Raw genomic sequence first — 115071 nt, 5'->3', positions numbered from 1 at the left:
CAGTGGCACCATGTCCTTTTAACATGTGTAAATGCAGCGCAATTTGACTGATCACCTGCCAGCACCCTTCCTTCCACTTCTCAAGTGTCCCCTGCCCAGATTTAGAACTCCAGCACTATTTACTCACTGAGCTCTCCAAGGGGGCACAATCTATATTTACCACCTTCAGCACAAAGATACCTCTCTAGTGTGACATAATAACAACTGCCAAATAAATAAGACCTCTGTGGTGAGTTATTTTACAAAGGCTTAGTAACAGGCTGCAGCCTGTGTATCATTATCAGTCCCATCTAGGCACAGACCGAACCTGTGAGTCACAATTACTGTAAGACAAGCAGTAATTGTGCTTCAGGGCAGGTCAACCTTGTAAGAAATGTCAGCGGCTTCCAGCACAACAGCAAAACTCTGCAGCTGGCACCTCTGCCATCCTGCAAACATACACTTAGCAGGGATTAGGCTCCTCACACTGCATCATCTCTCTTACTCACGCTTTCACCACCTTTTTCGTATCCTCTAGACCACACTGAATTACAACTCACTGTAAACACACTGGTGGGACTTCTGACCTTATACTTTTTGTGAGTCTGCTGTTCATTACCTTTCCTTTTTTAGCCTGTAGAAATCCATTCCCTATTTTGATTTTTGCCTGAATCACCAAGTTACATCTACAATTCACTTCCTCAGGTAAAAGCAAATACCCTCAAGTGCTAACAGCAATAAACACTGTAGGCTGCTGCCTAGCCCTGCAGTGACTGCAGCTTTTGTTTAAAGGCACCACAGGGTTGCTGGGTTTACAACATTTTTCTTCATCCCTGTAAATTTAAAAAGTTTTTATTTACATCAAACACGTCACCTTTCCCCCAAAGAAAAATTCTGTTAAAATGGTTCCACAGGGTGTGTTAAACCTTTTACATAAATTAAAAAAAGTAAGCAGGACTGGGTTGTGCCACAGATTTTACTTTAGAGGATCTCTTTCACAGTCCTTTTAGGGGCTTCTGAACAGGAGTTTTATGAATTTATAACAACATATATGTCAGGCAGACACTGGAATTCAAATTATTTTAACTCCAACTAAAGGCCTGTGTTTGAATGTCTGAATGCATTCCTTTGTGGCTCAGATTTCTGGGTCTTAAAACTGCAAAGACCGTATCTTCATTATAAATATTCAATTTCTTAGTCATTCTGGTGTCAAAGGACTGCTGGAGAGAAAATCTACACAAGTGTGGTTCAGGAGGAAGCAGAAATCAGAAGATTTTTGTTGTGGAGGTAGGCATGTGTAGAGCCAAACATGCTTGCTAAGCCTGGCATCTGTGTTATGCATCTGGATATTTGATATCAAAAATGCATAAACCCCAAATGAATATTGGCATTGCTTAGCTAGTGCCCACATGGCAATGTGATCTGTCTTGGGCCTAGTTGCTAAGGATCTATGAGACTTATTTACTGTTATGTGGGATATTTTTCTTGGTTTCCTTTCAATTCAGTACAGAGTCTGGATGCCTGCTGGGCTGGGAGGTTACTGCTGGCCTCTGTATTTGCCTCGCTGGTTGTTACTGCTGATTTCTTAGCTGTCAGAATGGCTCACAAATGGTTGGCTTATTGGACAAGTTAGTTGAATGACTACTAAAGAAAAAACATTCTTTCACAATGAACTCTGCAATTGTTTCCTTGGAAACTATTTTTCAAGCATTTGCTGAACACAATAAATATTTCCATGTGGATATATCAGCAATGCAACATACAGATAACCTGGCTGGAATCAGGTATGAGAATGGCTTTATGGTTTATGAGTGTCTGGTTGATTTTTAGAAACATGCTGGCTATTTTCACTTAATGAACCCCTCAGAAAAAAAAAAAAATTCAATTCAAGTTTTACAATCTAGGCACTACAAGATCCAACAGAGCCAAAAAGCACCCTGTCTGCCTTCCCCACTGCTGCATTTCTAGCAGCTGACTGATCTCTCTCTTGAATGCCCTGATGGCTCAAGCGTAGGAAGTAACTTCCATCCTGTTCCACACAGAAACAACTATCAGTACTTTGCTAAAGTTGCACCTCTCATGCACGTGCAACACAAATGCATCAGCTAGGAAGGAGAACCCTGGCTAAGGCAGGGCTTGGCTAAATAATCTGGCGTTTTTCTTGGCATCGCTCTGAAATGTATGTGAAATGTATCAAACCAGCCCATTCTGGCTGCCTGCTGTTCCCAAGGCTATTGGTCAGCACAAAAAAAAAGATTTTTTAAATTAACAGTCTATAGTGTTTCCGTAGTGTTTCCTTAAAACCTTAAATGCTAGTTAATAGTAGGGTACCCAAACATGAGATACAGAGAGCAAAGCACACCTAACATTTGGGGTAGCACATAATCAGGACAGTAGTTTAGTCCTGGAATCACATTTAAGCATTAGCCAAGCCAAATTTCCAACAGGATATATTCCTGAGACTGACACTAAGCCCCATACGCTTTCTTCAGTTACACCGTCACAATTGTTTAGTTCTTCTGCACTTCCTTCTCATTCAAGAAAATGGACAAGCAGCATCTTACTGTGACTCAGCAAGAAACTTTAATTCTGCACATTTCTCCGCATTGAAAAGAAGATTTAGCAGCAACCTGATTTTAATAAGATTGCTTTCCCACCTTTACGTGAAGTGAAATAACCATAACTGCTCTTTTTGCATTGGTTTCTACCTCAAAAGATTTCAGTTCCCTTTTACAGCCCAGCAGAGCCCTTACTATTCCTGAACTAAGAAGTTGATAAGGGCAGTTCTGGGAGACAGAAAGGCCTTTTTAATGGGTCGTCCCTGGAGATGCTTGACTCCAAGTTCACTTTGAAGAACGAGCTCATGGACTTCTTCAAAATTGCGAGCTGCTTGCTGAGGCACAAGAACTTTGCCGCAAGCCTTGTTATTGATCTGAAAAAGAGACATGAAAACAAGAAAAAACAGAAGTTTAACTAGACTGTTTCCTACAATTTCATTTCCTGTATCCAATCCATGTTTTTACAAAAGGAAAGGGGGAAAGTGGAATAAACTCTTTTCTCCAAACCCACACTTTCTAAAGCAGAAGATAAAGTTCTTCCTATCTCCTGTCCACCATAAGATAAAACTCTGACTCATGATACTCAAAAAAAATTGGAGAAGTGGCCACAGGAAGTCTCAGCAAGCAGCACGTGACTGTGCAATGCAGTGATCTTTTAATTTTAAAACCACGTCAGTCACATAAGCTGCATAAAATGTCTGGTGTCAGTCTTGGTTTGTAAATACTTCTGGGCAGCAATTTGGATTCGTTACAGCTAAGCAATGCCTTGCAGAGATTCAAATGAAATATCCATTATTTTAGGCTTTAACTTAGTGTATGTTGCATTTTCTGTTATATGTTGCATTCAACCCATGGCTCATTAATCCAACACTGACCACAAAGACGTCAACTACTCACCAACTAACATTTTCCAGTGTGTGGCTGGTTTTCAGAGCAGTTTTCATGCTGGTTTTGCTTCAGTGGGGCAGAGTCATGTAAGTAGAACTGAGTAAGCCCTTTGGTGGGACTCACTTTAATTTATAAAATGGTTTTATAAATCCTTTCTGTCATCAAGTAAGAGTAGATAATGGAGACAGACTACAGAGCCTGACTACCTTTCTGGAGCTGGCATAAAATTAATTATTAAAAAAACTTTCAGATTTATATGGACTATTTTCAGTGGCTTAATGAGAAGAATCCACACATTTTAGAAAATGAAATAATTTGAATTTTTAAATGCAGTTAATCCCATTTCTTGCATAATAATCTGTGTAGGTACTGCAGATCTCTGATCCCTAGGCATCATTTCAAGGAGATTTCAATCTTCTAAAAGAAACACACAATGCTTCATGCAGTTTGGACATAAAAACGTACACTACTTGGTTTTCACCCAGATTTTATCCAGGATATCTGTATGCAACATACAACAAATAAGAAAGAGCTAGTTCACTTACCTAGTTTGTATTTTGTTTGTATTTTATTTTATTTAAAATAAAATAATTTGTGCAATTCTCTGAGAGAGGAAGTTGGGACAGATTTTTAAGGAACAAGGTGAAGTCTCAAATGCAGCAAGGATGAGCCACTTCTGTTTTTTCATCTAGTCTTGACAATTATTTGCAGTGATAATGTCAGTAGGCTTTTAACTAGTCCTACATACATCCATAATGTGGCATCATAAAAGGCTGTCTGTGTTAAACTTTGCCTTTAGCACCAGGCGTAAAGTAAAATCCTTGAAAAACATATAGGCGTTAATTTTTTAAGCTTTTGTGAAAAATAAATACAAGCAGTTCTTTTTGATGGGACACTTCAGAGAAGAAATGCATTCCACAGGAAAAAGAAAACAGTAAAATCCAAACAGATACAGTTTTAGTGAGAATATAAAGCAAGCTTCTCAGCTTGCTGCTAAGACATGCAGCCTGCAATTCAAAGCTATGCCTGCCTAGTTAAAATGTCATCCACTGTCCTCCATCATGCAAATTAGTATGTCCCAGTGGATGGATGTTGGCAGGGCGAAATTTTCCACCACTAGCCTATTTGGTGCTGTTCTCAATAGAAAAGCCAAGCAGTCTAAATCAATTGGTAAATAAATGACTGCTACTGGTTGTCTTTTCCTAGAAAGGTTGAGAAGCCTGGGTGACCTGGCACTGTGCACCTTCCCACAGCACATCTTCACCTTCCCACAGCATGTCTCCTGATCTTCCCACACTATGCTCTGAGCTGGGACTAAAACTCTTATCAAACAGCAAATTGGTTAGGGCTTCACTATGTGTTTGAGCACAGCCTTCATTATATCATAGGTATTACAAAGCATTTTAACACTACTCTTAAAACAGCCAGATGCAGATTTCATCACATGCCGTGTGCAACAAGTATCCTATTCACATATCCTTTTAGTCCAGGGCTTAGTTTCTCAGCAGGAGAAATGCCTTCTGCTATTTCTTCATCTCTCTGTCTGTATTTCACTAGACCAGAACAACCCTTGGCATTTCCAGGTAAAAGTGCCAGCACAAGAAAATTGGCAGCCTTGCTTCTCTGAAAAACCATGGCAAATTTCAAGAGGAGAAATACAGAAGTCTTCAGTCCTTTCTTCCCCTGAGGAAGGAAACTGTTGCTTTTTTTTCTTCTTTTCCCTAATTTCTTTCTTCTTTTTTTTTTTTTTTTTTCAACATCTGACATTCTACACTATTCGAGATCTACAGGGAGCTAGTGGTAACTACAAAAGTTATAAAAGTTGAAATGAAATCACAAAAGACTGCAAAATAAGCACCTTGAGGCTGCAGAGAGAAATTTTAATTCAACTTAAATATTTTTTTACCATTGATGCATAATCTTTCTGAGAAGTTAGAAAGAAAATAAATATCTGTGCACTGTTAGGTCTCCCTCATATGCCAAAGCAAGGAAAATTATGCCAACTTTTTAAAAAAAGTTATTTCTAAAAACATCAGTTATAAGACCACATCTGCTAACAGTTCTGTACCACCTAGAAAATGTGAGGAATACTAGTCAGAAATGTGTTTATAGGATGAAATGCACACTACATTCAGGTCAGATTTTTCAGAGCATTAATAATATACAGTATTATTAAAAATACTCAACTTTGCAATAATATTTAGAGTAACAGATACTGTGCATACCCAGTGAATTTAAATGTCTTTCTTGTAGAAAATTTATATTGCTTCAGCCAAGGATAGTGAAGTGAATTGGTTGCTTTTGTTGCTTTGGGTTAAATATGGAAAGACCTAACTCCAGCACAGACAGGAAATAATGAAGTATTTTGTGTGAAGAGAAATAAACTCAGAATGTCTCAGCAGACAAATCTCTGGCAGCCTGAGGCAGTTTGATGGCTTGAGAAGAATAGGATTGTGGCCCAAAGACTTGGTTTGACTGTACAGCCTTGTGAAGAGACACTGACTCTTTGCAACTAACTGGTTCCTCTGTATGGCGAGTGTTTCTTGGTTTAATGAGGGCAATTTATTTTTGCAGTCATACAAAAACCTTCAGTGTCCACAAGACTTCTCACATTCTGTGCACATTCACATTCCCTGCTCCCCTATATTTCCCTTTTGCCTTCCTCTTACAGCAGAAAGCCAGGCACACTCTGTAGGCAGTATTTCTAAGAATTATTCCCAGCTCAAAAAAGCAACTTGTCTCTCTGGTCTTCCAGATTTCTCAGAAATCTCTCTGGTCTTCTTGATTTCTCAGAAGAAAGGTGTTTACATACATCGTATTATTTCATGAATATATGACTGAGAACCCAGGGGTTGTTTTTTCTCTCATTACAACAAGACTGCTACACAAGGTTATAGCTTTGACAAAGTCAACCAGGAAAAGAAACAAAAAAAAATTCATCATGGCTGTAAGAAGCAAAATTAATCTTTTTTTCTTGTTTCTTTTTATGAGAAGGAAATTTTCATGCCAACAGAAAAAATCAGTGAAATGTTTAGGCATTTTCATGTTTGGTTGTGTAGTCTTAAAAAACACTGTGTCCAGAGTTCTCCCTGTGTTGCTGAAGTTGTTATTTCAGAGATATATTTAATAACATGTTTGCTTTAACCACAACTGCAAAGACGTTTCTATAATTACACAATTTCTCATTAATGACTTCCTTATAAACTGAACACTGGAATTCAAGATGTTTGCTTGCTGTGCTTGGATGTGAAGGCTTATTCTGAGCTTGAGAGAAGTGATCACACCTCAGTGAAGCTTTTTACTGTTAGAACTAAGTGCTTATCACTTAAAGAAAGAAAGAGAGGGCAAGAAAGAAGAATAAAACAATTCACCCACAGTGACTATTAGGGTAAGTCTTCTATTAACATCAGCTGTCAATAGAGGTTTGGAAAGATGACAATTGAAAAATTTCCTTCAAAAAGACATACTCCTTGGTCTTTGTTAAGTGTTTATGTTTAAGGTTGGAAAAACTAGTGTTTTAACAGTATTTCTCATTCTGTTCAAATAAACTGACAGAGAGAGCGGGCCAGATATAAAATTATTTGCAAAGATATTTTGATTAAGGAAATCTAGAGCAATATGGCTTCCCTTAAATACAACCAATCTCTTCCCTCCTCAAAAGCTCAGCTCAACAAAAATGAATCAACTGCTTTGCTCCCTTCCCCAAAGGTAACACAAAAAAAATACAACTAAAATGCATTGCTTCTGTTTGTTTTACACATACAGAACATATAGTTTTACATGACCAAATGACATTTCTTCTATAGGCTCCATTTCATTCAATGTCCAGAAATACAGAAAGTGTTTAAGCTGAAGTGTTTAATTTAATTTAGAACATTAAAGTATAGAATGCTTGCATTAAAGGTCATTCTTCGGGGAACAGTGAAAAAGGCAGGAGTCCTGCAGATCTAGCACTATGCAACTACGTTAATTACAGACTATCACAGTGCCTGAGCACGAGGAACTTGAAGGCAGGTGGAGCAGGAGTCAGCCAGTGGAAGAGCTGAGACACTGCTCCCTTTGGCTCCAGGCATTCATTCCCTCTGTGCCCTGTCTAATGATCGAGCTTTATGATGCCTGGGAGCATCCTGAACTACAGCCATAGGAAAGAAGACAGTAAACTGCACCGTGCACATGTTGGAAAACTGGAGGTTAACTAAAGGCAGTTACATTTCCACTCTTCCACTGAACAGCCAGCTCCTTCCATAGGCCACAAAGGGGTTAGAGCTCAAAGAGAAATTGGAAGTTATAACATTTCCAAAGATAGTTTTCTCAACCCCATTCCTGTAAATGCAGTCTGCTGACATGTACCAGAAATTCAGCCCAAGGCAGATGGGAAACATCATTTGGCAAAAATCATAACTTAACCCAGCTTATGATTGGTTCTGTTAGGGAACCATAGCACTGCTGGTACCATAAGAAATATCACCTAATATACATTTTTGTATAGGGCTGAGTTAGTAAATGCACTGGTAAAAAATCTGGGCCTATATTTTTGACAGTATCATCCTTGCCCATAGCTGTTCACTGGTCAAATCTCCACTGGTACTAAGATGCAGTCACTTTAAAAGGTCTATATGTAGGGCATCTCTCTTTCAGACTCACTATATCTTTTTGTTTAGGAAACCATTTTAATTACTCAGCACAATAATAATAGCAGCTTCTATTATGAACTTTCACTGAGCCATCTACTATGGGAACTGACTCCCACAAGAGAAGAAATTCCATCAAACTCTGGGCTCATAACACATTACTTGGCCACTACTGAAAGTAAACCAAAATGCTCTTACCAGTACAGACATCTCCACAACATCTGATGGGTGAAGGTAATCTGGGTCTACTTTGGGCCAGGACTGATGCAGAACATCAACATCCCAGTGATGATGAGTACAAAGTTTATTCTGCATATGTGCCAAACCTGGAAAATGAAAACAGTAAAACATTCATCTGTATGGTAACCAGAACATTTGGTCTCTGGAATTTGTTTGACAAATTAGATCAGGATAAAGTTGACTTTAAAAGTAAGTGCCATAGAAGGAAATAACATTGTTTAGATTAGCATACAGCACATTATAAACAGAAAGATATACATCTTTGAAGCATTTTTTTTATACCATGAGTAAGCATATTAACAATGTGGGCACACTTTAGATTTAAATTAACACTCTATAACTTTGCCCAGAGCACAGAACACCGCTTATTATTTTAAATTGTAATACTGCAACACAAGCTGACCTCTGCTTCTAAAAGTCAACCACAATACTGCATTTATTTTCACTAATGCCACCAATTTGATTAGAATTTTACTAACAACTGAGAATGATAAACAATTATGACTTATTTTACCACCTCTAATATGCTGAGTAGTTTCTAAATTTGCAAGTCAAGCTACTTGCAAATTTTTCTCTATTTTGTGAAGTATTTTTTCTCACAAATTAAAGGTGATACAAAGGGATGCCTTGCACAGCTTGCTCTCTTTCTTATGATTTTTACATTCTGAAATATTTTATCCTTTGATTTTATTTTTAAAAATTTCTAAAATGGCTCTAAGTGATCTCCTTTTATTAAACTGGCTATGGTCTTCCCAAGATAATTAATTCCTGACTTGTTTAAGTAATAGGAGAATAGGATGCAAGTCATTCTGAAGCTTCATTCTGTAACTGAATAGAAGCTCCTGAGTGGGATTTATGCTGCTGTTTACTGCAGCTGTATGACAAAACACACAGATTTCATTTAACAAGATGCTGTCAAATATGATCAATATTGATGATGATTGCTCTTATGATTCTCACAGAGCCGGGGAAATGTTAAATTAAAAGCATTCTCTGCATATGAATAAGAACACAAACTAAAACTTTTTATAAGCACATGCTTAATTCAGAACGGCAAAATCTATGTGAAATCTCATCTGGTTTAGGGAAACTCCAGTAAAAGCATAAAGAAAACCCATCAACACAAGACTCACTGGTGAGACTGAGGCACTGAAGCTGTTCAAAACAGCACGACAGCAGCCATAGGCACACACCCAAGCCACGCACAGCACATACATCAATTCAGCTCGCTGGATTGTTTAGAGTATTATGGTGAGTAACAACAAACAGGGACATAAAGACCATGTGACTTCCTCCAGAAAAATCTACCACATTTTTGTCAGTGCTTTTTCAGACAAAGTGCTTTGGTAAAATGACACACAGCTGTGCTATTTGCTGAATGACTCAGAGAGGGACAGTGGGGAGGACCGATGGGAGCTATTTCTAATGGCAAGCAAGAACAGGCACATTTCCTAATGACAACAATTATTTGTTAGGCAAATAATTTATTAAAACTGTTCAGTGGCTCTGATTTTGTGTATTTTTTCTTTTGCAGCACTAGCTCGGAAACTAAGAGAGCAAAAGATATGAACTCAAGCAGAAAAAAAATATCTTCATATTGATGATTCATTATCACATTGACTGTAAAGAAAACAGCTGTTAGATTCTTTCCTTTTCAGCTTTTGAACATCCAGATGACCTAATTTCTTTCCAACTGATCACATGCCTTGTGGAAAAAGCATGCACACTGGCCACTCCTTATTTTACTGTTGTAGAGAATTCTTCAAACTATTTAAAACCCACTTTCTGATATAAGAGTTTCTATCTACAAAAGCAAAACCAGGGCCACTTTTAATTCTTGTGGAGGCTGTCAGTCATAATATAGCTACTAAAGAAAAGAATTAAAATGTATTCTGAAGCACAGTGTGAGTAAGTCTCTAGTGTCTTGCTACAAAATGAGCTATGAGCTCATCCATAGAAAAAGAGTAAAAATGTCAACAGAACTGGCTTGAGAAAACAGTTTGACAGGAAACCAAAATGAAAGTTTTAGTTATGTTGCCTGCTTGGCTTCCTGCCTTAATTCAGATTTTGTAAGCTGTAGAACACAGAAAACATCATGATTTGGTTTGTATTTTCTAAATTCAACACACTAAACCAGAAAGGTGATGGTCCACTTGTGAGGACCGAGACAGAACCCTTCTCTAGCCTTCCCACTCGATTCTGAGACACTAGAAAAAAGCACTGTTTGATACATTAAAAATGGACCGTTTCTGAAACTTTGATTGTTAAAACATGAAAAACCTATTTTATTGTCTTACTGTACTGGAAAGCACCCAGTGAAGTGCATTTTATGAAGTGGTGTGCATTTTGCATTACATTTTTTGATGTATTTTGCTTTTATGGCTATAGCTTCTCTTGCAGATGCAGGACAGAAAGCTGAGTATATTTTTACTGACTGTAAGCTTCTTACTTATGTGTATCCATCTGTACAGGACAGATCAAAGACAATACTCGTACTCAGTCTGAAGACCTGATCTTGCTACTGGATCTGCTTCTGCGGACTTCTACTGACTAGCAAGCTAATGTTAGAGCAAGGTTTCCCTAACTAGTGACTTATAGCATTGGAATCCATTTTAAAACATCAAGTTAAACGAGTACTATAGTATTGTAAATTAGTGAGTTAAGAGAAAGAGGGGACAGGACCAGTCTAACAACTTTTCAGCTCAGGGCAATGTTTTACTAGCATTACAGGAGTATTTCATACACATAATACTTCCCCTTAGGTGCTATTTGACAAGGCAGAGCAGATTCTTATTTTAAAGACATTTAAGAAGGAAGACACGGGAACAATCATGTATCAGCAAGGTGTTAGGGACAGCAAGGTAACTCTAGTGTTACAGAAAAAAAGCAGTGGAAAAAATTATCTGTAAAGTTCCAGTAACTGTGCAGCTCCTTAGACACAAAATTATGTAGGCTGGAGGAAAAGTTGTGATTATGATGTAAATTGAGATAGAGCTGGCCTGTGACAAGCCCTGGAATAGAGAGGTTAAAGCAGGAAAGAAAATGAAGATGGAAATCTTAATGGGTGATAAAAGACAGCTAATGAAAGCGTCTGAAACAATGGCAGTATCAGAGTTTAGGACTAGGGATTTTCAAAGAGAAAATATAAGATCAGAGGGGAAAGTATGAGATGACTGTGAGGGTAGATATCCAAATACTGCTAATTTTTTGATTTAGTGAAATTGAAACAATAGAAATGTGTGTTAAACAAAATCCACTGCACTAGCAGGACAAAGACAAAGCAGGAACACATTTCAAAAAACTCAGATCAGAAATGTGTAAGGGCAAGAGGAGAGACATTTTGGGTGAGTATCTATTTGCCCCTGCAGCCTCTTTCTGGCATTGTTACCATGTTACTTTGTTCTTGATAAGCTTTTTCTTATTTAATGAATCCCTATTTGACAGATTCAGGCAAGTCACATATCTAAAATACCTTTCTGCAGCTAAGGAAGAATATGTCTGTCAGTCATATGTGAAAAAATCTGCAACCTCAAAGAAATAGTAACAGCTGTTTCCAGACAGCTCTGAGAAAAGCTGTATGATACCACTGGTATAGTATAGACGTAAGATGTGAAAAGCCTGGGTTACTGTAAGCTAACTCTAGGATGTGCTTGCAGTCCAGCAAACTCCACACATGCTCTTTAAACCTTCTTAAAACAATCTGTCTTCCTGCATTTGAAAGACTTGCTCTCCTTCCTTTTACATTATTATTCTTGGAGCAAAAAATATTTTTTAAAACTTCAAAACATATTTCTTTCTGGATTTGAGAAGGGAGATTTCTACATTCAGATTTTCAATTAAAACCTGCAAAATCAATTAGCTTTTACTTAACTCCATTCTTTCCAGAAGCCTTCTCGAGCAAGGGCTGAATACAGACAAGTTTTTGCAACAGAGCTATTGTAGTGACAGTTAAAATATTGCTAAGACAATGATACCATTAAAAACGCAGAAAGTTATGTTTAAGTTCAGTATTTCCTAACATGTGTTTTCAAATGTGTACATGTATTTCATGTGCCATCTCTAATAAAAATTTAGCAACTCACAATAAGCAGTTTCATATCCTTGTCTGAACAACAGAATGCTGTACTACTACAAACAAACGAAAAAAAAAGTCTCAAATGGTGTCTGTATATTCCTTAGATACAAGGTCTCAGGAAGGAAACTGATTTCCTCATCCTGTTAGTGTTCATAAACTGCCAAGATATCAGCCGGATGAACTCTTCCCACACTGAGGGGCTACGGCTGCTTTTTATGTTATTGAGCAATAAACCAGTGCACTCACTGCACAATTAACACCATCAGGCTGACACACCAAAATACCAAAAACTGTTCATCCTCTAAGGCAGGAGAAGAACTTCTTCACACATAAAGTATCATGGGCTGCTATTGTTCAGCTGATGAAAGGTGAGGCACTTACAGAAGCATTCGAGCAGCTTCCATCGAAGAGTGGGGTCCACTGCTATAGGTGCAATTTATAGAACTAACAATATACAAACTCCTTTTCCTGACCAATTTACGAAAGAGGAAGCAGCATTATCCTGGCATTTAGATGCAAAGCCGAGGTACAAAAGAAGAGAGTTATTCTCTCTGAGTATGGAGAACTAAAGCACAGAGAAAACTAAACAGAGTATTTAGAAACCTTAATTTTCATATTGAAATAATTTAAATAGTAAAGCATCATCACTTATACACAACAGAGTTTGAGAAACTGGTTACATCAGAAGAGGAAGAAGATTTGGTGGAACCAGAGTGCAATTCAAAACTTGGGGAATCTTTAAAATGAAATCTCAATCCCAGGATGGAACTGATAGATGCTGGCTATTTCAAAATAATACAGTATTCTCACCACAATGAAGCAGTTAAATGTACACACATTCTCCTGATAAAATTGTAACTTCAGTATAATGCAATGATTACCATGCTAAAAGATACTGTCATTTTTAAATTTACTAATAAAATTCTTCAGGCAATAATCAACACACAATGTTTTTTATGACTGCTGCACTGAATTACACTGCAGATGTCTTTGGACTATGCAAGTAAAATTTTATCTTTAAATGCAGAGACTGAGGACAATATACTTCCAAATTTTATATGATTCCTTTTCGTTCTTACATCAGAGGGAGATCCAGAAAATGTTCATCATTTTCATTCTCCAGTGATTTTAGTAGCAAGAAAAGACTTTATCTAACATTCAAAATGCTACAAGATTAAGCTTCATGTTTGACAAGTTGTTATTTAAGACACTCTAGCACTCTTTGTCATTTTATCAACCATAGCTGTTAATTCTTTATTTCCTAACATGTATTAGAATTCCAAGTTCAGAAGGCACTGCATGTATGAGTAATCATCCTGGGTCTCTTCTGCCTCCATCTCAACCAATGTAGAAAACAGCCATGCTAATTACTTTTATTTAGTATTATTTTAATTAGATGGCACATCATAGTGTAAGACCAGATGGATCATGTCTGACGCTACTCTTTATTCTAGATATTTAAGACATTTCAAAATCACTGGAAATGAAAACACATGCAAAAATCCCAACCCACTCTCTTGTTGTTTCCATAGGCTCTGCTTCTTTGTTACTGCTTTGAGCAAGAGTGGTCTTTCCTTGGCAATTAACATTACAGAGCCATGCACAAGACTGAAATATCATCAGTTTAGTAGCACTGCTCTGCAAACACTTGATGTTTTTGGGATGTTTTTTGGGATGACCATTGAAAATAAAACCATTAAAACAGCATCCGAAAGCTAACATTAGGGCCAAAACCATACAGCAGTTTGTGGCCAGCCACAGTGCAGAATATATTCCTATCTGCCCACATGCATCTTGGGATTTTTCCCAATAAACCTTAAAATCAGTTGCTAAACTCTGGCATGTACATCCCTTATTTCACAGGCTTTAACTGTATCAGCACCATGCAACTTAGCCCATTTGGTACTCAGGCCTGTAGAACTGTGACAGGTCTTAGAAAATACACCCTGTCTATCATTCCCATTCTCCATGGCAGGTTAATTTACAACATAGTGTCCCTCAGTCTCTGGAGCATCCTAAAAGAGTAGGATTTTTATTGAACACTCCTTTAGTCTTTTTAGTATCCAGCCCTCTGATATGGTTTGCTTTGCCTGAATCCCTGAAAGAAAATATTTGTAGTCCAAAGGCTCTGACACAGTTATTTTAAAAAGGGCTGTTTCTGTCCTGGTGTTCAGCTGTTAATAATGCCATCTATATTCAGGAGCAGTTAGCAGTTGACATATGAATTCCTCATGCAAGTCCTGTCTTGAGTTTTTCTTCTATCTCCCTTTCTCTGCCTAGTTTCAAGAAATCCACCTATGTTTGCAAGGAAAAGGAAACCAAAGGCAGAAAAGAGACATGTGGGAATGACACAAGATTCAAGTTTACTGAACAATTACGACAGAAGGTGACAAGCTAGATAAAGAATTCAGAGGTATATGTTACAGATATTTTTGCAAATTTCCTGTCCTTTTTCCTAGAACACCTATATGAAGTTTATAAATACCTTTCCACATCTCTGATGCAATGTGTGGAGCCATAGGTGCAACCATTATGCAGAGTGAAGCCAGAGCATCTTCAAATTCTATGCTGTGGAGAACGAGAGGCTGAGGAGCTTGCTGAGCAAAAAAGCAAGGAGAAAGAAACAAACTATTAACATTCTGAGGTGGGAGGAAAGTAGTTTAATTAAAAAGAGAATACAGCAATGAAACCTAAAATTAATGTCTATGCTAAGGAGAGTGTAATTTCACAATAAACTGGAAACCTATGAAAATGGAGAATTAAAATCACAACTCTTGGTCATAGAGTACTCTCTAACACTTAGAAGCTAATCCTAAAGCAGCTCATGAAAACCCTCTGGGATCTCCTCTAGCGTAGAACTCTGAACACACTCATGCAGACAAGAGTGACCCTCATAAGAATTTTGAGTGATGCCCTTTCCAGAAGTGCAATCTTAGGCAAAACCAGAGCTATCTGAGAAGAGGTGAAGCACTTGTATATGACAGTCAAACTGTGCTGAATGCCACACAGATTTTGTTGGGACAAGGTTCAATTGTACAGGATCATAGAGTGGCTTCAGTAAAGCTGAATTTAGTGACAAAGTGAGGTTTTAGATCTGAAGGAAGCTTTGGGAATGAAAAGCCCAGCAAACTCTTTTACAGTTTTATGTTCTCATTATTTTAGTAAAGTGTCTGGCTTCTTTAGTATAGAAAATGTTGAATTTCTGGCAAAAGGTAACTTGACTAACAAAATTTGAACTTCATTTCCCCATTTAACTTAACTTACAGGAAACTTAAAAGAAAAGATACAGCATTAAAAGTAATCAGATGAACTTTTTCTTTCTTTGCCTGTGTAAGAGATTACACTCCATGGCAAATTCAGCTGCTGCATTTATTTTGTAATCTATCTTTCTAACAAAACAGCACAAAAAAAGTCAATATATGTCAGCTTATGAGAATTATTTGATGCAATGAATGCCCATTCTCATCAACTAAAAACTTGTCCAAAACCAGTGATTTGCTTGACTGCAAATGTTGCCAGGGGGCATCTTATATCTTATAGTGCAAACTATATTTGAGTAATTTTTAGTAACTACTACCCACTTTCAATGTTTAATCCTTGTCCAGCTCTCCACTTCCTCCTTTTAACTGGGAGCAAAAGAGGAAGTGTCAACATGCTGTATGGAAACTTATTCTTCAAAGATACTGCACTGTCTTCTTTGCTCAAGAAATACATCAGTGTTCAAGTATCTGCCAGTCTGTAGGACACTGAGTTTTATTTTTTTTTAACATTCATTCCACCATTCATTTGCCCCAAATTGCTATGAGTCATTGAGTTGGAGATAAAGAATTGTGTGTTACCTTCCCAACACCATACAGGATGCCAGACTTAAGTTGTCTCAGTTCAGCACCTGTGCACAACCTACTTAACTTTTTGTTAAGTTCCTTGATTTTGCCAATAAACACCTTGGAATCCATAAGGTATAAAATGGTATTTCAATAAAGAAGCTAAAACTTTCAAAATTATATTTAATTTCTGGTCTGTATCAGGTTACCATTATATGCCTCAAGGACTGCTCAACCAGATCTAAAAGTAGTAACGAAAATAATGAGAACAGTCTATTATATTTCACCTATCACCACTGTCTGATAACCAACATAATCTACTAAAAATCTTAAAACTTAACTTTAAGCTTACAGCAGTATAAGCTATCTTTGAGGACTATGTGTGATTTTCCTTGCAAAGAATAACCCTTTTAAAATCAGAATGTTTAGTAATTCTATAATGTACTACTATACCTAGCTACCTAGGCAACTTGGCTAAAATCAAGAGAACAAAGAACATAACTAAACAAAATGTATCCTCTTCAAATTACAGGACGCAGACATAAACATCAGAATCTGGTAGATCAAATACCATCAAGCTCCTCCTGCAAAACTGTTTATATTTCAGGGTTACAGTGATACTAGAACATGCTGCTTTTGAACTGAGTAACTCAATAACGCTCTTGTCTTAGTAATACTGTTTATGAAGTTAATGACTTAAAGAAAGCTGGAGCTGTAGTTCAGGCAGCTCCTGCTTTGTAGAAAGACTGACAGGAGAAGTGTCTGAGAAAAAAATACCTTCATTAATATCACATACTTACATGGAGTACATTTGTGAGGCTCATTAATCGGGAGATAGCTGCATTGAACAAATGATCCCTTGTGAAGTACTCGGTTACCTTGTATTAGAAGAAAAGGTCTGCCATTAATTACTTAAAATTCTCAAACTTGGAATACTGGGTTTTTAAATGAAAAACAATTACTGATAATTTCAATTCCTCTTATATGAAAATCACTTTGGTATGCAAACACATCATATATACAACCACATTTGTGAGGGGGAAAATAACAATGATATAAAAATTCAACTGATTAGCTTCCCTTCCATTTCAGGATTTAAAGAGCTTCAATCAATGCTATGAAAAATGTCCATTAGTCACCTTTTATTTCCTTTAGTAAAATATCTTCCCTTTGTCCATACAAGAGGCCTTCTCACTTGTAAATCCATTTATACTGGTGAAAACTTGTTCACAGATTACAAGATTAGAATTATAAAGTCTGTTAAATGATCTGGAAGATCCCTCACAGCAGGGTTTAAAATGGCAAAAGTTTTATTCCACAGAAAAATACTTGAAGTTAATTTTACAAATATTTATGTTTCCTTCTGAGTGTTGGATAATTGAATTGATACTAATCATGGTAGGAGACAACATGTAACGAGATGAACAACCACTTCAGTATTTTTTTCAAGGGTATGCTAATATGTTTTCACCAGTGCCTTTTTTCATTCTATATGAAACAGCAGGCATGATAATGAGGTATGAAGCAAACAGATGAAAATTTTTGTTAGGGCAACCTACAGAACTCACAGTTTTGTTACTTAAAATGGAGTTACTAGAATCCCAGATTGATAAAACTTTAATGTCATAACATTTCATTCCTTAAATGAGGCATACATCATTTAAGTAAGTACTGTCCCACAAAACTTGCAGGTAGATAAAATTATTTGGAGAATAATTCAGTTAAAAAAATAGCTACTCATTTGGGGAAAACTATTTGGCTCTGTAAGTCAAACATACGGTGAAGCAACTTATTTAGTCATTTAGAAACTATATAAGTGTTTCTTTCAACCTCAGAAATCACCAGATTCTTCTGCTCCCAGATTTTTCTGGCATCAGCCTTCTCCTTCTTTTTCAGAAGCTCAGGATTTGGAATGGTTTCTGAAGTCCTTGCTTCAATAAGTTTGGTTACAAGTGCCCAGAGGCGCATCTGCCATCTCTGAACGCCGGGCATGGCATCAGCTGAGATTAATGAAAGATTTCAGAAACAAATGTCAGTTACAATTAGAGAATTCAAACTTTAAAGAAAAGCAGGAACAGAACTCTGGACCTAAACATTTTTTTTTAAATCTCTCTATTTTAAATGAAAGATATCAATGCAATTAAAAATGTCTTTACAAGTACTGCTGAGTGACTTTAACGGAAAAAATCAGTAAGATAAAATTATTTTTCTGCAATGACTTTAAAACAGATATATATAGCATAAAATATTTACTAAAATCTCTAAAATAACCCAAAGTTATGTTAATGTTAGAATGCTCATCTTGTGTTTTAATGACTCCACAAAGGAGTTGTACGTGCTCTCATTTTTTGAGCTCATGGCAGAATACAAACATATACACAAGTATGCATACACATATTTTTTCAAATTGAGAAGTTTCTTTTCAAATTTGATTTTAACAAGTATGTATACTTTTGTTGCTAGAGATGCTATTGTGCTAATGAACATAGGCTGGGACCCTTGGTACCTTCTTTTGAAACAGCTTAGTTTGGGATGAGGAGACTATGAAGCTGTTGACCTTGACCCTGAAGCATCAATCCTACTCCATGGCTGCTCACACCACGGGAGAGAATGATGTAAAACCTTGCCTTGATGTCCATCACGGAAAGGACAAGGAATCTAGTCTGAAGGGCAATCATCCAAAGGCTATCACATCGAGTGAAGAGAAGGATCGTGACAACTGAGAACCACTATTTAACATTCTCTGAATGAAAAAATTTCCTGTAATGGTTTTGTGTAGCAAAGTTTTGGTATGGAGTGGCTGCAAGGATGGCTTCTCTGGGAAGCTTCTAGGAGCTTCCCCCATGTCTGACAGAGCCAGTTGAGCCCAGGAAAAAGGGAGGGATGAGGGGAAGGTGTAAATTTGGTTTTACTTCTCATTACTCTAATTTTATTTGGTAATACATTAAATTAGTTTCTCAGTTGAGTCAGTTTTGTCCATGATGGCAAATGCTGAGTGATCTCCTTGCCCTTACCTCAACCCAAAAGCCTTTTGTTGTACTTTTCTCCCCCACTCAATCGAAAAGCAAGGAGTGACAGAGCAGCTTGGTGGGCATCTGACATCCAGCCCAAGGTCAAACCCAACACAACCTGCTTATAAATTCTTTAATTTAAACATTCATAATTCTGTCATCATTAAAAAGTCAGAACAAAGCGTAAGGAGATTTAAGAGATCTTTTTCACCTAACTTTGTATTTTCGTCTCCTCTGAAAATCCCCTGCTAAAATCTCCTTTTGTTCATATTTTCTAATACTACTAACATGAGATGATGCCATAATCTTCCTTTGTATTTCTCAAGTGGTAAATAAACAGGTTGGCTTGAATGACTAAATGCATTTTTGCTAGCATTATAACTGCACGTGCTTAGCTTTCTTACAAAATGTTTAATCACCAAACTCTCGTATACTTTGCAACTAAAATTTGGTACACACTATCCTCACAGTAATTAAATAATTCCATTTTCAAGATCAGAAAATACAGCAAAAAGACTGTGCATCATCAAATTAGCTGCCTCACAGGGAACTGTGTACCTGTGTAGTGTTTGGGATGCAGCTGTTAAGGCTTGATTCTAAGCGATTCATTTTTTTAAGAGACTTTTTCAAATGCCTAGCTCTGTTGTGATTAGGTGATGACAGAAAGCTAGCTGGGAACTCATAAAGCCCATTCCTCCAATACATACAATAGTGCAATAATATATAAAGGAACACAAATGGAAATAAAACGTGACAGACACAACTGGAAAACAGTTTAGTGCAGGCTGAACTAAGTGGCAAGAGCTTAACACATGAAAGAATGAAGAACTACACTTTTTGAAACCAGTAATGCAGTGTTTTATTAAAGCCTTATGCGACAGGAAGGTGAAATGTAAATGAATGTATAAGACTACATTAAAATGTATGAACTACAGTAGATAAAAGAAATTAAGACCTGTCAGTATGAGGAATTGCATGATAGGAGTAAATAAGTGCACAATTAGAGGGTAATTCTTAACTTATTCAAAAAGTAAGCTCATAAAAATGTCATATCTAGAAATATTAATTACTAGGAACTCTGATTATCTTCTAATGAGATTATTCTGAAAACTATTTCATAGTCCAGCTTACAAAAGCCATTGCATGTGTGTTAATAAATGGAAATAACAAAATATTGCAAAGTTGTATCTGAAATCTGATATGATTAAAAAAAAAGATTATAAAGAAAAATAATTTTTCTTTATCGAGTTAATCAATCATTGATAATTAAAAAACAGATAATGAGGTCCAAGTTTTAGGAAGAAAATACAACTTAAGAAGTAGTTTTCATATGTTCTTTTAGCTTATAAGAGGTAAGCTGCTTGCAATAATCTTGCAAGTTTGCCTCTTAATAACAGCTTTCTGACCCTCTCTCCTATAAAAGAAACATGCAATTAAACCTGTTCATGATATTTTTTTGATTAATTTTTTCCAAAACTTGGGCATCAAGAACTGTATTAATTTTGTGTTTAAAATATAATAATTGAGAAAAAAGAAACAAACTCACAACAAAACAAACTACAGAAACAATCTGACTTACTTTTAGCATCCCACAGAATGTCCTGTTCTGGAGGAGCAGCAAATAGAATGTAAAGACGCAGGGTGTCAATGCCATACTCCTTCACTATTTCCTCAGGGTCTATTCCATTGTGCTTAGATTTGCTCATTTTTTCCCAAGCAACTTGTAGCTTCTCACCAGTTTTTAGGTGAACCGGTTCACTTCCTAAATATTAAGACATATAAAAACTACTGAAACAAATTTTGCTCACTTGTAATAGCAATCAATTTTGTTCCCTAACCATGAGAAGAAACAACTATTTCTAGTGTTTTGGGTTTGTTTTCCAAAATAGCTTAAAGAGGAATACCACCCATACCAAACAGTCTTTTCCCTCCCAGATTTTTCTTGTGTTAATGTTTTTAACACTAGTAATATCCTAAAGCTTCCATCACATCATGACAAAAAGTCTCTTATCATTTGGAAGCTGTATCTGCCATGCATCCTAAGTGCTGCTTTGACAGCTCCTGATATTTAAGCTTTTTTATAACCACGACATTTAAAACTTCCTAGATAGGTGCATTGTTTTGATACAATTCTGACCTGTACTTAGCTTTTCCAAACACCAGATTTATAGGTTCCAATTGCAGTAAGTTATCCTGAAAAGAGTGTGTTTTCTCTTGCATGAATTTACAGACAGAGTGGGGCATTTACATCCAGGTGCAACTGAGTAAAACCTTCTGCTAAAAACCTCCAATCTTTTCTAGAAGAAAATAGGATAGCAGAGAGTGGCAAAACTTAAGAGGGTGGGCTGGTTGGTTGATTTTTAACTCTCTTACAGGGTTTGTATGCAGTGAAAACAAGGATGTATGAGAGGAATGCTTAAGAGAGGCAAATAGGACCAAACCATTTTTACTGCTAGAGGTGACATAGCAATGATTGGTCCAACTTATGCAGTGAAGGCTGTGCAAAGAACTTAAGAATGAGAACTGTTTCCTACAAGTTTTACATTCCTAACATCTACTGAATACACTTGCACCTGTGTCAGTTTTGCCATAATGCTTTTTTGATTGTTTGCTGGGACTAACTGGCTCCATTCAGCAGACTGCTGAGCACTGTCTTAGCAAAACTGACTTTTGATCTTTTGGACTACACTGGAGCCAAAATAATGCCACAGTACTGGTTCTGTGTTTGGACACAATTAAAAGTTGCTCTATTAATAGGATCTCTGTGTACTCAGCTGTATGTGTGAATCCAAAACTCATAGAAGTTGCTCTCCGGTTTAAATATTAGAAGGATTAATTTTCTCTTCCAAATTTTCCCAGCACTGAAGCAGTCCCTAGCTTTAGGGATGCACCTATGCTGATTTTCCCATGCAGTTTCTCTTACCAGTGAGATCAACCTCCTCTCTCTTCAAACACTGGCCTGTTGTTGTTAGTCTGAATGTCTGATTCTTGATAAGACCTTGAACCAAGAGCTTATGGAAAGGCTCCCTAAGGATGGAAAGAAAAAGAAACTTCTCTGTTGAAAAGAGCTGTCAAAAGCATACTTTACGATAAGCCTCAGGTGTTGAGCCAATCAGGCACAATTTTTTAATGAAACAAGAATTTCAAGTTGACTATACATAAATAGTTGTCACCTGAGAAAGAATACTTTGTGCATTGATTCATGGTGCTTGGCTGGCAAGTCTAAGTATTTATTTGCATTCTGCTCACATTCTTGTACCCTGATTTAGTACTAAGTTATTCTAACGTCACTTTTCAAATTAGCATATGGACAATACACGGAAGTTTCTTGGCCTAACAATTTCCCTAACTTCAAGCTAAATCTCTTGTGTAAAAGCATTCGAGTACCTGGCCTCATTTTCTTACAAATATTTAGTTCTAGCTTCCCTCTGAGGAGCACAGGATTTTGAACAAATTAAAATGTTGCACATTTCTTTCTATAAACAGATGAGAAAGTTTCTCTAACATAAGCACCCACATGTCTTGTCCCTTTGCAGAACTAGCCAGGAAGGCCTAGCTGTATGAAAAAGTAAGCTAGAAAAAAGGGCAATGCTGCAAAGTTCATATTTCAGTGCATGAGTTTTTTAGAACCTTACTTTTCTAGCAAAATTTGCATCAGGGAGAGTAAACTCCCATGAAATAAGTATATGACAGGGCTAAAAAGAGCCTTGAAAGACAGTAGTGCACTCAGGAAGAAATAAACTCCAAGTAAATGCTGCTCTGGTTGACACATCATTGTGGCCCCCTCCTTTAATGATCTTGCATTTCTAATGCATTGAGTCACATGTCTGTCACTGTTTTTACTGGAAATAAAAGGCAACAAAATTTATCTCTAAAGCTTTTGATTCCAGCTCAGTAGAACAGGAAAGTAAGGTAGTTCTAACACAGCTTTAAGAACAGTAGGGGCCGGAGAAGGAGGTAGGAGCTAGTCCCAGAAAGCAAATACCATCTGCAAGGCTTCTCATGGGACTCTCCAATACAGGGACATCAGTGACCATCATTTTGCAGGACATGATCATCAGCACAGCTTAATACTGACTTGCAGCTCCTAATGCTGACATGTGTGTGCAACATTACACATTATATATGAATTTTCTACACTTTTACCTAATGAAACCTCAAATGTGTACAAAAGAACTTATGTAAAAAGGATGCATTAATCCTATTAACTTTTTTTTTTTAAAGCCAGCGTATACCCATCTAAAAAAGGAATAGTAAAACCAGACTTCCACATTTCATTTCACTTGTACAAAAAAGTCATAATCCAAAACATGACTCACTGTAAAGGAGTTAATACAGTATTTTACATTATTAAGAAATAGAAATTACATGACAATTTATCTCACTATTTAAAACAAAGTAATTTAATAATACAATTAAAGTATTGTTAAATTATCTAACAATTAGGCATGTTTCTACCATATTAAAGCAGGTATCTTCCAAGTACTAGTCCTTAAACACTTTTGATGACTCTGAAGTAAGAAGATATTTGAAAGCAAAACTATAAACTGGGAGAGAAAGTGACAGGCTTCATATTTTATCTTCAACATGTTCGAGTTTGAACATGAATTTCCTTCCTTGCATATTTTGTATTGTGCAAGTACTGGCACATATTGATGTATCAGTCACAAAGAAGTATGAGTCTCTGCCATGCCTGGTTTTATCAACGATGTTAACTAAGAGCAGCAACTCAAGCATCTCTATAAATATTTTGTAGGCAATACTTCAGGTGTTGACTGAAAAATCTTGTTGTTTAGATGTAAAGGAACTTAAGGGAATGAGAACTTAAGTCAAATTTACACAGTAAAACAAAGAAAAACTATTTTAAAAATAGGATGTAAAAATCACCTAAAATACCAAAAAATATTATAAATTATCCAGATGAATTAGAAGGTGAAAATTGGGAACAAAACTTTGTAACTCTATCAATAACAACAGTGGGAAAATGTTTCAGGATAAAACAGTTTATGATACATTTCTTCTGTCTCTACAAACTAGAGACATTACACCACTGGGGAAAAAAATTCCCTCCCTATCATTCAGTACTTCAGTCTGTTTAAGATCTCAAACAGTTACTAAAATAGCTACACTTCCTTCTATCTAAAGTAAAGCTAATGAGGTAGCCAGATCATCCAAATCAGATAGGGCTCTCCACTGCAAGTGATTTTTTCAAGAAACACTTCTTTTTAATGACAAAGAGTTAGTTCAGATCATACGCCAAGTTACTAAAAACTGAATGCAGGAACAAGCATTTCTTATTTTTGTTTATGCTGACAGAGGCTACAAAAATGCAATACAAAATACATTACCAAGTATGGGGAAAAAAACCCTGACCATGTGTTCCTAGTGAGAGACCACAGGAGTATGGAGACATGCCCAAAATGAGAAAGCCAGAGCCCATCTGCTTAACACAGGGCTCTAAACCAAATTGAGCCCTGCACTGAATGCACAGTGATTTTGGCAGTGTTGTGATGGCTCCAGCTCTTGTTCACATGCAGAGTTACACTTGAATTAATGTTAATAAAACTGCACACCTCAAACATTTTCCTTCAAAGGCAGAGATGCACTTCTTGGCTGCCTAAGGGAACTGCCAAGGGGCTGCTGCACAGGGATGATGCAATTCTGACCTAAATACTACAGCACTGGTCATGGCATCATGATTACCTCCTGATCTGAAACACCAAGAATAATGAAATGAAGCCATTTTCAGACACACTGACATTTCTGGCACAGAAGAGGTGTCTGGAGCTCCTTTGAATGCTTGATCATGTTTCAGATTGTAGGTATAATGGAATGGAATGGGATAGGCTGTCACCTGCCTGTGAAGTTTGTCTGTACTCATGCTGGAGGTATCCACACTAAGACCTTGCCCATGTTACAGCTTTTGATCGTGTTGTACGTCCCACCTACAAAGTGTGCCTGACACCTCTGAGAAGGATCAGCTGTGCTAGCCATGAAGTCTGTAATCCATCTTTTCCTTTCTCTAATGTTCATATACAGGTTCATTTCTATGAGAGACTGATCTCTCTATCTACATAGAGACCATGCAATGGATGGTAGGGCAAGCACGACAGACAGATCAGGAATTCCTGCTCAGTGCCATGTTCTCATGCTCTTTGCTTTGCTCTGTGCAGGGTGAGCAGCAGGCCTTTCAATCCTGGCTGGAAGAACTCTGTGGAGCTTGCCACAGTGATAAAACAGTGAATTCAGAAGGGATAGCCCTATCAAGGGAGCTCACTGCATGTATTTGCACCCTGCACCTTTAGAAAGGCTGAGAGAGCCCAAGTGCTGTGCTCTGGAGTGAAGACAAGACTAGGTCAGTCACTATCAGCTGAGTTCAGGGGTCTGTGAAACCTGCTGTTAGATACAGCTGTGCAGCCTTGTGGAGGTAACTGAAGGATGTGAAAGCTGATCATTTTAAGCAAAAAAACAAACAAACAAACAAACAAACAAAAAAACCCCAGAAACCAAAACAACATTGAATGTTCAAGATTCCACACAGTTAAAAACTGAGTGTTTTTGCTTAAATTCAGCACTAGTGACAAGGTCCTAAATTAATGCAGAGAAGCTGTAGCATAATTCCTTCACAGAATAAGCTGTTTCTGTAACACACATATCTTCTTTTATTCTGTAACTGAGCTATGTGAAAAATAGTGCCTTCTTACTCAGCAGTTTTGTCCTCTATCAGACTCAAATCTGCTGACTTAATGGCAACAATAAACTTTATTGCTTTATAATCCTTCAGGGAGAATGTGCTAGATTCCATTTCCAATTATTCATCAGACAGAACTGACTTCTGAAGTCTAGGGCAGAACCAAATTCTGTGTAACTTGTACTTGCACAGCTGAGCAGCTGTAATGGAGAGTGTCAGCACACGCCTGCCATGGTGGCTTAAGCTGGAACAGAGGAGGAGTTTTCTGGCTCCAGCTGCCTACCTGGCCCCTCTCCCAGCAGTGGTCACAGCTGGGAGGGCTTGCTGCCTTGTGAATTATTTATAGAACCAATGCATTTTACAGACCAGAGTGCTAGAATAAATTGACATCAATTTGGGCTTAATCTGATATCACATATATGAATACCCAGAGGGTACCACTTATTCTGCCTTGTCATTAGTGAGAAATGGAGCAGCATTTCTTTCCCACCATCTCCAGTCCAATGCATTAAAAAATAAAAGACCATGCCTCATCTTTAGGGGATATTTAAGCTATATTGACACCTTTACAATTTTAAATGCCTAAAAACACTGCATTTTCAATGAGTGTGTGTAAATGCCTATTTCGTACATGTTGCCTATAATGTTTCTGTAATAACCATGACACCATATTTGGAAAGATTGCTTTGAAATTCCAAAATACAGGAATTTTAATTTCTGTTTTCAACCAGATTATCATCTTAATAGCCATTAGTACATAATTAAAGACTACCCAGAAATATTTCAATGGATTTGAAAGTCACAGGATAGGAGCTAAACAATTAAATTCTCCATAAAGAAAACATACCAAAATGAAAAGTTACTACAGATAAGTAGGGGAATCATAAAAATTTTTAAGGATGCTAGATGACACTTCAAATGGTGGCAGTTCTTGTTAACTGAGATATAACAATTTTATTTATTTAATCATGAAAAAGACCTAAGCTACTGGAGAAAGACTGAAAATGCACAAGAGGGCAGTGTTTTCCCTCAGAGCTGTGGGCTTTGACATCATGACTTCAAGCTTCCTAACAATTAGCCTGTTGTTTCTAATTACACTTTTCAGATCTTTCAGACCAGCCCTTAAGAAGTTCAAACGGAAGACTGAGCAAGAGTGGCTTCTGATTAACAAAGACATTTAAAATACATGGTAATATTTATAAAAGAGTTATGATTTCCATATTAAACCAAATTCCTAATTTGATTTCATGGCTTCAAAGCACCTAATGCTTTACCTTGTGTAGAACTAAAGCAAGTGAACAATCTTGTGCATGATGATGAATTTTTTACAGTCATCCTGTAGTCTGAGCACATGTCTAAGCAGTTCATACACCTGGCCCTTGAAGCAATGCTATAAAGATCTTCACATGTGCAGCAGCTCTTGAGATTGTATATGGTGCCAAAGGAATTCTCCACGGTCTTGCAAACTGCTTCTACAGAAAACAATTTTGATTTTCTTCTGCCATTGTCACTAGACGTAGCCAGTGCTTCTGAAGGATTTTTTTTCATTGAAGGTAGAGTTTTCTTCTGCAACTTACCACATTTAGACCAGGCTACACTACACACCTTTTGTGCTACTGCTCTGTCACACCAGAGTGGGAACAAAACACATTCCAAAGTAATGCGGGTACAGAATCACAGTCCTTGGAATAATGCAGGTTGGAAGGGACCTTTGTAAGTCATTTGGTGCAATTCTTTTCTCATATTAGACCTAATTTCAGGTTGTTCAGGGTCCTGTCCAGATATATTTTGAAAATATGCAATGACAGAGATGCCACATTGTCTCAAGTCAAGTGGTTCCAGTCTCATCACCTTACCTGTCAAAATTTTACTGCTTCCGTCCAGCTGAACCTTGCTGCAATCTGTGACTGTTACTCCTCTCCTTTGTCCGTACATCTCCAAAAAGAGTCTTGTTCTATCTTCTCTACAAACCTCCTTTAGGTAGCAGTAGATGGCAATCACATTCCCTCCTTAGCCTTCTTTTCTCCATGAGGAACACACTCAACTCCCTTAGCCTCTTCTTGTATGTCATATGCTCCAACCCCTGATTATTGTAGCACTTCTTCACTAGACCCTCTTCAGTTTGACAGGCTGCCTCACGCTGGGGTGAAAGCCTCAAAACTAGACAGTATTCCAGCTGTTCCTGAATGATGAGCAGAGATAAGCAAAGCTGGACATGGTTTTGCTAGCGGAGTACACTGCCATGCCAGCTGCTGACCTACCTCTAACTTCATCAGGACGCCTAAGCCCTTCTCTGTTGTAATCCTCCCCACACAGATGGCACAGGTGCAGCTGTTCTGTTAAATCATAGTAAAAGATATGCACACCTCATCCACAGATGAAATCACCTCACCATAGAAGGAAAGCAGATTAAGTTGGGCATAATTTCCTCTTGGTAAATCCCTGGTGGATGCTCCAGCCACCTTTTCTTTCATGCCCGGAACTTGTATGTGTCTGGTTTACTTAAGTGAACCCCAACTCAATCTCTACAATGGGCAGTATCTCTTGCCTTCAAACTTTCCTGCTAAGCACAGACCTTGACAGCAAAGGTCAAGGCCAAGACTTTCCTTTCTACTTAGGCTCTTTGCTGGATTTGGCTTCAGTCCAATATCTTCCTTGGTGTTCTTTTCAATGTATGTCCAGGAACAAATCTTACTACCTTTATGTTCTTTACCAGTTTCAATATCTGATGAACTATGGCCTTTCCATAATCCATATTGCCTATTCAGTAAATGCTTCTTACATTCCTCCAGGGGTAGCCCATCTTTACATCCACTTTCCTTGCACTTATTTTGGTCTTCTTAAGGTCACACAGGAGGTCCCTTTTCAGTCCAGCTGGCCTCTTTTCATGCCTTTTTTCTTGCACACTGAAGCGAACCATTTATTTTGCAAGAAAATCTCCCCTGCCCTGTGACCTCACTTTATACTGACAATACTTCAGCCACTAATGTGGTTAATGTCATTTTGGAAGGTTGAAGAATTTGACTAGCAAAATAACAATTTGCTGATGTGTTATAGCTCCACAAGATGGCTGATGGATTAGGATTGTAAAATCTTTTGTAGAATTAATAAGCCTAAAATTGCTTCCAAGAGAAAGCTTTAAAATTCTCTGCTTGAAGGCATAGCACCTCTGAAAGGAAGGATCTGTTTTAAAAGGCCCACTACGAGAGAGAACAAACAGCCTTACTGCTGCATCTACATAAGCTGCAGGCAACAGGGTGAAACACAGGTACACAAATCATCTACATCCAATATTCCAAACATAGCTTTCACTACAAACTACTGCACAGCCAAGAATGAGTTATGAAAACACATTGCCCATTTTAATAAAAATTAGGAAATACCTTGGGGAAACATTACTGCTGGCTGCAGTAACTTTTCCATCTTCTGGCTCACAACTACTTAAATTCTAATTTTGTAGCAAAACTACAGCATTCAGTGACAGTGAGTTCAGTGACATATATATTTAGGCTCCTCTTTCACATGAAGTTTTTAGAGGGGACACTTGTAAAGAATGAATTCATATGAATTGCAGCTGAGAAACTACTGAGCAGTTCTTCTCGTGGGGCTACTCATTTTGACTCAATCTATTCTGTCATCTCTGCTGATGGGAGAACAGGACAGAGCATGGGCCAGAGTTTCATTGTTCCACCACTAGTACTCTCCAAGCTGAGGATGGCATTTTAAGGTACCAAAGAGCTGAATTTCAGTGGAAATGGGAATGTTAAGCTCAGAACCTATCTCAGAGGACAAAGAACAGAACAACAGATGACTCACCTTCTTCCATCAAACTACCTCTAACCAAAACAGAGAACAGTGAATTAGGCTATAGCAGCAGCATCAACAAGAGTAATTAAAAGTAATTATATAAAATTAATCCCATAAAAAAATAAATTGACATGAGACAAATATATTGCTTTTGCCTATCAAGAAGTGTTTTGTACTGCCCAGCTCCAATAACACAGTGACTTATAAGAGTGCTTTGTTTTTTACATATGCATGGTTCCACTGAAATTAATGTTATTACTTGTAGGAAGTTGCCTAATTTGAAGTAATAGCACTACACAGAATGCCTGAAGTTACTAGTTTGTGCATGGTTCTGCAGGCTGGAAATCTACAGCAGCATATTATCACTTGCTCTGAGCCAGTTAATACTCATGCAATAAAAATATTTGTATGAACACATACAGGAAGTGTAACTCACTGTGAGAAACTAAGTACTGACAAAGCAGGAAAATTCAGGCTTATTCAGTGTAATGTTCCACCCTCACAACAATGTCCACTAATATTCTTGCAAGTCAAATGAAATATGAAAAATTTTAATAGAAATATATAAGGCTTACTTGTGTTTTGTCATCTTTAGATCATGGCAAAAATGGCTGAAAAACCTTGCATAGAATAAGTGCATAACTGCATGCTCCTTGCCTCCAATGTACAAATCCACAGGCATCCAGTAGTCTGCTAAGTCACTATTAAAGGGCCTGAAAAAACACAGTAATAGAAAAAAATCCAATGTTGAAAAGAAAGATCAGCACTACTAAAGTAGTTCATCATCCTTGACTGGACAACACTGTTTACTGAGAGCAATGCATATGTAATAAAACTTCCATTTTGCTATCAGATATTTTTATTTTTTTAAGAAGTGAAATGCTTATTATAGACAAAAATTTAATTTCCGCTGATATGTAGATCCACAAAAAGATTATTTTCCAATATTTCAGGCAAGCAATTACCTGAGAAAACAATGAAAATGCTTGACTGCTCTTTAAATTATTTTTTTTGTAAACACCCTGTGGCTGGCTTTAAATTTTTTAGTATTTATTAAGCTTTATATACAAATATATTAGAATGAAAAATAAAAAACATGACCACTTAAAAACAGTTGATTTTTTAAATTGACGGCTAGCACTGTTGCTGTTAGGGAGCAATGATGCAGTTTAAAGCTGCAGAGCCCTCTGCAGAGTGAAATGGGTTACAGCACTCCAGCTTAAGGATGCTGGATGAAATGACAGTAAATTTGTCGTGTACAGCATATTTACTCTGCCGTTGGAGGTCACTTGAATGGCTTCCCAGCATTGCCTACTGCTTTATTACATATTTCCATGTCTCCTGTAGTGGGCCTGCAAAATGTCATTTATACAGAAGTTCTTCTCTAATGTAGACTTCAAGCCCCACTCTAACAAATTTACTTGTTTTGTCAGCCTGTCTGATTATTCCACCTGTCATTTTTGTTGCAGTGACACTTTCTTCCTCACAGATGAGCCCAGAAGCAAATCATGGATCTGGGATTCATGTCTTTGGTAGAACAAATCAAACCTAACTTGTTCATAGGGTTCCAGAAGCAACAGAGTAATTCTCCTGAACTGTACACGAGTGAAATATGGTTTATAGAAATAAAGGGTTTACATACGTGAAGCTTAATTAAAAGAACTAACTAAATAAATCGAACGCAGGAAGCAATTGAGTGCAGAAGTCCACATAAATGTTCTCGTTTCAGTGTAAAACAGATTAGACTACACTAAGCTGTTACTTTGACAGTTGGATGTTACATCTGACTATTTCTTCTTCAACTTCTGGAAACGTCCCTCTTGCCTACACACAAAAAATACTTCAAACTGTCATAGAGAGGGAGAAATCTGCCTAACTCAGTCATAGTAATAATATATTCATGCTATCACTAGAAAATAATTAAAATTGGCATGAAATAAAAGTGTTCACAGAAGATTTTTCTCTGGTTTAACCAAACTAGTGCTGCCAATAAAAAAAAAACAACGGTCCAGCAATATTAAGTCACTGAATACATGTAGTATGTTCCCAGACAGTGCTCTGCACAATAAATAAACAAATACATGCCCAAACAGCCCATCATGTGGTGTCAATGTTTTAAAATGCAATTCTTCCCGTCTTCCTCAGACTACATAGCAGGGATGTTGCACTAATTCCTTTTTGGAAAGAAACAATGATATCAAGCAGCGCTATGAAGCAGAAAAACAGCTAAATAACTACATCTGTCTTCCCACATTCTCCATGATGCAGACACTAGTCCACAGCACATGAAAAATCTCCTTTCATTAATTATGCATGTAGTGGAAGTGCTGACACAGCAGGAGATCGCTGTGATGCTTCTTCACTTGAGGTCTGTGCACAAGGAAATGGCAAGAGCCATCAGAATTCAAAAGGAGAAGTGAAGGTGCCAGGCTCGGCAGCTGGATGTTACACTGGAATATTCCTCTTCTTAGCAGTGGAACAGCACTGCCTGTCCACACACTGAACTACTCAGTGCATTCCCAGGGAGGGTACACTTCATGCAATTTACCAGTCTCAGCGTCCTGGCAGGTTGACATTCCTGATGGCAGCCCCCACTAATGACTTCAGCTCCTCAGCTGAACATTTTCTCTGTGCCCTGCCTGATAATTCCCGTTCATGCAAATTTCTGCTCCTTGCCCTGTAGTTCCTGTGCTTACATAGTTGTGTTTACACATCCTGCTCTTCTAGATCTCCTGACATAGAAGCAATCAAATACCACATTTTTAGACCAGCTCCATATATTGTCCTGGTTTTGGCTGCGATAGAGTTATTTTTCTTCTGAATAACTGGTACAGTGCTGTGCTTTGAATTCAATATGAGAATAATGTTGATAACACACAGATGTTCTAATTGTTGCTGAGAAGTGCTTACTGTAAACCAAGGACTTCTTGGTCTCTCATGCTCTGCCAGAGAGCAAATGCACAAAGAAGCTGGGAGGAAGCATATCCAGGAAGACTGACCCAGACTGGCCAAAGGGATACTCCATACCATAGACTGTCATGCCCAGTATATAAACTGGGGGACTCGGCTGGGAGATGCCAATTGCTGCTAAGGGATGGGCTGGGCAGCAGTCAGCAGATGGTGGGCAATTATATAGTTCATCACTTATTTTCCCTGGGTTTTCTTTCTCTCTCTCCCCCTCTCCCTTTTATTATAATAATTATTATCAGCACAATATTTTACTTTGTTTCAGTTATTAAACTGCTCTTATCCAAGCCATGATTTTACTTTTTTTTTCCTCCTCCTGACTGTCCTCCCCAGCCCACAGGGTGTGTGTGGGGAGTGAGCAAGCAGCTGTGTGGTACTCAAATGCCAGCTGGGGTTAAACCACACTACATACCCTGTGCTGTGCTCAGGCCCAGTGGGCAGGCACATAATGAGGGCAGTACAGGGATTTACACTGCCAGTAAACTGCAGCTGGAAGCTGGAAGCACCAGAGTGTGTGGTCTCTTTGTTCCCTTCTGTTCTGTGTGGCAGGCTTGCTCCCAGTAGCCCTGTGCCTGAAGCCCTCACCTGTCTGTGTTGTGAGGGTCAGTGTACCTCAGGTAGTACCAAGCAGAATCAACAAATGTATCCATGGTATCGACTTCTCGCCGTGCTGCTGCCTTGCACCTGAGCAAGAGAGGAGAAAAGCTTTTTTTAGGTAAATGACAAGCTTAGGAAAAAAACCCTAACAAACATGGAGAGAGTGGCCACAAAGACATTTAGATTGAAAACTGACCAGTCTGAAGAGTGACATGTTCAGAAAAGGTTCAACAACAGTAACAGGACAGACTTTTCCCCTCTCCCTCCCAAAACATAGCAAAAGCAAGCTGAAAAGAAGCCTGAGCAGCCATCACATCCAGCAATAGCAGAAGATGGCCACACTGGACAGGCCTCTCAATCATGGAATTTTTCGGAATTGCTATTTTAAAAGATACAAAGCACAGACAACTGTACTTTGCCATAAAGTTAATGGGTACTGAATATAGATCACACTCGTTAGGTACCATCAGATTTAGCAGAAAGGTCAGGTGGTTGCTTCTCATTGATTGTCTGTACAAAAGTCTTTGCAGATTCTATTTGTTATCTCTAGAAAAAATTAACTTAATTTTAGCTTTCACAGAGATCAAATCTCTTCTAGACTTTGTAGCACAATTTTAATTTGTGATTACAGCAAATTGGTTTTTGCTTGTAATTATATTGGCAGCCCTAAGGAATAGTTTCAAAATAGATTTTAGAAACTCTGGTTACTTTCTGTTAATTTCTCCTTGAATATTTGTTGTTTGTAGGACCCAATAATCACATCTAATAAACTTCCATTTATTGTAAATGATCCCTCTTAAAACACTTACTATTAAAACAATGGGATTATTCTAATGTCAATGAAACTCGCAATCTGCGACTCTTGTACATTAATGCCACTGATTATATGTAGGAAATGTACACAGTTTATAATTGTATGTAAGTTTAAATGTATATATGTGTGTAGTAAGTATACATAATAAATGGAGACTGGCTATTTCACATATACTAACTGCGTATTTAGTGCCTGATCAGTCTTGATGAGTGAGCTGCAACATGTATCTCTGTCTGCCTGATACTTCAGCTTGGTTTGCCAAGGCAAGTTTACAAGAGCATCACCACTTAACATTTTCCTTCATTCTGTCTCTATACCTGGTCCTCCTCTACATGCAAGTTTTTCTTCCAATGAGAATAATGTAATAAAGGAGTTTTACTTCTAACTGGTTTTTAGTGTAGAATAATTATTTTATTAAATGGTACACATAAGCAAAGATTTGGCCAATGTAAAAGAATGGCTTTCCTGTCAAAGGAATTTTAATGTCATTGAACCATAATTACATCTTCTTCATGCCTCTGTGCTCTAAATGGACAAGGCTCAATAATACAGAGACAGCATGGGCATCTTTTAGAGTTCATACCATTTATATCAATATTGTGATTATAGATACAATACTGTAATCTCATTAGACAATCTTCAGACAACTAACACAATTACCTGGACTTGTATAACAAAGAATAACTTGGGCATCTCCTCCATTCATGATTGTTAACATTATTGTCACTCAAATACTCAGACTTATGTATCTTTCCATCTGGCTTTCCTTATTAATTCTAGATATTAAATGAAACTAATAAAAAATCCTATTACTGGAGAGAAGAACTAAAGGAAGGGATGATGTAACTTCTTGGAGCAAGGAAAAGCAAGGATGACTGCACACGAAAGTAATAGCTCAAATGATTTGAAACTGTAGCAGACATGGATGAGCAATACTGATGATAGCTGTCAAATAGGTGAGAATTAGGAAGACAAATAAAAATGAGAATTAAAAAAAATTAATATCAGAAAGCTACCACCTTTTAGGCTACGAAACTAATTCTGCGTGACTTTATTTCCGACTAAACAAATGCCTTTGATTAACTTCTATGCAGTGCAGCCACAATAACTATCCCAAAACCATAAGGATTTGCTATACATAAAAAGTATGTTATTGCCTGGAAAACAACAAAATAATTTTTAACTAAGGTTGTGGGGGAAGCCAAGAGTGCATACAGTGACTTCAGTCACAACAGGAAAATTTTTCAATTGAAATTAGGAATTGTAGACCAAGGCATTTCTGGGGTTTTTACTAAACCTGTGGATCTTATTCAGTAAGGCTTCACTGCAAAGGTCACACTTCAAAATACACTAGTATGTGCAATTTCAATAGGCACATCTGAGAAGAAATTTTCTATGCAGAAACATGAGAGTAAAGGTCTGTTTTACAAAGAATTATATATGATCAACAAAGTTCAAAATACATGTTTCCAGCGAACCATGGAACTGCTAATATTAAAATAAATGTAGATGTTATGAATCTGCTGAATTATCAGTGAGAGCCTTATTGCCATTTATATGTCTGATTTCCCTGCCTGGCAGCCTGATAACATACTTCTCATTTGGTCAGTCTGCTAGGAGCAGCAAAGCATTGCACTGCAGATGAAAAATTTCTCTGGGATACCTCATATTCTACCAGTTCCTCTCACAGAACCTATAGACAGACTTCAGTGTACAGAGCATCTAAGCAGTCCTCAAGATTACACAATTGATTTTTACAATACATCACTCACTACCTAATTTAGACTTTTTATTTCTTGAACAGATAGACTACAAACAATAAGGATTACAGCAATGACAAGATGCATTGACTTTCAAATCTGAATTACATGCTATCTGTAAGGTACAGTTTCATGATACAGATTAATATAGTGGAGGGAACACTTTATTATTGACTATTGCAAGAAAATGAGCAATGTTAGTTTCCTTAACAAGAGGACGAATTCAGTAATCATTATAAGCTTTATATGAACACTGATGAAAGATAATTAAAATAACTGTAGTAAATGAAGTGAGAAATACTGTTAAAAAATGCGAAACTGAGAAAATTATTCTGTTTTTCCCTTTTTTCTTTCCTCTTACTTAAAACCAGTGAGTTTTGTTTCAGCGTATTTATGACAAAATAGCAATGGGCATTGAGCGTTGCAAAGAGTACACAGAGTTTTACAGAGCATATAAGAAAAAATCCCTGTGCTGGGTCAAACTAAACATCATTCTGGAGTTGTATTCTGTCTCAGAGCAGTCACCTGCCAATACTTTGGGAAAGCACACAAGAAACAGGCAGGTGCAAAGTAAACCTCTCCCAGGCTGCAGCAAATACAGCACTGACTCACCTCGGACAGGAACAGTTCACCCATTCTGGGGCACTTTCCAAAGGTGAGGCTCCCTTTCCTGTGAACGTGGTCACAGTGGGCAGCACCACAGGTAAGTCTTCGTAAGGCACGGGAACGGTGCCGCATGCCTGGCAGTGAATGATTGGAATGGGCGTTCCCCAGTACCGCTGTCGAGATATTAACCAATCTCTCAATTTGTCACTCGTTAGGTCTCCACCTATTCTTTTATTTTTGGCCTGCTGAGTAACGGCTTTTAAAGCCTTCTGCCGTGTCATGCCGGTGATCTGATGGAAAAAAAAAATGATATGGAAAAAGAAGGAAAAATTTACAGTTGCCGTCAGTAAAAGTGCAAGAACGAACAAACAAAAACCAGTCAGTTTTCTGAGAGTCAAATAAAATAGTTTCCCTCTTACCACTGGTTAACATCCTACTATCCAAGAGACTATTCACATACCAGCTGCTCATTTGAACCTTCTTGCTTAAAGGATTATGTTCTTGATGGTCTGAATAGAAGAAGGCTGAGAAAGAGTCTTGTAGACCCCTTCAGTCATTAATGGCAGATATTTGCATTTAGTGCTCATATCTTTTTCAGCTGCTGTACGCCAAAACTTTCAGAATTCTATCACGAACATAAGGTAGAGACTGAGGAAATCCACATGTTAAACTGCTTTCCTTCTCCTGTGCTCATTTCAGGTTTTTCTATGCTTGCTTTCATATACATTTTAACCACTTAGACCCTACCTGGGATGTAATGTGTCTGCTATTAAAACACGTATTTTCAAGAGCTGTATCTAAAGATAAGATTCCTATGTCTCTTGAGGCATTCATGATACCACAAAGGCTGAAGCCACATTTCAAGGAAATTGTGGAAGAAGGACTAGTAAAAAAAATCTATTGAGATTATGAAATAAGAATCAACTTTTAACATAGGTTAAAGTATTCAGTTTCCATTATAGAACTAAGAACAATACAGAGGAAAGTTCAATCTTCCTCTCATGTACAAAAGGAAAAAAACTTATTTTATTGCTACAGCAGAGCCAGCATATTTCATCATTAAATTGTTCTCAGAAATGTGGTAGCATAAGCTTGGCTTGATTTAAAAAAAAAATCCCTTTAATCATACAAAGTATTTGGCACTCTTGAGAAAACAGATTTAATTTGCATTGTTACTGTAAGTTGGAAAGAAATCCATACTTGTACACCCACCTCCGCAGAATTAATGACCTTCTCCAAACCATTTGGCAATGTCTCAATGACTTCAGTGAAAGAAATGCCCAGATTCTTAGCTACTGCAGCATCTTCTGCACTAGTACTAGGAATTCCTGGAAGGGATGAAAAACCATTTCATTTCTATGGCACTCTCTTTATAATGACTCACGTTTTCCTAAAGGAGTTAAAAAAAACTATTTAAGAACAGTAAAAATGGTTTTGTACTCTTTAAGCTGTGAAATTCAAACAGCAATAATTACAAATGTATTTCTCAGTTCCTCTGCAATTCAAACGTTCATCAATGTCCCATCCTTCTTTCAGAGAAGTTTGAAAATTTGATGGTTCTTAAAAAACTATATAAAGCTATAAAATTTGGATAGAATTATAGAATTTTCTATATAGCCATATTATCTAAATATAATATACTTAAACAATCCAAATTTTAATTCTATTTGCTAATATGATAATCAAATACTCAACAAAGACCAGTCTTCCTCTTTCAATATTAATGTCTTTCTAATTTCATAATTTATTAAAACATACCGTAATGTAACAGTCTCAAATATTACTATCCCTTTAACTTACTATGAAAGACATGATTTGTTTAAAAACTCAGGGCAATTATGTATGTTCAAACTGATGTTCAAATAACATCAGTTTGCTATTCAGACCATAACTAGTGAGAACACTTCCTACAGCTATTCAGACGAGTTACACAACTCACACTATTTAAGGCTCCCAACGCTCTCTTTTCTTCTGCGTTTTATTATTTGGGACAGTCATGCATTTTAATTCTACTCTGGAGGGTTACCTTTCACAGTGAGTTAAGAAATTTCTTAGTTTGCTTTATTATCACATGTATTCTGAAATAATATTAAGATACTAACAGATTTACTAAGAGATATATCTTTCTGTGTATTTTTCCCCTTCCATGGTAATTTAATTAATAATTTGAACCATTTCGAAAAATTACTGTCATCTTTAAAAGGCAAAGAAACTTATTCCAACAGGACAATGCCAGCATTAAGTTGGTGAAAACTACACACATTAGTTCTCAAAATATTTGCTGAGCACATTTGAATTATTAACTAAACCAGCTTAACAGTTGTCTTAGTTCAGGCAGTGAATGTCTGCTATATTTTAACTCTGCCAATATGTAGAAGTTTGGAAGCAGATGACTAAAGCAAATCAAACAAAACTCCCCTGTGACAAGTAACTCCTTAACTAGAAAACCACAAAATTGCTATTTTCTATTTCCAGCAGATGTACACTCTTGCCATTTCAAGAACAAGGTTTGTATCTTAATTTGTCAGAGAGCCCTGCAGTCTGCAACAGGTGACTTCACAATATGCTCTACAAATGAAAAAAGCAGGTCCCACTTTTTGGTCTGCTTCCTTTTGAAAAGACGATGCTATTAATGGACACTGGCAAAGCTCAACAACTGGCACCCATGGCTTCCCATGAAGAGCTGTTTCCAGACATATGGCCAAGGTATGTGCCAGCAAACTGGAAGATTTTAAGGAAAAATAAGGTTAGATATCTCAATTATTTGGCTTCTCCTATATGAGGAAAATCTTTGTTTCTCAAAAACAGATTCAAATCTAAAGTGTAAGATGTGAGCATATTATAAGCAAGCCCAAATGGATAATTTTCATCAGCTCTCTGAGGGTTATCCAAGACATTTTTGCACACTCAGCTGGTTTCATTCAGTCTAGTTGTGCAAAAATAGCCAACATAGGCAGCAGTGAAAGCAGCAGTTCCAGGATAGGACAGAAGTATCAGCAACAGGGAGGCAACAACAAGGGTCAAGGGATAAGGAATGCACTGGAAAAAGGGAAGAAGACATGACTGTTTCCCATTAGGACTGGCACAGAACATGGCCTTCCCAATGCAGCTGAGACCATGGCAAAGCACAGGATTAAACAAAGAGCTTGGTGGGTACAGATTAAAATTGATATGGCTTTTAATACTCTATACAATTTCAATTTTTACTTATTTGGACAATCATATTATCTAGGAGTATGTACTTAGGTGCCCAATTTGGGGGACCAGGCTCCATATCCAGGAAAGGAGTAAGACAGGCAGCTTCATAGGACAGCTTTGAGAACAGAAGCTTACTGCAGCTGATTCAGCATCCTCCAGCAACACCCTCCCCCCTCCACCTATGGATCCTCAACTCTAAATCAGATGCCTTAAATTATGGGAAGTCTACCTTGAGAGATAAAGGATCTAAGATAACTGTCCAAGGCCACCTGAAAACAATTATTACCTATCCTGAACTATTTTACTGGCCTCAAAACAAATATTACTAGATAGCAGTTAAAGCTGGAAGTTTTGTACATTTACCATCTGAAGCATTTCTCTATAAGGATGTACATAATTTATGTAAACTTAAGACACAAAAAAAGGCCAAAAGTTAGGGTTGTTTGCCAAAAAGTGTACAGTTCTGTTTTGATTAAGGATGCTGAAAAACGGCTAAACACATATGTTGTAGGTAACCAATTTTATTAAGATATGCAGATCCTCAAACTTAGCTCATTAAATGCACTAATTCTGTAATATTTCAATTTAAAATTATCATCCTGTAAATCTCTTCACCCACATAGATTCCACACAGCTCCTTTTCCCTTCTTTCTTCCCTAATGAAGAACAGAAATCCAAAATCCAGGAGAGAGAGCTCTGTATTCAAATATTTACCACAACAGTATCTTGTGCTCCAACGCAGCAACTGAAAAACCATACTATTCCACTTTCATATCTAATGTCACATACCTATTTTAGTATCAAGAAAATTATCAAAATTGTTTTTTGCTGAGATGACTACAGGAATCTCCTGATTGGTAAGCAAATTCACAGCTGTCACTGAAGTAAGTGAGTCTGAAAACAAATGTATTGATATGGTAAGTAAAATAGAACAGAAGATATGCTAAGAACATTGCTTACCATTACAATGCAGTTTATCTTAAACTTACATGAATTTTAAGTAACAGTTTTCTTTAAAAAAGAAAGAAAATTACAAACCTATTCACATTTCAAAAAAGCTCAGATTTATTAAAACGCTCAGTAAGTCAGACTGATAATTCTTCATGATTAGAAAACATACAACAAGCACCTGTATAAAAACAGAGTAAGATTTGGATTATAATGAAAAAATGGAGTCTTTGATCAAAATACAGGCTGCTGTAAAGTTGTTCGAATCGGTTTTAGTAATCCCTGATTTATGTACTCGCATACAATGCTACAAAATCCCACCAATAATCAGATAAAACTGCAGGGGAGTATATATCCTTATGATTTAATTTCTTACAGAAGAACTACAAAGCATGTGAATTTTTTTTTTTTTTAGCCTGTGTTAGAAAGCCACCTAAGTAACCTATTGATTTCCAAACAGGATATTAATATTCATATTACAGATGAGGAACTCAATGTCCACAAGCAAAGGGAGATAACAGTGGAGAGAATTAAGGGTGAGAACTAATAAACTCAAATTGATTTACAATGTACAGATTGGGTGGCTCAGCAAGAAGAATACCAAATCTGAATACTCCAAATTTTGAGGATTCAAACCCCAGATCTCAATATGGGCCTATTTCTAACTTTTTTTTTTAACTTTGTGCCTTTAAGTTGATGATAATTACAATCATTAAAATATGGGCTGCTAAGAGCTTCTTTTTACCTTTCTTCATAGCTAAGCTGAGGCTATGAAGGCTTGTATTGCAATGCATAAAATCTGCTTGAAGTAAAGTAACAGCAATTTTGAGAACAGGGCTATTCTATCTCATCATGCTTCTTAACACAAATGATACATTTCTTTATTTCTGATTACTGCTTTTCCAAGTTTTAGGTGTCTGAGGTATTCATATTATAAAGAAAATTTCCACATTCAAACCACTGCACACAGCTTTCCTCTGTTTAAAAAAAAAAGTACAAAAGGGACAATTTCATTTTTTAAAAGCAACTAACCGAAAAGAGTCATGAGCAGGAAGCTGAGTGGGCAGGACACTACTTTTAAAAATAACTTCTCTCTTCCACCCAGAAATAATTTTCATTTTATGCTGGAACCCCAAATAATAACTGCAGTTTATGAAGGTACTCATTTGCTCACATCATTATCATTGTAACCGAAAAGAGAGAATGGTACAAGTACAAATGTAAGACAATGTATGCAGAGTATTATAATGAGATAATTAACAACGTAATGGTCAAATCTTTATCTCAGGCACCTCCTCCTGTCAAAACTACTAGACTTACCAGATTCTAAATTAACATACATTCTTCTAGGCAAAAAAAAAAAATAATGTTGGACAACTGGTTATTCCATCTATTTAAATAATAGTAGCCTAAAAAACAGACATGTACTTCAAGACAAAAGGTTTTAGAATTTTCAATTGCTCTGCTGTACAGTAGCTTTTTTTTCTCTCCTAGAAAACATAAAAACATACCCTCCTAATTATTTAAATGAGGACACAGTGAATAAAGAGAATTACAAGACTATGCGCATTGAAAAGAAAACAATTACACTTAATTAAATTAAAATTTCAGTGTTACTGAGGAATTTTTTAAAAAAGTCTTGGTTAATGTGAAAATAGGGTCTATATAAGGCCATCCAAATATTTATATTTATTTAAATGCCATTTTTGGCCTTTCATACGTAAAATGCCAATCTTAGCTAATTTCAACTGTAGAATGTCTATAAGTATATTCACAAGTAGCAGGAGTATACAATAGCAGAGTTATGTGGAATTGTGCCTCTTTTTTGAGGACTTTTGGCTGTCATTTTTCAACTGAGAGTTTCTTAATTTAACTCAACCAAAAGCTTTAAGCTTATTTTTAACAGACAAACACAGAAAAGCTTTTGGAAGTATTTCCACTTAAAAACAAATATAAAAATACACCATTATCCTTGTTAAAAGCAAATTTTTGACTTTTGTGGTTTGGCTTAAAGCACAAGATCCAACAAAGGTACAGACATACGTGTGGATGTGTGTTTCTGCAGTTAGTGCTTTGATTTGGCTCAACTGCTAGAACTGCAAATTTGTTCTCCAAAATTCTTCAGGCTTTGCTCACCTGCTAGAAAAGGGCTTTATGTACTCAACACACGGCTCCATGTTTTTTTTCTACTAGCAAGCAAACTTTTTAAAGGTAGAAATAAAATACTTTAAAAAGCAGGTTCTGTACAACCAACACAATTTCCCACAAGATGCTGTTGAAATCAGATGTTACATAGACAATGAAGCTTCATCTTCACCAGTAAGGGAAAGAGAAAATATTGAACATCAGCTTGAAGTGGAAACAAAAAATATATTTACTCTTGTTATTTCCAGGTTTTCCAAACAACAAAAAATACTAATCTATTGACCTCTTTAGATTCCTTATGATAGGAAAAAATCATTGCTGGTGCAAGAATTAGCTCTGCTGTTTTTGTGCTAATGATGAGTTACCACACAGACATGAGATTTTCCAATGGGCTGACACAGTCAAATTTGGACTATTCATTTCTGGTAGATAAGGAAACAAGAATCTGTTCCATTGCTTTTATATACTATCAAGTGTTACAGTTATTATAAAAAGAAGAATTCTAGCATAGCTGCTCTTGCCACATCTGAAGCCAGGACAGGCTGATGTGACACTGTGTGACATACAGCAAGAATCAAAGGCCTGCTCACTCTCAACAGGAACAGCCCCTGCTCAGCTTGATACACATTCTCTAAAGATCATTCTCTATAACTGTTGGTCTTCTACAACAAATTGCAGTATGAGAAAAATAACACCTTTCCCTGGGATGATCTCCCTCTGAAAGACTTCCTTGAGAATGCCATTCCCATGCAGCAGTCTGTGAGTTGGTAAGATATATAAATGGGAAGCTCCATAAATGGCTTCAGGTGTGTAGGTATAAGCTGCTAGCTTTTCTTTGGTTACTTTGCCGTTAACCTGAAAAAGAGCAGAAAAAAATTCCCACTGGAAGTGCAGTGGTTACAAATTTCCCTCCCTTTTCATACAGCTAAGGAGTCTACATCACCCAAAGAAATACACATGCCCACTACAGAAGTTTTCCAGAATCAAACCTTGACAAAACTTATTTTTAGGTTTTGAGAAAGTAGCTTTAAGTCTTGCCTTAGTTTATCCAAATATATCTATAAAAATATAATTCTAATCCCATATACAATATTGTACTGTGCTACTGAGATAGACCCAATCCCTGGCATACTTCTCTGATGAAGTGCATGCTGCAGAGAAATAAAATAATAAAAGGTCGCACAACAAACAGTTGGACATAAAATGCAAATAGTAAACTTCAAAGACTTTAGGAATTACCACTTGGAACTATCAAAAAGGTTTAAATCTTAGATCAACTATATGGGGGATATATGTATACCATATGTATATGGGGGTCTTGGAAGGAGATTTTTCTGTAATAAGTATTGGTATAAATTTTCAGAAACAATTGATAAAAACAACTTTAATACAAAGCTATTTATACAAATACAAATACCAATACTGCATCTTTTAGCAGGGTGCCAATCAAAGGTATTTAAAAGGTTTATCACAATTTGAAGTTCCGAAAAAATCAGTACTTTAAAATAAGAAGTCACTTTTAGAATGTTAGACCAGAGTAAATAATCACAATACAGCTTTGAAGTACAAGGGCTGAAATTTGATCAGGGTCTCTGAAATTCTCTTCTGTCACTACCATATTCATGGAGCCTTGTTCACCTCTTGACAAAAAAGGGAAAATCTGAAGTCCTTCTGTAGATAATGATTTTTTTTTCAGGTTTCCTTTTCCTTCCTCTCCTTCCTTTCCATCTGGAGTTCTCTGTAGCTCCATCACTACCTAATGGTGTGGTTTCTGTTATTTTAATTATGGTATACAGTAAGTGAAATAATGGACAAATGTAAGCAAAGCAGCTTGCCTGAGGTTAGCCTGGGTCTAACAGAGAGGGTATCATGCAGAGAAAAGTGAAAGCCCAACTAGACCCTAGCTGACATGTGCAGTGCTACTTGATAGTGCACTTGGCACAAATGTTCTAGCTTTTAGGGAAGCTTATTAGCTGGCATATATTTTGGCATAAATATACACAGCCAATTTGCATCGACTTGAACACACAAAGCCTTTCCCAAGGAGGATAGCAGGGAGTATCTCTTCAACCCTCAAGTGGTGCTCTTCAGGAATCTGTGCTGGTCTGTGCATGAACATAATCATAATCTTTTTTAGGAGGCTTCAAGCTTTTAAGATCTGAAAATCCATTCCCATCACACATTTCAGGAGTTGCAGTTAGCCCAACCAAGAGAGCAGCAATTCAAATTTCTGACTTACCTTTAGCAAGAAGTCAAGAGAGCACCCAACGCAGTCACCTATCCAATTTGCTTGCATTTCTTTAATACCATACCATTCAGGGAGATCAGATAAAGCATCAAACATGGCCTTAAGCAACAAAAGAAAGAATTAGGACATTCAGCTTTTTTAAGCATATGAATTAATTCTATGGGTTTAATTATAACTAAATGTATATAACTGTATAACTATAGCAACATGGTAAGGTGCTGATAAAAACATTGGAATAGGTAGTTTTATACTGCTGCTACCTCAAGTTAATCTCACTGAGAATAGAACTAATAAAATGGTACAAGTCAGAGGTATGTCACTGCCAACAGAGACCCTCTGTTTTTAAAAGTGGCCTTTCTTTTGAATAGACTAGACCTTAAGACACAGGAACAAAAAACTTAGATGAAAACAAACACAGACAATATTCTCAGTGGTTGTAACTTCTGGGAAGTGTAGGTGACCAGTTGAGCGGAATAAGACTTAAGAGATATGCTTGCAAGTATGAAGTCTACATTTAGATTAGTTGTTTTAGACAATAGCCTAGAGATGGCAGTCTGACAAAAGGTGTGAACATGTCCTAAAATTTTCAAGCTCTGACTTAAAATAACATGATAGTTTCTAGCTATTTTTTCATATCTGGTATTGATATTTTACCAAGCACAACAGGCCATAAAATTGATTGGGATCTTTAGCTTGTGCCAACCTGCAAAAATAACATTAATCATAGTAACAAAATTTTGTATTAAAACTAAAAAAAAATGTTATAATAATATAATTCTTATCAGCAACCAGCAATGAAGCTGGTTCTAGAGGGGTCAAGGATCTAGAGCAAGTATGATGAGAAGTGGCTGATGCACCTGGGGATGTGGAGAGAGAGAAAAGAAGGCTCAGAGGGGACCTTATCACTCTCCACAACTGCCCAAAAGGAGGCTGTAGTGAAGTGGGAGTCGGTCTCTTCTCTCTGGTAACAAGTGACAGGGCCAGAGGAAATGGTCTCAAGTTGCACCAGGGGAGGATACTAGAAAAAATTTCACCATGGAAAGGGTCAGCAAACATTGGAACAGGCTTTCCAGGGAAGTGCTTGAGTCATCATCTCTGGACGCACCACAGATGTGGTGCTTAGGGACAGGGTTTACTGATGGACTTGGCAGTGCTGGCTTAATGGTTGGACTTGAGGATCTCAAAGGTTTTTTTCCAACCTAAATGGTTCTATACTATGCAGCTATGAAGAAATCAAATGTTGCCTCCTTTACTAGCCATAATGTTCAACTGCCAACTTGTAACTTCTATGTATACTTGCACGTAACAAGAGATAAATCTATATATTTATGTGCTTTCTGATGTGTGGAATGGAAGCGTGAAAATCTATTCCAAGTCAACTAGTATTTGTCTGAAGAACTTGAATAGCATGATTTGAATAAATGGAATCTATAACAATGTAAAGGAGAAGACAGACAGGTAACTTAAAGTTCATCTCATTTATCACTTCATAACACTTCATATTTTTGTTATGAATACTGTGACTGTCCAAAATTGTAGCAGTGCATGCTATGGTCAGTTGCAGCTACCTTCCAAAAGCATCTGTAGGAAGAGGCACGCAGCCTGGCACACCATTACCCACACACAGGCTGCAGATGGTAGGAGAAAGCTGACGAATGAAAGGATGGAAAGGATCTTGCATATGGAGTTCTGACGGGACATGGAACTGCATTATAGCAGTCACACACCTAAGGGATCCAGGAACAAAAGACACAGAATAAAGGACGTTCCAGGTTTAAGTTTGGGGAAAGAAGGGTGGAGCAAGGCATCAGGGCCCAATGGGTACAAAGGAAAATGGTGCAAAGGTGGGGTAAGGTGTGGACACACACACATTTAGAGAGCTAGGGAACTACAGCTTGGAATTCTTTTCAGGCCTGGATTTCTCCTGACTCTCAGGTCCATTCCCAGGCTGACAAGCTGACTGCAGCTTCAGTTAGGGAGGCAGTCTCCCAAGGTGATAAAATGGTGAAAAACAGAGTGGAATTCATAATAAAGATTAATACCTGGTGTCTTTCCCATGGGATACATCCTGAGGTACTGTCCCAAGGATGTTTTTCCCAATTGTCCAATGAACTACTGTCCTGTCCTAGCTGCATGTAACACACTTTAAATACAGACTGTCCATACAATAAAGTTGGCCTTTTTTCCCTACAGAGGTCCGTGTGTGTTGCTGTCCTTTCTCTCTCTTTTTAGCACAGTAACCACAGTAAGGGACCGGGGAAACCAACAGGGTAACAGGGATGGAACACTGCAGTAAACCATGGCAAATGCAGATCAGGAGAAGGGAGAACATTCTATGGAATGACCATATAGGAGTAGCAAGGGCGGTCTGGGCCAATGAGAGATACAGAACTGGAGTATATCAACATATAACTGCAAAGGACTATGGGGGGAAGCTTTTTGTCACCTTATCCTAAAGGCCATTTTGACGACTCGGCGCCTCTTTTTCCAGGGCATGGAGACTGTTGTCTCCCTGGCAGGCAGACTCCTGGGCCTCCACACAAAATCTTTACTTCGGTAAAAGTACAGCCAGAGGCATGAGTCACTTGGACAGACAGTGAATATGTTGAACAATTATAGTTAAACTCTAAGAATAAGGCAACATGTTGAATAATTTCTCCTTCAGCTTTGACTCCCAACATCAAATGTGCAAGCTCTTTATTATCTCAGTATTTACTAACAACCTGCAAGGATGGACAGTAGCTACTATGTGCTGCTCGAACTAAACAGTAGGTAGGTGGATAATTAGTGAATGCAGACTGAATTCTTCTCTAAGAATGTGCTTCAAGTTCTGTTTTAATGACATTCTTAAATAATTTCAAAGATCCATAAAAGTTACTGTAAGAATTAATTTTTTAGTTACTGCTCTGTTGTATATCTGTCATTCAAAATACAACAAAAGGCATGCCCTTTGTAAATCATTACACTATACCACCACTTGGGATTTTTATTGCTTTCTACATATTTAAGAATCAAACCAATTTATTGATGACTTATAAATAAAAGAATGTTAGGCTTTTGGAGGAGTTTTTATCACTCTATATCTTTTATCTGTTTTAACTCACAATTGCAAACATACTATATCACAGAGAATTCAAAGGTTTGAGTATTCTCATTAATTGCATTGTTCCAGAAACAACTAAGCTTTATCTACCATGATCAATCCATGTACTTATATAACTATGAAAGAATAATGAATAATTGGAGATATATAGAGAGATACATACACAAAACACCTAGATATATTCTCTGTAAGAACTTTATGCATTTTAGAAAGCATGAAATTGTATCAGTACACGCAGAACTGGCTGTTCACTTTAGGTATCCATTCTAATCTACATCACATTTTGTTGGCAGAAACAGCTAACTGTGCATGTGTTCTACTGAAACTGTACAGTCTGTAACTCCTTGCCAGCAAAGCTTCCTAGACGTTTTTTCATAGACCCAAGATTGTCAATACCAGTGTGATAATGATTTTACTCTAATTAATTTGCCTTATTAGAAGTTACAGGATACAGTTTGACTTAACCCAATTCTTTTGATAATGCATTTACTTCATGCAACTAAATACAGGAAGAGCCAACTTTACTTCATCTGAATGAAGATAACTGAGCTTAATTTGCATGATGATGCAGCCTAGCAGGGTTAGCAAACCTAAACCCTTTAACTTAATTTATACATGAACAGTTTAGTCTTATACAAAACAAAAAACACAAGCAAACAAAAAAACTTCAAAAATGTTCAAAATAGAATTATGATTCTCAGTTCTTTGTACTCAATGTACTCCTTAGGTTTCTTGTCAAAGCAGGTGAAGCAGAAAAAGAACATGCAAAACACAAACAATTTAATTTACCTGCTGTTACAAAGGCAAATAATATAGAGTATGCACACTGCTAGCATGTTAGGAAGGGTTTCTGATTGGTAAATTAATGTAGGATATTCCCTAGCAGGAAAGCAGAGAAACATTAATTCTTACAGACATGAATGCACTCGTACATTCAAAATTTATCTGTGCAAACTAGAACCTTTTAAAAGACAGCTTAAGGAAAACTCTTAAAAAAAGCTTTTCATTTTAAAATCCAATTGCACTACACCCTACAAAACACACACCCACAAATACAAGCTAAAACTATCATTAATATAAAAAAATTACATGTAGACTATTTGGTTATACAAAATTTTTCACCAATGCTAGCGTAGAAATTCCTGAATATTTTAACTTAGTCTTTGGGAAGTTAAATATTAGCTCCACTGAGTTTTGCTTCCATGCTCTTTTTAAAAAATCACTGCCATATTCAGTAGAACATTTTCTGAATCATTAGAGTAGTCCTATGAATCCCGCTCCAGTTGTTATTTTGCAATTTGCCAACCCTGGCAGTGTTCAAGACCCTGTTGGATGGGGCCTTGAGCAACCTAGTCTAGTGGGAGGTGTCCCTGCCCATGGCAAAGAGATGATCTTTAAGGCTCATTCCAACACCTTAACATTCTATGATTCTATAATTACTGATAATTTCCATTAAAAAAAATCCAATCCTTAAAAATGTGTATACAAGCTCTAGTTATTTCTGCCACAAATTTGTTAACTAGATTTGTTAACACAGACAAGACAATTAGCAAGAAGACTCCCAGCACACAGGCAAAAGAACAAAAGTAAAACCATGTTAGAGTCAGTAGGGAACAAAGAACAAGAGCAGCAGTTCAATCCAGTAAGAACAGAGTGATAAGATTATAAAATAATCTCAATTTTCAAATTTCTGATGATAACTTAATAGTGAGAAATTTGGAAACTTTAGGTAGCAGAGTCTTTCTGCTTTCATTTTTTTATTACTCGGGAAGAGACAAGAAAACTGCAAATGCAAACATTTAATTACAGGAGAAATTACTCCCATCTTAATTAAACACAAGTCAAGGAATAACATAAATACATTTTGGCAGTGTTTCAGATCTAAAGATAGACTCAAGAAAAGCTAAAGAAATCAAAGTTGTGTTCAGGGATAATAATGATTTAAAGGCTCTTCTACCTGAAGAAGTTGGAGATTGAGGATAAACCAACATTTCTTTACTCTTTCAGAGTATGCAGAAAATTCTGGCACAGCCAGAAGATAAAAGTCAACTACCTCAGATGATCAGAGATTAACTAAATCAAGATGAGTTTGCTGAAAATTCATCAAAGACAATGATGACCAAGCCTGAAACTAGAAGTAACACATTGTATTGTGTTTAGTCTAGCTGTTTAGTCTGCTGAGGATTATGACAAAAACAGAACTTCAGTTAAGCAATTTTCAGGCAAAAAAAATCCAGAAAATCCAAGAACGTAAGGTCTTTACAATTTCCCAAGACCATCTCAACCCCAAAAGTCCTCCTGCTTGTGGTTCAAAGAAGGATTCAGCTGCCCCTAAAAATTCAGAGACTTCATGAACTAAAATTTTTAGTAGATCAATACCTACTAATAATTTCACACTTAGTGAGAGTAATTAACTGCTCTATGATAGTAAATGAAATAAACTGAAAAATCCAAATATAAGCTATATAGTCAAATGTATACTCTTTTTTAAATGAAGACACTTCAACAAAGTTTGACAGATCTGCAAAGTAACAACAGGATCAGAATAAAAAAATCAGCAAAATGTTGCATTTCAGAAGAATTAAATTAATTAACAAAATTAATTTTCATTCTACTAAATTACAATAAAATTTAAAAGCTTTGCTTCTGAGGAAGAGTCAAATAAATATCCAAGCTCTGTTTAGATTAAAATGAAATTCTTTACTTTATTCGATCAAACTCCCAAAAGAGCAACCAAATATAAACTAAAGATTACATTATATAATTTAGTAGAACTTAATATATTAACATACATTAAAGTACAAGAAATAAAAGCTAGGCTGCCCACTATTTTATTTTGCACTCTATTGCACTGTTCCATCTGTGTTATATGGTACAGCTTCTGCTGGCATTTAATATCTCCTTGTTCTACTATTTCTTTTTCTCTTTCAGTAGTTTCTGTCTGTACTATTGTAGGTCACTCTTAACTTTTATTTCCCATGTGTGAAGAATACTGAAAACATACATTAAAGAGGAGCAATAACACAGATACCATGTATACTTTAAATTCTTTCTCATAAATGTCTGAACTGTCAGCAGTTTTCCCACTTCCTTACCCATAATTTATGGTCAACGAACACCTCTGGTGTGACTACACAGAACTGAAGCAAATAAATGATTCCTTAAAAGCAAAATGTGAATCAAGAATTATTCTCCAGATCTGCTCTTCAGAGCTGTTCCTTGCTTAAATTTCCAAAGAGAAGATACTCCCTTTCTGAAGTATATCTTTGTAATGAATAACCGATTCCATAAATACAAAAGCTCTTCAAAACATTTGTTACCATTTTTAATAGTATTGAGTATTCAATGTTTGGATTAACCTGATACCAAGAGGAAGTTAAATTTACATTACTGTACCATCAAATGAGATGCTGTGTTTAAACACAGGTGAAAAGACCAGCCTGGTCTGGATATCCACAAACAATTTTCCGTTTTGCCAAACTGACAAAACAGGAGCCATTTCTTATTAATGAAGTGCTAGGCAAGCTGAGGGAGCACTGCTCTTGGTCCCTGTCCAGGAGACAGCTTTCAGCTTGGCTCAAGAAGAAGAGTTTCAAAGGGAGGTTTATCAGGCCTGGGAGAAGACAACTATGAGCTAGACTCCAAGTGTAGGAATAAAAAAAAAATCACACATAAAGAATGAAAAAGAGCTAGCATTTCAGTTTTCCTCAGTGATGAGGCATTACCTCCTGCTATGAAATACAAAATGCTGCCAAGAGTCTTAACGTCCTAAAGTACTTCAGTTTCATGACATTTCATTACCATTGTGCTTAAGAGCTCAGAAATAAATTAAAAATCAAAATTAAAAAATCAAGCAAAACACAATTACATGAAATAATTCCAAATCTATTCAGACGAGACAAAAGAGCTGTCAGATGCAGTACAAAGCCAGAGAAAAGCTGCATGAAAATGAATTGTAGTTTATTTGCTGTTTTGCCTCCACAGAGTCAGCACCATGCCCAACATCTGTGTTCCTGTAACCTACAGAAAATGAGAAGGGTTTATCTCTAAATGTCTTTACAAAAAAACTTAACTAAGAAAGGGTGCTACAATTGTAAATTACAACAGTAAAATTTTGTTGGTTACGTTCCCCAGTATTTGAATTAAACAGACCGTTCCTACTGCTGTGCAAAAAAGGGAGATGATTTAAGGCACAACTTACAGTTTTAAAGTTGCTTCTATTTTATTTTATTCAAAAAAGATTATTTTCCAGCTATTTTAATGATTTTTTTAAAAGTAAAATATGAAAAAGAATTGCATAAAATTAATTTAGGAAGAACAGGGTCTATTAGAAGACTAACCTGGCCAATTCTGTTTCGAGGACTCAGTTGACCATGCATAATAACCTCCATAAAAGCGATTTACAAGTCTACAGAGAAAATACTAACATTTACAGATAGATTTTCCCAATGAATCTGGCTAGCAATTCAGCAGGGTAACCATAGCAACTAAATGTTTTAGCTTAAACATCTTAAATGCACAGACAACAATTTGAATAATAATGCCATCAGTTAAGGCATTATACTTTTATCAAAGAAATGAGTCAAAAGAAAAATGCCAATTAAAATGTTCTCTAAAAAATCCACAGAAGCTGCTAGACCATTTCATATGTACTTTACAGTTTAAAAAATGGGTCACGACTGCTTTATTACTTTACATAAGCAAAATGTTTCTGCCAAGCATTAAAAGCACGGTCAATGTTTTTGCTCTTTGAACAAAACTCATTACCAATAGTAAATTGCCATGTGGGCCAACACTGCTTTGTTTGCAATTTTCATTGCAAGAAAGGAATATGAGCTGGTGAAGTAACAATAAAAAAATCAAAGCAAATCCACAGGAGATGATTCCTCTGGACACAACAGAAATCTGAAAAACAGCGTATGCAGGAATGAAGCACTGACTCCTGTAACATCCAGCTTCACAGACCACTACTAAACATGGAACTCCTGGCTGCTATCTGACCAGTAATGTAGGCACTGCAGATGAAGTGATTACATTACTCTGATTGGTTTTTATTTTCATTAAGGTTGTGAGATACAAGGGAAAACATAGAATGAAAAATGGGCAAAAGAGAGGAACACAGATGACTATAATCAGCATACAGTATACACTATAAATAGGCTAAAAAGTTACAACAAAATAATTTGTGGATGCTACAAGTAGAAAATAGTAGTATCTCTCTCTATATATATATATACATTGAGCCATTATTGCTAGCTGGTAATTTGCATGAAGAATTAAGGGACAGAAGATGAATTAAACGTATTTTAAATGGAACTTTTTATATGAAACAAGATTACAGAAAGACATATTTTCCTCTAAGCCACACAGGAATGGAGTGAGTTAACAGAAATAAAGCTTTTGTTTTTCAAAATACTTTCTTACTATGCCAATTTATAGAAAACTCAGATATAACTTTGGGGAAGGAATAGGAAACAGATTTGCAGAGAGCTATTTTTCAGAAAAAGGGCAGGGAAGGTGGTACTGCTGATATTTGATCTTGAATTTCTCTAAAGTTTTCAGAAGAAATATTAGTCACCATTGAAGGCACAAGAAAAAGGTGACCAGAATCAAATGGCTTTCCCCATGATACACCAAAACCAGATAAAGGCCTGACTGTACAAAGATGAGTGAGACATTCACAGAATCCTAATCCTCTAAGTCTGAAAGTGGCCGAAGTTGGAAAAAAATACAAGTCTTCCCCAAAAGGGGCAAGGATTAAGTTACTCTCAGATAGTCTATTAGTACCTTCCAATTTTTAAATTTCAAAATAGGGAGTGGATAGCAGAAATCTAGTCATACAGCTCACTGGAAGTTTGACCCACTTAGCTCTCTACCTTTTTCCAAACCTAGGAAAAACATCTTGCACAAGGAAGGATTAAATCTTCTCTGTGTCTCTGAACTTGTCGAAACTGTGAGGAAATAAAGGGCCATATGTGTTCTGATACAAATTCTGGCAGTACAGCTCAAAGACCTAAATGCTGCTCTATACTGACAGAAAACATAGATCTTCAGTCCCAATGATTTTGATCACGCTACACCTGACACCATCTTGTCTTAACCTTCCGGACACATTAAAAAAAACCAGAATTGAACAAAAGATGTTCAACAGGCAATTGACTCAGAAATGGGGAATAAAGGACTCAAGACCAGACAAGATCTGAATGGGCAAGTTTCTATTTCTGTTAGTGTCTAATGCAAAACAAGTTGACCATGGATTTGAAACCCTCAGGCCCATTACAGACTTTTACAATGTCCCCTCAGATTTCCCTTTTACAGGAGTCTGGCATACGAATTATCAAACAACTGACAAAAAAGGGAAGTGAGATCCATAAAGAACCGAATTGCTGTACTAATTTATCATTAGAGGCACAAATATCTGAAGTCTCTAAACTGCAAAGAATTTCAGGAAAACAAAGCTGTACTGGTAGTGGTCCTGGTCCATTATGTAAGTCAGGAAAATCTCTTTATGGAAAGAAGTGTGTTCCAAATCCGGAGAAATGAAATAATCCCCCCTGCAGAAGTGAAGGTATCATCACCACCAATGTTATCATCCTGAAATCATACTAGCAATTAAAGATTTTTAGCTTCTTAAAGTTAAAGAGATGTCTTTAACCTCCACACCTATTAGGACAAGCTCCATGAAATCTGGACCCTCCACTCCAAGAGAAAAGGCTCTATAAATGATATAGGTAAATGAAGGTCGCCCTCTCAATAAATGGGCTCCCTCTGGAGCCCATTCTCCTGGCAAAAGCTCTTGAAAAGAGGTGGGGAAGAAGGTTTGAAGTATAGGCTAGGAAGACTGACTGCTGTAAACAGGGTGTTCAACAACACGGGACAATATGGATTCAGAACAACTGTAAACAGCCTGAATCCAAATAAAAAGGAGACAAAAGAAACAGGAAGGATTCTCGGCTCTTACCACTCCTGGAGAAATACTGACATGACTACCATGAAGAATGAAGAAAGTGTGCAAGGATGTTCTGAGGATAATTAGACAAATTATTCAGAAAGAGAAGCCAAAGTTGTGGCATTTCAAATCTGTAACTTGGCTCCTGTCAAAACGCTCATGTGAAGCTTCCATATTATGTCAGTGTGTGCACAGAGTTTCTAAGAGACTGAAATACTTGGCTACTACTAGCTCAGATCCAGTTTCCCTCCAGTGGACTGTCTTCAATTGAGGCTTGCAGTCCATGGGCCATTCAGAGTTGTATGGTCAAAATAGACTTCGTCAGAAAGTAAACCACAACATGCTATGTTATCTAGTCTCTGGGAACTTGAAAGAAAAAAAATACCAAAAAAAGCAACTTTATTTGTCTTAATCTTTCAAGCATGAAATACATCTACTATCAGATACTGGAATTCATACAGCAGAGAGCCTGGTAATCTGCTATTCTTATTTCAAGGTTTGGGGGAAGGATAGGGAGTTATTTTTCCCCTCTACAACCAAATGTTTAAAAGCCTTGCCAAAATGAAGCAGAGTGAGACTGTTTAAAAAGAACCACAGCAACAAAAACAGGAGTGAGTGGAGGGTGAGTAAAAAGGAAAATCCAAACCACCTGCTGATTCTTGGTAGCATCTGTCACTGTACAAGAAGTGGGAGAACATGAAGGTAATGCTTGCCAAAGCACTTGAGCATCATTCATCGATCTGGTTGTATCAGGTAGCACAGAGCCTACAGAATATCAATCACAAACAGAACAGAATTTTGGGAAACCTTGACAGAAATCTGTAGAGTACTCAACTGTGCTTTGCAACAATGCTTTAAGGTTTAGTAGGAGTTGATACAAGTGTTCTTCCCGAAGTGAAAAGCAAAAGCAGCTCTTATTCATGTCACTAAGATGTTCAAGAACAAAAGGTCACTTGCACATTTACCCTTCATGTAGGTAGGGAATATGGCAGTGTCCTGAGATGATATCTTTGGGGGGAAGATGAGGGGGTGTTGTGGAGGCAAAAGTGTTTTCTTATCAGAAGTTAAGCCTGCTTACTGGGGAATGACATGATGGAGACGTGATCTGCCCAAGAGATTGTGCTTTTCCTATAACAGCATTTCTCAGGTAAGAGACTAAATACAAAAGAAAAATCCTTCCTAGTGGAGGGTGGATAATGAACAAGAAGTAATAATCCCATAAACCAAGGGTGTTTTCAGGGTTACTGAAAAGCTCCTCAGGCATGTCTTTTGGTCTCAATGACCAAAAATTTATGGCTGATTCACCCCTTTTAAAGGGATACTGGGTACCAGCATGGATACAGACCAGAAATACCAACCATTGCTTCCCATAACCTGTATAGAGACTGTAGACAAAACTCTAATGGAACTCCAGCCTCTAACTGAGGGAAACAGTGAGTTGGGGCAGACTCTAAAATATCACAAAGGTCATAAGGAAATCTGGTGACACAGGAACTGGGGGGAAAAAAAAAGCTCAGAATATTGTGTTTATTTTGTGATGGTGCAGACACATTCCTTTTTCCTTCAGCTATTGCAAATGTTCTCCCCTTACTGCCAGAACAGGCAGCACAATCAAAAAACATGTATCTCAAGTACATCTCTGTGTATGAAGAATCAAAGCATCAGGCAAGATATCTAAAGCTTTTCTCTTTGTTATGAATAGACCTAGAGAGAGAGACACAGACTTCTTCTCGCTGGATGATAGTGGAAATTTGGTTTCTTGAATCTGAGACTTGGGAAAAGGATCAAAAACGAATTTTTAGTATTTTCCTGGGAGCAACCTTCTCAATCTGTACTTGAAGTCTCAATACACCAGAACACCCAGAGGGAATAAAATGCCCACAAATCCAATAGGTTGATCTGGCAAACAAGTTTTGCACAGCTCTACACTCAAAATATGCAGAAAAGCACTTGACAGTGAATACAGGATGCTAATATGCAAATGCAGAATTCATTCATTCACATCTAATTTATGCCTTTTGATTTCTTCAAAACTTAATCCCCTACAATTCTTAAAGAGGTGAAAAGAAGGATTTCAGGGGCAATAATTTTAATATACACACATACACAGGGATAGATCACACATATTATTATGCAATTATATATTATTCAAACATGTATCTATAAAGGACCACATTCAGCTAATATTTCTGGACAAAAAGTCTCCTCTTTAAAGTGCTACCATAATTTCCAAAAACTGTATTCTCATACCTTTGCATAAGCAGTTGTCTTGATAAACCACTGTTTGAGGTATTTCTGCTCCACTTTTGCTCCTGAACGCCACGAGCAACCATTGTCATCCACCTGTTCATTAGCTAGAACAGTCTGATCCACTGGATCCCAGTTAACCAAGGCCTAAAAAAAAGTTGCAGGAAGAAAAAATACTTTCAGCAGCTAGTTAATAAACAGAGTTTTACTTTACAGATTGCAAACTAATTATCCAGAAGCATACCTTGAAAGTTTACCTGAGTTTTCTATATTTTTGAAACATCCATTTGAATCAACATCAACTCAGCTGGAAAAGTTTTGAACATTCATCTTCTCAGAACTCAAAAGACCGAAAAATGCAGTTGGCAAGGTTTGTCTAGACTGATCATGCTAGCAAGATAGGCTGACACTTGACTGCTTGGCTGTAATATATAAGTAAGATTTCTAATTGACTATACTGCAAATAACATAGTCTGATGCTTAAAAGTTCATTACTAATCCAAAAGTGTTGAGTCAAACTAAGGCGGATGAGTAAACAAGGATGTCCAACTCAAGAAGACAAAATCACCAAGAAGTATTACAGTGGTCAACTATATTTTAAGTGAAAGAGTTGATATTATCTGTATGTAACTAACTGCTGTCAACTACGTGAATCACTTTTGGAATCCTCTTTCCTTACCAATATAAATGCATTAAGTGAAAATCTGTAAAGTGAAATAAATGTTGGTGTTCAACTCCACTCTTTGTATTTCGAGCACTTAAGTTAACTGAAATACTAGACAAAACATACTGGGAAAGGAGCAAAAATTAAACTCACCCTCTCCCAGTGTTGAACAATTTAACTGATCATTTATCAAAAAGGATCTAAGATCACAAAAGAAAGTGGCCTTAAATGCTATACATTGACTTGAAAAAATGAAGAGAAAGAAAAAAAAATCAAAGCATTAGAGTAATCTATTATATTGAATATTATTCAGTATTTAAGCTAAATCAGTCTGACTGAAAAACAGTAGCTACAGTTCCATAGAGATCTAATACATTAAACATTAAAAAAAATTCAAATTACTTCTTTGGGTATGGGGAGGACTTGAATCTCAATAAAAAATTAGTAACTGCAATTATATTGTACTTTATATTTTATCTATCATTGATCACCTTCTGACCAGTTTCCAAACAACTAATATTGTTTACTTTTAAATATGCTACATATTCTTACAAATAGTAAATAACACAACCACTTTACAAATCTTATAATGAGGAGAGCTAAAAGAAAGAAGCAGAGATCCTCTTGCTTAGAAATACTGCTCACAACTGTGTGAGAAAAAAGTCTGACTACACTGATTTATAAAACATCTATTATCATTAAATGAATAAAAGTTACTAAATGATAAATTGAAACTTGCCTTCAAATGAAGCTTTTGTGAATTCAGACTTGTATTTAAACTTTTAACTTTTTGCCTACCTTTTATCTGTTACCAACCAATAATACCACACCAGATTTTATAAAAGGCTTATGAAAATTCATTGGGAAATTAAAAGAAATCAATATATTCCACTATTATAAACCTATTTTCCAAAATTCCAGAAAATACAGCCTCTTCAGTAATAATAACACACATTATGAATGTGGCTCTAAAGTAATGATCTTTTAATTTATAAAGTTCTGAAAAAACGCCACACAAAGTTAAAGAGAGATAAATCAGACAATATTGAGAAGTAATAAAATGTTAGTTGCATAAAGTGGTATTAGCATAAGCTTGTTTTAAACTGGCTGTGACTCAAAGTTGAGAAAAAAATACCATTTCTATTTTGATGGTATTTCAAATTTATTGTGAAAATTTTAGAAGGCAACTGAAATGATTACATAATTATTTAGCATAACAAATCTACCTGTTACAACTCATGAGGCTGTATCTAAATAAATCCTGCAAAGCATAAAGCAAATGTGCATTTAAGAAATCGTTAACTGAAAGGTCTTGTCTTTGAATTTTTTAAGTTACATTCCTTCCATTTCACACAGACTTTTGACAAATATCTAGAACCTGGCTAATAAATGAAATCTTTAGTTCCTGCTTGTACCTCACAAAGGCAACTTCTTGACAATGACAGCCTCTGAAACTATGACCCCAGGAAGCTGCTGAAAGTCATCTACACAAAGAAAGCTCAGTGCAGAAGTGTTCAGAGCACACCAATTATCTCGCTCTCCTCATGATGCCAATTTAGACAATATGCTTTTAAAACAGGATTCATCTTGCCTAACTTCAGGTCTCTGAAGTGTAAGTATCTATCTCCAGGCTTGTTCTTTCTGGATCCACTATGGATTCCAGGTATCTGATCAAAGTAACAGAGTCAGCGCAGGTATTAACTTCAGTGAGACATTACATCTGGCCAGGTCAATAACCTCTACAGTATATTGACTAGATGAGTACTGCAGGAAAAAGGGAGGGTTTTGCTACAATGAATAAAGGTGCCCTCTATGGATACTGCAGCACTCAAACATTGTTAATCCTCCATAATTGCAACTCCTGGACATACTGAGCCTGTGTCTCCCTGCCAGGGTAATTTCTGGTCAGACACACAAACACTCTTGGAATAGAGCATTAAATAACACCCTACTTGCCTTATTCTTATTGTCACAGTAAGGCTATGAATTATCTCTTGTACCCAAAATGAAACTAATACAGGAGACTTCAAGCTGTGCTTAATACATATTGCAGATACACTGACAACATGAGACAAATACATGCTTTAAGTATATATGACTGTTCAAAAAGACCCAGGGTTATGGGTTCTCTCTGCCATCTGTTTCCTGCCAAAAAGAAACTGGTTCATATCCACCAGAGATTACATCCCCTACAGGTTGACAGATGCTGATTTAAGTCCTCAAACTGATCCTTGACTTGAAAGCAGATGGAAGTTGGAAGTAGATTCAATGACTGGTATCCAAACTCCACCAGGATCCCACAGTACTTGGAGTCTGAATGCAAAAAATTATTTTGTATATCATCCCTGCTTTGAATGAAGCAGCAAGCTTGTACTTTTCAGATTCACCTGGGTTCACTTGTCAAACAAACTCACAGATAAAAATAGGTTTGTTATAACAAAGCTAGAGGGTTAAAATTTTTTATTACATGAAAAAAATAATTACAGAAGAAAAAAAACCCCAAATCCCAATCCAGCATGCTAGTATACATCAAACATTGAGGGGTTTTGCTCCTTGTCATTTAAGATCTCTGAATACAAATGCAAATAGGAGAAATAGCTCAGTAACACCCTGCCATCCTAAATGCTACCTTTCACCATCAATCTCTTTTTCCAGATTCAGAGAATAACTGGAGTACCTCCTTAATTATATCCTAAGGGGTTTCCTGGTTTCTACAGAATACAAATGAAGTATCAAAGCATATTTAACAAATTTTAGTTTCCATTTTAAATTAGAAATATTCACTAAATTGCCACTTTGTTAAAGCTGTTCAGGTATTTTGGAACTGCTGTGCCTTGGCTATACAGAGACCTCGCTGGATTGTTCATTTAACATCTTTGTTTCATCTTGTATTTAATAAATAACTGAAAGCTTCGCTTTTCAAATAGTCAGGTACATGTTATTTACAAAATATTATAATTTCTTAATGTAGTGGTAACTGATGAACAGCTGTGAAAGTCTCATGAAACTTAATGCTTCTTTAATATTTTGGAGATCACAAATAGGGTTCAGGAAAACGATGGTTATGTACCTAATCTCCAATTATCCTATCCAAACCCAGAAATTCTGAGACAATTTCATTACAGTAATGTTATACACGTAAATAATCTCACTGCAAAGAGACTTCAAATGACCATCATGTCATATATTTCTAAGAGGGACGATAAAATCTAGAAAATTCAATATTAAAGTCAGGAAATAAAAAAATTAAAAGCTATATTCTGGTCCTGCACTTCATTGCAAATCTCTGACAATAAACACTTCTGACTTGACTTGCTACAATGGTCATTCATGTTAGTTAGTTAGTTATAAACCATTACATAGAAAATTCTGTTATATATAGAATTAATTCTATTTTATAGTGATTTAAAACTAACAGAGCACAATCACTTTATGATCGTGAATGGACAATCCAGAAATGTGCCACTGACCTGAGTGATCTAAATTAGTGTAGCAGCAAAATATTGAACGTCAACGTTTGTACTCACCTCTTTTTGATACACTAACCCAGCTTCAAGAAGCTTAAGAAAGAGATACTGTGTCCATTTGTAGTACTCTGGTAAGCAAGTGGTTACCTCCTGTAGAAACGAAATAGAATAAAAATTTCTGAAACGATTCTTAGTATTTTCCTACACTGTTTTAACTTAAACAATTAATCCAGGAGTGTATAATATATTCCACAAACATTTATGCACGTATTCATATATAATACTTACAATGAGTGATATTCACCTCTACACAAAACCAGAGAACATGGGCTTTGTGTGGGTCTAATGCAGAGGGAAAAGCTTCCCTGTTAACATGGGATATAAAACTGTGTAAGATAAAAGCTGATAGATGTAAGAACAGAAGATGAATGGAAATGATCACAGCTGCAAGGAAACAGCAAAACTACGGAAAAAAGTAGACTTCTCTCAAAGAACCCTCCTAGCCAGGCTGCCTTTTCCACTGTTGCTCAGCAATGAGAAGCAGGAGCCGAGGCTGTCGATGCTCAGCAGGGAACGGGCTGAGTGAAGCAGGCAGAGTGAGGAGGCTACTGCTGAAACTGTGGGTGCAGGAGGACAGTGGAACAGTGCTGAGGAACCCAGGCTGCTGGCAGACAGACCATGGAAGGCACACAGGATGGAATACAAGGTAAGATCTGAATTTCAATAGGAAAGACTTGGGAAGGAGATCTCACATTCAAAGGTCAAATAAGCAACTGTTCCAAAAGGCAAGGGAGCTCTAGGTTAAAGTACGGAAAAAATTATATATAAAAATCACAAATGAGGAGGATGGTAATGCAGGAAATAAAGACAGATAAAAATAAAAGACAACATAAGAAGGAGGAATGGGAGTTAAGGAAACAGCAAGCAACAATATAATGAACAGCTTTTTTAAAACTTGAAAACATTTGCTACTTGCTATGTTTTTAGTCAACTGATAATTAAAAAACAAGCTGCTTACCAATGGCTTATGAAGCTCCATATTTTAAATGTTTGTTCTTAAAAAAATCTAATTTAAAATAAGCATCTTAATATGCATGACAACTAACAGATTTCATCATTACAGAACCCTTGCTTTCTCAACACAAACACAGGTTTCACAGGTGCAATGGAAACCCACATACCTGCTTGAAATGGAAGATGACTTCTACACCAAACTTCAAATAAATGTGAACATCTCTTGATTTTAAAGTTACTGATATAAAGTAAGCCACTGATAAAATTTATTCCATTTGGAGTAGTTATCAAGCATCAGGAATAGCTCCAAATGTGAAATGTCTGTCACGTGGGCTTTCCCATCATCCTAGCTTCCCACTACACACAACTCCTGCCGTATCATCTGCTACTCAAATGACATCTGAAACGCTCTAGCAGAAAATTTTTATTCTTTTTCTACAACTTTATATTCTAGTTGTTTTGAACTTTATATTCCAATGCTGAAACATTGCTTTTAACAATTAATATGACCTTTGAATAAACGCGCCTCAAAAATGTGTATAAGAGGCTTTCAAGATCAAAAAAAGACATTTAATGGCAAGTTTTCAGCTCAGCATGTGAAGACCTAGTAATGAAAAACAGTTGCTTGATTAAAACCCTTTACTCTGCGCTGAAAAAAATCCGACTTGATAAAAATCTGATTTCCATCTTTGCAACTAAGCACATTTAAGAGTTGTTCCCCCCCCACCATCCTGCTTCTTCACACAGTGAAAACAGTTCTTGTTCCAGTGTGATGCCACTACAGGAAACAGTTTCATCACTGGAGTATCAGATGCACAAAAGAAGAGACACAATCGCTTTCAGTACAATATGAGATTATGTTAGCAATAAGCAAGTAGATAGGACAACAAAAGTGAGCTGCCAAATAAAAATAGAAAAACGATTGAAGATTTGTCCTTTTGGCCCTGAAGGGCAGATGTGTGTCAACTGAAACAAAAAGATTACATTTCCCAATCTAAACAAGCATGTTACAAGACATGCAAGCTTGAGCTACAAAATACAACCTAACTCCTGGGAACTGAATCCCATGTACATGCTCTCTCACAAGGAGTAAATAGAAATTTCTAAGAAAGAAGTGTAGGAGACTGCATCACCGAAAAATAATCTGCTGTGTGGTCACTGAGATGCAAAAAGATCACTCAAGCTCAGAATTTAATTTTATAACCATGAAGGTGCAGAGTAACATTTCAATTTAATGAAGAAAGATAAATTACATCACTACCAAGTGAAATGAGCTGCTGAAGACAAGCCAGCAAACTTTTGCCAATCTTGAAATGTGTTTTGGTGAGTTTTTTTCCTATCATTTATCACAGTAAGATTCACTGTTATAAATAATTTTCTGTGTATTCCAGTTACTGACCTTGATTAAATGAATGATGTCTGGTAAAAAGTTTCTATTAGGCCGCCATCATGCTTAAATTAAGGTGAATGTTAACTTCTCTATTTTTACTCTATACGCACAACATAGATCCGCAGAACATTAACAGAACTATCTTAACTCAGAAATACACAAAAGAGTTTATAAAAGGGTTTAAAAAAATAGCATGCTGGAGCTGCTACACCCTGCCAAAAACTGTACATTTCTGCCTCTCATTTGCGATCTGAGTGCTGGTGTAACAGCATACATATAGAACCCCGTAACATAAAGCAGTACAGTGAATATACATAACATATGAATATATGGATATTACCATATTTTTCACAAAAATAAAACACCTACTAAAAATCAAACTCTTCTAAAAATATGTAAGATGCTGCTCAGCTGTCCACTGCATGTGCTCTTCACTGCTCTGTGACAGATTTAGTGATCACCCATCACCTCAGTATTTCAAAAGGTAATAAGAAATGGGAGGGAAAGCATCTCCCTCTTCCCTCCATCTATTCGGCCTTTTACTTTTGTCAGCTTTAAACAAATACTCTTACTAAAATATATCTATGTCATTGGTTACTGTTACTGTTCCTTATTCCCATAGGAATGACACTCATTCATTAAAAGAATTCATTACAACAACTAAAATAAATCACCTATAAAAGTGGCTTGTTTTTAAAAGAGCAGATACTGGCAAGGAATAGGAAAGACCCGTATCCTTACCAAAAACTACCTCACTTAATCCATTTATTGAAGCATAGTAATCTGTTCCTAACAAATACCATACCAGAGGGTTGTGTTACTTGTTTATTTATTCAAATAAATTCTCAGTTACAGATTAAATGGTAGTATCACAATGTGGATTTGATATCACTGCTTCCCAAGTTGCAATGGGTCCATGCAAAGGTCAAAAAGCCATTCACTATTATAAAATCTGATTTAAAGAGTCCCTTTCAACCCTTTCAACTACCAAAAATAAGAGTAACCAATAATAAAGAATCCTGCATTAAAAAACACAAAATCTGGATGACAGATTTTGGTGTTTAATAAAAGAAAAACTAATTTTCAAATGCCTTGTTTTAAAATTCATTATTTGTTCTAAACCTGCTCCTTTCTGACAATTTTCTATTATGAGTCTCTGACCTTATAACTTGGCTTGCATTTTAAAGAAGGTTACAACTTCAAGCTACTTTCAAGCTATTTTTTAAAAAATAAAAGTAATATTTATAGCCTGCATGAAAAGATTTAAATTTTTTGAAGATCCACCAGGCTTTATGAGTAACATATAACTAGACTGGAGATAAGCAATTTCCTAGTTTATTAATAATAAATTTATTTTAGCACAGTCTTACGCTGTCTTGAAGACAAGCATGTTGCGCCTCTTTATAGGGAGATAAGAAGAAAAAGTTTGGATAGATTTTTTTCAAAATCTATTTGGGAAGATAAAACAATCTTTAATCAATTATCTGCCTATTTTGGTTTTCAAGAGCATGTACCACCTCATCTAGAAGTATAATTATTTGATTTCCAGAGGTTTAGAACTACACCAACCTACATTTCTAAATTAATTTGAATATTTGTATTTTAAAGACTCTTAGTTTTATGCTTTATTAGCTACAAATAGAAATGTCATACAGTGCCTACATTTTGGAGCATGAATATCTTTTCGGGAAAAAAAAGTAGCCTTGTATCAACAGTTTCTTATTTTTTTTAATTTAATTATAAGTAGGGTCACTGATTATCAATGGTAGGTGGATAAGAAAAAAGTTAAAAAAAAAAAATCTATCTACTGTTGGTTTTATGCATGCTTAGGCAGCACATGCAAATGACAACTTCAAAACTAAATAGAAAATTATCTCCACAAAGAAAATCAAGCAAAGATTTAATTTTTTTAAATGTACAGAATGTACAGAGCAGACAGGGAACAGGAAATTAGTCTCATGCAAAAAAAAAAAAAAAAGTCATTTGGAATGCAGAAATTGAAATTACTAAAAAACCTTCCCAGAATGAGCTACTTTCTAGGAGAAAGTTACAGATTGATAATAACAGTGGTGAACTGATGGCTTCCTGGGAATATGCACTCAGTCTGATGACACTCCTAAATAAAATAAAGGAAAAATGCTATATGCTCTTCATTTTTTGCTGCTGAGGATATAAATCATTGAAAATCATATTGCCTAATTCCCCTGAAAATCATGTTTCAAAGAAGTGACAGGCAGCTTGCTATTGTACGGCATGGTATTTTAAAAAAATCTGATCATCAGGAATGCTCAGATTATAGTTATCTTAAAACCAAAACATAATGTTGAGGATTATTTAAAATTTTCAATGTGTTTTTAATGTCTCTTAGAGACATTTTTTCCATGCTCAGATTTCAGCTTTTCAACCTTCCATCCGAGAAACATAAATGTTCTCTCACTTACTCATTTTTTAAAAAATCTCTCCCCAAAATCACACCATTTTCAAAGTGATTTACAAATATAATACTTCTTACTTGAGGCATTTAAAATACCTCCATGTTTCAGGTAAAAAATCACATTATCATTAGTATTTAAAACTACTCTAAGGCAAAGTACTTACAGAGTTATTTTATGCATTTAATTTCATTTTTTCATTTAGATTTTCTGTTTAGGAGAGCAATTTTAGAGTGTCTTTGTAACCAAACGGAAATAATCTAATTAGCTTTTAATAATGTCTTATTTATGATATCTTATTAGATAAGTAAGTTCACTGACAGCTACAGCACAGAAATACCTGCACATTTTGATTTGTAAGACAGAGAGAACAATGAAAAAAACTCCACAGAAAAATAAAAGGAAATTTCTAGTATTGCAGGTGCACTAGGATTTGTTCACAATAATTTTATCAAGCAATGAGATTTAACTAGTCTTCATATTCCTGGACACAAATCTCTTGACCACCAGACGTGACTTTGTACGCAGGCAGACTCTTTAGGATAGTTATATGCATTAGGTATTCAAAATGGATTTTTTTTTCTTTTTTCCACTTCTCCGTTACCATATGTAAAATGTAAAGTTTATGTAAGTTTCCTTCCCATCATCTAAGCACATACTCTAAACTGGCCACAGAGGACAGTTAACATAAAAGGTTCACACTTTAAAAAGGCAATTCACCAACACCAAAATAAGGATCTAAGTAAGGTGAATGGGTGTCCTCCAGCACTATTTGGTAAGTACTATGCAGCGGCACAATAAAGGGGCAGATTTAAGCAACACCAATGAAATTAGATTTAAAACAGGCCCCTGTTTTGTGTAATGGTCTTGGTTAAGTAGATCAACTCATATAAAACCTGTTTTTCTTGGATTGTTCATAGGAGTCACTAATACTAGAGGGTCTTTTGCAGCCTCACAGTGTTTCGTAAGCATCTGATTTAGAGCCATACAAGTACAGAATACTATTTTAAAAATACTCCTTACTTCAAATAGCTCACTTTTAAGATAAGCACTTGCACAGCACAGTGCTTTTCTGTGCAAAGAAGCTTGAGCTAGCCTAGGAGCAGTACACCTGAGGCAATAAGATGCTCTGCCCAACCTAATGAGCCCTGCACAAAAGCAGGATTTATCGGCCTGTAAAACACTGCCACAGCTTAGCCGTTCCATTTCCACAGGTTGCTTTTTCATGGCCAGTTCAAATATCTGTGCATTTCGAGGTCACGTAAAATTTTGGGCATCATTAATTTTTTGCAATTAATAAACATATCTCTTTCTTTGGCTACCATTCAAGGTTACTCTTACTCCAGTAAGTACGGCAGGCTTTCCAGGTAAAACAAAACTCATAAACCAAGGAGTGCAAACCCTAACATGTGTTGTGGTCCACGGAACATTTGTCGGCTGTTTTAAAATCTTACTTTTCAAAAACACCAACTATGTGTCCCTGGAGCATTCTAAAGAATTACAATTACACAGCAGTATAAAAGGAGTTAGTAACAGAGTATCAAAGTCCTTTCCATAAGTATTCAGAGACTCCTGACAGTTCATTAACCAAAACACAGTTTACTAATAAGTAGGTACTTCTTACTTAACCAGTAATTTTACTAGTGAAGGTAACTCTCAAATAGGCACAGAGATGACAAATTATTTTTCCCTGTGTACTTCTACTTCTTGCCATGGTTTTCAATACTGCCAGTTTTCCATCTGTTCTTCAGGACTGAAGGGTCAAACAGAAATTCATACACAAGAGATTAATTTTCTCAATTTTCTTGAAATGCAGCCTGCATCACTGAACTCGTGTGTGCCTACACACAGGATTCCACTGCTTTCAAGGTTTGCTCCACTACACAATCAGGCAACCTCTGAGATATAAACAGCTTTAAACATTAGATGCCAAGAATGTGTGCAATGAATCTTCCACAGCAATTTTTTTATTTTCAGAGCAACTTTTTTGCCTACCAAGAAAACTTAAATTTTATTTTAAAGGCTTTACTGAAAAATCCTTCCATATATGAGACATAACAAAATGTTTTTTTAGATCCATGACATACAAAAAAACAACTTCACCTACATGATTAAATAAAACAGATGGCATGTCTCAGACTGTCAGAAAACTAATGCTTTTCCTTTTCAAATCTACAATACTGCTATAAAAATCCAAGATTAGCATCTCCATCACTCTATTCAAAATCACATTAAGGTGATAAGCAACAACTATTGCTGAGAATATAAAGGTAGAGACTGACTCTGATTCACTGGTAAATGCAATAATCTCACAATCGCTTCAAACACTAATTTCTTTTTTATCTGGAAAATGACATTATCTTATGTCTGATCGTATTTGGTAAGTTTTTTAAGGTGAACACCTAATTCTCAAGCATTAGTGTTTTAAATAAAATTTCTGGTTTCCAAAATGATCCTGATATGAACATCTATGAAAATGCAGGCTTATACTTCAAAATCTGGAAGAACATAACTGAGCCACCATTTCAACTTACTATCTTTAAACTCTTGACATATGCATTGAAAACAGCACGTCTCAAAAAACACATACCTTAGCTCAAAGGCATTGCTGTTTCATAAATATTTGTTTATTGCCTTATTTCTAATACAGAACATTGATACCTCAAAGAGATGAAAAAGCAAATACAAAATCAAAATTACTTCAAAGATTCTCCTACACATTGATGTTATCAGATGATATCAGCATGTCAAAAATTAGGGAAATACAATAAAAAGCCCAATTTTACAGTTTAACAACTTAAACTGGTCACTGACAAAGATCCCTGTATTGTCATAAATAAAATGGTGAAATTCCATGGGTCTCAATGCTGCATCATACAACAAAATAAAGCAGTATCCATTTTAAAAGAAAATCTTACCCTTTCCCATGTAAAAGACAGACCTACTGCATCAAACTGTTTCCTCATGTGTTGAATATTACTGCAAAATAAGGATAATGAATTAAAAATTATTAGCTTGAGACATTTCTAACATGTGATCATATAAAAAATCTGATGCTTATAGAGTTCTGAGAAATCAAAAGCACTAGTTAACCTCCAAACACTATGACCTCATCAGCAGTAAAACTCAGAATTGCCAGAATACTCATATAATAATTTTTAAAGTCCCTAATGTATGCTGGTCCAATTTCCATAGCTATCTATATGAGGCAAAACATTTTTTCTCTAGATTTGAATGCAACTAAAAGTAAATACAGCACTGCAGTTTGAAGGAAGCATTACTCAAGCACCACTTCTTACTACTTTTAATTATCTTTACTGCGATTGAGTCAAAGCACCCTGCTTAAATCTCAATGCAGCAGGGGACACTTCTACTGCCACCTTATTCCTGTTCTATTCTGGCAATGCTAGCCTAGCTATATTTTCCTGTGGGTCTGCTAATTGTGTAGCTGTAGAATAACCTGAATAATCTTACCTATTCAGCTGAAGATATGCCCAACAAAAATTCTCAAAAAAACCCCACCAGTTTTCTTTCTTCTCTCTGATCAACAGGCTGATCAAACCAAAAGTGTGGCCTACAACACCAGCTGAGTCAGTGCAAAGGAGGTGGTGGGAGCATGTATTCTGAGAGGTGACAAGGACCTACAAAACTTCTGGTGGCAGCATCACCATGGATAAATATTAATCAGTTGTGACGCTGTCAGGTTAGATGCTGCCCTGAATGAACTGTATTATGAATGTAAAGTAAGATACATCGGGATATACAGTGAAGCTTTAGTTTGAAAATGTACTAAATACACTTTACCAAAATACCCACAATTACACAATATTAATTAGTGACTTCGTGGGAACTCATTCACATACTGTAAAATGGATTAAAATTTCTTACGGACTTTTACCTTTCTGCGAAAATATATTCTGTCAGACAAAGTAGTATCTATCCTCCCAGAGTGGCTAAGTTGACAGTCCTGAAACCAAGCATTTAATTCTGACCCAGAAAAAACTTGCAGTGCTGAATAATTGAGTATTGAATATTATAATATTTAAGTTGGAAAAGTATCAAGAATCTTAAAATGGGACCAGAAGCATGAACAAAACTCAAAGATACAGCATTATCAAAGAAGGAAATGGATCAAGGTCTATAAAGATACCACAGATGGATTACTGTGCCCAGAGTACAACAAACAACTTCACTTAGGAGGACTGGTTTCCAAATAATTTTTAGAAACTGTTTACTTATATCACTTTTTACTCATTGTAAAAAATATTAGGAGAACATAACACACCATTCTGCCAAAAATGCTAAAAATGTTCACAGAAATCAGCAGCAATAATGACTGCTTAGCACTTTCCAAGATCCAGTCTCAAAAAGCCCCAACCATCTCCTTCCTCTCTCACATGGTACAAAAAGCTGCTAGTAAATCCAACCACATAACTCAAAATTTTCTACTGTGCATTTTATACTATTTTATGTGTAATTTATTTTACCTCACCATAATGAAATTCTGATTTATTTATATCCCCTGATTTGAGTGTTTGGGAAATGCTTCTCTTCTGATATTCCAGCATTTTATAATTTAAAATTCATTGAGATTAAACCCTTGAAAATCATCCCAATATATTTATCTTTCAAAACAGAGTCATCTGCACAGTCCGATAAAATGTTGTCAAATAACCTTGGTCTCAGGTAACCCTGTTCTTTCCTGTACCATCTTTCTTCCATGTTAGTTTTGCTCTGTTTTGTTGATTTATAGGGGCCATAGTACAGGTATTCACAATGAAAATGCCATATTTCAATTCATTTCACCTTTGTGTCCAGCTTGCAGGGTGAAGGCCATGTTCAACTGCAGCATTTTCTGCTGGTAAGCCAAACGCATCCCATCCCATTGGATTTATCACCTGTCAGCAAAAACAAAAAAACCCCAATGTTATACAACTTTCTGGAATGGGATCAGCAACACATAGAGGCCTCTGAATAATGAACAGCACTTGGCATTCCAGCATTTGCTTTGTCTAAACTGAACTTCTTCCAAACCTGCCAACTATGGCCAGCTTTGCTTTAAAAGATGACTATGAAGTGCACTTGTTACCTACAATGAGATGTTAGAGGGAGTTTAAAGTATTATGCAACAAACTCTCATGAATATTTCAATAAAAGGTTGGCAATGACAAAAACCAACTCTTTTTAAGTTTGTGTGGTGGTAAAAGGCAGCAGTTGATGCTACCACTGGACAGAACCAAATATGGATTCTAAAATACAACATGTTAAGTAAAAATAATTGAACCAATATTTTTATAATTGTAACCGATGTGTAGCCTACTATTTTTTTACTTTGTGTTGAAAAATACAGAAAAATACCCTACAATAACTTTAAATTCACCAGATAAAATTAAGAAGATGAGGAAGAACAGTTTTAGTCAAATTTGATGAAATATCTTTTGAAAATATAGACTACAGACTGACAGATTGTCATTTCATAACCACAAATAAATAAAGGTGTGGAAAAAAGTTTACTAAAAATATAATAGATAATCTCTGTTGAAATAGAGATGTATTTTTCCTGTTAACATGCACATTATTTAGAAATATCTAGTAATACCATAAGTATTCAAAAATTTGTTTTATAATCAAGGAAAGAAAGGCCAATATTTAAGAAGCTGTCATTAAACACGTATATATTGGATACTTGGTAAAGTCAATTCTATTTCTTAACCCATAAATGTGCTATAAATTCAATAATCATTATTAAAATTACACAAGTTTAACAATAGCAAAACATGACTAACATTTTACAAGTTGTATGAAATCAAAATTTTTACCCCTTAAAATATGTATTTATATAAAGAACATGCTTCTTAGTGGCACGTAAGCCAACAACACATAAAAAGGCAATCCCAGCCGTGCTAATCTCATAATATATCTCCATCAGAAAAATCTGCTTTGGAAGCATAAGAGCAACTTTTGCCACTGCTTTGAATTATATTTATTGTTCTTTGCCACCACTTTCTAATCCTCTGACTTAATGTAATATTTCATAAAAAATATGTTATAGACGTGTTTATAAAGATGCCCTAGGCACCAACACAGAGTAAAAGCAACAGGATTTAATAGATGTGACTCTTCAGCATTCTCATTTTCGGTACTGATCTAAAACTAAACCTGCTGTCTATCATTCCTCTGCTGGTGCAGCAAGAAAACCAAAGGTATTAACCTGTGATCATCCGTGATCCAAGCCAGCCCAGTAAGGGCCTCTGCACAGTACATTTTTGATGTCTAAATCTAACAGAAATTGGAATGCTATTCCGTGTTACAAACTTTCCCTAACTACCAGACAAACTATTGTCCCTCACACCATAGTACCAGAAATTATGAATCTTAACTACCTATTTCCTTACATACAGAGGGAGGAGTTTACATGGAAAATATCAGTTGGAGCCCAAACCACATCTCAACATCCCACTGAAGCACACCTCTGCCCAGCCCTTTCTCTCCCTGACCATCCATACACAGGTGAAAACTATTGGTATTAAAGAAAAAAAAAAAGACAGTTATGCTTTACATAAGCTATAAATATCAACAGAATTTTTAATGGACACGTTTAAATACTAATTTATGCAGCTCAGTTCTTTTTGACTGCTAGTATTGCTGACAACCTATCTCTGGACAGATGTGATTAAAAAAAACAATTTTTTTTTTCCACGTATAATAGATATTTTCTCTATTTAAATGCCCTAGACTAATGCCCTACCTTTACATTCCTACAAATGCCTTGTCTTACTACAAATTGATGCACATTAAGTGAGATCAGAAAAAAATCACTCAGTTAATTTTTGTAAAATTTGGCTTCTGATGATCTCCTGGATACAGATAGGCAGCCAAATGCAAGGTACAATCTCATTTCTCATGCTCCTGGGCAAAAAGATGTGGGAAAAACAACTTCACTACCAGCTACAGATTCCCCAAAATGGGTGATGGATGCTCCAGACAGTTCATGTGCCGACATTTTATCACTGTACCATCAGCACTGGAAGGAGTAACCTGTGCACACAGATCTTCCAAATTCTAGCATTGATCAAAAATATCATATTCACTCTTCACATTCAAAAGTTTGATTTAACAACCAATAGCATTCCTCAAGTTAAAGGTCTGAAGAAGTATGCTACTTCAAGTTTCAGTCAGAAAACTGAATTTAAAGAGACATTAAAAACATCCTCAAATTAGCCTCCAGGATAGATCTATTTATGTAGTTGCTATAGAGATGAATGTAATATGCACAGTGGTTTAGAAAATTATTTCAAGTTTATTGTCTCTTTTACTTCTCTACCATGAATGGATTTGAAAGATTTGTGAAATGCGTTTGTCTAAACAACAGGTCAGCTCCTTCTGGCTGTAATCTGCAACAAAAATGCCACAGTCTCCACATAGCATTTGATATTACATCTTAACTCTACTTATTCAACATAAAAATCTGAAGTGAAGAAAACATGCAACTAACATGTTAAAAGTTGGCACAAAGGAAAAAGGACAGTTTGATTGTTCAAAACAAATTAAAAATAGGAAGAATGGAAAGCAGTTTTGAACACCACAGTGTTATTCCTTGTAGCTCTTTGATGGGTTTGTCACTGGCTCTAACTAGCCGAAAACATGGTTGCTCTCTCTAGCAGCACAGATGAGCAGAAGAAAAACAAGTCATCCACTTTCTTGAATGCTGACTTGATTGCTTTCAACAGCAATGTCTAAACCTTATGCAACTGAGGGATCCATTCTACTCACTGCAGTAACCATTCTTCCAAGCATCACTTTTCTACGTAGACAGTATTTTCTCTAAGTCTCGAGTAGAAAGAAAAACAAAGAACGTATCTTGTTAAGCAGGAGGCTGCATAAGCCTAAGGGTGCCTACAGCAGGTAAAAGAAGGCAGGCTGTAGTTTCAGCCATTTTTCAATAGCAGAAGGCAGTGCAATCACCAAAGGCAGCTGTGTTTACCGTCACAATGAAGTGGACCTGTGAACTCTGAAAGTACGTTAATCTTGAACACACATGGCATAACTTCAGATCCTCAGAAGTTCACATGATCAGGCAGGATCAAATATGAAAGACTTGCATTTTCTACCACTTAACACAGTTTGCATGGGAACATAAAACATCACAAGGAAATTATAAAATAGTGCATGGGGAACAAAAGTGCTCAGTAACTACCACACATGGTGGTCTTTTTGGGAACAAATTATTAAAAACAGTTGCATCTTGAAACTGTTCAGATGCCAAAGACTCTGGCTTAAAGCACTTTTAAGAATCATTTCACAGTATGGTCAAATATCTGTTGTTAGCAATGACTAGAGCTCTTTGTGTTACTGTGGGACCAAGAGGAAGAAGACACAGAAACTCCCTTGATTCAATGCTGAGATCTCAGTTCTTCCTCTCAGAGCATTTTCATCTATTTACTGCTGTAACAATCAGCTCATCACACTGAAATCAGCAGGTGAGATCAGTGCACTATATAACACAGAGCTGACAATGATCTCATAACAGTCAGTTCTAAGCCTCCATCAACATAACCAGGACTGGTGATTCAGTGAATTTTCTTCCATCTTTGTATGGACACAAAGAATGTTTGCTCTCCTGATGTGTGCTCAGTATGTCTCAGAACTATGACCAGGGAGCTGACATACTGCTCTTACACTCAGATCAACACACTCTAAATTCTCAAAAAGACAGTAGAATCAGTGTCAGAAAGGCCTGCAAATAAATATATTTAATTCAGAGAATGTGCAATAAAAGAAGATGACCAGAAATGAAAATTAAGAGGGTTGCTGAGTGGTTTGAATTGATACAGCAAAATCTACATTCCTATCCCTACTTATAGTTCCATGACACACTCAATATGAACTAAGCAAAAAAGGCTGACAAAACAGGCAATCCATTATTACAAGTTCCAGAAAACTGCCAGAAAACACCCCTAGCTCCATTGTGGATCTCGCAATTGTGGAATCATAGACACATGAGAGAGTGAGGACTTGCAGTTGGAGAGAGGAAAGGAAAGGATGGCTGCTCCTTCCATTGGCTGCCTACAGTGGGCTGAACTTGTTGAAAATCTAATCTAAACTGACATATTACAGCACACTTTAAATATAAGACCTCTACCTGAGTGAAGCCTAGATTCACTTTTAACTGTTACAGGTAATAGATGCCATTATACAACAGGTAAAAATTACCATCAAACAAACAAACAAACAAACAACTCCCCCAAGCAGATAAAGCACATATTTTAATCTAGAAATAGATTAAAATAAGGAATTTTTGACCAGTGTGTACATTCTAAAAAGGAGTATTTCAATGCTTCTCTGCAACATAGTGTTGCATATTAGGGAAAGCACTTTCAAAATAATCAACCCATACAGATTTCTATCAAAATATAACATGCCTGTTTATTTTTATTCTCATAAAACAGATAATATGAGAAATTATTCAACATTCATAGAGTACCACACGCATTTTGAGAACAAAGTTGTCTTTTGCCTCCTTAATCTCACACATTCTTTTCTAACATAATTACATTTAAAATCATATCTCATTTTCTCTTTGTCTTTCAAAATGAAACAGTGAGCTCATTAATACCTTCAGTACAGGCTATGGGAAAAATGAAATTAAATACGATTCAATTCACACACAATACTTGAAATATTTGCTATTTGATTTATACCACATGAAATAATCTGACAAAAGGACACAACAGCCTCACACAAATAAAGGTGGAGAATAGCCACTAGATCAGAAAACAGGTCTGTATTGAAATAATTCATCTTACTGATCATTAATTATAGAGTTTTAATTCAACTTGCCTGTCTGGCTTCAATACCATTCACTTTTGCAATTTCAAGAATATTAAGATTCACTGCTGAAAGGGAAAACAATTAATGAAAATACACCCAACTTAAAAGAAGATATGTTATGGATAAAAGGAAAATGCTTTTTAACTCATTTACGGGTACTGCAGAAATATCACTGACTATATTCTAATCTCATCTATCCCAGTTTAAGTATAAATAAAGAAAAAATTAGTATAGTGTGATTCTAGCATGCAGGAATTTCACCCTGATTTGATTACAGAAAGGACAATTCTCAGTTTTGTACAACTCTCACATGTGATTGCCTTGCTTTGCTACCAGTCTCATTAAGAAGATATCACAAGAACTATTGAACTGAATCACTATTTACTGATCACTAAGGGAATTATTCTCAGTCCTCTCAGAGGCACAAATTATCCACTTTGGAATTTATCAAAGAAATGTTAATGATAGCATGATAAAGTAATGGTAAATACTTTTTCCCAGAGCAACAGCAGACTGGAAATCTGCCATAGTGAAAATCACCATGGATATCTCTATCATTTCTACACAGCACTCTCAAATAATGAATAGGAAATCACTTCTTTAAAAACTCCTACATTTGAATTCACAACATGCATGGAAATTCACGGAGTAAGCAAAACCAGAAACTACGCATCATAGTTCTGGATTGATTTATTAATAGCTACAAATTTGTAATTTAAAATATATAAACTACTTTTTCATAGCATTTTATAATAAATATGTTTGTAAAAAGATGTAGAGCTCTCCATATGCAAAAACTGTTTTTCAATTGCACGTCAAGAAACATGTCACCCTCAACACATTCTGGAAAGACCAGCTCAGTGCAGTCATGCTAAGTAATCTATATGGCTTACATTTCCCATGCAGAGATTTCAAACTTCATCTTCAGTAATCAAAATGTAAACAAGTTATCTTAAAACAGATGTACTCTACAAATCATTTATCCAGCAACCCAATCCAAGTCCATGACAGCTTGTTTCCCATGCATTGCCTGCAAGTCCTTGAGGAGTGAGCGCCGGAACAAGACAACACTTCACAATGCTATCATCTACAGTTTTTTATTGAAGCAGTATTTCTTTCAGAAACAAGGCGGGGAAAAGAGCAATAGATACGAATTTTCACACTTAAAGTGCTGGTGCAGTACAGGTTCTGGGGAATATCTGTAGAATTCAGTGTGCATTACCTCTCTAGAATATTTTAATTGAAATAAAATCAGACCGTATGGAACTGAAAAAAATCGAATACTAATGTTACATTTTAGAAAAACCAAAACTGTAACAGAACCCAAATGATTAAAAACTTCCCCAGTTAAAATTTCAAAATACTGCCAGTATGTAGAAATCACACAATTGCATTCCAAAGAAGGTCTAAAGGACTTGTAACCCCTTTGTAAATTCTAGCCTATCCTCACTAAAATATTACAAAATATGGGCCAATTCTTGCCTGTTCAGATTAAATAAATATGTAACTAATTTATTGTTTTCTCATTAAGGCATTCTTTATGAAAAATACCTCCACCTTATTCATAAACATAAACTGCTCTCTTAATCATATATTCTTGTCAACTACTTACACACCATAGACGTTTCCCCTCACTGTTTATTAAATAACAAATATACATCATAGTCTGCAGCTTTCCCTGGGAACTGTAAAATCTAAATGTTTTTGTCTGTAATTTTCACGGTAACAGTCCAACATTCCTGTTTGCCTTGCAATTTTTTTTAAATTTCAAAATGAAGGATGCAAAGTTTAAACAACACTGCCGCTCAAAAGTCTTACCCTAACCTTGCATTTGAACGGCTGAAATGGATTCACTTCTACTGAGATTTTTGATTGGAGAAAAAATTAGCAGTCCCTATACTTTCAAACATGCAATATTAAAGCTGAATTTTGAGGAAGAAAAACATAATCAATGGAATATCTTCAAAATTATGCATACTAACAGTTTCGTTTCTAAAGCGTTCCTTCTTTTTATATACTAAAGAATTCCAGTAATTCCTTGAATACAGAGTCAAATTTCTTTTTCTAGGGAATATATCAAGTTTTATGATATAACCATGTCTTAGCCTACAATCATCGTATCTTAAACATCATAATAACCTTTGACAGACTGTACAACCATGAAAAAAGGCAGAGAGAACTTTTAGAGGCTGATAAATTTAATTGCAGAGAAAAAATCAATTATACAGACTCTAATTCTAAGTGATGGAGAAATTAAGACGGGTAATAAAGGAAAAGTTTTTTAAGGTAAATGTAAGTTCCAGCAAGTTAATGCATATGAATAACATAATATCTCTTAATCTGACATACTGAGAAAATCATCTGAGAAATTTTTAATGTCTCTTAATCATAAATGAAAGTTAAAATTCCTTGGCTGCCCACCTTTAGTCACAAATAGATGTTCAAATTCGTTAACATAACAGAAGACACAAGTATTTTTAGAAATCCAGCATGTTCTACAGACACTTCCTCAAAGTAATTTTTATATGAAATATAAAAATATGCTGAAATGCAAGATGTAAAAACTTGAAAAGTCTGGAGAAGTTTTTCTGGAAAAAAATAGGCAAATGTGGAAATAAAAACTTGTTTGCATGGTGGCTCTTACATTTCATTGGAATTATATTACCTTTTAACTTTTCTCCAAAAGTTTCTATTAAAGGTGCCTACTTACCTTGTATTCAAGTTTACAACTAGAGCATGCTACTGGATCTAGATAATTATTTTCACTTTATTTTCACAAGTACAACAAGAAGAAAGTTTTCATCTTTCTGAACAGCAATTTACTGTCTACCTTCTCTACTATTGATAAGAGATGGCTACATCTTGAAATGACATTTCATCAATTGTCTTAACATCAAGCAAGAATCAAGCACTCCTTCAAACGCCTCATTAGCTCAATTTTTTTTAGTGAGATCCAAGTTCTGGTCATTCAGGGGAGTCAGAAAAGGTAAGTGCTATAATAGACACTGGAGTCTTTTTCTCATTTAAAGTCTAAGGCAGTTATTTCTTTTTCCTTTTTTCCTTTAATTTTGAAAGTCTAAGAATGTATATCTGTAAAGCAGTAGCAAGTATTCAGTGCATAGTAGGTTCATCACTGGCATAAAACACATAGTATTTGGAAAGACAGCACACTGAATAATGCAGTGACGGTACCTATCAGAGTCTCATGGATGGTGACAAATCCAGGAATTGCTCCTCGCACTTAGTAATACTAAGTTCTAACACTAGAACTAACAATTCTTTCTCAATTTTGTCTTCTTTGTACTTTTTTCAGGTTGATACCTATATTCTTGAGCTGCTCCTTCTCTCTTCCTGTCATCCTAGATCCTTGCCTATGCTATTTTTCTCTTTTTGTTCCCTTCTCTTTCCATATTCCTCCTTCCTACTGTTTTCCCAGATTCTTCACATTTTCCCTCTACCAAATGTCTTTCCTCTGTGGCTGTCACTCAGGCCACAGCTCTCCCACACCTTCCTTACATCCTTCAAATTTTTCCTTGCCAGCCTTTACTGCAGAATGCCAGCCAGGGTCCCACTGCAGACTGAAGGGACAAGGCTCTCAGCTACCCCTTCAACCTAATGGAGAGACAGAAGGGAGCGAGAGAAAAATTATGGCAGACATGGGGGAAACCAGAAAACACAGAAACATGGAAGGGAAAATGAGTTTCTCCTTGTAGATGTAGCAAGAGAGTTAGGCTTAGCCTACCTTGTAGGCCTACACCTTCAGAAGACATTTCATATATATGAGCAAGGCTGAAACGGGCAAGCCAAGGGGTCAGATGCTACAGAACAGAAACTTTCAGCTACACATACATGACATAAAATGTGGCATAATCATATTCATCTGACTTGCAGAAGTCACAAAAAGAAGAGGATTCTCTCCTAGCTGGCACAGAGGCTGTCCCTCTGTGTCTGACAAATGGCATGAACTGTTTCTCAGGAGCAGAAGTGGGAAAAGTAGTTGATTTTGGTGGTCTGTTTTCTCTTGCCAGGTACATACTTTCCTCCCCCCTGGTCCCACCCAGATAGCAGGGGGGGCTGTCAGTCTCCTCTCACAGAAACTGTGTGGCCCACAGGACTCAGTGACACTGTGCCACCCATCAGCAGATTCAGGCATCTCATACAGTATCAGCTGTTATCATCTGAGGTAGCTTCTAACCAACTCTTACCAACTGTGAGTTCTGAATGTCACCGGCTTTAATAAAATTCTCAAATTTCAATATTCAAAGCTTCATGGGTCATTATCTACACATCTGTAGCACATTTTCCACTTACATGGATTTTAGAAAATGCTAATTTCCTGATTAATTATAATATTAAAATATAAAAAACCCCCACCCAGTCCTACTACCACTGATGTATTCTTACCTGCATCCCTCTCATTTTCTGGAACCGAGCTACTGCATCACTTATAGTGTAGACACGAACATGGCCCATGTGAAGCTTTCCAGAAGGGTATGGGAACATAGAAAGCACATAAAATTTTGGTCTTGATTTCTAGAAAGAAATTTTTAGAAACTAGTAACTATATGAGTTAGCATTTCACTTGAATAAATACATGTGCACATTATAAACTACTACACAACACCATAAAGAGAAACACAGTTCTGCTGGAACTGATCCAAGTGAGCACTGACAAAGTTCATTGGATCAAATTCTTTGGGGCTGTACATGGAGATGTTTAGTAGACTTTGCTGCCATCTCATCAATTTATACTGACACTTCTATGGCACTTGAATGTTATGAAAATTAATTCACTTTTACTAAAAAAAACCTATATTGACAGAACTGAAGCTTAACAAAGCACCATTGCCACCGTAGCATCTGCAACTGATTATCTACGTGTTCTTAGTCTGCCCCAACAAAAACATGACAACACAGCAGATTAAATTGCTCTCATAACAGTTTAAATATCTACAACAAACTCAGAGCTCCTGGCCAGTTGCTTTTTGTCAGCTGAACTGCAGTAACTCCCAGAGTGACTACATCATTTGCAATTGCATGAACATCTGCTAAAGGGAAACTGTTCAGTTTCACATCTTGTGAACAATATTTTGCATAATGAAAAGAAACTAAAATTTTCATTTACTTAGGTTTAATTAAAATGACAAACGTTACAAAGAAATCACAAATCCTCTCTCACATCAATTATTCCTAATACATCTTGATTACCACCGAATTCATTAATACTTGCTGAATTCTTACATTATTCTTTCTTTCATTAATAATAAAAAAATTACAGGCAGCTTTCAACTTTTACTGTTCTGAATAAAACTCTAATAGTATTTGTCAAATAATATTTCTTTATCACTTTTGTTCAATCACAGAAAAATAATAAATGAGTATTTCATTGCAACAATACACACTATTTGCCTTTTAATATGAGATATTGTTAAATCTACTTCAACTGTAAGGATAAAACAAAAGTATCATTAAAATACAATTTAGAACTTAGCATATGTATGCCATATATGATTCCAATGCATACACATATGTATCAAAGACACAAGTCTATATTAATGCTTTGCCTGCTACAGGTATACATGCACACCATTTCAGCTGTTTTCTTCCCCAGAAAAAGCAAGCTCTTTTTTCTCTTCAACATTTTGACAGAATTATTTTTTTTATCAGAGAAAAGGCACATTTTAGGGGAGATGAACAAAAGAACACAAAAGGCCATAAAAAGTAGTTTTTATCTATTGTGACAGAATAATTGTGAAGGCAAAAAGAATCACAGACTGAGATACTGTTGTTTTCAAGATCTTTTATTGCATGGGAAAACTTCGTTTTTCTTCAAGTCACTTACTATTCCTATGAGACTATAAACCAGAAAATATGAAAAAATAATTTTCCCTTAACACAGACTTTAGTGAGTCATAGGGTGTAGTGTAATAGAATTGTCATGACATTGGGAACGGAATCTTGAGAAAACTGTTTACAAAAGTTATGAATAGATGTTTCTTTTAACTCTTTAAATAAATAATTGTGAAATACTGTATAATATGCAAAGAAAGAATTGATTACTTAAACACATCCTAAAATTACAAGTTTATACTTTGCCTATCACTGTATTTTTCCTCAGGATTTGTTTATTTATTTTTATTTATTTCATTAATGTTTTTTAATCATCTGCAAGAAAGTATTTTCCCCTGAAATGTAATGCACATCTAATCATTATAAGCCATCTGTACTAAGTAAATTTCATTTAATTCCATTCAAAGAAAATAAAAATATCAAACATATAATCTCCAAATTTCTCATAATGCTTACATCAGTTTCTGAAATTCTGCAGAACTGATCCTTTATTCTTGGGAACCACCAATTTTCAACTCGCTTTCTTGTCTCCAACCCATAGTTTTTTTCCCATTTCCCCGTCTCACTGTAAATAGTTCTCACACAAGCAGGAACCAGTCTTCTCTGCCACTTAATTAATCCCAGGAAGCCATTTAGTTGTTTCTTCAAACATGAGGAACAAGGGCCAACTCTTTGATAAGCCGACTGCATTCTTAAGGTTATGGTATCTGGAAAGACAAAAATATGTATTTCATGCTGCATTACATAACAAGAACTCAATGATGATTATGATTATATTTAAAATTAGTAGCTATGAAACTATTTTAGCTTGACTTGGAGTACTCAGCTGCTTTCCACAGAACATGCATTTTATTTCTGTGTCTGAATTAAAAAGTAAGTATTTTTTAGTCAAGAGATCTAACTGTGGCCTTTGCACAGAACAAAACTATTGTGTTAGGTATCTTATCTAATAAAATAAAATTCTTGCATTCAGTCTCCCATAAAGGCATAATCAGTGAATTGAAGGTTCCAGAAGCGCCACTGCCTGAATAGAAGATGGCTAACACGGTGTTAGTAAAAATTCAGAATGAGACAGAGAGAAGAGGAAGTTGGATGAAATTATACTGTAAAAATACTGAATTTGTCATCACTGAAAAGAGGTGGGGGAGGATAACTATAATTAGTAGATTTCAACCAGATATTCTAATCCAACTATTTTGCTAAGGCTTTCTTTTTCAACTAAAAATCCAGTTAACTCCTCAAATGCTTTAGAGAGAGTCTTCTAAAACTACTCAGATGGGAGAAAGATCAAGCAATTTCCACATTTGGGATCAGTCTCAACAAGATATTTGCTGATTTTACTTCTTACAGCAGGAAATATGGCATTAAACGAACCTTTACACTGAGATTTCCTCCTTATCCTGACTGCCTTTTTTTTTTAATGGCATTTTTATATATCAGTATTTCCTATCCTCTGTGGTTGGTTTTGGTGTCTTGGTGGTGTTTGTTTTTTTTTTTAATTTTGCCCAATACACTTGTACCAAACTAGCTATTTCAGTCAGTTCAGAATTTTCCTTGCAAAGTTACATCAGTAAAATGTCAGTGTAGAGAAACTCTGTATAAGAAAAGATTTTACTTTTGCATTTCCTGTAAGGCAGAAACATTATCAGTAGAAATAATTGCTATAGCCTATACCTAAATTAGATCCCCAGCAAACTAGTGGGAGTTATGCTTCCTTTAACTTTCACCATATATGCATATACAAACTCTCTCTGCCTGTCTCATTACCTATCTATAGAATTGCTCCTTTTCTCTCTTACTTATCAAGAAGGATCTTATAAGTTTTTTCACTTATGTCACACCAGTGCTTTGAATTTCTTCTTGCTACCCTCCATAATCTCTCTCATTTGTAATTAAAACAAATCCAGGACTGTACTCAGGATTCCCAGTGCAGGTGCACAAGTCATTCAAGAGACTCCACCTCCCCCCCTCCATAACATCATACTCATCTCAAAATCAGCATTTCAGTACTCCAAAGTTTTTTGCTTATTTTAACTAGTTATTTCCTTATTACTTATGTCTTATTTATACTGATTTATGTTACAACAGAAAGGAGTGCTTCCTTATGCAAGCCAATTTCAGCACTGATGATTTATAAAGCAAGTATGCTTCACTGAAGGGAGACTAGTGGATGAGAGGATACAGTCTCAAACTGCACAGGGGGAAGTTTATGTTGGACATCAGGAAGAATTTCTTCCCAGAAGGGGTGATTAGATATTGGAATGGGCTGCCCAGGGCCATCCCTAGAGCTGTTCAAGGAAATACAACACGTGGCACTCAGTGCCATGGTCTGATTGACAAGATGGTGTTCAGCCATAGGCTGGACTCAATCTCAGAAGTCTTTTCCAACCTTATTGACTCTGTGATTCTGAGACGGAAACAACACAGACCCTGTGCCTGTGCACAGCTCAAGGCAAGCTCACCAGCCAATGTCATGTCTGAGAGGATACATTTGGGTGACCTCGGGCCCTACAGGTCACCCAAGCAGGGGTCAGAGTAATGGGTGGGAGTGAGAAAACAGCCAGAGCCAGGGGCACACAGCACCAGCGCTAAGCTCAATCAAACAAATGGAATTTCAGGATGAGAAAGAACTGCAGTGTCCTTCCCTCTCCCAGGTACTGCCATGCACAAGTTGCAATGGTCAGCCAGCCATGCCTTGAGCCAAGCCATGATGGATGGCACAGACGATAATCAAATTCAAAAGACACGTCACTAAGCTGTTTTTCCTTTCCAGGCTTGTGTGCACGGGACTAGAACAAGCAGAGTGCCCTGCCCTGCCCCAGTTAAGGGCACTCCAGCCCAACGCTGAGTGGGTCTTCCACGGAGCAGGTTATGAGCCTGAAACTCTCTTATTCAGGCAAGTGTGCCAAGAAAGGAGGAAGGGGTTGGTCTGATAGAGAAATAAACGTCCTCAGCTACAAGGGACCCACAAGGATCACCGACTCCAACTCCTGGCACTGCACAGGACACCCCGAGTCACACCATGTGACTGAGAGCATTGTCCAAACACCTGAACTCTGTCAGGCTCGGTGCCGTGACCACTTCCCTGGCGAGCCTGTTCCAGTGCTCGACCACCCTTTGGGGGAAGAACCTTTTTCTAATACCCAATCTAAACCTCTTCTGACACAGATAACGTTTGGAAAGATTCAGTAAACACGTGGGAGATTGAATTAAGGTCCTGGAAACTGCTTGACGAGGCCCAGCACATTTCACTCAGCCCAGGTGGGGTGTCCCGCCGCTGGAGGAGAAGCACGCATGGGGAGCAGGCAGCTCCATAGGCGGGACTGAGCGAGCGGGGTAGCGGTGATGGAGGGAAGGCTGGAGGAGAGGGCAACTCCGGGGGCAGAGGACGGCCAGGACAGCCGGCTGGGCGCGGGCAGGGAGCCCAGAGGAGCGGGCTTTGGGAAGCCGCAGGCAGCGGGTTTAGCGCGGCCCCGGCGAGCGGGGGGCACAAGGCGGGGTCGAGCCGGGGGGGGACCGTTACCTGCGCGCGCCCTCCCTCAGCTCTCCCGCCGGGCCGCCGGCGCCGCCATCTTGGCGTGTAGATGTCAGAGCGAGGCGGCGCCTCCGCCTGTGGCACCGCCCGGCGGGGCGGGAGTTCCGCTCAGGGAGCGAGTGGGAAGAGCTTCCCCGTCTTCTTAATGCAAAGCGGAAAGGTAGAACCGTAGTAAATAATAATAATAATAAAATTAATTAACCGGAGTTGAGCTCTGTATAAGATGCACAGAGCTTGTTCGGTCTTGAGAAGAGACGGAGAGAGGGGCCCTCATTCATGTCTATAAATATCTAAGGCGGGGGTGCCAAGAGGGTATTTCTAGGCTCTTCTCGGTGGTGCCGTGCAGTAGGACGCGAGACAAGTGCTGTAGGCAGCAGCTGACGCACAGGAAGATCCAGCTGAACGTGAGGAAGAGCTTCTTTGCTGTGCAGTGACCCTGCACTGGAACATATTGTGCAGAGAGGTTGTGGAGTCTCCCTCAGCTGAGATATTTGGGAACCGTCTGGACACAATCCTGTGCCGTGTGCTCCAGGATGATCCTGCTTGAGCAGGGAGGTTGGAGCAGACGACCCACTGTGGTCCCCCTCAACCTGACCTTTTCTGTGTGATTAGTTTTGCTCCGCTCCACAGCATATAGAGATGCCCTGGTAAAGTGACTGTATATGTTAGGGCTAGATTTCAGTAATTGTATTTACCTTCTGGGGTTTTTTTGTTTGTTCGTTTGTTTTTTGTTTTGTTTTGTTTGTGTTTGTGGGTGGGTTTTTTTGTTTTTTGGGATTTTTTTCAGATTCTGAAATAAAGGCAATAGTTGGGAGATTTTCTTAAAATTTTTTTTGGTGATTTTTTTTGACTAGTCAGAGCAGGAAAGGTACTGCAGTCCTGAAATTCCACGTCTTGGAATGAGCTCAGCTCTAGTGCAGTGTGCCTCTGGCTGTCATCTGATCTAACCTCCCTGCTCCAATAGGGTCATCCTAGACAACATGGCACAAGTCAATACAGGCAGTCTAGCACAGTATAATTAATTCTACCTCTGCCTGGAAAGCAACATCTCACCGTATTGTCAACACTGTGGAGTTCAGAGTTGGTTTTAATTACTGCAAGTAACTTGTAGTAGCCTCCAAGGAACAAGAAATATTTTTTTTTATTTCCCCTGTGTTTGTGCCCTTTTGTTGCTGGCAAGGTTGATTCCTTTCATTTTTAGACCTTCACTGTTATGTCTTCAACACAGTTTAAACAGACACTTGCTGTTTATGCAGTGCAATGCCTACAGTAAAGTCAACCTTCTTATGTGACTAAAAATAAGTATTTACTGAATAAAAGCTTTCCACTTGGTTGTGTGTACCTGTCAAGTGTGCTTAAATTATAACCTTTTCACCACAAAAATGAACAGAGAGCAGCTCTGATGGTTACCCCGCTTCTCCATGATTCTATGCATAATTTTATTTTGCTTTCCAGTTGATCCCCCTGTCAGCGAGTGATAGTGATTTGGCTTTAACAGGCCTTCCATCCCAAATTTCTCCCTGAGCTGCTGTGTGAGTTCCTGGACTAAGGGAGGATGAAGCTTTTTGTTGTGTGTGGGGACAGGCAGAGCAGTGCCTGGCTGGGTCCCTTCCCCAGGATAAATAAGAGCTCATGACCAGCTGGGACATGTTTTCAACTTACAGGATTATTTCCCCTTGCACTGGCCTTAACCCCTACACTCTCCTGATTCACATCCAAGTGAAAGGATGAAAATTATGTCAGAAAGGTTAGCAGACTGGGTGAGACCACAAGAAAAAGCCAGTATAAGATTTTGGTGCTTTGGCGTGGTTTTGGCTGTCCTCTTGACATCCTGAGACAATTATTCATTGCCATTTCTAGGCACTGCTGGCGTGGGGTCTTGACAGTGTTTTTGAAATGGTGCTCCCAAACAGTCAGTGCTTTATAGATAAGTAACTCCTACCTTAAATAAGGCAGTAAAAAGCCCCAAATACCAAACAACAGTGAATGTCTGGTTTGATTTTGGCCTTCATGTATTATCACACTATGCAGAATACAATGCTATTCTTTTCGTTCCTTCTCAGAATGTTTCTGGTTGGTCTTTGTTTTTCTCACCTAATTTCAGTTTCTGTTTGCAGAAAATCTTGTACCTTGTCTAGCTTCGTTTGATATTGGCTGATTTTCTCACTATTAGAATCCAGATTGCACAATAAGCTCCAATAAAATCAACAGAAAGTGACATAAATTAAATTTCAGTATATTCTCAGAGTAAGTTTCCAGTAGTATCTTTACAGGAGTCACCTTTTACATGTTCTAAGTAGCACACAATTCAAACCCATGTCAAACCTGCTTGACTTGTTTTTGTTAGCAGCTAATAAAAGTCATACCAGTAAAGTCCTTCCAGAAGGAAGTAAGAATATTATATGATTTGGGTATTTATTTTTCTCCAGTTTATTTTATTAAATAGTGTCTGCAAAATGGCACCTATAGCCAAGACTTAGTACAATACTTGCCATTTCATCAGAATCCCAGGATAGATTTCAATTCAATCAACCCAGTTTGGTTTGTTGGTTAATATGGTAAACAGAGAAGAGCTAGAGGCTCCACATGGGCCCAAACCTAAATAAGAGCTCCTCAGGTATGGCAGGTCTACTTTTGTGTATAGCATATATCTAACTTTCTAGGAAGCATTCAAGATTGTGATTAATTTAGTATTAATCTAAACAGATTATCCTCAGCTTTGAGCAAATCAAATACGTAAGTAGATTGTCAGGATGGAAAAGCAATGTTTTAGTGAAATGAATGGATTAAAAAGATAAGACAAAAGTCTAACTACTCAATCAGCTATAATCTTGATGGCAGAGCATGAAAAATATAGGTCAATATGTTTAATGTTAGATACTTCAACAGCCCAGAGATTGAAATGCATTTTTAAAATTGTAATTCTAAATTTGAGGCAGTAATTGGACTTTCAAAATGTTTTCAAGACAGTAATCCTCTCATTATTTTGCTATTTTTTTCTCCCTCTGAGCTCTGTGGTGTTTTCCCCAGTTGAGGTAAAGAACACTACACACACAAAGTAAAGAGGTTTTCATTTGTGAGCAAGGACAGACAGCTGCTCCACATCACCTTCCTTCCCTTTGGAAGTGGAAATCTCTCAGGTTCTTGAGCAGAATCTTGTAGCAATCATGAATCGTAGCAGTGAGCTATACGGCACATCATATGAATGAAAATGAAACCCAACAATTCCTTGATAGCTCAGGCAAGAGTTGGACACACTGCCCACTGACCTGTCTCTCCTTTTTGGGCCAAATTCATGCAGAGTGTGGAGAGCAAGCAGGCACACAAGCCCTAAAGTGAATCAGATTTTTCCAAACAGGGTACCTAACCCGCTATCCCATGGTGTCCACCTTCCCTACCTGCTTCCTAACCTGGTCTGTTTTCTCAGTCTCGTTTCATTATGGGAAATTCATGGTATAGAAATATTTGTATTTCCTTTAATAATCATAAACTATTCCCCATCAGGCTGATAGTCCCCTGATTTCTTTTTTTAGACTATGCACTAATGTGTTTGTTAGCATTTTTGTTAGTCCTCATAAAGCCTGGAGCTGATTGGGTAATTAGGTAATTCATTAGTTCCTGTATGGGTGTCACAATCCGCCAACACAGGCGAGGGTCGTGATGCTTCGTTTTTGGGAGGTGCAAAAGGCAAACAACAGGGGACAAATCAATTTACTCACAGCAATGCATTTTTATTAAATGCCAACAACTCAGTTGCGATAGAGGGGAGAGATACAGGAAACAAAGTATAGAAAGAAAAAAAGGGGGATGGGGGAATAGCTACAACAGATGAGACGGACATCCTCCTGGTCCTCAGCCAATAGACAGGTCTTCATCCGTGGGGAGATCTCAAAAGCTTCTCCAGAGGGTGGCTTTTTTATAGTCCTTTTCCAAAGCAAGTGGCTTGTGGCCAAGAGGTGGGAAGATTTATGGACCATTGTGAGGTGCTCTGAGAGGCAGGTGCGGACATGCAGCTTTCAGTTGGTACCATGACAGCAGGTCCAGTGAGCACAACACACCTGCAAACAGTCACTTGGCAAGTATCCACCTGGATCAGGCCAGAAAACCACTGTCCAAAGCCAACCAGGGTGGGGGTCCTCGGGGTCTTCTTGCAACAGTCGTGAGGCAAAAATGAGGGAAACTCAGGACCGTCTCTTACAATGGGAAATGTGCAGAAGTGCCCTAGTTGCCTGTCATTTAAATAGACATGGCTCCCAGATTTCTGTACAATTTTGCTTTGGCTGATAGTTGCCAGAATTGATGTTTGTGCTTCCTGGCATTCCTGTTTTTTAGCTCCTACATCAACAACATTAGTATTTTTTTCAGCTTCCTACAAAAAGAGGATTAAAACCCAGCATTTGGAATACAAAATAATTTTTATCTCCTACTTCAAATCGCAGCCCCATTTCATGTAATTAAAGAATTTGTTTGGGTATTTTTTCCATCCAATTCTGTGAATGTGACTTGTGCTACTGAGTTTCATTTTGCTTACATATACACATATTTAGTGGTTTTGCTTTAAAACACAAGTTCACATAAAAAAATGCAGATGGTTGGATTGCAGGGGTGTGAAGAATATCACTTGAGAATATAAAAAACGCAAGAAATTCATAGACTAAATTTAAGAAAAATCCTTTCAAACCCTATCTATCTGAGACCAGATCTCAAAGGAAAGAATTCTGAGTGAGACCAAAAAGATCAGTAGAAGCTTCACTTTTGCAGTGGATTTTATTTTAAAAGCACTCAAGTACTGTGGTAGTGGAAGAATAAACACTTGAAAGAGGTAGAAGAAGCAGAGTTATACTTTTGGGATAGAAAGGAACGGATTTGGGCAAGACTGGTAACATTACTAGGGGTGGAGCTTAGCCTTTAAATTGTGAGTTTTGGTAACTCATAACATGTATTACTTGTATTACAGGTATTAGTCTTTGATGCCCACTTTAGGTGGGGACTGGCCTTGATGACAGAGGAGTTTCTTATCATCCAAACCAACACAAGATTTGTAATTCTTTAATATATCAAAATGAAGAACTCATGCAATGCGTCAGTGGAAGAGGAGATCGGCTGTATAAGAAGTCAGAAACCTGCCTGCCCCATCCAGTGCATGGTGACCAGGATGGTCCTGTTTGGTTGGAATATATCTGTGCCTGTTCCCATTCCACTAATTAGAACACTGAATATTATGGAAGAATTTTGAAAACATGCAAGATCCAGACTCAGTTGAGTCGTATTTACCAGCATTGTTTTAGGAGACTGATGTTGGTACCCTGAGCCTGAAGCTGGGACATGGGGCTGAGTAATTTTTAAGACCTAGGTGAGCCTTATTCTCAGGAGATTTATGCAGCACTTATATTGTGTTATTTACAGAAGGGTGCATTTATCCCAAACGCACATCCTCCATGTTCCACACGAAGGTGTTGGACCAGTGACAGTCAGCAGCTTCTTACTGATTCAGACTAAAAGTGTGTGAGTAGGTGTGTGTGCATGTAGGGGGGAGAAGTTATCAGAATCAATGCACCTTTACTTTTTTGCCTTTCATCAACAGCTTGGTTTTCAAACAAAGTAATTAGTACTGTATTTTCGTCTTGGCCATCTCATAATGCACTAGCAACATTTTGCTGTTGGTTGGAACTAGTTATACATAGTGGCAAGCAAAACTACCCCTTTGCAACATTCAAAGCTACACATTTATTGCTTTTAATCTCAAAATAATTTTATGTAAGACTGTTTAAAACTTTGAATTTACAGTCATTTACTGGGAGTAAGAGCTCAATCCTTGTGAGCTGGTGGGCTCTGGTCACAGTGACACCATATTGTCATTAAACTATCTACAGCTCAGGGGCATCTGGGAATATTATGCCTCCTTATTACAGCTGGAAATGCAAGTTTTGGAAACCTGTTTTTTCATTCTTCTGTCTTTCTTGCAGTGTATCATTTCAGATGGTATATTAGTTGTATGCCAAGAGGCAGGTGAGTCCAGCTGCTTGAGGCCCTTAGCAAAGGCTGCCACATTGCTGTGGTACATATCCTCTCTCACATGTGTGGGGGAGAGGATCATCCATCTGGACAGCCACCTTACAAAGAAGCACTGCACCTCTCTTCCTCCACCTCCTCTCACAATAAATTTTCGTATTACAAAAGTGTGTGCTACCATGTCAGACAAGAAGGAATAACAAGACAGGCACTTGTTAATTAAACACTTGTCATATGTTGACCTTTCCTTCCTTAAGAAACAGGCCCTCATATTTAAAATAGATGGTGAATGGATGTTTTCTGTTTACCGTGACTGTTAAAACAGCTTTTTTCACTAATGGACAAACTTCATCATTGCAATTATCCAACAACTAGATTGCACTTGAACTTTGTAAAGATATCAGCAGAAAACAGTTTGAGTGCCGGATGAAACTGTCCTCCACTGGGCTTCTCTTGGTGGCTGTCAGCTGGCCCCAGAAGAAGTGGAAAAGGAGGAAGATATCTCCAAGTCTTAAAATTAATTAGTATTAATTAATCCTTATTGTATGGACAAGTGAAAATGGTAGTATTTCCTTAAAAAGCTCAGTGCAGTTTGGAAGTTGTTTTGTACAAATATTTACATGTATGTGTATATGTTGCTTATGTGTATATGCAACACCCAACACTCATATGCACGTACATGTATGTATACTTGTGTTTTCTATCTATAAGCCTATCAACCTGCCCCAGATGGAAGTGGACATGATCTACCTTAGCTTTCTGCTGTACTTCTACATACGGTAAAATTACCAAAGGACAAAGAATGATTAAATTATTATTTTTAGTTAAGCATAAAGCAAGATGTAAGAGGCCTGGGTTTACAAAGGGGACATGGTGCCAGAATAACCTGATGGCTTCCTTTAAATGAGATAATGGATTTTCCAAAGTAGAAAATGCGGTAAATCTCATTTGTACCTTAGCAAAGTAGTTGATACACTCCTATATGGGAAAATACTAATGAAGCAAACAAACGCGAGGGTTAACAGATGACATGAAACGTGTGGAAGAACTGACCAATGGGAAAGGGCAGAGGAAGAGAAAGAAAAGAGAATCAAGAAACAAGTTATAGTGAGTTCCTCAAGGGTCAATTTTAGGACCAGTGCTGGTAATATTTTTATTAAGGACATTAGCATATAAAGTCAGCGAGCTCTTGAAATCTGAAGATGGAGTGGCATAGCTAACATGTAAGGCCTATCATTTGTGGAAACCTTTCTGACTCTGACAGATAAGTGGAAGAGATGTTTAATTAGAACAGAATTTCAGAGTGTACACTTCAGGCTTAATGAGGAATTTCTCTAAGGGAGACAAGAGGTGACTCAGGTGGAGAGAGCTCTGGATGTCAGAGATGATCACAGAGTGACTGTGAATCGACCATGGGATGAAGCCATGAAGAAGATGTTTGTGGCCATAGCATGTATCAGACAAGGTATTTCCAGCAGAAAGTGAAAGCTTCATTGTAGAAGGCATGGGTGAATGCATATCTGCAACACAACTGCTTCCACATTTCTCTGAAAGATATTAATTAATCTGCACCAAAGCAGAGGTACCATAAAACATGTCATATAGGAGATGGCATGAACTGCTTCTTAGTCTAAAAAATAAAGGCTATGGTAAGATATTGAATTCTTTCTAAGAATATATTAGTTAGCCTAGTACGAGCAACAGAGAAGATACTCTTCTTCCTATTCAAAGAAAATAATAAAAAACCACAAGTAACCATATCACATTTAGACTAGATAGTAAGAGCAAGTTCTCATTATTGGATCACAGAGGTCCTCTAAGAACCTTCTAAAGGAGTGGAAACAGCTTCCTCCCTCCAATAGCTCTAGCAAGTTTTAGGACAAAATTCACCCCATTAACAGCACAATCTCTGTAGAAAGCCAGGGCATGGTTTAGGTTTGTAATGCAGGTGGCCTCTGGAAATACTATAACTGGTTACCCAAGTTCCTATTTTCCTGGAAAAATTGCAAATTACTGTGAGAAATAACATTTAAATGGGAACCTTGATTGCTAGGATTTAGCTTGGAATCACAAAGTAAGACAGATACAGCCATGCTATCCATCCTGCACTACAGTGGGAATCCTGACTGTCTCATCGATATGTAACGCAAAGTCGGCATTACTGTAAATCACTTTCAGCTACCCCTTCAAAACTCGTTATGCTTTTGTAAAATGAAGATTTACATTCCAACAGGGAGAAGGTTCTTCTGCACATTTTTCAGCAAAACTGCCAGCATGGCTTGCAGGCATACCAGATGTACCGGATAAGCTCGCTCAGCATTTATTACTCTCATTGAAATGACTTGCTAAAGACAAGCAGGAGGGGATGTTCCATGCCTTCCTGTTCCAAAAAGAAAATTCAAGCAAAGGACATGCAATTTCAGCATAGGATATACCTTGATTCATCCTTTATTTATGAAAGAAAATTACTTGTTTACTCAAGAATGAACTAAGCCTGGGAATGGTGTTTTTGGGTGGTGACTCAATGCTGTTCCTTATTTCCATTTTTTTACAATAGAGCAATGATATCTCTTTGCAGTCAGGGTGATAAAGTAGGAAGTGCTTCAGGGTATAAACTGTTTTCTTGTGCTAGGACACTGTGCCCTTTTTATACCTAAGGTAGCCAAATCATTTGTATCTTCTGTTTGTCCCAGGCCAGTAAGGAGTCATGTGTGGGAATCCCACCTTGGGCCCTGTGGAGCCCACTCTGGGCATGAGGCTGGTGACAGTTTTCACCAGCCTGTTTTAGCTGAGGAAGGCTTTACATAAAGGGAAAAAGTTCATCCAGTGACAACAGAGTTTACCTAAGTAAGACCCTGCTCTTTCCATTGACTACAGAAAGAGACTGAGAAGGAAGCTGGCCTCTCCCAAGGGTAGCTTTTGTCAACCTCACTCACTCCTGCCCTCCAGCCATCACTGGTCAGACTGTTGTGAAAATGTGAAAGCTGCAGGACATCTTGGCACTTTAATATTTTATGTTCCTTTACCAATCTGCTGCTTCTCATGATGCATGTGCAGGCAGAAAAGCCAGCAGTGCATGAGAAGTGAGCATGAGAAATTTCATGAAACATTGAGTGCAATGTTTTATCCCAACCTGGCTGCTGATCTGGGCATGGTGAAGGCTGGAGAAGCCCAATGAGAACCGGCACAAGAGTAACTAGACACTGGACCCAGCAAACCACTATGTCAGGTATGATGCACATGGGGACTGCTTGTTCACAGTCCAGCAGAGAGTGTTGCTGCTTTAGGATATTGCATGTATTACACCTGGGAGAGTTATGATGTTATTATGGTCCCCTGCTGTCTCATGCAGCTGCAGATACCTTATGTTCTTCATTAGCACTATTTGCATCTTGAAGTCCAGTTAAAGAAATTTTAAATTTAATTTCCTTTGGAAAGGAAGCAAGATATGATTGGTATAGCATTGTAGATGCTGTTTAATGGCTGGCAATCTTTCCTAATGATCACCTACTATTATTTAACTTTTTGATTTTTTTCTTTTTCTTCTTTTATAATTTTTATTAATTTATTATGTGACTAGCAACAGATATATTTAATGCCATGTAAACGACACAGACGGTATGTCCATTATATAGAATGGTCTCGGTTGATAGCTATGATGCGTATGCTATTCAAATACATTGGCACTAGATAGAAATCCTCTTGCTTCTAAATTATTAGGACGAATAGGACTTTTGAATGCTCTGGACTGCAATTCTTAAATACCAATTAACACCTCATTTTCAGGATTTGATGTTATGAAACCTGTCGCTCATTTTCTCCTTGTAGTTGAAATTATAGGAAAAGATGTCACAAAATCTGAATAAGAAAATGGAGAGTATATTGCTTCTTAGTAGAAGATGTTTGAAATTTGTATGATATAGCTAAAATTAGAAAATATATTTTAAATGTTAAATAGTTCTATTTCAGCAATATAAGATTTTTTAAATGAGTGCAACAATTGAGAGTGTGTCTCATTAAAGATTCCATTGCCATAAATAAACTCAACCATGCCAAGTTTTATTCTGGAATGCAAGGAAATTTTTACTTCTATTTATGCAGACCCAGCGGGTCACTTCTTTGTGTTTTCTGTCATTGTGTCCTACATGAGAAGTATAGAGTTGTTTCAGTAGTTGCATTCCACTTTTTAATATTTTTTTTTTCCTCAGCTTGAATTTGTGAAAAAGGCTTTGCGTGAAGTGAAAAAATACCAAAAAATCCATTCAGGTACTCTGTCTATTACTCATACAGTCAGATTCCTACTTTTGATTCTTACTTCTAAACGTTTTTTGGATGTATTTTTTTCTTGTTAACATTTCCAAGTCTAAGCAGAGCATGTAATCTTTGCAGTTTTTACATATGTTTTGCAAACCAAATACGCACACTGTTAACCTTATGGTAATGTAAATATTGTTTCCTACTCTTTAACATGCAAAAGCCCACTAGAGGAGTTAAGATTAAAAGGTAGCTTGACTACTAGGATCACCGTCCCACATTAGCACTGCTTTTTCATGAACATAAAGCTAAGATTTCTTAAGGCCTGTCCAGGATATTTAGTGCTGTTCTTTACTAGAGTGTTTTGCTGTATCTGGATTAAAACCAGCCCATTGTTTGTGTAAAGAGTTCAGCAGCAGTTTCTGCACTGCAGGACACAGTGTGCCTGACAGCATGCTGTCCTGGTAGAAGTCTACCAAGTGACTGTACAACTGCTTATTCACAGGAAGCTGGATGATGGCTGGCTGTCTATTGGTCTGAGCTTCGACAATACTGAAGAACAACTGGAAAGCAAAATTTATGTGCCAACAGCTTTCCAAAAAATCTGAAAAGCATGATGGAGAATTAGGTAGGTAAAAAGATCCTATAAAATCTGTCTTTAGATGTGCCATCAGAGAAAAGAAAATAATTAAGTTGTTGATAGTAGTTTAGAAACTCTAAAATGGTCTGTAGTGCATATGCAAAATGCACTGGGGCAGTGCTATGGCTCAGTGTCTTGTGAAGTACCAGCTGCAAACAGAATGCTTTATATTTCCTGGGAAAGTAGACAGTCTTGGCTTTCTAATGATATAAAACAGTTCATTCCTGCCTTAATGCCTCTGAGGGTTCCAAATCTCGAGCCAGATTCTGTTTCAATGCTCGTAGATTTGCTGCTTGGAGGCCCCAGGCAAGTGTAGTTTTTGGAGACAAAATTCATGTTTTAGGAGAGAAAAGAGAAACATTTGTCTGGTATGCTGCTTTGTATTTTAAAATTGTAGATACTCTTTGTAAAATATTGGTGTGAGAAGCCACCATGTGGTGTGTACTTGTTGGTGCTTGTTTTCCCTGAAGTCAGGAGGCCAAAGGTGCGTGATAAATGGAGCTTATTAGACATGTAGTTATTTGGCTAATTACCTACTTTCTGAAGAGAATGTAACTGAGAATGCTTTTTGTTCCAGTCTCCTGGATATCACATAGTTAAAACTCACCACTAGGCTTTGTGAACCATTAGTCAGGAAATTTCTGTTGTGGAGGATGTTGGCTTCTTCATCACTACTGCATTGCTACATTTTCTGTTTTGCTGTTTTCCCCCCGAAAATCTGGGTGCAGCATTTGATTTTGCTGACAAAGAATTGAGTAATTAAGCAATAGTCCAGGGTTTCCTTGATATCAAAGTTCAATAATCAAGTAAGAAGTAAAGGGCTTTTTATAAGTTTGACTTTTATTTAGATACTGAGAAGGGGTAGCACAATGCATCATGCCTTGAAAGCCTGGGCACTTTCCACAGCCCTGGCAGTAATCTGTGGAATGATCTCACAATAGTTAATTAATTTTTGGTTTTCAAATACTCCCCTCTTATCTCATTTTTAAGAAGTTCCCCATATCCAGTGATTTACAGCTGAAGAGTTGAGACTCTGTATAACTAACAAGGAGTGAACTACTCTAAACATCAGTTTCCTTGAGTCCATAGGAAGACATGAATGCCTTTACCAGCCAGGAATTTGCCAAAGCACTCTAGACTTTGTAAAAGCAGTTATTAGTAATAGAATGGACACTGTATGCACAGAAAGGAGAAAAGGAAAGATTCTTGGACATGACAGGATTTTCTTTATGGATTTTTATGTTTTTATTATCTGTAGGAACTAGTGAACAAATCAAAATGCCAGCCAATCTCTTCCAGAAATCTGTATTCTCGTGAAGATGAATGTGTAACAATAGCTTTTTGCCCGAATAGGCAGCTTTTTCCACTCCATTGTATCCTACAGTCCCCTCATCTCCTCATTGAGCTGCTGCAGGTAAAACTTTTCTACTTCCTATTAAACCATTTTGATTATTCTCTCCTTTTGATGTTTGTGATTAAAAAATACAATATGAAGATGACACCTTACTGCAGGAGAGGCTGTCATCTGAGTTAACTTCTGTAGCTATAAACAAGCAGTGACGGTTTCTCCCTCAGAGGAAAGTGAGGCTCATCAAAGGAAACAATGGTAATAATTCTCCACTAACAAATCTGGAACTACAAGAGAGAGGATTTACAAGATTTGTGGGAAGGAGATAAGTAGCAGACCTCAAAACTGAAACCAGATACCCTGACATCCAGCTCTGGCTATAACTGAACAGGCACCTGCATTGTTTCTTCATGACTGCCAACACAGGGTTATAAATCCAAGCAAGCAGTGCTGAGCTTTTTCAGAAGTAAGTAGAGCTCAGAGGTGCTAAGCCCTGTCTTGCCTTAGCAGGAAGGTGGCATTGGACATGCTATAGGCCAGTGTTGGTTCAACCCCTGCCACCTCCAGGCTCTGCTACCTGCCTGCGTCAGCCACCTTCTATTTCTCATATGCCTCTAATCCACCAAACACACACGTGGGAGTATCTACATTAAAAATAGCAACCCAGAAAAAAAATGCAGTGCAGTTGGAGAGCTGATTTGCAGCTGAATTATTCATTCCCACATATCCCTCTCATCCCAGGATGATACTACTGGAGCTGCGCAGGTGCAACCTAGCTCAGGGACTGGTCATGCAAAGGAGAGACAACAACTAAGTGGGTGTCTGTCCCCTGTCAGCAAGCTAGACTTCCCACCTTTCAGCTCCTCCATCTTTTTATACCAACTGCTACATGAAAACACCTTAAACCACCACCTATCTCCCTTCTATGTCACTCCTTTCGCTTATTACTTATTACCCAAAAACCAGATTAATGTAGCTTGGCTCTCTCCAACCCAAAGCATTGAGCTAGTCCAACCTTTTAAAAGGTTATTGGAATGTTCTGTTCCATTAACACCAAGTTTTAGTAGAAAAAACAGATGACAAAGCTGCTTCTGTGCTTTTTTTGGCCAGACCTGAGCTGGGGTGCTTTGCTGGGTTGCCAGCTTGCGAAGTTGCAATTTGCAAGAGACCTGGAGTGATTTTCCCCACATATCTGCAGGGGTGACCTCTGGTTTTAATCAGTGCTCTGGTAGTTGTGATAGCAGTGTATGATGTAGAAAAAATCTGGCAGTTAATTGTCACTTTTTTTGGAAAGAATTTTTGTAAGTAACATTTTTATTTCCACTGAGAATCATTCAATTCTCAGAGCAATCATAAAACCCTCAGAAGCCAGAAGATTCTGTGACATGAAAGAAAGGCACAAAAAAACCCCATGGACTTAACTTCAAAGTAATTTTCATGGTTCGTGGCTGGCATCCTCTTTCCCATGCTTGGTGTGGTATATTTGTCATGGCTTCCCTCACCACCATATTCTGGGCTGGAGCCTTGCAGGACCCCCATCACACATCCTCCCTGAGGGTCATGCCCTGCTCTTAAACTCATGGGCACATGAAAGCTGAATGGCATAATAATTATTAAAAAATCCTATGTATTTGGTCATGCCTCTGCTTCCAGCAGACAAAACTTCCCATTTCAACTGGCAATATAAGCAAGATGTTTATGTTGCAGAAAACAGACCTTAGTCCTAGATTATTCTGGGCAATGTCTTTTATATCTTCCTTCTTCTCTCCATTTGCTCTCCTGTCTGTGGGGTCCCAGCCCTAATTCTTTTCTTCCATGGTTTCTATAGGATACTACATGAATGTGATATTCCCCATCTCATTCCTCCTGAGACCTGCTATATGACCTATATGACCTGCTGTCATATGCCACCAACTCATAGCCAATCCAGTCATGGCTGCTTTGCAGGTGTTTCGGTGTCTTACGGGGCTAATCTTCCCCCACAAAACTGCAATTACTTCATTCTGAATTACAGCAAATTCCAAGAAACACCTTATGAAGACATGAGTCTCTGTACGGATGGTCTCGCCTCACTCTGCTGTTGCAGGCATTCGAAAGGGAAGCTAGTAATAACTTCAGTAGCACCTAACCCTCTCCTGTGATCCAAATCTTTTCAGCCTCTACCTCAGCCTGAGGGATTGCATAGGTGGAGCAGAAGACAAAGATTGGCTGTGGATGTTAGCCAAAGTAACCATGGGACTGAAGTGACCAAGAGAAACAGCTTTAAGTTAGGGATTTTCCAAGGAAGCACTTTACTACTTTGGATAGAAATGCTACAGTCTCTCTCACAAATTTCTAACCTAATTCTGTGGGTCAGTGATACAGGAGACTGTGCTAGACATCAATCTGGGCACTTGCCTCAGGCCTTCTGCTTAGCTTTCTTCTACTAGTTGGCACTCACTAGCATCATCCCTTCACTGCAGGGAGCTAGTTCCCAAAGGGAGCTGCAGGAAGCAGGTCTGCTACTCATACACACCCAGGCATCCTTTTCTGGGATGTAAATGCCTAGGCTCATGCACTTCCAATGAATGGCCAGGAAGAAGCCCTCCAGTTTTCACACCTCTCTATGGCCTTTACTGTATTTTCTATCACCTTGTCTTTAGCTGATAAATCTCAGCTAGGAAGCAGCTGTTCACTAACCACTGTAACGAGGCCAATTTTTCTAAAAAGGGCCATTCAGCTGCAGTGTTGCTACTTTCTGTGTTCATGCATATCCTCCATATCCTCTTTTCTTGCAGCTAAACATTAGTTTTATGTGAAGATTTGCTGAGCAGTGAAAGATAAAGCAGGCTGGAGAGAGAAGAGGGCCGTGGAATGCTATTTGTGTGATGTCAGAAGAGCACCAGATTTTACTGTTATCTCTGATGAAATGCTGAAGGGCAAGGTGAGAAAATGGAGATTTATTATCACTGATCATAGTTCTTTTGCTGGACTCACAAAACAGCAGGAAGTTGAGAAAAGAGAAAATTTTGAGTGGCTTTCAGCTGTATATTTAAGCTTGAATCATCCTCCATCTATTGCAAACCCTTTTTTATGTAGCTGAATTTTCATGAAGGAATATATGAACTTTGTCTACAACACATGCCATCTTGAAGGGTTTTTTTCGATTTTAATATCTGACTGTAGCCCCAGTATAATAGGCAATATTGGGATTTCATCTTTCACCACTACTAGCTATAAAATCCAGAGAAGATGGTCATTAGCATGCATGACTTAAGAAATGTACAGCACTCAGTGAGTCAGGATACAGACCAAGAATTAACTGTTGAAAAATTTAAAAAATAATTCAAGGACGTTTGAGAATATTGCAGTCTGTCCAGACTCCAAAGAGCCAGTGCACAGTGAAGATGGCTGTGGTAACATATTCTACTCTGGCTTCCCTGAAGGGATACAAGGAGAATACTGGGAATACAGTGGCCAGTAGGTACATGGCTGGGTCTGCAAAGGAAGTTCTGGCAACATGCTGCAACACAAGTATGCATGGTGAGGTTAGATGGTGGGAGCTCCCAGCCCCAGGCTTGAATTTTCATAGGAAAAGTAGTCACTCACTGAGCTGAAAATGGCCAAGGTGGCTGGCAGAGAGGGCGACAAGAGCTGGCCAGAGTGCAGGTTGATGGACGCACCTTTTTACAAGATGCTGAGGAGGAGGCTTCAGTTTTCACAGCCCACCACTATGGATTTTAAACCATATGCAACAGGATGGTGGACTACAGGATGCATATGCTTTGAGACGAGTGATGTGCTGAAGAAGCCATGCTCTGGCTTCTCAGCCAGAGCCCAACACCCAGGGCTGCAGCTGAAACAGAGCCTTTTAGTAGCTCCCTGCATGATTACCCTATTGAGCCTTCCTTCAAAATATTTAAATCTCTCCTGAACAACTCTCTTATGGCAAAGTCTAACCTCTGCCATGTTTTAAGGATGCTGGGAGTTCTTCGTTGCTATTATTATTCACCCTGCCCTTTATGCAATGCCAACACTACTGCTTTTATCTACTGTATTCAGAGCCTTTTTCAAAACCTCATTTTTCCCATGAGAATATTTCTTATTGATTTACATGGGCTGTAGTGAATCAGGCCATTAGGGACAGGAATGGCTACACAACTGGCCTCAACCTGCAGGCTGCATAGCGAGCTGTACAGTGCAATATTTATGAAAGATCTGCCCCAGAGCTATGTTTTTTGGAGGGATGAAGAACAGGTTCAGCCAATGTAGACTGTTTCTCTCCTCTCCTAGAGTAATTGCTGTGTTCAAGAGGCCAGTATTTTTTACCACTTTCTTCGATAAGATCATTTCTTTGTAAAGAAATTATTTTTGAAAATCATTGTTTTCTTCTGCTAATTTCCCACAAATTTCTCCCAACTCCCTCCCATACTATGTCATGCATGTGCCCTCCAGATTACATTCTCCTGATAAGTTCCTGTTGATTTCATATCACTGCAGGACAGTGCCCCTTGTTTGGTTCCACTGTGGCCTCTGCTCAGCAGACTCCTCTGAGCTTGCTCTGAGTCCTGGTGTGAAAACTGGCTGAAGCAGATGTATGTTTAAGAATGACAATCTGGAAGATGGAAATTGAGTCAGCCCGTATGTGTCCTGCTCTCAGAAAGCAGGAGAGTGCTTTACATTGTGTTTTTCCATTAGCTAAGACAACAAGAGGATTATTTTTCTTCCATGGAATTTGTGTAGCACAAGACTCCAGAAATGTCACTCTGACCCCTGACTGAGGGTGAACAATGGACTTGAGCTTTTGCCAATGGGACAGGGAGATGTGTGGGCATGAAAAGATGTTTTCTCTGTTTGCAGTGCCAGTACTTATTATTTCTCTGATCTATAAGTCTAAATTGCCAAATGTTAAGTGGTGCCCCATTAGAAAGCCATAATTTTTAGAGAAAAGTTTTGCCCTGCCTTAAAATCAAACAAGAGTCTTAAAAGACCTCTCTGGTTGTTTCACTCAGACCAGCCAGATACTGGGCATTTCTGCAAATAAAGGCTTTTCATTCATTTATCACACTAAGACTTAATGACTCAATAAAACAGTAGAAGTACTGAGTTAAGTGGTGGACTATTTGCTTACCGTTATTCAAACTATAAATAGTTGAACTTTTTATTGCCTTTATAAGAGGTTTCTGCCCTAGTTTTGCCCCCAGGGAGGGAACAAAATTCTCCTCCCTTTGTGGGTTTGTGGGAAAGGATGATAATTGGCAGTTACTGTTTGTACCTAATGCATTACTGCCCCAGCAGTATTTACAAAGCAAGGGTGCAGCTAGGAGTGACAAAAACTCTGTCATTAGAGCAAGTATATTAAGGAATTTATTTGTCTCTTGGTGGCACAAAAAAACCTAGTGCTAAGAGAAAACAAGAACATCTGTTACTTTACTGATTATAATCTCTGGTTTACTCCCTTGGTTAGCAGTTTGTCACAGAAGGTCTGTGCCTCATTGAGGGGCACATATGAAAGCTTCAGTGCCTGCCCAGGTTGTTCCTGTGGGATAAGGAAATTATCTGATCCTGACCCCTAATCTGACCCATGCTTGCTTGCCCTTCCCATTTTAGTAGATTGAGTGTCTGTGCCATTCCCTGGCCCCTTGCAATTGCAGGTTCTCTCTGCTATGTGAACAAAGGGGAGGTTCACACCCCACCACAGGTGAATGGAGCTGTAACCTTTGCCCGGAGAGCCTCCAGGAGGCATTTGAGAATCGGCAGCCAATGGTCCCAGCCAATGGTCTGAGCACTGTTGTTGAACAGAAGTTCAAAAGTTGCATTTGGGCCGGGAGTGGAATAGCATCCCTCTTCATGCCCATGCTATTTGCCTTATAGATAATCACTGATGCAGGTTATTTTCTGCTACTAACTAGAAGATTAGTTTTAGAGCTACATGTCACTCTCCCATTGCACTTTTAAGAGATGGTACTTCTTTTTAAAAGAAATTACTCACAAACAGTAGGTTTTCCTGGCCATATCTGCTGATGGAAATGTCTGTATTGCAGATGGCAGCATGTCTAATCCTCATAAGACAAATTTCCTGGAACTGAACAGAAGACAAAGTGTGAATATCACAGCTTCAAAAAACTGTGTCTGTTCAGCAGAAAATCTGTCAGCAATACAAAACAATTATTTAAGAAAGAAATGTCTTGGGCATCCATCTTAAGTTGCATATGAACAGCTCAATCTTTCTCAATTTAGTTGTGGCTGGCAGAAGCAAAATTTGGTAATGAAAGCATTATTTCAAAATGGAAATTAATGAACAAGTTGCTTACTAATCAGAGAGATGTTTATGGAAATTAATGAACAAGTTGCTTACTAATCAGAGAGATGTTTCTTTGCTGGCAGAGATAGATGCCCTCTGGTTTCTTTTCCTTCTTGAATGACTATAATAATGAGTCAAAATAAAAGCTTTTACTCCCTAGAGAAATAATAGCTCAGAACTACCTTGCAAGCCAGCAGGAGGGTCTTGAAGGGCCTCCTGTCAACTTTCTCCTTGTTGAAGCTGAGTGAAGTAGCTACAAGCTTTCAGAGATGGTCAATCAATCAGCTCTAACTGGACATGCTTATAGTGAAAGGCTGCGCTTGATGAAGAAGCCTTTCAGATTAATCTTGCCATGCAAGTATATTATAGAAAAATAATGGTGTAAACAAGTTGAGGAAAAAAGAGAGAAACAGGTAAATAAAGCTGAGGTTTTCTCTGTCCTAAGAGATCAGGACTACAATGCTGATGTAAAAGGCTTTCGCATTTATGTTTTAAGAGTCCTGTATAACTACAAATTTGTGAAGAGTAGGAACCAAGAGTACTCAAACATGACCAGTGCAGTTGAAAATGAAGCATTAGCCCAGGTGATGTATTTCAGAGTGATCTGTTTTTCAGAGGAAGGTATGTGAGGGGATTTACTGATATAATAGAAAAAGGAAACAAATTATGTCTGAGGAAGATATTCTTCATATTTCTAAAGAGACTTAATCCCAAGGTGATTCAAGAATAATAGACAAAGCCTGGGAGCAAGAATAATAAAACTCAACATTTTTTGCGTCTCTTCTTTTTTTCCTCTTCATTTACCCTTCCCACCTTCACTCACTGTTTAAGTCTAAAGAAAAACAATTTGCACATGGTAATAAAGGGAAGGTCAAGATGAGACAGAAGCCCCAGAACTCTGTCAAAAGACACTGAGATCTTTTCCCTTACAGAACTCAGCACAGGGTGATGGAGGGAAATCTTAACTTATTTTCCTGTCTCCATTTCAGCAAGTTGGGCATTTTCTCTTTTAATCCAACCTTCATTTAGTGGAAGGGTCCTGTGACATTTATTCCTTAGTCTCAGTCCTCTGTATCCTTTCCCATCCTGGAAAGCAAGACGTGTTTGGGATACCACAGGTGAGCAGAAGCACTCCCAGCACAGGCATGATAAATATTAAAAACTTTCAGCAGTGCAATCTGCTGGCAGGGGAGATAAAACTAACACATGTTTATACAAATCAGTATATTGAGCACAGAAAATACATGGCCCAAAGTCCCTGTTGGCTTTTTTTTGAGTTGAGTGTAGTGGGTGTTGTGTTTTTGGGTAGAAAGTTCCTTTGTGCTTACAATAGAGTAGAATGGCTAATGACTCTGGGAGAGAAGGGAAGTAGGATGGACTGAACATTGGATGAATCACTAGAGCATGGCCCTGAGGAAAACTAGGCATCTCAGGGGTATTCTACCAGGAATGGACTGGTGCCCTGCTTGTGCATGGGATGGAAGCTACTTTAATTTCTGTTACTTAGTCTGACAAAGGAAATAAATAGTTAATTTACAACTTCTTAAAAGGGTTCATATTGTGAGTAACTAAACAACTGAGGCCATGTGAAATATGTAGGAATTGTATGAGGCTGAAGTTATGGCACTTTTCTCTGTTAAATAATTTCAACATCTCTCATGCCATTTGAATTATATCCTCTGTCACTACAGTCAATGCAAATGTTTGTAGATGTCTCCCTGCATATATCTGTGCACATATTTGTTTATATAAAAGAACCATCTTCAAATGAACTGTCTACCAGCACTAGACTGGCTGTAGACTCAGTCTAGAAGGCTGGTGGATCTAAGTCAGGAGAAGAATTTATTTTTCATTAATCTCTCTTCTTGATGTTTGCTATCACTTAGGTATCTCACATTTTAACACACTGTATTTTCTGTGGGGTGTAGGGTGGGCAAGGGGACTCTTGAGAATGACCCCTCCATGTCTGAGAAAACACAGTCCATAGCCAGGAACACAAAAAATGCCTGGTCTTTGTTCACCACACAGGCTTTCCTGGAAGAGGAATATTAAGTCCACAAACCGCTAGCTCTGAAGACATGCTGCCGGCTTGCAGCTTTAGTACTACTCCAGTCATTTTAGCCAAAATATTCCTTCCAGGACTTCTGTATTCCATATATTGAAAAGGATCTCTTCTGACCAATACAATCCATCACCATCAGAAAGAATATATATTAAATCTTATCTGGCTATAAGCACCAACTGCAGAGCCCTTTATAAAACTCTTTGTGACAAAAAGAAAAAATCACCTCTTCCCAGTTTTTTGTACCTCACTTGTTCTATACGTTTCCCCATCTCTTTTCCAGGCATTGATTCAATCAAAGGAGTTTGAGTTTATTCACTAATGCCTCCATTGACCCACACAGAAGTATGTGGTGGGTAAGATTTTGGAATTCCTCTTTTTTAGCTAAAGTTAGGCTAAAAAAAGAGGGAATGCCTCTTAATACTTACCTACCAATCTCAGGGAAGATGGAAATAATTTTTCTTTCACCTGTGTTTAGCTTTTCCCCAATAGATAGAGGAAGAATTTACACATGGTAGATCTGGTTTTACATTTTAACAGTCATTTGAGATGCAGGTCCCTACTTTATTTTCCAAAAGGGAGATTATACCAAGAGGGTGATGTGGATGTGTATGGCGACTATTTTCTTTGCAGAACCAGATCTGCAGAGCAGAACAGCTTCTCACAGCCTCAACCTCTGCAGTCTTTGCCAAGTCTCATCCATAGTGGGAAAGCTGCATTTTGCCTATCCTGCCGAGAAAGCCCCCCTTCACCTTTCTTATGGCCATGGTGAACTCAGACCATGGCACTTCCAAGACCAGAGTGTCTCGCTGCTCTTATCTAAATGACTTATTACAAGGCAGCCTTTCTGGAGGAATAGCAGCTCAGCTACTATGCATTAATCACCTGTGCTTGAATTTCCCTGGCAGTGTGTGTCATCATGTGACAATTTCTGGAAATGAAACCTTTAATGTCAAAGCAGCCCCAAACAACTCTCTGCATGCCACTGCTCAGTGAATCTCAGCCTTAAGCAAGAAAAGTGACTGCAGAGTTTTTCTCTGTGACCCAATTGCTACTGAGAAAATTAGACAGGCAGCAAAAAAAGACCCAGAACTAATGCCACACATAGTTGCCATAAGGATAATAGCTGGCATTTGAGTCTCATTGGTGAGTTAAGGATAGCATCCATGATGCCCAAGAGGTTGCTATACCAGGCTCAGGATTTAAAAGAGAGATTAGAAGTAGCTGTTCTCCTACAGTGTAAAGATGGGAGTTCAGGGTATAAAAATAAAATGTAACTGATGATAATTTTCCTCAGAGGCTGTAGCCAACTTCAGCAGTGTCACTTGCCTGGAGGAGCAGTGACAGCAGCATGGCATGCCCACCCTGTCTTTGTGGAGGGTGCTTGGGAGTGCAAGCCTCAGCCCTGTGCAGTGGCTGCTGGCATCTTCAGGGCGATCTCCAAGTTGTCACTGCTTTCCAGCTCCCTGGAGGGATTTATGCTGGGGGAGAGCTACCTCTTTGAAAAAGCTTTGTTTGGAAGAACTTTGCTATTGAATAAATAGCCATGAACAACCTTTGGAGCTGGGATGAGGGGCACCTACTTTTGTTTTAATAATACAGAATCATTTTTCTGGAAGTGTAAAGTATCCATGCAGGGTGGGGAAAGCATATTTTATCATGCTTCCAGTCTCCTTGTCATAAGTGAACAGAACAGGGCTGAACTGCTTCATACCCAAGGGGATCTGACTCGAGTCCTCAGCATTGGGGGACTGCTGCCACAGAAATGTTGAAAATCATGCCTGATGGACAAGGGCAACCATAGTTTTTCCTAAATACCAAAAACATAACTAACTGCTACAATGCAAGCACAAACCGAACTATTAACTTTAGAGCATAATAAATTCTAAGTGTTTCTGCAAGCTGTCTCTGAACAATGAGATCAGAACATAATACAAATCTTGGGAGAAATATTTCAAAACCTTAATCCCAAGAAAGGGTACTCAAACACTGTTTATAATTTCTGTCGTATTTTAATGAACATTTTTTAACATGTCTCATGTTTAGAAAAATCAGATTATTCAAAACTAAATAGCATAAAAAATAGTCTTCAACAAAAAATGTCTTCCCCCTGTGGATGTCTCAGGTTGCCATCATCAACTTGTATGGTGAGGCATTTATTGTTGTCTTGCAACATTTTTTGAGTTACAAGTCCCCTCTTAAATCTGCCCATTATCCTGTATCACCATACTTTTTCATCAGCAGATACCTCTATTAATCATACAAAAGAGTATGCTTATATAATCTGTTCTTCAAATGTAGATATGAAGCTAGAATAATTATGAACATCTAAAAGGAATCATCTTCGGGAAGGAACTAAGCACTGAAAATCTTCATTCCCCAAAATGATTGCATTGGAAAGTTGTGAGATTTTAAAGGTGGACTTTAATGACACCTTCCTAAAGTACTGCTGTCTGATTTATTTTATGTATAGTCTGATCATCTGCCTTGAGAAAGTATCACTGCTAGTCATAACTCATAAATATTACACTGTGTTACTGGAAAGTGCTGTTTTTTCAGACAATTCAATAGATGATTACCAGTTTTCTAGTTGATGACTTCCTTTTACCTGGCACTTAAGCCATTTATTAATGACAAGATTATGTTGGGTAATTAAGAGAAGGATATACTTTAATCCTCATTTTGGTTCACTTCTTACACTTGTCTTCATTTACTTCATTTCTGAAAATCATCCAATCTTTAGTTCCAAGTTTAAATTATATGCAAACTGACATGCCTCAAGTTATATATTTGATGTTTTTTTAAACCCTGGGGCCTTCTGATCTGCTGTTGCTGGACAGCTGTACAAAAACCTTGGGTACTTTCTATAAAATACCAGGAAGCTTTGTGAAGTGTATGTTAATTTCTGGTTTGAACATCAGAATACACAGGGAATCAAGAAGAAAACAAAGTGAAAATTTGAAGAATGAGGAATCTCAGTCACTTAATTCTTTATAGACTCTTGGTCATAAATTAGATCTAGCAGAATGTCTCAGTATATAAAATATACATGAAAAGAAGTGTTGCCCAATGGGATCAGCAATTTTAATCATTCCCATTTACTTAATGCTTTCAACTAGTTAAAAAATTGCAGGCAGAAGAACAGGATGGTTACAAGAGGACTGAGGGGGTCTGCTCTGCTCTGCCCTTTTGCCTTGACAGTAAATGTATTCAGGAGAGGTATCACACCATGAAGCAGGGGAGAATAATGCATATTTATGCAAATAATCCCAGTGATTTCTGTGGAAGTGACAAAGAATAGGTTCCTGTGGTTCATCTGTGAGGGAGAGGGGTTCTTGTCTGATCACACTGGATAGGTGAAGATACTAAGGCACTTGCTGACTGTGAGATATATCATCCTTCCCACTGGACTCTGCCTGTCCTAGTGAGTGCCTGCTAGACCTCTCTCTGAAGAAAATGGTCTTCCCTATGCTAAATAGTACATTTAACACTGGCACTCATCCAGAGCCAAGGGAATGTTAGCTGTATGCTCTGTCTCAGTTCCTTTTCTGCCAGGTAGACACGTATATGTGATCAAGACTGCGCATCTTAAAATAGCATGGTGGAGACATAGCACTCTTGAAATGTCAGCTAATTGTCACAGCAGCCTGGCACAGCACACGCCTAGGACCTGAGCTCTGCACTGATTAGGGATTCACACACATGGGGAAGAGCAGCACACGTGGGGAGAATGACAGCAAGAGACAGAAATAAAGAGAAAGAATATCAAATCAGACAGGCAAACAGGGAAAGAAAAACCAATAGACAGAGTTAGGAGTGTCAGGGATGAAGGCAGTGGCTCACAGAGGATGTCTGAGTGTTACAAGCAGAGGACAGGAAACAAAGGGTTTGATTTCTCCTTACTTGCACCAGCTACTGCTTCAGTTTGATGCTCCTGGCAAACTGGCCTGTTCAGAGATTACAGAACACTTTCCAACCCAAGAGTATCTCCAAGCAAAGGATGTGTTTCAGGGAGAAACAGAGGTTTCTCACTGATAGGCTGGGGGAAGAAATCAGGAGAAATGAGAAATGCATCTGCAGAGCCCCAGTGGATGTCAAACACACACACACATGATTAGTCTTCATACCTTGACTTCCCATAAGGGCAGAGAGCCACTAAAAAGCCTTCAGACTCGCCATGCTGTAGAAGTGCATCCCCTCTTGGTTTAGGGGATGCACACACAGAGTTTGCAGTGTTTGTTCAGCCCAGGTTTAGGGCTGAAGTCTCCAAGTCCCGGCTGGTTGCATCTCCCACAATTCTGGGGTTTCCTGTTCATCAGCCTTATACTCACCAGTACATGTTCAAAGCATCATGATGGAAAAGCTTTTCCCATCTGCCTTGTCAGGGATGTGCTACACACACTAGTAATGTCACATATTGCCATAACTAGACTCTCCTTGTAATAAATATTAAAGTTAGGCATGTAGTTATTATTAGAAGGACCATAACTCCCAGCTTTAGTCCATATCTGGCACATAATATTTTGATTTTTGTGTTCTTGAAAAGCATAATCACAAAACTCCTGTTATATTTACTAACAGCAGAAAGTAAGCCATCATTTTGTTCATATGCAGGCTGCAGAGTAGCCAATGAAGATACCTGTATTTCCACTGAATTGGTGTCTAGAAGATAAAAGAGGTCTGAACAGCTGTAAGTTCTCCCCTAAAATCACACTTTGAGAAGCCATGGTCAATATTGCTTTATTATGTTGTTTGCAAGAGTGAAATTAAGCTGCATAATCATGCTGGGCCAGAGAAGTTCTGCCTCACTAAGAACTTCCCCACACACCTCCTTCTTGTAGAAACTGAGAGAAAACTCTTTTAAGAGATGAAATATAAATCCGAATCATGACATCATCAGAAGTATCTCGCTGGCTCACATAAGCTGTGAGCAGGTTACAGTTACCTAGCAACTCCCGCAAGCAGCTTTCTTCAGCACCAAAGCATTAGGGTTTAAGTGGCAGATGTGGACCTGGCTCTAACTGCTCTAATCATCATCAGAACACAGTGTTCGGTTGGCAGAAATTAGAAAAAAAAATTGGGGATATTATTAAAGACCCCCATAGCAGCCTCCAAAGCACCCCATTGTAGTGCTGCATGGTAGATGCCAGGCTTTTTGTCCAACTCTGAACGGCAGGCTTGGGCACGTGGGTGAAACAGACAGCCAAGCAAGAGAGCACATGAGTGTCTCACAGGTCTGCAAGCATTGATTTTAGGTGACACTTGATGCTGATGCCCATAATTTTTCCTTTGCAGTTCTGTGTCGATCCTAATTGCATGTGTCCAGTGCATATGTTCCAGGAAGGCAGATGGTTTTAACTGGAAGGCACCAAGCATGGATGAATCAACCATATCCTGCATTCTGCAGCAGGATGCGTGCAAGCTTCTCAGGAAATGCCTGTCTCCAGGATAAAGAACTCAGAAAAGCCTGAACAAGCCAACTACCAGGAAAACTGCTCCACAGACTTCAAAGTCATCACCACTTGATGACTCCATCAAGTGAATTATAAATTTATTTATCTTCACATTTTCAAAGAACTGCAACTCTACTTGCCTTTTCCAACACATGCTGGCATCTACTGAGCCATTCACACAGTCAGGATTTCATCCAGATTTGCCACTTACATTGGCATCTGCTATGAGACACCTCCTATTTCTACACGTCAGTATCCAAATTGTCTTGTCTGTGGGGGAGCCAAGAGATTGCAAAGTCTGCAGCAGATAAGGGGTGAACTGATAGAAGTCTATACTGAGTAGCTGAGGAAACACACAAATTGTGTAAGCATGATATAATGCAATAGATGATATTATTTATAATCTCATCAGGATTTTCATGACTTCAACTACTTCCTCTGCAGATTGTCATAGATTTATTTCTACATAGCAGTCACAGTTTCTATTCAATATTAAGGTGCTTTTTGCTTGTTGAAACACTGAAATTCTAGGAAACTCATCTATCACTTAGGTGTCTAGCCCTTTTGATGGACTGTTCTCAGAAAATCCTTTCATTATAAAGAGGTGAGCTGTGATGTTCCATCTCTCAATATTTTCATCACACTCCCCTCTCCTGCAAGCCTGTCCCCCTAAGAGGATATAGTCGTCTTAATTAAGATAAGGCTTTAATGGGGTGATAAATATAGATGCAGATAAACTCCCCTGAGCAGGGCAGAGCAGCAGGTAAGAGGAGCCCTGTGTGTGGTGGTCCAGGCTCTGACACAACTCCTGCTTGCCCACAGGTCTCTGGGGACCAGCCAGAGACCATGGCTGGGATACATGGGTGTGCCTACCTGTGAATGGAGGGCTTTTTTGTCTTACCACAGTACCTGGATAAAGATAAGCTGTATCATTACAGAATGGATGAGTGGATGAGTTTGCAGTCATAACAAAGAGGTGGATGAAAAGGGAGCAAACCATTCCCTGGCCACGAAACCCAGTGGATTGGGTCTGTATTTCACCACACCAAGCTCACAGCTGCATTGCTGCTATTTCAATGTCTTTCTTTGGAGGAAGGAGGGTGGAAAAAGAGAAATTTGCTCTCCATATATATACATATATATATACACATATACTTCTCTGTCTACTCCAGTGGCATTAGCTTATCTGAAAAATCTTAGTCCCCCAAAAAATGTTACACAGATGTAAACGAAAAATATGAGGCCCAAGGTTGAGATGAGGCATTCATGAACATACTGACTAATCTTTATCAGTTTTCTTCTTGTTAGTATCTTCATGGTGAAAATGCAGGATCTGCTGTCAAGGAGAAGGTGAATTTATTTATTTATTATTTATATTTTATATTTTATTTATAATGACCCATATTACCATGTCACTGATTCTTCCATTCCCCAAGACTATAGAGGAAGATGATGAAAAACCAAGTAGTAAACAAATAGATTTGCCTGCTCATAGAAAGGAAGGCTACTTCTTATCTTTTTCTTAGTAAATGACTTTTCTAGAGACCAGATTATAACCTTACATGAGATGGGACAGAGAAAATATTAAATTGATATTTTAATAATATATAGAAACATCTAATCCTTATTATAGCTTCACTAAGTTCTTGGTTTCAATGATTATTGTATCAGGTTAACTGTACTTTCAATAAAACTGACTTCCTTTTATCAGATTTCAAATTTGTTGCCTTTAAGTTAACATCTTGTTCTTCTGTTATGTGAAAGGCTAATGAGCAGCACCCATTCTACCTTTTCCATTGTGGACATGAGGAGCGGGGAATATGAATCTGTCACATCCTTCCTATCCATGCTCTCTCCTGATTCAGCGTTGCTAATTATTCCAGCTTGTTTTCCTGCAAATGCTATTCCTGTGCACTGAGGCAGTCTCTCAAGATACTAGCTTCTCTTTTATCTGTCATGGTGCTTGAACTGTGGTGATCAGAGCCATAGGAAACAGAGGGAGGATGTACCACTTGAGTCTCACAATTTAATGCTTTTGGGGCATCTAGTCTGTCTCAGGCATCTCAGCTGTCTTGGGAATGATCGACTTCACCTAAAGAAGATGGCAGAAATTTTGCTTCATTGATGACAAAAAGTAAAAATGAATGCTGCTGTCCTATAAAGATTTCATCAATCTTAGACAGGAAAGGGACTAATTGTTCTTTAGCCTTCCATTTTTCTTCTCAACAAACTGTTAGGAAAGAGTAGGAGCTGCTAGAGACATAGCAAGAATAACAAAAATCCTTGCAGTGCAAGATGTGTGGAGGCTCGGAGAGTCGTGGTACCATCTGTGCCTGTCTATTTACAGCCAGAACAACTAACGCCCAACTAATGGTGAAGAGAAGCAGAGCATCATGTCATGGAGACAGCTCTCTAATCTTACATAAGAGCAGCTCTCTGAAAAACCTGAATTGTTCAGATGGAGAGAGGAACGGTCACAATTTACACTTAGGAGGATTTATTTATGGGATGGTAGAAACACCTTTTTGTTTCAGCCACATCCTTTAAGCAATCTTCATCTGAGACTTCCAGGCAAGTTTGGTCAGTGCTTTTCAGCAGTACAAAGTTTAGTACACACAAAACACGTCATTACAGATAGATCCATGGTTACAGCAAAAGATCAGTAATGAGGGGAAAATCAAGTAAGCTGTGCTTGTTTTGATTTTAAAAGAAGATTTTTATATTTGCAGCAGCTGCTGGGTGCAAAGAATAGGTATTACTCAAAGGGAATGAATGAGCTTTTGCTTTCATACTTTTCAATGAAAATATGTTTTGAAAACACACATAAGAATGAGATGTTAAAAAATCGTGTTTGAAGGGAAAACACAGAGTTAAATCCCCTGTATTTTTGTCAGTGGAATTGACCTCAGGAATAATTTTAGGCTCTGAATCAATTTGACTCCAGTAAGGATATGAAACTGGATGGGAAGCAATTGTTTTTGGATGAAACGGTTGCAGGCAATTATCCACCAAAGGAACAGAGCTGGGTGCACAGGAAAGGGGCAGGGACATGGTATATTCTGAAGCAGGGGACACAGCCAGGGAATGGAGAATGTGGGGACCAGAGAAAGTCCCAGATGAAGGAAATAAGAGGTAGAAAGGAAGGAAAAATCATTCAGACTGAGGGAGTTCCTGTACGAAGGATGAAAAGTTCTATGTCTATGGTTAAAAAAAGTCTATAGAATAACAAATTTGGTTTCATTCAAATTTGTTATATTTAAGGAAGCCTAGATAAGTCAAGACTTTTTTCTTGATGCATAGAATATGTATGGATTTAAGAACTCAGCTTCTGTTATTTGAAATTTTAGATGCTAATGATAAAAAAAAAAATCCACCTAACATCTGAAGCCTTGAACTCCAGCAGAAAGTATGCTAAATTTGATTGTTGTTCTGCCTTCATTAATTTTAGTGAAGCAGGAAATTAGTCTCTTTCTCCCCTTCTGTATATTTTATTTATTTACTATTTTCAGAACAGCTATCTAGACCTTGAAACACAAAACTATAATAAGAA

At 37.5% G+C, this 115071-nt stretch overlaps 1 protein-coding gene across 1 annotated transcript; it reads right to left on the bottom strand.

The window, feature by feature from the left end:
• Nucleotides 1-2539: 2539 nt before the first annotated feature.
• On the bottom strand, nucleotides 2540-85574 carry LARS2 (leucyl-tRNA synthetase 2, mitochondrial). Its single transcript, XM_014889646.2, has 21 exons — nucleotides 85458-85574; nucleotides 82391-82641; nucleotides 80489-80617; nucleotides 71060-71151; nucleotides 69172-69232; nucleotides 61478-61567; nucleotides 57290-57433; nucleotides 44979-45086; nucleotides 43435-43594; nucleotides 40436-40540; nucleotides 37661-37776; nucleotides 36455-36738; nucleotides 33257-33355; nucleotides 30280-30417; nucleotides 22130-22233; nucleotides 20786-20968; nucleotides 18026-18195; nucleotides 16996-17073; nucleotides 14857-14968; nucleotides 8255-8382; nucleotides 2540-2911 (listed from the first exon to the last, which is right to left on the bottom strand). The coding sequence occupies exons 2-21, from the start codon at nucleotides 82622-82624 to the stop codon at nucleotides 2732-2734; spliced, it is 2715 nt and encodes a 904-aa protein (XP_014745132.1). The 5' UTR covers nucleotides 82625-82641; nucleotides 85458-85574; the 3' UTR covers nucleotides 2540-2731.
• Between the last annotated feature and the right edge of the window lie 29497 nt (nucleotides 85575-115071).

The sequence above is a fragment of the Sturnus vulgaris genome, chromosome 1 (assembly GCF_052056855.1).
Source record: "Sturnus vulgaris isolate bStuVul1 chromosome 1, bStuVul1.hap1, whole genome shotgun sequence".
NCBI classification, from domain to species: domain Eukaryota; kingdom Metazoa; phylum Chordata; class Aves; order Passeriformes; family Sturnidae; genus Sturnus; species Sturnus vulgaris.
Note: the sequence above shows the minus strand (reverse complement) of the source record. Positions and strands in the feature narration are given on the sequence as shown.

Bases quoted from the DNA above. Each gene is read 5' to 3' on its own strand.
- LARS2 (XM_014889646.2), bottom strand. From the start codon at position 82,624: ATGCAGTCGGCTTATCAAAGAGTTGGCCCTTGTTCCTCATGTTTGAAG. The intron at 33,356-36,454 runs GTGAGTCAGTGC...TCTCTTGCTCAG, and splicing joins GTGAACTGTTCCTGTCCGAG to GTGCAAGGCAGCAGCACGGC. The intron at 14,969-16,995 runs GTAAGTATGTGA...TTTTTTGCTCAG, and splicing joins GCCTCACAAATGTACTCCAT to CAAGCTCCTCAGCCTCTCGT.